The sequence below is a fragment of the Anas platyrhynchos genome, chromosome 28 (assembly GCF_047663525.1).
Source record: "Anas platyrhynchos isolate ZD024472 breed Pekin duck chromosome 28, IASCAAS_PekinDuck_T2T, whole genome shotgun sequence".
Taxonomy (NCBI): Eukaryota; Metazoa; Chordata; class Aves; order Anseriformes; family Anatidae; genus Anas; species Anas platyrhynchos.
This window is the reverse complement of record NC_092614.1, coordinates 5,214,011-5,351,081: the sequence shown is the minus strand read 5'-3', so window position 1 is coordinate 5,351,081 and position 137,071 is coordinate 5,214,011. Positions and strand designations below refer to the sequence as shown.

The 137,071-nt window shown below is 50.9% G+C and overlaps 13 protein-coding genes, 1 long non-coding RNA gene, 2 pseudogenes and 1 gene segment (V, D, J or C); 4 read left to right on the top strand and 13 right to left on the bottom strand.

Annotated features, from left to right (window-relative positions):
* LOC119714106 (feather keratin Cos2-3-like) overlaps positions 1 to 264 on the bottom strand; it is a 920-nt gene extending 656 nt beyond the window's left edge. Inside the window, exon 1 of the mRNA XM_038168867.2 lies at positions 109 to 264. Coding sequence (XP_038024795.2) covers positions 109 to 187 — 79 coding nt within the window. The 5' untranslated portion in view covers positions 188 to 264. The remainder of the gene's footprint in view (positions 1 to 108) is intronic.
* A 14,422-nt stretch (positions 265 to 14,686) lies between these two features.
* On the bottom strand, positions 14,687 to 19,741 carry LOC119714032 (feather keratin Cos1-1/Cos1-3/Cos2-1-like). The gene is made up of 2 exons (XM_038168587.1): positions 19,700 to 19,741; positions 14,687 to 15,004 (listed from the first exon to the last, which is right to left on the bottom strand). The coding sequence occupies exons 1-2, from the start codon at positions 19,739 to 19,741 to the stop codon at positions 14,687 to 14,689; spliced, it is 360 nt and encodes a 119-aa protein (XP_038024515.1).
* A 738-nt stretch (positions 19,742 to 20,479) lies between these two features.
* On the bottom strand, positions 20,480 to 21,752 carry LOC119714129 (feather keratin Cos2-3-like). The gene is made up of 2 exons (XM_072028939.1): positions 21,627 to 21,752; positions 20,480 to 21,232 (listed from the first exon to the last, which is right to left on the bottom strand). Exons 1-2 carry the CDS (start codon positions 21,703 to 21,705, stop codon positions 20,907 to 20,909), a joined length of 405 nt encoding a protein of 134 aa, XP_071885040.1. The 5' UTR covers positions 21,706 to 21,752; the 3' UTR covers positions 20,480 to 20,906.
* Positions 21,753 to 32,688: 10,936 nt separating this feature from the next.
* LOC119714031 (feather keratin Cos2-3-like) lies at positions 32,689 to 33,674 on the top strand. Its single transcript, XM_072028937.1, has 2 exons — positions 32,689 to 32,814; positions 33,209 to 33,674. The coding sequence occupies exons 1-2, from the start codon at positions 32,736 to 32,738 to the stop codon at positions 33,532 to 33,534; spliced, it is 405 nt and encodes a 134-aa protein (XP_071885038.1). The 5' UTR covers positions 32,689 to 32,735; the 3' UTR covers positions 33,535 to 33,674.
* Positions 33,675 to 36,825: 3,151 nt separating this feature from the next.
* Positions 36,826 to 38,122, bottom strand: LOC101792267 (feather keratin Cos1-2). The gene is made up of 2 exons (XM_027447418.3): positions 37,976 to 38,122; positions 36,826 to 37,607 (listed from the first exon to the last, which is right to left on the bottom strand). The coding sequence occupies exons 1-2, from the start codon at positions 38,072 to 38,074 to the stop codon at positions 37,272 to 37,274; spliced, it is 435 nt and encodes a 144-aa protein (XP_027303219.3). The 5' UTR covers positions 38,075 to 38,122; the 3' UTR covers positions 36,826 to 37,271.
* Positions 38,123 to 40,459: 2,337 nt separating this feature from the next.
* Positions 40,460 to 41,756, top strand: LOC119714127 (feather keratin Cos1-2-like). The gene is made up of 2 exons (XM_038168897.2): positions 40,460 to 40,606; positions 40,975 to 41,756. Exons 1-2 carry the CDS (start codon positions 40,508 to 40,510, stop codon positions 41,308 to 41,310), a joined length of 435 nt encoding a protein of 144 aa, XP_038024825.1. The 5' UTR covers positions 40,460 to 40,507; the 3' UTR covers positions 41,311 to 41,756.
* Positions 41,757 to 44,903: 3,147 nt separating this feature from the next.
* On the bottom strand, positions 44,904 to 45,893 carry LOC119714039 (feather keratin Cos2-3-like). Its single transcript, XM_072028938.1, has 2 exons — positions 45,768 to 45,893; positions 44,904 to 45,373 (listed from the first exon to the last, which is right to left on the bottom strand). Exons 1-2 carry the CDS (start codon positions 45,844 to 45,846, stop codon positions 45,048 to 45,050), a joined length of 405 nt encoding a protein of 134 aa, XP_071885039.1. The 5' UTR covers positions 45,847 to 45,893; the 3' UTR covers positions 44,904 to 45,047.
* A 5,398-nt stretch (positions 45,894 to 51,291) lies between these two features.
* Positions 51,292 to 52,580, top strand: LOC119714118 (uncharacterized). Its single transcript, XR_011805200.1, has 3 exons — positions 51,292 to 51,490; positions 52,301 to 52,350; positions 52,447 to 52,580. It is a non-coding gene; the product is annotated as an uncharacterized lncRNA (long non-coding RNA).
* An 11,904-nt stretch (positions 52,581 to 64,484) lies between these two features.
* LOC119714116 (feather keratin Cos1-2-like) lies at positions 64,485 to 65,724 on the bottom strand. Its single transcript, XM_038168884.2, has 2 exons — positions 65,574 to 65,724; positions 64,485 to 65,253 (listed from the first exon to the last, which is right to left on the bottom strand). Exons 1-2 carry the CDS (start codon positions 65,673 to 65,675, stop codon positions 64,927 to 64,929), a joined length of 429 nt encoding a protein of 142 aa, XP_038024812.1. The 5' UTR covers positions 65,676 to 65,724; the 3' UTR covers positions 64,485 to 64,926.
* A 3,765-nt stretch (positions 65,725 to 69,489) lies between these two features.
* Positions 69,490 to 70,779, bottom strand: LOC119714078 (feather keratin Cos2-3-like). Its single transcript, XM_072028924.1, has 2 exons — positions 70,641 to 70,779; positions 69,490 to 70,264 (listed from the first exon to the last, which is right to left on the bottom strand). The coding sequence occupies exons 1-2, from the start codon at positions 70,737 to 70,739 to the stop codon at positions 69,938 to 69,940; spliced, it is 426 nt and encodes a 141-aa protein (XP_071885025.1). The 5' UTR covers positions 70,740 to 70,779; the 3' UTR covers positions 69,490 to 69,937.
* Positions 70,780 to 74,691: 3,912 nt separating this feature from the next.
* Positions 74,692 to 87,005, top strand: LOC119714141 (T cell receptor alpha variable 1-2-like). The segment is given in 3 exon segments: positions 74,692 to 74,899; positions 75,330 to 75,488; positions 84,226 to 87,005. Coding segments are annotated over 3 exon segments (546 nt in total).
* LOC101792065 (feather keratin Cos2-3) lies at positions 76,756 to 78,043 on the bottom strand. Its single transcript, XM_038168937.2, is given in 3 exon segments — positions 76,756 to 77,511; positions 77,895 to 78,002; positions 78,005 to 78,043. Coding segments are annotated over 3 exon segments (459 nt in total). The 5' UTR covers positions 78,029 to 78,043; the 3' UTR covers positions 76,756 to 77,184.
* Positions 86,732 to 92,985, bottom strand: LOC119714146 (feather keratin Cos2-3). 2 transcript variants are annotated; one of them, XM_038168928.2, is made up of 2 exons: positions 92,899 to 92,985; positions 86,732 to 87,503 (listed from the first exon to the last, which is right to left on the bottom strand). In XM_038168928.2, exons 1-2 carry the CDS (start codon positions 92,968 to 92,970, stop codon positions 87,177 to 87,179), a joined length of 399 nt encoding a protein of 132 aa, XP_038024856.1. In that variant the 5' UTR covers positions 92,971 to 92,985; the 3' UTR covers positions 86,732 to 87,176. The 2 variants fall into 2 exon arrangements, with proteins under 2 accessions (XP_038024856.1, XP_038024855.1); XM_038168927.2 differs by lacking the exon at positions 92,899 to 92,985 and adding an exon at positions 87,879 to 87,977.
* Positions 92,986 to 105,804: 12,819 nt separating this feature from the next.
* Positions 105,805 to 107,065, bottom strand: LOC119714148 (feather keratin Cos2-3-like). Its single transcript, XM_038168935.2, has 2 exons — positions 106,952 to 107,065; positions 105,805 to 106,576 (listed from the first exon to the last, which is right to left on the bottom strand). Exons 1-2 carry the CDS (start codon positions 107,048 to 107,050, stop codon positions 106,250 to 106,252), a joined length of 426 nt encoding a protein of 141 aa, XP_038024863.1. The 5' UTR covers positions 107,051 to 107,065; the 3' UTR covers positions 105,805 to 106,249.
* Positions 107,066 to 109,593: 2,528 nt separating this feature from the next.
* On the bottom strand, positions 109,594 to 110,711 carry LOC119714038 (feather keratin Cos2-3-like; annotated as a pseudogene).
* Positions 110,712 to 121,435: 10,724 nt separating this feature from the next.
* On the bottom strand, positions 121,436 to 122,696 carry LOC119714147 (feather keratin Cos2-3-like). Its single transcript, XM_038168933.2, has 2 exons — positions 122,583 to 122,696; positions 121,436 to 122,207 (listed from the first exon to the last, which is right to left on the bottom strand). The coding sequence occupies exons 1-2, from the start codon at positions 122,679 to 122,681 to the stop codon at positions 121,881 to 121,883; spliced, it is 426 nt and encodes a 141-aa protein (XP_038024861.1). The 5' UTR covers positions 122,682 to 122,696; the 3' UTR covers positions 121,436 to 121,880.
* Positions 122,697 to 132,292: 9,596 nt separating this feature from the next.
* LOC113840603 (feather keratin Cos2-3-like) lies at positions 132,293 to 132,988 on the bottom strand (annotated as a pseudogene).
* Between the last annotated feature and the right edge of the window lie 4,083 nt (positions 132,989 to 137,071).

Genomic DNA, 137,071 nt, shown 5'->3' with positions numbered 1-137,071 from the left:
AAGAAACTCTGAGGCCCAGCATAGCACTGAAGCACGACCAGATGAGATGTCTATTGATGCAAGATCCCTTCCACTTTGGAAGAGGAGGAGAGAGGGCTTCAGACTCACCTGGTTCCCAAGGAGGACAAGGCGAGAGAACTGGATGGGAGAGCAGGGAGCTGGACTGCTCTTTATACTGGTCCTTCATTGCCGTAGGCCATGAGACACCCTTAACAAAGCTAATAATTTTTTATCAAGCTCATCTTGAATGCAAACTATCCCAACTAATAATATGTATGGTCTGTGTTGGTTTCCTACACTGCTGCCTTTTCATTTCCAGATTTAGGTCTTGCCCGTGCCCCATTTAAGGATTCTTTGGAGTGTTGGGATGAAAGGCCCAAGGATTTCTAGGGCAGGAATGCATTAGCGATGGCAGAAAACTCAAGTGATAGATGTGTCCTGAGTAGTCAGGTGATGTCTGTCTGGGTGACATTGTTGTGGATGTTTGAAGTAGTATTCTGAGGAAGAAGATCCTGCAAGTGCAAGTTGGATTCTGAAGTATGCCTATGCATGAGGAAGTGCTACATCGTACCCTTTTCTTTCCTCCTCAACTCACTCTGATGGTCATCTCTTGTCTCCCAAGGTGTGTGATTTGTTCTACTCACTTTTGACTTCATCCATATTAGCACTGCAGTCCATGAAAAAATATTCTTTCCCCTTTTGACTCCAATGTGTCTTGGTGCAGTCTGTGAGTTCACAAAAAATGCCATAGTGTCACAGAACAGCAGAATTGTAGAATGGCTTTGGTTGGAAGGGATGCCTGGCAGTGTGGTTAGCATAACCAACAGTAAGACAAATATCCATAATGTGGAAGGGGGCTTTTAATGTGCACCCCTGCCTCCTTTTCTCTCCCTTTCACTGGCCCCAGTGTGTGGAGACAGCCATTGTTGTGGTGAGAAAGGGCATTGGTGTTATCAAGTCCCCAGTGCTGGGTCACCACGAGGGTGTGTGGAGCACCTACTGACAAGGTGATTAAGCCCATCAGGGTTATCAATACGCAGGTACTGGTTTGCCAGAAGATGGTGACACCAAGAAAACCTAAGATTGAAAAGGGAATTCTCATCCAATGACACATACATTTTAACTTCTGCAGTACTCTTGTTCTACAAATTTAAGGACTTTTCATCTTCTCATACCAGGCTCCCACCAAGGAGGCTGGAGGTGCATAAAAAGCTGGGAGGGGGCACAAGCGGGTTAAAATTCCAGATCCATTATCTGGTGTGCAATGAGCCAATACACACGGAAGGTTTGAGAGATTGTTTATTTTGGAATTGTGCAAGTCAGGGTACCCAGTGACTTCCCACAAATCTGGCACCCCTTAGAAATTTCCTCACTACTTTTATACTTTTATACTTTTAGCCTCTGATTGCTTCCTTAATTAGCATAGTGTTGCCATGTCAGAATTGTTCTGCACATCCTCAGAGAGGAAGGGTCCCTCGTTAGGGCAGGGTCTCTCAGATTAGGGGTGTGATATTTACTCTTATAATGAGGATAGTATAGAGAGAGTTCACATTGGAATACTCCTGATCTTTGCTTTTCAGCCATCTATTCAGATTACATTGACTGATGTTGTATTCAAGGACACACATCAGGATGTTTTCCCTCAAGAATGTCAACATAATGTTCTTCTTGATTAGCAATTCTTCAGTTAATCATCCTCTTGACACCTCCAAGGCCTGGGTTATCTTACCCTGTCCTCAAAGGACATATTTTATCTCTTTTAGGGAAAACAGAGCTAATGATCGAGTGGTATCAAAGACAGCAGAGTCAAAATGGACAAAAGGATATCCCATGACATGTGATGTCCTGCTCATCCATGATGCCTTGGGGAGTTGGATGAGGGTGCTGCCACTGCTCAGGGAATGGCTGGGCATTGCTTGGCTTTTGGTGAGCAATAGCATTATGTGTCACTAGTTTGGTGGTTGTTTTCTTTTATTATTTTTATTTCTGCCTTTCCTTCTTATTGAACTGTCCTTATCTCAACCCATGAGCTCTTACACTTCTTTTTTTCTGGTTCTCTCCCCTCACCACAGCAGAGGAGCAGTGAGCATACGTCTCACAGTACTTAGCTGCCCATCAGTTAAACCACAACACTTAGTGACTTTAACATGATATGTGGAGGTGTATCTGTGCCATTTCTTAAGCATATTTCAAGACGGACTAGCTGGTGAATGAGAGGAAAACTGTCTGTAAAGTCTCAGTCAGAGGTGGCTAAGGGAGCCCAGGACCCAGGCATAGAAATTGGGCATGCTGAGAACCCATGGTAATCTTTGAGAGATCTCTGTGAGGGTGGGGATGCTTGCAAGACCAATGGGTGATGGCATGCATCCCTCGGGAAAGCAAACATCAGATAGGCCTCACCAGAGGAAAGGAGGGGGACCACGTGCTGGGAGGGAGGAGTCAGGCTCCAGGCAGGATCACGAGATGGGCTGAGGGCCCGTGCTGCAACGTTTCCTACATTAGTTCTCTCCAGATTTTGCGCATTCCCAGATGCAAGGTCACTTGAGTGCATTTACAATCCTCCTTGCCAATCTGCCACTCTCATCCCATCCTCCTTGCCATTCATTTCCTTTTAATTCGTTCCTCCCAAGAGATGGAATGCATGAACATGGGTGTGATTGCACATCTAGTAGGTGAGGTTGTGTGTTTCCAGCAGAGATCTTCAATCCTGACCAGACAGAGGAGAGGAATGGGGCTTGGCTCTCCGTAGGGAACGTTTTGATGAGTGCTGGTGGCGTTCTTTTGTGTGTTGTTAAAGGCAGTGACCTGCCTGTGGCTGCAGTCTGTATGAGCAGCTATATTAGTGTCCTGTATGTGTCTCCATGTGTGTTCCTTCCTCGGATACACACTCAGGTTTGCTACTGGCCCAGCCTGCAAAAGGGAAAGCAGAAGTCCCATCCATCAGCAAAGAACAGAGAGTTCTGAAGGTCTCTGGGTGCACTAAGCAGTCTAGAACCAGAGTCCCAATGCTCTGGTACCTGCCAGAGGCAGCAACTTCGCTAGCATCCCTCAACAGCCACCAAGATGGTCATGGGGTGCATAACATGCTGACAGTCTGGAGAGCAGTTTGGCAGAAAAAGCCCTGGGTGTACACCAAGCTGACCATGAACCAACACTGTGTCCTGTCTGCAAAGAGGGCTAATGGTGTCCTCGGATACATTAGCAGTGTTGCCAGCAGGTCGAGGGAGGAGATCATTCCCCTTTACTCAGCACTGGAGAGGCCACTCCAGGAGTAGTGTCTAAATGTTGGCTCTCATTTCTATATGTGTCTTGGCTCCCCAGGACAGGAAAGTCAAAGAAATACTGGAGAGAGACAAAGAAGAGTCACAGTGACAATTGAGAGACTGGAGCATCTCTCCTCTGAGGAAAGGCTGAGAGAGCTGGGACTGCTCAGCCTGAAGAAGAGAAGGCTCAGGTGGATCTCATTCATGTATAGGAATAACTGAAGGGACAGCACAAAGAAGATGGAGTCAGACTCCTCTCTGTGGGGATGAGTGCCAGGACAAGAAGCAATGGCCACAAAATGAAACACAGAAGGCTCTTTCTGAGCATTAGCAAATACTTTTTCACTGCATGGTTGACCACGCCTTGGAGGAGATGGCCCCACCAGGCTGTAGAGTCTTCATCCTGGTAGATTTTCAAAAGCCTTCTGGACATAGCCAAGGACACCCTGCTGGCCCTGCATGATCAGGATGTTGAGTCAGGTGAACTGCAGAGGCTCCTTCCAGATGTGAAATTTGTGCTTATTCATCAGTGTGAGCCATGATGAGTGGCAGAGAGAAACAGTATTCTTCAGCCTTCAAAAGAAGGTTAAGGAAGAGCTTTTTGATGCTTCTGATACTTGACTGCAGGACAAAGAGACAGATGGAGCCAAACTATTCTGGAACACCACGAAAGAACACAAGGCAATGTCTGTAACATGAAAAATTCTAACTAAAAAATTATGAATTATGGTGGTTCTCTTTTTTTTATTATCTGTGAGGATGGATCATGAATGTAGATGAAGGCCAGTAAGAGTGACCCTCCAATTCCAATTAAAATACCATTAGTTGGAGATAACACCAAAAGGAAAAGGGAATAGCCTAGGTCAAGTTATGCCCTTTCAGATGCCCTTTCAGCTGCTGGGAACCCACTGATCCAACATCCTTTTCCCTGCTGACTCACCACACCTCCCCCTATGGAATAGGTTGACTTTGTTCCCCCTCTACCCCAGGCTTGTGGCATCCCACACCCCACTGGAGCCAGGTTCCTCTTGCAAATGCTAGGTTTTCCTAACAGAAATAGAAACAGCCACAGTCCCTGGGATGTTGCACAGCAGGGTTCCTGACTGAAATTTTTCAATGGTAGCTCCTGCTGGAATTGGGAGAAACCCCAGGGAGCATTTTGGGCACAGTCAGAACAAATCATTTCTCATTGCTGCATCTCCCCTTATTCCCCCAGCAGAGTCATTTCCGGCAGCTCTGTTCTCTTGGGGCTGGGAGGTGCTTTTCTGACTCTCTCTCCCACAGCAAACAGGAGGGTCGGTCTCAGCATGCAGCGTGGGTATCTCGTCCTCACTGCCTTCCTGGGGCAACTGCCGGGTAAGTGCATGCTTTTAATCAAGGTATAAATCTTCTTTCCCCAGGAAGCCCTCATCAACCTTACCACATTTAAGTGGGGAACAACTCCTGATTCAAAGGGAAATGCTGATAAATGTTGGCTCCCATTACTGGCTCTGCACCAAGAGAGACATGAGGTCATTCTCCTAATTTTCCTGTTATTTCAGTCCAATTCTTTCTGCCTCTCTCTTCTAGTCCACCAGATGAGATTTCAGTTGGAGAGACATTAAATCTTGTTACAGAGACATTAAAGCTCTCCTCCCATGGACATTACCAGGGTGTCCAGTCTGTCTTCTGCCTGATGCATTCCTGCCTTGGCCTCCAATGTCCTCCTGCTTGTCAACTCAGCCAGGGCTCCCTCCAGACACCACTCACCTCAGCCTGTGTATACTGATTGGCATCAGAATCCCCAGAGATGACAGGGATTAGGAAGCAGGTTGAACCTTTTCCCTGTAGCTGCATGGGCCCCTCAACCTACTGGAGGTTGCTGGACTCAGCACACAAAGCTAGGCATGAAAGGCTGTGTCCTGGTCCCCTGGGCAGAAGGAGAACAGACAGGAGGAGCAGGCACCCAGCACAGCTATTCTCAGGGTCCGCTCTGGCTTAAGGAGCTCTGCCCCCAAACCACCTTGCTGTGACTGGGCCTTGGGACCTTTCTGCCCAGCAAAGGACAGGGAGCCTTATCCCCCACAGCTTTGAATTCACTCCTGTTTGGCTGCTTGGAGACTTCCCTACAGAGCTGCTGACCTTCTCTTTCTTCCAGAAATTATGGGGCAGGTGTCCGTCACCCAGCAAGAAGGACAAGTCACTGTGGAGCAGGGAAATGCATTTGAGACCACCTGCACATACGAGACCTCCTACTTTAGGGGCTTGCTCTGGTACAAGCAGAAGAAGAGCCAAGGCCCTCAGCTGCTTTCAAATCAAGCAATAGCAGGCACCAAGCAGGGTGACCGTTTCACCACGGAGCTGAACATCACGGAGAAATCCAGTGTTCTGCAGCTGAAGGAAGTCGAGCTCTCTGACAGCGCTTTGTACCTCTGTGCTGTGAGTGACACCCTGGTGCAGGGAGCTACACTGGTTGAGCAATAACCCTGGGAAGGGAGTGCAAGGCAGAGCTCTGGGATGGCGTCCTCAGTCCCCTGGCTGCTCTGCTTCCCCTGTGCACCCTGAGATCTGCCAGCCAGATGCCCTTTCCCAAAGAGGCTGGTGCCTGTGGCTGTGCAAAGAGTGCTGACCCTGACTGGCTGACCAGGACCACAGTGCTCTGTTTTTCTTCCCTTCCTGGGCTACCTGAATAGGGCAGATCCTGCTGGGAACCAAGATTCCCCTGGGGGCTTGTTCTCAGCCCCTTGATCCCAGATTTAGTAAATTCCTGAAAACCCATGATAAATCAACTTGCTTCAAATCATGGCCAGCTGAGCCCAGAGACTCCTAGAACAAGTTCTGACAGAGATTTGCTGTGTACTTTTCTCTCTTCAATGAGTCAGTAAATAAAATGTATTTTTTTCTGAGCCATTTCATCATCTCCAGACTTGCAGCCAGTTCATGTCCAAAACCTGTGCCTGAGGGACAGAACAAAACACATAGAATATCCCTGATTGCCAAATGCCCAAGAGATCTCCATGTTCATCACAATAAGCAAGCAAAGAAAGATATAAATGAAGACTTACAACCAGATGGGGTGGTTGTTGTCTCCTCAGGGGTGCCAGGGGTATGTGATCATCTGCAGCTCCTGCACAGAGAGCAGTTTTGTAGTGACCAGCTCCCACAGCAGTGGGGGATTGTACGTCTGGGAGAACCTAGGTGTCCTGCATGCAGCAAATGCTGAGACAAAGCAGGAGAAATGAGGATATGCTGATAAAGGTTCCTCCATCTCACAAACCATGCTGAATGTGGTGTTTTGATGTCCTCAGACTCAAGGAAGCTCTTCTGTCTGCAAGAGCAAGAAGCAAAGCAACCCAGAAAGAAGAGCTCAGTGCAGGCAGCTCCAGCAGGGGGCAGCCACGGGCCCCCTTTTCCTCTGCTCTCAAGGAAGGCAGCACCAGCCTCAGCCTTGTCTCAGCAGGGGTCTGATTCAACCCCCCTGGGATCATCTCCCTGTTATAAATGAAGTCTCAACTCAATCTGAGTTTTGTAATATTTATAAAACAAATATTTCTAAAAGGTATAAAAGCTATAAAAGGTATAAAAGGCAAGTAAACAGCGCTGGGTGTGCGGGGAGTCTACACTCCATCAATACGCACACATGAACATCAAACATTCTAAATATAAAGAACACTGCTTTTACGTACTAAACCCAAGTATGCCTATGCATACGTACAATCAGAAAAGGTAGCAAACAATCCTTTAAGTTCCATGACTTAACGGTCTCCATTTTCAATTCCTTTTCTTGACTACAAACTAGTCTCCATTTTCTATTCCTTTTGAACAATATGTCTCGCTTCAAGTTGTCAAGCAACTCGGTCTTTGGGCCTTATGTATCCCGTTCTTCCCGAATCGAAGAAAAGCATATCCATCTCTTTTTCAAGGCCAATAGGCCTGGGTCAAAAGGCACGTCCAGGTCAGCAGGGGGCGTAACAGCAAAAGTCTTCGATGGCTGTAGCAGCAGAGGGGCCCATGGCGTAGCAGTTGGATCAGTAAAGGAGCCCGCAGCTCCCTCACTATCTGGCAAGCCGCATGTTTGTGATTGTGGCTCCACATGGCTCTTTAAGGCCTGCTCGCCAGAGAGACTGCTCGCCAGGTGCCAAGCAATCCCACTGCAACCTTGTCGTTTTTAGTTGCAGAGTCCCACACCTTGACCTCAGTTTGGTTCCATGTTTCAGGATCATAAACTGTCTAATTGTTAAGAAGGAGAATAAGCTGTAAGGTTACCAGGACAGTCTTTGTTTCTAAGGAGGTATGATTCCCCATAATGTGCAACTGCTTACCAGCGAGGGGCAGTTGTGTGCACAGGTCCGCTTCTCTCAGCTTGAGCTTCTTTCCAGCTCTGGTGCGCCTATTTCCAGCAACTTTCTCTACAAGCTTCTCTGAGCGGTTTGCAGAGTTTGGCTGAACCTATCTTCATGAGGCAATCAAAGTGCCTGTTCCCGTCCTGGTCTCCATTCTGCCAGCCTGTTCCTCTTCACTTCTTTTTCCTGCTTCTTTATTGATGACATAACTTCATCACATCGCGTTGCCTTTTTTTTTTTTTATCTTGAGGGCAGGCTCCCCTCTTATACTCTTCTCTCCACAGCAGTTCTTTTCAAAACAACTTTTCATTGGTCAAACAACTTTAAATGTAACAACAACAGCAAACACCCAGATGTTTGGGTTTCCATCCATGCCTTAATGGCTGGAGAACAAGAAACCAGAGACTGCATGGAGTCTCCTGAATCACCCTTCTTTGTTCCCTCTAAACTCTTTTATATTCCTGATGGCCTCATTGTTAAGAGTCTAATGTTATCTCAACCATGGGGCTTTCCAACCCCCATGGCCACATTCCCAAATCTCCCCCTTCTTTATTAATATCAACCATTTTCTCGATAAGAATTACCACTCCATATATAACATCCCTAAGGGGTCTCTAGGGACATTGAACACCTCTGCAGGAACAGTGCTTTCCTTCCTGTTCTTGACTGGGATTATGGACTGGCACTCTTGGTACCACGTTTTGTAACTGCTCAGTCACCCTGGAACCAGCCATGCCTGGAGCTCTTCTCTCTTCCCCCAGGGGTATTTGTGTCCTTTCTTCCCTGAGTACAGAGGAGGCTTCCCAAGGGAAATGCCTCCATGAACAGCACCATATGCAGAACACCCCACCACCACCCCTCCCCACCCTAGGCATAGGCACAGTCCCTCACTCTGGCAATCTGTGGGCTCTGCTCCATACTATGGGCAGGAAGCAATGGGACAGAGACTCACCAGAGTCTGGAAGTCCCATGCAAAAAAAATTATTTGTCCTCTGACTTTTCCCCAGGGCTGGTAGCGTGGACCTTCCCTCAGTGGGCATTTAGAGAGGACATAACGGTGCTGGCACACAACTTCAGAAAGAACCGTATTCCTCCAGCCCCCAAGGAACAGGGGATCCCTGAGTGGGGAGGAGCACAGGAAAGGATCTCTGGTTCTCTTGTACACCCCTGTGATCCCTGTGAGTACACAAAATCTTTTGTGTTTTTTTTGGTTTTCTTGTACAAAAAAATAATAATACCAAAATACCAAAAAAAAAAAAAAAAATTGTTTTCTTGTACAAAATCACTGTGATTTTGTACACCACTGTAGCTCCAAGGGACAGTGCCTGAAGTGTCCCCACTACAGTGTGTCCCATATTCCACTGGGAGTCTGAACACACCCTCCTGTGCTCACCATATTCCCCTGCACACCAGTGCCTTTCTTACCTTGCAATGTGAGGGTGGGATGCAGAAAAATGTAATGATGCTGATGAGGGAAATGAGATCACTTTTAGAGGAGGCTGTCAGAGGTGGCAAGTAGCACAAGGAAGTGCCAGAAGTCTGTGCGCATCACCAATGGTAGAGATCCCACAGGACATCCATTTGCCTGTCCCACAAAGGGAGAGGGACCAGCAGAACCCCCAGGCTGTGTATGGAGGTCTTAACAGCCTAGAAGAACAGAAGGGAGGGAATAGAGTAGAGAGAAAGAAGAAGACATGGAAGTTAGACTTTGGCCATGTTTTCAGAGAGCCCCAGCTACGCTCTTTTGGAAGAGGGACACTGGGTGCTCAGCCTCTCAAACATCATTGGCCAGAAGCTCTGTCTTCAGTCCAGCATCACCTTCTGGGTTCTCAGGGGTCCTTGTGTGGTGTGTCACCAGTGGCTTTAGCACTTTCTACCACAGCAGCAGATGGAAATGCACGAAAGGTCACAGCACCCAAAGTTGACAGGGACTCCATCGCAGCTGTGGATCCTGTAACTAGCAGTGAAGGTGGAGGATCCCACAGCAGAGTTCTGTGGGTAAGAGCTGAGGATGGGGTCTGGCAGAACCACCATCACAGGATGATGGTAGTTGAATTTTGGCCTTGCCTGATGCAGGGCTCATTGCAGCTGCTGGCAGTGGCATTGGGCTGCAGGACTTGGCACAGCAGGTACTGGTTGCAGCAGGACATGTGTTGGGGCAGGAGGTGCAACTGGGAGAGAGGGCAGGGAGGAAGCAGAGTGCAGGGACATGTGAGGAGCAAAATATCTTGATCTAGACATGATCTGAAAAGAGTGGCCAGGACCCACAATGATACTGCGTCTCTCTTAGATGACAATCCACCACAGACAGGTCCCACATAGTCTCTGAGTCACAACTTCCCCAATTCCTCTCTCATGACCACCATTACCACAACCCAGTACATGAGGAATCAGCCCAAAAGAGGGAGAAAAGCCAGCAGATCCCCCATGCTGGGGGATCTTATCAGAGCTTCAGATACGCTGGGTTTCCAAGAAGAAGAAGAGGAGGGGGATGAGGTGCTGGGCTGGCTTTTCTGGTGGCCTTGCACTGCCCCAGGCTCAGAGGTAGCCTTCAGAGAAGTGATAAATTTCTAGGGGGCTTGTGATGAATGGAAACCCTCCCAGCTAATGACATGGGTTGTAGGGCTGTTTCCCCCTCTACACTGTCTTTATGATTTCCTGGCTTATCACAGAATCACAGAATCACAGAATTTCTAGGTTGGAAGAGACCTCAAGATCATCGAGTCCAACCTCTAACCTAACACTAACAGTCCCCACTAAACCATATCCCTAAGCTCTACATCTAAACGTCTTTTGAAGACTTCCAGGGATGGTGACTCCACCACCTCCCTGGGCAGCCCGTTCCAGTGCCTCACAACCCTTTCAGTAAAGAAATTCTTCCTAACATCTAACCTAAAACTCCCCTGGCGTAACTTTAGCCCATTCCCCCTCGTCCTGTCACCAGGCACATGGGAGAACAGGCCAACCCCCACCTCGCTACAGCCTCCTTTAATGTACTTATACATAGCAATAAGGTCACCCCTGAGCCTCCTCTTCTCTAGGCTGAACAAGCCCAGCTCCTTCAGCCGCTCCTCATAGGACTTGCTCTCCAGGCCCCTCACCAGCTTCGTCGCCCTTCTTTGGACCCGCTCAAGCACCTCGATGTCCTTCTTGTAGCGAGGGGCCCAAAACTGAACACAGTACTCGAGGTGCGGCCTCATCAGAGCCGAGTACAGGGGGACGATCACCTCCCTAGCCCTGCTGGTCACAGTGTTTCTGATACAAGCCAGGATGCCGTTGGCCTTCTTGGCCACCAGAGCACACTGCTGGCTCATATTCAGCCGACTGTCCACCATCACTCCCAGGTCCTTCTCTGCCTGGCAGCTCTCCAACCATTCCTCTCCCAGCCTGTAGTTCTGCTTGGGGTTATTGCGCCCCAGGTGCAGGACCCGGCACTTGGCCTTGTTAAACTTCATACAGTTGACCTCAGCCCATCGGTGCAGCCTATCCAGATCCTCCTGCAGAGCCTTCCTACCCTCGAGCAGATTGACACACTCACCTAGCTTGGTGTCATCTGCAAACTTACTGAGGGTGCACTCAATGCCCTCATCCAGATCATTGATGAAGATGTTAAAGAGGACCGGCCCCAGCACCGAGCCCTGGGGGACGCCACTAGTGACTGGCCTCCAACTGGACTTGGCTCCATTCACCACAACTCTTTGGGCCCGGCTATCCAGCCAGTTTCTAACCCAACGAAGCGTGCGCCAGTCCAAGCCATGAGCAGCCAGTTTCTTGAGGAGAATGCTGTGGGAGACGGTGTCAAAAGCCTTGCTGAAGTCAAGGTAGACCACATCCACAGCCTTTCCCTCATCCACCCAGCGCGTCACTTTGTCGTAGAAGGAGATCAGGTTCGTCAAGCAGGACCTGCCTTCCATAAACCCATGCTGGCTGGGCCTGATCGCCTGCTTGCCCTTCAAGTGCCGCATGATGACTCCCAAGAGGATCTGCTCCATGAGCTTCCCTGGTACTGAGGTCAAACTGACCGGCCTGTAGTTCCCCGGGTCTGCCCTCCCCATTATGCCACACCCATTCCCTTTTGGAGGCTTCTTCTGTGTGCAATTTCTGTGTGATTTCTGGGCAAGGACTGAGTCAGTGGTAGCAGAGGACTTGGCTCAAGCACATGGTTGGTCCAGTGCAGACAAGTGATGCTGGCCTGGGGTACTGGAGTGGTGTTGTTTGTGATTTGTAACAGGAAGGGACCCAGCTGTTCCCAGCCCTGCAATCCTTGCCTGGTCATCTGAGGGCTTCCCTATGTGCAGATATGTCATCTCTTCTACTCTCCCTCCTTTCCTCCCTCCGTCACTCCCTCCCAACTTACTCCAACAGCCCCATGGGGTTGGCTTCCAGATAGGTGGGCTGCACTGATGGGTTTCTTTTCGCTTCCTTATAAAGCTGCCTTCTGGAGAAATGGGTTGACCTCCTTGGACTCCTCTCTCTGGGCAGTCCCTGTGCATCCCCACACTGTGCTGTCCTGTCCTCTGGAGCCTTGTCCTGCTCAGAATGCCACAGGTATGCCCTGCCAGAAAAGTCCCCAGCATCTCCTCTGTCAGCTGCCCTTGGCCTCTGCCCCTGCCCCATTGGGAATGTGTGTGAACACGTGTGGGGCAGAGCCCTTGTGAACTCATCAGAGGCACTGAGTGCACACATGTACCTGATGTCTGCATGTGTACACATGCATGGCCTTGTGTTCCTGCATATGCAGTGTTTGCACCTGCATTTTTCAGAGCATCTATGGAACTGTGCATTTATGCATGCACATGCATGCTTGCATGTGTCCATCAATCTGTGTGTGTATTGCGTATGCATTCTTGGTATGTGCTAGTGCACATGTGCACATAATTCACCTGACCCTAGGCATGTGTCCAGCTGGTCCCAGGGCATCTGGGACCCCTACATCTGCATCCTCTTTGCCGTTCTCTCTCTTCCCTTGTCTTTCACTCACCAAAAGGCATTCTGTGCTTGTGCCTCCAATCTCACCACAGTTTCCATTCTCTGAGGACCTTTATGTCAATATTTGTACTTTGCTTGACAGTGTGCTGCAAGTGAGACTGGCATGGCTTGGGAACTGGAATAGATTCTCCAGGGAAGTGGTCACAGCATGAAGCCTGATGGGGTTCAAGAAGCGTTTGAACATTCAGACGTGGTATAATTTGTAGGTAGTCCTCTGTGGAGCAAGAGGAGAGGAACTCAGTGATCTTTGTGGGTCTATTCTAACTCAGGATATCCTACAGTACTGTTATTATATGTTTTTCAGCGAAATTGAGATGCTATGTGGACAACATCTTTTTTAAATGTTGGTCTTGTTCTCCTTGATTAACTTATGCTGCAGGCAGGGAATAGGAAAGATGGCATCAACAATTTGACTTGTTCTCTAGAAGGTTTTTTCTATTTCCTAGAAAAAAGTTAATCTCAAATTGTGAGTATGCTACTACACCTCAGACATCAGTCTTAGACAGGACACATTTCTGGCTCAGGAGCACCTATTGATTATTGCTGTAAGCTGGGCAACAGATGTGTTATGTGCAGAAGTTGCACTGGCAACATGTAGAATCTGTGTGAAAGCAAAGTGCACAGCACTGTGTACACCCTGCATACACCACAGGGCCCCAAGGTGTGCTACTGTGGGAAGGCCCTGACTTGGGTGTGGGGAGCAGTGGTGCTGCATGGTGCACAAGGACCACTTCATCCTTGTGGCTCTGGGAATGACAGAGGAGCTTGATGCCTGGGAGAAGATCCCCCAGTGTGTGCCCTGTGGCTGGGCTGGTGTATGTCTTGTGCCATTCAGGGCCCATATACAGATCCTGCTGAGTGTACAATCAGGTCCCATTCTCACTGCCATCTCTCAGTGGTCATTGGGATTTCTGCATTCACAGAATGTCTTATCTGGAGCATTGTGGGGTTGTGGCACCTATGGAACCTTCGAGTTCCTGGGTCTGTTGAATGTTGTTCCATGCCTGGGGAAGAGAATCCAAGATGCAGTAGCCATGACTGTTTGGGCACCAGTCCCTGTCCTGGGCCTGCCTTCATGTAATAAGGAGTTGGGTTCACAGGGACTGGGTGTTCCAATGCGTCCTGCTGTAGCTGGTAGGAGTACGAACTTGTGGGAATAGCTGTGCCATGCCAGATGTTGTATTGAAGGGTGATAAGGCTGCTCAAGGAAGCTATATCTGCTCTTCAAACCCTGGCATGCTGCCTATGATCAGGTGCTGGAGGAGAGGGAAAAGGGGAGGCGAGACAGAGGGCCATCCCCAAGACAATTACCCATTCCCAGTTTCTGCAATCCTTTGGGAACATCGTTGTCCAAGCCTCCACCCCCAGCACAGCTCCACCCAAAGCAAGATGCCCCAGAGCTGGGGCCTCCAATGTTAACAGAACTTATTTAGGCAGAGACTTACAAGTCAAGGACTGGTGGCCATTGCCTGTGGAAGAACTAGGGATGTCTTCCTCACCTTCAAGAGACAGTGCCTGAAAGGTGATTTGCTGCAGTGTGAACCGCCGTCCAAAGCTTAGAGGATTGAGGCAGTGCCCACAGCCACAGCTAATTCCCACCAAAGCAATGACTTTCTCCCTGGCCATCTCTATGCAGATGGAAAGACGAGACCAGAACACATTCAGGGTTGCTCCAAATGTTTATTGAGTCTCAGGAGGAAAATTAGGTGACTCCAAAGGAGGCCCCGAGAGTGAAGCTCAGGAGGAGAAGAAAAAGAATCTGTTCAGCTTTTCCTATTGCAGAGTTGCTACATCTACCTGGCCCACAAGTGGAGAGAGGCTAGAGGGCACTCAAATCAAGCTGGTTCCTGGGGGCCTCACAGAGAGCTTGGAGGGGAGCAGAGGGCAAAAAGAAATAGAGGGTAAAAAGTATGAGTGAGTGAGTGGAAAACAGAATAGGTAGATATGAGCTGTGTTGTCAGAGAACCCTTGTTGGCCCCTTCTTATCTGTCATTACAGGACAAGACAGCGATGGTCAGCTCAATTTAAAACAATATCATGAAGGTCTGTTCTTCTGTCCAGCAGCATGTTGTGAGTTCCTGGGGTCCTGGTCTGGGAAAGGGTCTGGCATCTTTAGCAGGGGCGGCAACAGTAACGGCTGGCAATACAAGAGAGGTCACAGCACCCAGAGTTGATGGGGACTCCGTCACAGCTGAGGATGCTGCCAACGGCAGCAGAGGTGGAGGATCCCACAACGGTGTTCTGCGGGAAGGAGCTGAGGATGGGGCCGGGCAGGGTCACCACCACGGGAGAGGGCTCAATGACGATGGTAGAGTTCTGGCACTGCCTGACGCAGGGCTCGTTGCAGCTGCTGGCCAGCGGGGTCGGGCCGCAGGGCTGGCATGGCCGGCACTGGTCGTAGCAGGACATGTCTGGGGGCAGGAGGTTCACCTGGGGGAGAGGGCAGGGAGGAAGCTCAACATGGAGATGCATGAGGAGCAGCCTGTCACCACACCCTGAGGAAACCAATGCATAGGCCGTGCTGGGAGCTGGAGGCTGTGCAGGGATGTGTGAGGGATTCTTGACCTCATCCTGCCAGGGCCCCAAAGAAGCTATCAGGGCCTATCTGGCTGCAGCCAAGGTTCTAGCCAAGAAGCTATTGTAGTACACACCCAGACTTCCTCCATGGTAAACCTTCTCCCCACTTCCCTCTCCCACTACCAGCAGCCCCAAGATTTGACATGGAACAGAGCTGACTGCAGCTAAGAGGTCCGCAGAGATTAGTTGTCCTGTTGAAGAGTGAGGGGGCAAGGAAGAACTTCGCACTCACCTGGTTCCCAAGGAGGAGAAGGCCAGAGAAGTGGATGAGGGAGCACGGGGCTGGGCTGGCTTTTGTATGGACCTTAGCCGCCCCATGTCCAGAGACATCCCTTGAAGCTGTGATTATTTTCTGACAAGCTCCTTTTGAATGCAAAACATCCCAGCTAATGATATGGGCTGTGTATTTCCTTCCTGTGATGTTTTTTATTTCCTGCTTTGTGCCATGCCTTTTCCCCAGTTAAGTCACCTTTTTATTGGCAGGTAGAGAGGCCCAAGTATTTCCAGGCAACACAGGTCATTGTGGGCAGAAGACTCAGCTCACATGCTGGAAGAGTCCAGTAATGGCAAATGACGTCAGCCTGGGTGTCTCCTTAGGGGCTCTTTGGGGCCCTTTTGGCCACAGGTTTCCCAGCTCCTACCTGTGACCATACCCCACCTAACACTGCCCTCGGGGAAAACCTTCTGACATGTTTTGCCTCCTTCTGCTCTGACCAAGGGATGTCTGTATGAGGGGAGAGGTTGTACAGAGCCCCTCCTGGATCTCTAAAGAAAGGCCCAACAGAAAACCAAGTGTCTGTTTTAGTGCTACAAAATATATAGTGGAATGTACACCTTCTCCTTAAATGATGTAAGCTTATGCCTGCCTTGACACCCAGGAGTGCTCAGTAGGGGCACTCCAGCAGATTAATTTACCGCTACTAGTCAGGCTAATAAATGAGATTCTCAACTGTTAAATGCAATGCCCAAGAGAGCTGATGTCTTGCCAAGAGCCCTGGCCCAAGTGCCTTGGCAGGGGGACTGGAATCCGGTGATCTTTAAGGTCCCTTCCAACCCAAGCCATTCTATGGTTCTGTCATACCGTTCTCTGTCATCTACCACTTGACCTGGAGTGGGAATACACTCACGGTGGTGAGGGTGGTGCCCAACCAGCACTTGAGCTGTCCCATGTAGTTTGTCTTTGGCAACTTCCCCTTCACTTACGTGTACTATGTCTTGCTCAGTACTTAAAGGGGGCTTATAAAAAAGATGGGGAGCAACTTTTTACTAAGTCAGGTAATGATAGGACTAGGGGGAATGGTTTTAATTTAAAAGAAGGGAGATTTAGATTAAATGTTAGGAGGAAACATAGAGGTTGTTGAGGCACTAGAACGGTATGAACAGACAACATGTATATGCCCAATCCCTGGAGGTGTTCAAGACCAGAGTGCCCCTGACAATCTGATCTAATCGGTGGCTTCCCTGTCCATGGCAGAGGGGCTGGAACTCAACAATCTTTAAGGTTCCTTCCAACCCAAGTCATTCTATGGTTCTATAATTCTATCATACTGTTCTAAGACATCTATCTCTTGATCTGGACTGGGAATTCACTAGTGATGATGGTGCCCAAACACAGAATCACAGAATCACAGAATTTCTAGGTTGGAAGAGACCTCAAGATCATCGAGTCCAACCTCTAACCTAACACTAACAGTCCCCACTAAACCATATCCCTAAGCTCTACATCTAAACGTCTTTTAAAGACTTCCAGGGATGGTGACTCCACCACCTCCCTGGGCAGCCTGTTCCAGTGCCTAACAACCCTTTCAGTAAAGAAGTTCTTCCTAAGTAAAGAAGTTCTTCCTAACATCTTCCTAACACCTTCCTAACACCATCTTGCACTCTCCGATGTAGTTTATCTTTTGCAACTTCCCCTTCACTGACATGTACAATGGCTACCTCAGGATGCCTCTTATGCTTTTAGATGCCTTCTGTGTAGCGAGGATAATTTTGTTCTCTAGCTGTGTGGTCTAGCTCCTCTTCCTCTAATAGTGGGCCTAAAATGGGATCTTCTCTTCACACTCAAGGACCAGGATAGATCTGTTGGCGTCTACTATCCACTGCCATGGGAGAGAAGGTATGTGCCTGTTTGGTGGGAAGCCTGTGGACTGAGCTCCTGCACCCTTCCTTGGCACAAGTGGCACTCCTGCTTCGATAATCCTGTGCTGCCCCTACATAGTAACTGACGGCTTCTTCTGGGACTTGCTACCTGTCATGCAGCTGGCATCTGCTGAGAGCTTCTGCACTGCTGTGCTCCTTGATTACAATAGCACCATCAGTTTTCCTGTCTTCCTTGAGCTCCTGTAGGGTGTTCCTTGTTGCCCTCTGGAAGTAGGCTTGTGAGGAGACACAAGACACCGTCTGCTCACTCTCACTTGGCTGCAGTTGTGTTGTGCCTGGGGCCATGCTCCTTCCTCTCTACCCACCCCATTGCAAACATCGCCCTGAACAGTGGTGTTCAGCATCTCCAGGGCTGTGATGCCCCTGCTCCATGCACCAACCTAGAGCCTGAAGACCTATAAGGTGAAGGAAGCCATGGGAAAACTGAGAAACAAAGGGTGTTTGTTTCTTTGTTTGTTTTCTCTGACAGATGATGAGGGAGGCAGTGAGGGGGGGAGGGGGCACACCACTTGTGGGGGGCTATGCGGGGCTGTGGCCGTGTTTATGCTAGCGCGATTATCAGATTGGGGATGTTTTCAGTTGGGACGCTAAGAAAAGGGAACACAATCAACAAGCATACAGAGACAGCGACCAGACCAAAGAAACATGAAGGCGATCACGACAGAAACCTCGCAATTCACACTGGTTGTTGGCCTATCAAGAAGCCACAGGTGCCACTGCCAGGAAGATCAGCCTGAGCCTTGCAACTGCAATGGTTGTGAAACATGGACGCGGGCAGGAATGGGTGTGGGATAGACCTATACAAACCCATGTGGGGACGTGCAGGGCAAGGGGAGCTGGGAGGAGCACACAAGGGCAGACGGAGCGGGGTGTCCTGTCTTCCTCTGGAATCTGTCCTTACCTGTGTGCACGTGTACTGCAAGGAGAAAGTGCCAGCTCCTGGTAGAAAAATGAGAGCAGATTTGGTGCCAGCTGCCAGAGTCAGACTGGGGGCGAGGCTGCCCCTGGCCTATGCTGTCAGCTGCTGGAGCCAGGACGTTCCTGTGCAGCTCCTGGAGCAGGGGGAGGAGGTCTCAGCCTCCAGGCAAATGCATCAGGAGCATTTTGGGCCCCCAAAAGCAGCTACTGCCAGTACCAGACTGGGTATATCTTCCCCAAACGGGGCATACACATCCCTGTCTGTGTGTCTCCTGGATATGTGCTCAGCTTCCATAACCGTAGAGCCTGCAAAGGGGAAAGTGGGCAGCTGCACTCCTCAGCCTGGGCAGAGGCCCTCGACCGGTGCTGCCAAGTTCCACGGGTAGCACCAGCTGGAGGGACCCTCGGGCTCGGGGTGTTGTCGGTGCGCCCCGTCCAAGGGCAGTGCCGGCCGCAGCCCGGGAACCACTGGTCGCAGCACCGCATACCAGACCCGACCTGGCCTGGCGCTGCCCACTGCCCCCTGCCTGCCCCTCTTGCTGGGGACGCTGCAGACGGGCAGCTGCTGTCTCTGCTCCCTCTCCCTTTCTCTCTCCCTTTGCTACTCCCTCTCTTATCCCGCCTCCTCTTCCGTGCCGAAGGAGCTGCCTCAGCCTTTCCCCGCACGCCTCCACGCCTCCGCGTCCCGGGCTGGGCTGCAGGCGGGCAGAGCCCCGCGGGCAGCAGCCGAAGCCCTGCCCGCCCACAGGCGCCCAGCACTCGCAGCCCGGGCCAGCCCCCGAGCGGCCCCGGGGCGGAGCTGGCGGCGCCGGGCGGCGGCGGCGGGGAGGAGGCGCCGCGGGCGGAGCAGAGCCGGGGCTGGCGGGGGCAGCGCGGCGCGGGCGGCGGAGCGGCGGGATGCGGCAGGGCCGGGCCGCAGGGCTGGCGGCGCTGGCCGCGGTGCTCCTGGGTGCGCGGGGCTGCCGGCGCCGGGGACGGGACGGGACGGGACGGGGCTGCCCTCGCTTCTGGCCCGCCGGCTTCTTACGGACCTCGCTCCCCTCTGGCCTCCCTCTGCAGCCATCCCGCCTGCCTCCAGCGAGCTCAGCCGGCCGTTGCCTCCCACCTTGCCTTGCTCCCTGCCTCCCTCTTCTCCTTTCGGCACACCCCCACTCATTTCTGCCTGCTTCCCTTCTCCTCCTGGCTCGGCTCGGACCCTCCTTCCAAACAGCCGTGTTCTGACTTGGTCCCCAAATAACCCTTCCCAGAGAAATCCCTTTGTGTGCTTTCTATTGAGGAAATGCTCCCATCAGCTGTCAACTGTTTTCTTCTTCCCTTTCCCACTTTGTGACATTTTCGGTGCAGGAAAGACATTTGCTGAGTTTTCTCCTGCTTTCTTTCTTGGCAGTGGCTGTGGGCAGAGCCCAGGTGCAGCAGGAACCATGGGCAGAGACCACCGAGGGCACCAGCATCAATATCACCTGCTCACACCCCAACATCCAGACTGGTGAAGTCATCCACTGGTACCGCCATCTCCCGGGCCAAGGACCCGCATTCCTAGTGTTCGGTACTGGAGGCTCCAGAGCACTGACGGACCTGCCGGGGTGGCTCGTGGTGGCAGCAGACCGCCGGTCCAGCGCCCTGTGGCTCACCAAGCCCCGGCTTCGGGACGCGGCGGTGTATTACTGCGCCCTGAGAGCCACGGGGAGAGGAGCCGGGGCTGCGGCCGTGCAGGAACCGTGGCGGGCGGGGCCGGGCGTGTGTGGCGGGGGGGGAGGCAGGGGCACAGCCCCCAGGGGGCGCTGCCGCTCTGCCGGCGGGGGCCGTCTTACGGTACAGGCGCGGAGGTTCCCCCGCCAGTCCAGCCCTGGCCTGGACCGGTCCTGCTGAGGCCCATTAGTTCTTCCGGGTAGGTCGCTGGGGGTCTGATGTGGGTCAGACCCAGCTACGTGTGAGAGGTCAGGACGGCACACCCAGCGATGTTGGGCTTCTTTCCGTACCAGAAGCCACTTTTGCAGAAGCTCTTCTTCAGTGAATACAAGCAACACTTTAACTCCACTTCCAACAAACTGCTCTCCTTCCTTCAGACTCAATCTCAACTGCTTCATGGCCACTTTGATCCACCTTTGTCCTTTCTTCACCTTTAGCTTTGGGAAATCCTTTTGTTCTATGCGTGTCCCTCTCCTTCCCTGGCCTTTCCCCCACTTCTACATTCTTCCTGGACAGCTCAGGACGGACTATGCAGAGGGAAAAAATATTTACAGTCAAGGCTGGGATGCACAAATCTTTAATGAGTATACAGAGAAAAAGGAGGTCACTCCAAGCAGAAGCCCCTCAGTGCAGGGATCACCAGGGCCAATCAAAAGGCCTACTGTCCCTTGCCTATGGTGGAGATCATGCAGGGCATGTGTCTGCTGTTCCTGCAGTGGGAGGGCTGGCTCTGAGAAGCAACACAGCCCAAGGAAGAAACACAAAGAAAAGGGAGAGAAGAAGGTAGGTGAAGGGATGGAAGGAGGGGCATGGGCTGTGTTTTCAGAAATTTCAGGGTAGACACTGGGCTGGATCCTGCCAATATTTGCCAGAGTAGCTAAGGAATGTCAGTCATTCTGAAAGCAACGGCCTGAAGATTCCTCCTTTGTGTAGCACCATATACGAAGTTCCTGGGAGAAGAACCCCAGGGCCATGGCCACTGGCTTCTTTAGCAGGGCAGGCACCTTCTGCCACAGTAGCGGCTGGAAATGCCAGAGAGGTCACAGCAGCCAGAGGTGATGGGGACTCCGTCACAGCTGAGGATGCTGCCAACGGCAGCGGAGGTGGAGGATCCCACAACGGTGTTCTGCGGGAAGGAGCTGAGGATGGGGCCGGGCAGGGTCACCACCACGGGAGAGGGCTCAATGACAACGGTGGAGTTCTGGCACTGCCTGACGCAGGGCTCGTTGCAGCTGCTGGCCAGTGGAGTCGGGCCACAGGGCCGGCATGGCAGGCACTGGTTGTAGCAGGACATGTCTTGGGCTGGAGAGGCACCTGGGAAAGATGGTAGAGAGGAAGCAGAGCACATGGGTAGGTGAGGATCAGCTCAGTTACTCCATCACAAAAGGGCCAAGGCAACTGCTGAAGGTGGATGTGGAGGCTGTGCCATGAGGCACATGGTCTTCCTCACTTTGTCCTGACAAGGCCCTTCAAAGAGCAGCCTGGCTCAGGAACACCCTCACATAGTCACATAGCACATAAACCAAAAGCTTCCTCAGACCCCTTTCCCAACCTCTCCCTATACAGAACTTCTCTATCCAGCCCTCTTCCATGGCAAGGAACTCCAAGGCACTGAACTCCATAGCTCTGAGCCACCATCGGATTTGATGTCTATTGATGCAAGATCCCTTCCACTTTGGAAGAGGAGGAGAGAGGGCTTCAGACTCACCTGGTTCCCAAGGAGGACAAGGCGAGAGAATTGGATGGGAGAGCAGGGAGCTGAGCTGCCTTTTATACTGGTCCTTCATTGCTGCTGGCCCAGAGTCTCCCTTGGCAGAGGTAACAATTTTCTGACAAGCTCATCTTGAATGCAAACCATCCCAACAAATGATATGGGCTGTGCGTTGGTTTCCTGCACTGCTGTCTTTTCATTTCCAGATTTTAGGTCATGGCCATGCCCTAGTGATGGCTTCTTTAGAGTGCTGGGATGAAACGTCCAAGTATTTCTAGGGCAGGAATGCATCAGTGAGGGCGGAATACTCATCTGTGAGGGCTGTATATGTCCTGAGTAGTCATGTGATGTCTGTTTGGATCACTTTATTGGACTTCTCCCGTTCTGAGGAAGAAGCTCCAGCAAGTGTCAGAAGGATGTCCAAAGGCAGCTGTGCATGAGGATGTGTCACATCCTTCGCTTTCCTTCCATGCTTAACTCACTCTGATGGTCCCTTCTTGCATCCCCAGGTCTGTGATTTTTTCTACTGGCTTTGATCCCATCCCCATTAACACTGCCCTCCAGAATTTATATTTTTGCCTTTTCGACTCTGCCCTTCTCTGTGCAGTCTGAGTTCATAAACAATGCCATAGGATTACAGAACGGCAGAATCATAGAATGGCTTTCATTGGAATAGACCTTAAAGATCACTGAGTGAACTCCCTGCCATGGATATGAGTACTTTCCAGCAGAATAGTCTGCCCAGAGCCCCATCCAAAATATCTTTGAACATTTCCAAAAATCGGGCATTGGTAAGATCTCTCTTGGGCATCTAGAAGATCTCTACAAATTGGGCATCTAAAAGATCTCTTCCTCTCTGTCATCACCCCCATAGTAAACAATTTCTTCCTAATAACTTATCTAAATCTACTCTTCTTTAGTTTAAAACCATTACCCCTTGACGTACTCCAGCCCTCTGATCCTCTTCGTGGCCCTCCTTTGGACCCACTCTAACAGGTCTTTGTCTTTCTTGTGCTGGGAGCCCCAGCGCTGAATGCAGCACTCCAGTTGATGTCTTCCTGGAGCAACGTAGAGGGGGAGAATCACCTCCCACCACCTGCTGCTCACGCCTCTTTCAATGCAGCTTAGATTATGGTTGGCCGGTTGGGCTCTAAGTGCACTTTGCTTGCTCATGTTGAGTTTTTCATCAAACACCTACACCAAGTCCTTCTCTTCAGGGCTCCTCTCAACCTATTCACAGCCCAGCTCATAGTTGTGATTGGGATTGCCCTGATCCACACGAAGGACCTTGCACTTGGCCTTGTTGAACCTCATAAGACTCGCATGGGCCCACTTCTCAAGCCTGGCTAAGTCTCCATGAATGGAATCCCTTCCCTCTAATGTGTCAAATGCACCTCTTGGTATCATCAACAAACTTTCTGGGTGCCACTCAGTGCCACACTCCATGTCCCCAGGAAAGATATTAACTAATACCGGTCTCAGTACAGACCCTTGAGGGATACCAAGGGTCCATTAGCTGCATGGTCTGAGCGCGACCATGCAGCTAATTCTTTATCCACCGAGCATTCCATCTGTCCATGCCTCCCCAGCTCAGAGAGAAGGATGTTGTGCCGGATGGTGTCAAATACTTGGCACAAGTCCAGGCAGATGATGTCAATTGCTCTTTCCCTATCCACCTGTCGTGGTTCCGCTCGAGTGGGCAGCCTAGCTCCACCACAGCCGCTCTCTCACTCCCCCTCCTCAAAGAGGAATGGGGAGAAAATATGTGAAAAGGGCTCAAAGGTTGAGATAAGGATGAGAAAATCATGCAATAATTATTGTAACGGGCAAAACAGACTCAGCATAAGAAGACAGTAAGATTTATTGCTCATTACTAACAAGCTAGAGAAGTGAGAAACAAAGGAAAGAAACCAAAAGCACCTTCCCCCCCCCATCCTCCCTCTTCCACCTCCTCCCCCGAGCGGTGCAGGGGAACGGGGGAATGGGGGTTATGGTCACTCTACAGTGCTTCTTCTCTTTCGCTCCTTCTCGGTCACTCTCATCCCCTGTGCTGTGGGGTCCTTCCCACAGGATGCAGTCCTTAATGAACTGATCCAGCGTGGGGTTCCCACAGGCAGCAGCTCTTCCAGAACTGCTCCAGATATGGCTCCATACCATGGGGTCCATCCCTCAGGAGAAAACTGCTCCAACCTGGCTCCCCCACGGGCAGCAGCTCCTGCCAGGTCACCTGCTCCTGCGTGGGCTCCCCTTCACGGGCTACAGGTCCGGCCCGGAATCTGCTCCGGCAGGGGTCTTCCACAGGTGGCAGCCTCCGTCGCTGCAGGGCCACCTGCTCCACTGTGGTCTCCTCCACGGGCTGCAGCATGGAACCCTGCTCCACCGTGGTACTCCATGGGCTGCAGGGGGACATCCTGCTTCACCATGGTCCTCACCACAGGCCGCAGGGGACTTCTGCTCCGGCGCCTGGAGCACGTCTCCTCCTCCTTCTACACTGACCTTGGTGCCTGCAAGGCCATTCCTTACTCCCTTCACTCTCCCAGCTGCTGTGTTGCGCAGCGTTTTTTTTCCCTGTCTTAAATATACTCTCACAGAGGCACAAAACAACATCACTTATTGGCTCAGCTCTGGAAAACAATGGGGCTGTTCCCAAACATGGGGCAGCTTCTAGATCTTTCTCACAGAAACCACCCCTATGGCCCCCTGCTACCAAAGCCTTGCCACGTAAACCCACTATACCACCATTGTAAAAGAACCACCAGATTTGTCAGGCACAATCTGCCCCTAGTGAAGCCATGTTTGTTTTCACCAATCATCTCCTTATTTTCTGTGTGTGCAAGCATAGTTTCCAGGAGGATCTGTTCCATGATCTTGCGGGTCACAGAGGTGAGGCTGGCCAGTATGTAGTTCCCTTTGTCTTCTCAATTAGGATGCACAGTAGTTTGGCAACATCACCCACCACTTCCCATAAGACCCACAGGTGCATCTCATCTAATCCCATGGACTTGTGCACCTTCACGTTCCTTTGTTGGTCTTGAACCTGAACCTGATCAGTGGTTCTTCATTCTCCTAGTCCCTGCTTTTGCCTTCTGAGACTTGGGCTAGGTGTCTAGAGCTCTTGCTGGTGAGGGCTGAAGCAAAAAAGACATTGGCTAACTCAGACTTCACCATATCCTGAGTAACCAGGTTTTCCATTTCCTTCCGGAGAGGTCCACAATTTCCCTAGTCTTCCTTTTATCACAGACGTACCTAGAGAAGCCTTTCTTGTTGCCCTTGATGTCCCTGGCCAAATTAAATTCTAATGGGGCTTTTAGCTTTCCTAACCTAATCCCTGGATGTTCTGATGATTTTTCTGTGCTCCTCCCGGACTATCTGTCCTCGATTCCACCCTCTATAGGCCTCCTTTTTCTCATAGAGTTTACCAGTTGCTCCTTGTTCATCCATGCAGGCTTGCTGGCATTTTGCCTGACTCCTTTTTGTCGGGATGCATCTCTCCTGAGCTTTCTTAGGCCCGAGCTTTCTTAGGCCTCTCTTCCCTCCGGCGTTTTGTATCATGGTACACTACCAAGGAGATCCCTGAGGAGGACAAAGTCTGCTCTCCCAAAGTCCAGGGCAGCAAGCTTGCTGTCCTCCCTCCTTGCTGTGCTCAGGATGCTAAATTTCACCATTTCACAGTCAGGGCAGCCAAGGCTGCCCTTGAGATTCACATGCTATCTGCCCCAGTTGCTGTGAGAACGAGGTCCAGCATAGCATCTGTCCTCATAAGCTCACCTTGTGCACTCACCTGAGTGTCTGGTTGCTTGTGTTCACACATCTGTTCTTGTCTTTTGACAGTGGGGGGGATGTCAAAGGGGGAATGGTTTTAAAATAAAAGAAGGGAGATTTAGATTAGATGTTAGGAGGCAATACAAAGGTTGTTGAGGCACTAGAACAGCACAGAGAAGGCGTGTATGCCCAGTCACTGGAGATGTTCAAGACCAGATTGCCCTGGACAACCTGATCTAGTGGGTGGCATCACTTGCCCTTGTTATATTTCATTAAATTTCTCCCTGCCCAACTCTCCAGTCTGTCTAGGTCCCACTGGATGGCAGCACAGCCTTTTAGAACATCAGCCACTCCTCCCAGTTTAGTGTCATCAGCAAACTTGCTGACACTGCACTCTATTCCCTCATCACCGGTCCCAGTAACAACCCTTGAGGGGCTCCACTAGATACAGGCTTCCAACTAGACTCTGTCCTATTGACCACAATTCTCTGGCTTCTTCCCTTCAGCCAGTTCACAGTGTATCTCACTACCTGATCATCCAGGCCACACCTCCTCAGTTTAGCAGCAAGGATGCTGTGGGAGATGATGTCAAAGGCATTACTGAAATCAAGATAGACCATGTACACTAATTTACCATCACCTATCCATCTGGTTATGTCTTCATAAAAGCCTATCGGGTTGGTCAAGCACGACTTCCCCGAGGTGAAGCTATGGTGACTGCCCCTAATGACCCTTTTCTCCTTGATAAGCCTAGAGACAATGTCGTGGCTTAGCCCGGCTGGCAGCTAAACACCACGCAGCTGTTCGCTCACCCTCCCGCCTCCCTCTCTGGGACGGAGGAGAGAAATGGAAAGTGAAGCCCGTGAGTTGAGATAAAGACAGTTTAATAAGACAGGAAAATAATAATAACAATAATAATAAAATAATAATAATAATAATAATACAATGGTGATAATAGTACTACTACTAATAATGTGTACAAACAAGTGATGCACAATGCAATTGCTCACCACCCACTGACCGATGGCCAGCCTAACCCCGAGCAGTCCGGCCCCCTTCCCCCGGCTAGCCACCCCTATATATTGTTTAGCATGACGTCAGATGGTATGGAATACCCCTTTGGCTAGTTTGGGTCACCTGTCCCGGGTCTGTCCCCTCCCAGCTCTTACTGCACCCCCAGCCTGCCCGTTGGCAGGACAGAGCAAGAAACTGAGATGTCCTTGGCTTAGTATAAGCACTGCTCGGCAACAATTAAAACATCGGGGTGTTATCAGCACTCTTCTCATCCTAAGCCAAAACATAGCATTCCACCAGCTACTAGGAAGAAAATTAATTCTGTTCTAACTGAAACCAGGACAGACAACACCAAGGATAACTTGTTCCATCACCTTTTTAGGGATAGAGGTGAGGCTGTCCAGTCTATAGTTACCCTGGTCCTCCTTATTGCCCCTTTCAAGGGCACCGGAGTGACATTTGCTTTCCTCCAGTCCTCAAGCACCTCTCCTGTTACCCACAACTTACCAAAGATGATGGAGAGTGGCTTAGGAATGACTTCCACCAACACCCTCAGCACACACAGGTGCATCCCATCAGGACCCGTGGTCCAGCTTACTTAATCAGTCCTTAATCCAGTCCTCATCAACGAAGGCAAACTCCTCCTTTATCCAGACTTCATCTGGGGCCTCAGGAATACGGGGCTCCTCAGGACAGCTTCTGGCATTATAGACAGAGACAAAGAAGGCATTCAGTAACTCTGACTTCTCTTTATCTTTTGTCACCAGGGCACCCATATCATTAATCAGTGGATATACATTGCCTCTGGTGTTTGTTTGATTTGCAATGTATTTGTAGAAGCCCTTTCTGTTCACCTTGACCCTTCTTGCAAAGTTTAATTCTAAAGAGATCCTTAGATTCCATAAGATCCTGAACTCCACCATCTCATGGTCACTGCAACCAAGGCTGCCCTCAACTGTGGATGGCTGGCTACCCTTACAGTAAATGTCAGGGTAAATGAAATCCCCCATAATAACCAGGGCCTGTAATTGCGAGGCTGCTCTCGGCTGCCTGTAGAAGGTCTTGTCAACTTCATCATCCTGATCTGGTGGCCTGTAATAGACACCCACAGCAGTATCCGCCATGCCAGCCTGTCCCTTAATTCTCACCCACAGACTCTCAACTCGCATCTCATCCGCCCCTGAACAGTACTCAATACATTATAGTCACTTCACTCCTCATGTAAAAAGCAATTCTGCCACCTTGGATAGCTGGCCTGTCTCTCCTGACAGAAAAAAAAAAAAAAAAAAAAAAAAAGGTTTAGTTTTGTGCACAGTGCTTCTTGTCCTGGCACTTGTCCCCACAGAGGGGAGCCTGGCTCTATCTTCTCTGTACCATCCCTTCAGTTATTGCTATACAGGAATGAGATTCCCCCAGGTGTTCTCCTTTCCAGGCTGGGCAGTCACAGGTCTCTTGGCCTTTCCTCAGAGGAGTGATGCTGCAGTCTCTCAGTCGTCACTGGGGCCCGTCATTGCCTCTCTCCAGGATGTCTTTGACTTTGCTGTCCTGGAGAGCTAAGACACAGACATGCTACTCCCAGAGTGGCCTCTCCAGTGCTGAGTAAAGGGGAACGATCACCTCCCTCGACCTGCTGGCAACACTGCTAATGCAGCCGAGGACTGCCTAGAGCTTTTGCTGGTGAAGTCTGAGGCAAAAAAAATGATTTAATACTTCAGCCTTCACAAATTCTGGGTAACCAGGTTCCCTGTTTCCTTCTGGAGAGGACCTGAAATTTCCCTGGTCTTCCTTTTATCACAGATATGCCTAGAGAAGCCTTTCTTGTTGTCCTTGATGTCCTTGGCCAAATTAAATTCTAATAGGGCTTTAGTTTTCCTAACCTGATCCCTGGCTGCTGATGATTCCTCTGTGTTCCTGCCAGGGTACCTGTCCTCGCTTCCATTTTCTGTAGGCCTCTTCTTTCTCATACAGTTTACCAGTTGCTCCTTGTCCATCCATGCATGCCTGTTGGCATGGAGGCCTTCAGTTGTGACCTGACTTTCGGGAGAGCAAGCTAAGGGCAAGATGGCATCCCATCACTTCTGGAGGGGGAAAATTGGAGTCCTGCATCCCTGGAAGAACTGGAAGTGCTTTCTGTAGGGAGAGCAGGGGCTGCAGATGGGTACAGGAATCAGTCGGGGAGATGTCAGGAGCAACAAGTATACAAGGATGAATAAGCATCTGCATGTTTCCTTTGCAGATGCCTAGCAATCTTACATGCGTTGTTCATATGTATGTATGGTGAAAGAGAGGTTGCTGCTAGGGAACAGATCAGGATGGCAAATAGGAGCTTGTGCCCTCCTAGATGTTCTGGTCAAAATTCTGTCAGTGTATGTGGAGATGGACGTGATCCTTGGTAAACATGGAAAGAAGTCCATGCAAGAACAGAGATGCTACATGAGGACACAGCAAGGAAAAATAATCTTGTGTGAAGTATGGAGTAAATGTTGCAGTAAAAAATAATGACATGAGGTACAGAAGGAATGGCTCATCTCTTGTGCTGCATGTGGGAAGAGAGACAAACTGTTAATAGAGCTGAGGGAGAAAGAGAGCAGATGGACTCAAAGCCAGGTGAGATACTGCTAAAAAGTAGGTAAGCTGACAGACTTGGGTATGGGAATAGCATCTGCAGAAAGAAGAGTGCATGTGTACTTAGCTCAGCATTTCACATCCCATGAAAAGGGAGATGGAGAGTGGAGACAGTGAGAAATTTGGTGAAATGATAGACACAGGAGAGAGGGAGAGAAGAGATAAATCTTCAAGCAGTGATGAGATGCTGTTCTGGCTTTGTAGGTCATTCACAAAAGAACTCCTTGTTACAGTCTGCATGCAGGACACACACAGAAGGACTCTGTGTTACAGTTTGCCCAAGAAACTGCCATCCAGGTGGGACACAACACAACTCTTCACTGCAATTTCTCCTCCAGCAACTCTGCTCCCTACATCTTCTGGTACCAGCAGCGCCTGACACAATCCTCTCAATTCTTGCTGCAGGTTAGCAGGTTCAAACCTCATGTGCATTCTGAGAGGATCTCCTCTGTGCTCTCCATGGAGAACTCCCAGGTGCTTCTCCACATGCAAGATGCCAAGCTCCAGGAAATCGCTGTCTACCTGTGTGCACTGAGCCCACTTTGGCACCTGTAGCATGCAGCTTTATACAGGAAGGTGCAGGTGCTGTGAGGAACAACTCCTTCTCACCAGTGCTTGCATGGAACTCTGAGCTGAGCCTGCCCAGCAAGGACACCTGGGGCTTGTGGTGAGCCAGGTGTGAGTGGCAGCCCCTGCTCTTGATGCCTGGCAGTGTGGTTAGCATAACCAACAGTAAGACAAATATCCAGAATGTGGAAGGGGGCTGTTAATGTGCACCCCTACCTCCTTGTCTCTCCCTTTCACTGGCCCCAGTGTGTGGAGACAGCCATTGTTGTGGTGAGAAAGGGCACTGGTGTTATCAGGTCCCCAGTGCTGAGTCACCACGAGGGTGTGTGGAGCACCTACTGACAAGGTGATTAAGCCCATCAGGGTTATCAATACGCAGGTACTGGTTTGCCAGGAGATGGTGACACCAAGAAAACCTAAGATTGAAAAGGGAATTCTCATCCAATGACACATACATTTTAACTTCTGCAGTACTCTTGTTCTACTAATTTAAGGACTTTTCATCTTCTCATACCAGGCTCCCACCAAGGAGGCTGGAGGTGCATAAAAAGCTGGGAGGGGGCACAAGCGGGTTAAAATTCCAGATCCATTATCTGGTGTGCAATGAGCCAATACACACGGAAGGTTTGAGAGATTGTTTATTTTGGAATTGTGCAAGTCAGGGTACCCAGTGACTTCCCACAAATCTGGCACCCCTTAGAAATTTCCTCACTACTTTTATACAACCCCTTCTCAATACATTTATGTGCTTGTATAATCCCATTGCCTCTGATTGCTTCCTTAATTAGCATAGTGTTGCCATGTCAGAATTGTTCTGCACATCCTCAGAGAGGAAGGGTCCCTCGTTAGGGCAGGGTCTCTCAGATTAGGGGTGTGATATTTACTCTTATAATGTGATTGTGACTGACAAATCCGGTGGTTCTTTTACAATGGTGGATAGGGGAAGAGCAATTGACATCATCTGCCTGGACTTGTGCCAAGTATTTGACACCATCCGGCACAACATCCTTCTCTCTGAGCTGGGGAGGCATGGACAGATGGAATGCTCGGTGGATAAAGAATTAGCTGCATGGTCGCGCTCAGACCATGCAGCTAATGGACCCTTGGTATCCCTCAAGGGTCTGTACTGAGACCGGTATTAGTTAATATCTTTCCTGGGGGCATGGAGTATGGCACTGAGTGGCACCCAGAAAGTTTGTTGATGATACCAAGAGGTGCGTTTGACACATTAGAGGGAAGGGATTCCATTCATGGAGACTTAGCCAGGCTTGAGAAGTGGGCCCATGCAAGTCTTATGAGGTTCAACAAGGCCAAGTGCAAGGTCCTTCGTGTGGATCAGGGCAATCCCAATCACAACTATGAGCTGGGCTGTGAATAGGTTGAGAGGAGCCCTGAAGAGAAGGACTTGGTGTAGGTGTTTGATGAAAAACTCAACATGAGCAAGCAAAGTGCACTTAGAGCCCAACCGGCCAACCATAATCTAAGCTGCATTGAAAGAGGCGTGAGCAGCAGGTGGTGGGAGGTGATTCTCCCCCTCTACGTTGCTCCAGGAAGACATCAACTGGAGTGCTGCATTCAGCGCTGGGGCTCCCAGCACAAGAAAGACAAAGACCTGTTAGAGTGGGTCCAAAGGAGGGCCACAAAGAGGATCAGAGGGCTGGAGTACGTCAAGGGGTAATGGTTTTAAACTAAAGAAGAGTAGATTTAGATAAGTTATTAGGGAGAAATTGTTTACTATGGGGGTGATGCCAGAGAGGAAGAGGTTCCCCAGAGAACCTGTGGAAGCCCCATCCCTAGAAATATTCAAGGCCTGTTTAGGTGGATTTACATGGCAAGGTTTTCTTCAGAGGAGCTGGAAGAGGGTGGATGTGGGGAAGAAGTTGCAATGAACACCCAGACTCCAATGCAAGTTGCAAGCAAAGGAAAAGAATTTTTTATTGGCTCTTCTCTATCTGTCCTGAGACAGCGCAATACCATAGAAACCTCCTAGTGACAGAGTACAGCCTATGAGCACTTTGGTATTTTCTCACTGTCCAAGGTTAAGCAATTTCATGTTAGCGCTTATACTACAAAAACAACCTTTTGGTGTTCCCTATATCCTCCTAATCATCACGTTCCCAGGGCTTTCTGCTGACCAAAGCGATATGACTTTGGTGGCTATCCAAGTTCATATACACCTCTGGCCCAAGAGAAAGTGGTTTTAGTTTGTTTTCTTTGTTTCTCACTTCTCTAGCTAGTTAGTAATAGGCAATATGTTTTCTTAATCTCAGAATACTGAGACTGTTTTGTCCATAACAACAGTTTTTGAGTGATTTCTCTGTCCTTATCTCAAACCTTGAGCTCATTTCATCATATTTTCTCCCCTTTCCCTTTGAGGAGGGTGAGTGAGAGAGCAGCTGTGGTGGTATTCAGATGCAGAGCTGGGTAACACCACCTCAGCCACATTGGATGGCATTCTGAGTAGTCTATTCCAGTGGAAAGTGTTCATGCACATGGCAAGGAGGGTTGATCTAGATGATCTTTAAGGTCCATTCCAATGAAAGACATTCTATGATTCTGCCATTCTGTGATTTTACGGCATCGCTTATGAATTTACAGACTGCACAGAGAAACGCAGAGTCAAAAGCGGAAAGAATGTTAATCCTGGAGAGCGGTGTAAATGGGGATACGATCAAAGGCCAGTACAACAAATCACACACTAGGGGATGTAACAAGGGACCATCAGAGTAAGTTGAGGAGGAAAGGAATGGGAAGGATGTTCAATATCTTCATGCATAGGAGTCCTTGGGCATTTTTCTGAGACTTGGTGGAGCTTCTTCCTCAGAATGGCACATTAAACATCCCCAACAGTGTCACCCAGAAACACATCACCTGACTACTCAAGACATATGCCGCACTTGAGATGAGTATTCTGCCATCACAGATGCATTCCTGCCCTAGAAATACTTGGACGTTTCATCCCAGCACTCTAAAGAAGCCATCACTAGGGCATGGCCATGACCTAAAATCTGGAAATGAAAAGACAGCAGTGCAGGAAACCAACGCACAGCCCATATCATTTGTTGGGATGGTTTGCATTCAAGATGAGCTTGTCAGAAAATTGTTACCTCTGCCAAGGGAGACTCTGGGCCAGCAGCAATGAAGGACCAGTATAAAAGGCAGCTCAGCTCCCTGCTCTCCCATCCAATTCTCTCGCCTTGTCCTCCTTGGGAACCAGGTGAGTCTGAAGCCCTCTCTCCTCCTCTTCCAAAGTGGAAGGGATCTTGCATCAATAGACATCAAATCCGATGGTGGCTCAGAGCTATGGAGTTCAGTGCCTTGGAGTTCCTTGCCATGGAAGAGGGCTGGATAGAGAAGTTCTGTATAGGGAGAGGTTGGGAAAGGGGTCTGAGGAAGCTTTTGGTTTATGTGCTATGTGACTATGTGAGGGTGTTCCTGAGCCAGGCTGCTCTTTGAAGGGCCTTGTCAGGACAAAGTGATGAACACCATGTGCCTCCTGGCACAGCCTCCACATCCACCTTCAGCAGTTGCCTTGGCTCTTTTGTGATGGGGTAACTGAGCTGATCCTCACCTACCCATGTGCTCTGCTTCCTCTCTACCATCTTTCCCAGGTGCCTCTCCAGCCCAAGACATGTCCTGCTACAACCAGTGCCTGCCATGCCGGCCCTGTGGCCCGACTCCACTGGCCAGCAGCTGCAACGAGCCCTGCGTCAGGCAGTGCCAGAACTCCACCGTTGTCATTGAGCCCTCTCCTGTGGTGGTGACCCTGCCTGGCCCCATCCTCAGCTCCTTCCCTCAGAACACCGTTGTGGGATCCTCCACCTCTGCTGCCGTTGGCAGCATCCTCAGCTGTGACGGAGTCCCCATCACCTCCGGCTGCTGTGACCTCTCTGGCATTTCCAGCCGCTACTGTGGCAGAAGGTGCCTGCCCTGCTAAAGAAGCCAGTGGCCATGGCCCTGGGGTTCTTCTCCCAGGAACTTCGTATATGGTGCTACACAAAGGAGGAATCTTCAGGCCATTGCTTTCTCAGCTCCTCTGGCAAATGCTGGCAGGAAGGGGCCAGCCTGTGCTTTCTGAAAACATGGCTCATGCCTCTCCTTCCATCTCTCCACCTACCTCCTTCTCTTCCTTTTCCTTGTGCTCTTCTTCTCCCTTGGTCTGTGGGGCTCCTTAGTGCCAGCCCTCCCACTGCGGTAACAGCAGACACATGCCCTGCATGAACTCCACCATGAGCAAGGGACACTACCTCTATGTTGGCCTTGGTGATTCCCACACTGAGGGGCTTCTGCTTGGAGTGACCTCCTTTTCCTCTCTACACTCATTAAAGATTTCTGCATCCCAGCCTTGTGTGTAGATTTTTCTTCCCTCCGTGTATGCCCATCTGAGCTGCCCAGGGAGGATGGCTTTGCCCTTGGTGGGTATAAGACGGGTGTTTATGGAACCCCTTCCCCACTCCCAGAAGAATGGCAATTTGTGACACACTGCAGAGGGTTGTCTCTTGGGCACTGCCCCTTGGAGATGGAGAAGACATCCCTGGCTTTTGCAGAGAGATAGAGGGAGGGTAAGGGAAGGAAGAGAGGAGGGGAAGCGAAGGGAGAGGAGGGGACGGGAGAGGAAGGCAGGGGAGGGTATTGAAGGGAAGAGGAGGTGAATCATCACAGCACTGGATAATATGGATGTTATTTTGTTCAGGGAGATGTTGGCAAGGGGTGTGTATAGAGGAGGGAGCATGTCCCAGGGCAAAACACAACCATAGCCAAGTAAGAGCGAGCAGACAGTGTCTTGTGTCTCCTCAGATGGCCTCTGCCCAGGCTGAGGAGTGCAGCTGCCCACTTTCCCCTTTGCAGGCTCCACGGTTATGGAAGCTGAGCACATAACCAGGAGACACACAGACAGGGATGTGTATGCCCCGTCTGGGGAAGATATACCCAGTCTGGTACTGGCAGTGGCTGCTTTTGGGGGCCCAAAATGCTCCTGATGCATTTGCCTGGAGGCCGAGACCTCCTCCCCCTGCTCCAGGAGCTGCACAGGGACATCCTGGCTCCAGCAGCTGACAGCATAGGCCAGGGGCAGCCTCGCCCCCAGTCTGACTCTGGCAGCTGGCACCAAATCTGCTCTCATTTTTCTACCAGGAGCTGGCACTTTCTCCTTGCAGTACACGTGCACACAGGTAAGGACAGATTCCAGAGGAGGACAGGACACCCCGCTCCGTCTGCCCTTGTGTGCTCCTCCCAGCTCCCCTTGCCCTGCACGTCCCCACATGGGTTTGTATGGGTCTATCCCACACCCATTCCTGCCGGCGTCCATGTTTCACAACCATTGCAGTTGCAAGGCTCAGGCTGATCTTCCTGGCAGTGGCACCTGTGGCTTCTTGATAGGCCAACAACCAGTGTGAATTGCGAGGTTTCTGTCGTGATCGCCTTCACGTTTCTTTGGTCTGGTCGCTGTCTCTGTATGCTTGTTGATTGTGTTCCCTTTTCTTAGCGTCCCAACTGAAAACATCCCCAATCTGATAATCGCGCTAGCATAAACACGGCCACAGCCCCGCATAGCCCCCCACAAGTGGTGTGCCCCCTCCCCCCCTCACCGCCTCCCTCATCATCTGTCAGAGAAAACAAACAAAGAAACAAACACCCTTTGTTTCTCAGTTTTCCCATGGCTTCCTTCACCTTATAGGTCTTCAGGCTCTAGGTTGGTGCATGGAGCAGGGGCATCACAGCCCTGGAGATGCTGAACACCACTGTTCAGGGCGATGTTTGCAATGGGGTGGGTAGAGAGAAAGGAGCATGGCCCCAGGCACAACACAACTGCAGCCAAGTGAGAGTGAGCAGACGGTGTCTTGTGTCTCCTCACAAGCCTACTTCCAGAGGGCAACAAGGAACACCCTACAGGAGCTCAAGGAAGACAGGAAAACTGATGGTGCTATTGTAATCAAGGAGCACAGCAGTGCAGAAGCTCTCAGCAGATGCCAGCTGCATGACAGGTAGCAAGTCCCAGAAGAAGCCGTCAGTTACTATGTAGGGGCAGCACAGGATTATCGAAGCAGGAGTGCCACTTGTGCCAAGGAAGGGTGCAGGAGCTCAGTCCACAGGCTTCCCACCAAACAGGCACATACCTTCTTTCCCATGGCAGTGGATGGTAGATGCCAACAGATCTATCCTGGTCCTTGAGCGTGAAGAGAAGATCCCATTTTAGGCCCACTATTAGAGGAAGAGGAGCTAGACCACACAGCTAGAGAACAAAATTATCCTCGCTACACAGAAGGCATCTAAAAGCATAAGAGGCATCCTGACCAAGACATGGCAGGGATGACACCCACTAGATCAGGTTGTCCAGGGCCATCTGGTCGTGAACACCTCCAGGGACTGGGCATACACACCTTCTCTGTGCATGCTGTTCTAGTGCCTCAACAACCTTTGTATTGCCTCCTAACATCTAATCTAAATCTCCCTTCCTTTACTTTAAAGCCATTATCCCTAAATCCTATCATTACCTGATGTACTAGATGTTGCTCTCCATCTTTTTTATAAGGCGCTTTTAAGTATTAAAGAGCTGCAATCAGGTCTCTCTGGAGCCTTCTCTTCTGCAGACTGAACATCCCCAGCTCTCTCAGACTTTCTTTGTAGGAGAAGTGCTCCAGCCCTCCAATCATTTTGTGGCTGTCCTCAGGACCTACTCTAACAGGTCCACATTCTTCTCGTGCTGGGGACCCCAGACCTGGCTGCAGCACTCCCAAGTGGGACCTCACAAGGTCATAGCAGAGGGGGACAATCACCTCCATTGACCTGCTGGCCACTTCTCTTGATACAGCCCAGGATGCAGTTGTCATTCTGGGTTACAAGTGCATGCTGATGGCTCATGTTGCACTTCTTGTCCACCAGAACCCGCAAAAGTCCGTCTCTGCAGGGCTGCTCTCAATGACTTCACCCATTCTGTGCCCATGCCTGGGATTGCCCCAAACCAGGTGCGGCACGTTGCAGTTGGACTTCTTGAACCTCATGAGGTTCACATGGGCCCACTTCTCAAGCTTCTCCAGGTCCCTTGGGATGGTATCCCTTCGTTCTGCTGTACCAACTGCATTGGTCAGCTTCATGTCATAAAAAGACACGAAACAGAACCAGTCTGTAGGCAGACACCTGAAGGACACCAAAATTCCCACCAAAGCAATGGCTTTCTCCCTTGGCCATCTCTTTGCAGATGGAAAGACCAGACAGGGACACACTCGGGGATGCTGCAAAAGTTTATTGAATCTCAGGAGGGAAAAGAGGTGACTACAAGAAGAGGCCCTGAGAGTGGAGATCAGCAAGAGCCACCAAAATCTGTTCAGATTTTGAATGGCAGACTTGCCACAGGGTATCCATCTAACTGGACCCACAAGTGGAGAGAGGCTTGCATGTCACACCAGGTTGGTTTCTGGGGATTTCACAGAGAGCTTGGAGGGCAGCAGAAGGCAACAAGGAAAAGAGAGAAAAAGAGTGAGTGAGTGGAAAACAGAAAAGGTAAACATTGGCCATGTTGACAGAGAGACCAGGTTGGCCCCTTCCTGTCTGTCTTTACAGGACAAGACAGAGATGGTCAGCCCCTCTTAAAACAGGAGCGTGAAGGTCTGTTCTTCTGTCCAGCAGCATGTTGTGAGTTCCTGGGGTCCTGGTCTGGGGCACTGCCTGGCATCTTTAGCAGGGGCGGCACCTGCTGCCACAGTAGCGACTGGCAATACAGGAGAGGTCACAGCACCCGGAGTTGATGGGGACACCGTCACAGCTGAGGATGCTGCCAACGGCAGCAGAGGTGGAGGATCCCACAACGGTGTTCTGTGGGAAGGAGCTGAGGATGGGGCCGGGCAGGGTCACCACCACAGGAGAGGGCTGGATGACGATGGTGGAGTTCTGGCACTGCCTGACGCAGGGCTCATTGCAGCTGCTGGCCAGTGGAGTTGGGCCACAGGGCTGGCACGGCAGGCAGGGCTGGCACTGGTCGTAGCAGGACATGTCTGGGGGCAGGAGGTTCACCTGGGAGAGAGGGCAGGGAGGAAGCAGAACATGGGGATGCATGACGAGCAGCCTGTCACCACACCCTAACAAAACCAAGGCACAGGCCATAGTGAGAGCTGGAGGCTGTGCAGGGATGTGTGAGGGCTTCTTGGCCTCATCCTGCCAGGGCCCAAAAGGAGACACCAGAGACTATCTGGCTACAGACTAGGCCCTAGTCCAGAAGCAATCTTAATGCACACCCAGCATCCCTCTGTGAGAAACCTGCTTCCCTCCTCCACAACCAGAAACCCCGAAATTTGGCATAGAACAGAGCTGATTGTAGCTGAGAAGTCCATGGAGATGAGACCTCGGATAATGAGGAGGACAAGAAGGGGCTTCACACTCACCTGGTTCCCAAGGAGGAGAAGGCCAGAGAAGTGGATGAGGGAGCACGGGGCTGGGCTGGCTTTTATAGTGGACCTTAGCTGCCCCATGTCCAGAGACATCCCTTGAAGCAGTGATTATTTCCTGACAAGCTCCTCTTGGATGCAAAACATCCCAGCTAATGATATGGGCTGTGTATTTCCTTCCTGTGATGATGTTTTTCATTTCCTGCTTATGCTGTTTCCCAGTTATGTCGCCTTTTGAGTGGCAGGTAGGAAGGCCCAGGTATTCCCAGGCAACACATGTCATTGTGGACAGAAGACTCAGCTCACATGCTGGAAGAGTCCGGTAAAGGCAGATGATGTCAGCCTGGGTGACTCCTTAGGGGCTCTTTAGAGCCCTTTTTGCGACAGGTGTCCCAACTCCTACTGTGACCCTAATCCACCTAACACTGTCCTCAGGGAAAACCTGCTGGCCTGCTTTGCCTCCTCCTGCTCTGACCCAGGGATGCCTGTATGGGGGGAGAAGTTGTTCAGGGCCCTTTCTGGATCACAAAAGAAAGGCCCAACAGGACATTGTCTGTTTTATTTATAAGGAATAAGAAGAGGAATGTAGACATAGAGTAAATCTTTCATGTACAGGTGACCTGGCTTTTGTGCAGCATCAGACAGAACTACATGGATTTTTTCCAAGACACACAGTGCAGATCCTGTCCCTAAAGAATTCCTTCTTCACACCCATGCCTTGATGCCTTTCATTTTTGTGTTTTTTTTTTTTTTTTAAATTAAAAGTCCAAGTGCAAATACACCATCGTCATCCAGCCCTCTCCTGTGGTGGTGACCCTGCCCAGCCCCATCCTCAGTTCCTTCCCACAGAACACCTCCTCCTGAACAACCACTATGTGTTTTGAGATCCTGCTTCCCAGGACGTGGCCAAATATTGCTCGTTGATGGGAAGTAGAGTATATTTTTTTTCCTTCTCTCTATGCTTCCGCACAGACTTATTGTTTCTTTTGTTTCTTTTTCTCCCCATTCTTTTTCCCTTTAATTAAACCTTTCTCATCTCAAACCTCGAGTTGTCTGTGTTGTATTTTCTCCCCCTTTCTGTTTGAGGAGAGGGGGAGTGAGAGAGTGGTTGTGATGGAGCTCGGCTGCCCACCTGAGTAAAACAGACATTTTCACAACGAGAGCCCACCCGTCCCCTCTTCTTCCTCTTTCCACCTTTTATGGCTGAGTGTGACATCAGGTGTTATGGAATATCCCTTTGACTGGTTTAGGTCAGCTGCCCTGGCAATGTCCCCTCCTCTTCACTAGCCCACCCCCAGCCTGCTGGCTCTTGGGGGCTTGGAAGAAGTCCTGATGCTGTGCCAGCACTATGCAGAAATAGACACAACACTGGAGTGGTATCAGTGCTGTTCAAGCTACGAGTGCAGAGTACAGCACTGTGTGGGCTGCTGCAGGGCAAGGTGACTCCATCCCAGACAGACCCAACACAGTATTTGCCAGTGCATCTGTGTGCACATAATTCACCTGACCCTGGGCATATGTCCAGCTGGTCCCAGGACCTGTGTCATGTCTGTGTAGTGCTGCCAGGTGCTGGTGCAGTGTTACCTCCTGGTAGTCTGTTGACATGGGTTCAGGGCTGGAGTGTTTGGGTCTCACTGTGGAGAGCCCCAAGCCTAGACCAAATCCTTCCCCAGTGCATCCCAACAGCTCTCTGGGGAACATCTGTTTGTGTGAGGCTGTCCTGGATCCTGACCCAGGTGAAAAGACAATTCCTTGAGACTCAACAGGCTCTCAGCAGATGAAATAACCCTTATTTTCAGAGGGCCCTTTGTCAGGGTCTGCAGCTACTCGGGTAGGAGGGCGTGCCTAGGAGAAGGTGTATGGTTTTTTAATTTAAAAAAAAAAAACACAAAAATGAAAGGCATCAAGGCATGGGTGTGAAGAAGGAATTCTTTAGGGACAGGATCTGCACTCTGTGTCTTGGAAAAAATCCATGTAGTTCTGTCTGATGCTGCACAAAAGCCAGGTCACCTGTACATGAAAGATTTACTCTATGTCTACATTCCTCTTCTTATTCCTTATAAATAAAACAGACAATGTCCTGTTGGGCCTTTCTTTTGTGATCCAGAAAGGGCCCTGAACAACTTCTCCCCCCATACAGGCATCCCTGGGTCAGAGCAGGAGGAGGCAAAGCAGGCCAGCAGGTTTTCCCTGAGGACAGTGTTAGGTGGATTAGGGTCACAGTAGGAGTTGGGACACCTGTCGCAAAAAGGGCTCTAAAGAGCCCCTAAGGAGTCACCCAGGCTGACATCATCTGCCTTTACCGGACTCTTCCAGCATGTGAGCTGAGTCTTCTGTCCACAATGACATGTGTTGCCTGGGAATACCTGGGCCTTCCTACCTGCCACTCAAAAGGCGACATAACTGGGAAACAGCATAAGCAGGAAATGAAAAACATCATCACAGGAAGGAAATACACAGCCCATATCATTAGCTGGGATGTTTTGCATCCAAGAGGAGCTTGTCAGGAAATAATCACTGCTTCAAGGGATGTCTCTGGACATGGGGCAGCTAAGGTCCACTATAAAAGCCAGCCCAGCCCCGTGCTCCCTCATCCACTTCTCTGGCCTTCTCCTCCTTGGGAACCAGGTGAGTGTGAAGCCCCTTCTTGTCCTCCTCATTATCCGAGGTCTCATCTCCATGGACTTCTCAGCTACAATCAGCTCTGTTCTATGCCAAATTTCGGGGTTTCTGGTTGTGGAGGAGGGAAGCAGGTTTCTCACAGAGGGATGCTGGGTGTGCATTAAGATTGCTTCTGGACTAGGGCCTAGTCTGTAGCCAGATAGTCTCTGGTGTCTCCTTTTGGGCCCTGGCAGGATGAGGCCAAGAAGCCCTCACACATCCCTGCACAGCCTCCAGCTCTCACTATGGCCTGTGCCTTGGTTTTGTTAGGGTGTGGTGACAGGCTGCTCGTCATGCATCCCCATGTTCTGCTTCCTCCCTGCCCTCTCTCCCAGGTGAACCTCCTGCCCCCAGACATGTCCTGCTACGACCAGTGCCAGCCCTGCCTGCCGTGCCAGCCCTGTGGCCCAACTCCACTGGCCAGCAGCTGCAATGAGCCCTGCGTCAGGCAGTGCCAGAACTCCACCATCGTCATCCAGCCCTCTCCTGTGGTGGTGACCCTGCCCGGCCCCATCCTCAGCTCCTTCCCACAGAACACCGTTGTGGGATCCTCCACCTCTGCTGCCGTTGGCAGCATCCTCAGCTGTGACGGTGTCCCCATCAACTCCGGGTGCTGTGACCTCTCCTGTATTGCCAGTCGCTACTGTGGCAGCAGGTGCCGCCCCTGCTAAAGATGCCAGGCAGTGCCCCAGACCAGGACCCCAGGAACTCACAACATGCTGCTGGACAGAAGAACAGACCTTCACGCTCCTGTTTTAAGAGGGGCTGACCATCTCTGTCTTGTCCTGTAAAGACAGACAGGAAGGGGCCAACCTGGTCTCTCTGTCAACATGGCCAATGTTTACCTTTTCTGTTTTCCACTCACTCACTCTTTTTCTCTCTTTTCCTTGTTGCCTTCTGCTGCCCTCCAAGCTCTCTGTGAAATCCCCAGAAACCAACCTGGTGTGACATGCAAGCCTCTCTCCACTTGTGGGTCCAGTTAGATGGATACCCTGTGGCAAGTCTGCCATTCAAAATCTGAACAGATTTTGGTGGCTCTTGCTGATCTCCACTCTCAGGGCCTCTTCTTGTAGTCACCTCTTTTCCCTCCTGAGATTCAATAAACTTTTGCAGCATCCCCGAGTGTGTCCCTGTCTGGTCTTTCCATCTGCAAAGAGATGGCCAAGGGAGAAAGCCATTGCTTTGGTGGGAATTTTGGTGTCCTTCCGGTGTCTGCCTACAGACTGGTTCTGTTTCGTGTCTTTTTATGACATGAAGCTGACCAATGCAGTTGGTACAGCAGAACGAAGGGATACCATCCCAAGGGACCTGGAGAAGCTTGAGAAGTGGGCCCATGTGAACCTCATGAGGTTCAAGAAGTCCAACTGCAACGTGCCGCACCTGGTTTGGGGCAATCCCAGGCATGGGCACAGAATGGGTGAAGTCATTGAGAGCAGCCCTGCAGAGACGGACTTTTGCGGGTTCTGGTGGACAAGAAGTGCAACATGAGCCATCAGCACGCACTTGTAACCCAGAATGGCAACTGCATCCTGGGCTGTATCAAGAGAAGTGGCCAGCAGGTCAATGGAGGTGATTGTCCCCCTCTGCTATGACCTTGTGAGGTCCCACTTGGGAGTGCTGCAGCCAGGTCTGGGGTCCCCAGCACGAGAAGAATGTGGACCTGTTAGAGTAGGTCCTGAGGACAGCCACAAAATGATTGGAGGGCTGGAGCACTTCTCCTACAAAGAAAGTCTGAGAGAGCTGGGGATGTTCAGTCTGCAGAAGAGAAGGCTCCAGAGAGACCTGATTGCAGCTCTTTAATACTTAAAAGCGCCTTATAAAAAAGATGGAGAGCAACATCTAGTACATCAGGTAATGATAGGATTTAGGGATAATGGCTTTAAAGTAAAGGAAGGGAGATTTAGATTAGATGTTAGGAGGCAATACAAAGGTTGTTGAGGCACTAGAACAGCATGCACAGAGAAGGTGTGTATGCCCAGTCCCTGGAGGTGTTCACGACCAGATGGCCCTGGACAACCTGATCTAGTGGGTGTCATCCCTGCCATGTCTTGGTCAGGATGCCTCTTATGCTTTTAGATGCCTTCTGTGTAGCGAGGATAATTTTGTTCTCTAGCTGTGTGGTCTAGCTCCTCTTCCTCTAATAGTGGGCCTAAAATGGGATCTTCTCTTCACGCTCAAGGACCAGGATAGATCTGTTGGCATCTACCATCCACTGCCATGGGAAAGAAGGTATGTGCCTGTTTGGTGGGAAGCCTGTGGACTGAGCTCCTGCACCCTTCCTTGGCACAAGTGGCACTCCTGCTTCGATAATCCTGTGCTGCCCCTACATAGTAACTGACGGCTTCTTCTGGGACTTGCTACCTGTCATGCAGCTGGCATCTGCTGAGAGCTTCTGCACTGCTGTGCTCCTTGATTACAATAGCACCATCAGTTTTCCTGTCTTCCTTGAGCTCCTGTAGGGTGTTCCTTGTTGCCCTCTGGAAGTAGGCTTGTGAGGAGACACAAGACACCGTCTGCTCACTCTCACTTGGCTGCAGTTGTGTTGTGCCTGGGGCCATGCTCCTTCCTCTCTACCCACCCCATTGCAAACATCGCCCTGAACAGTGGTGTTCAGCATCTCCAGGGCTGTGATGCCCCTGCTCCATGCACCAACCTAGAGCCTGAAGACCTATAAGGTGAAGGAAGCCATGGGAAAACTGAGAAACAAAGGGTGTTTGTTTCTTTGTTTGTTTTCTCTGACAGATGATGAGGGAGGCGGTGAGGGGGGGAGGGGGCACACCACTTGTGGGGGGCTATGCGGGGCTGTGGCCGTGTTTATGCTAGCGCGATTATCAGATTGGGGATGTTTTCAGTTGGGACGCTAAGAAAAGGGAACACAATCAACAAGCATACAGAGACAGCGACCAGACCAAAGAAACGTGAAGGCGATCACGACAGAAACCTCGCAATTCACACTGGTTGTTGGCCTATCAAGAAGCCACAGGTGCCACTGCCAGGAAGATCAGCCTGAGCCTTGCAACTGCAATGGTTGTGAAACATGGACGCCGGCAGGAATGGGTGTGGGATAGACCCATACAAACCCATGTGGGGACGTGCAGGGCAAGGGGAGCTGGGAGGAGCACACAAGGGCAGACGGAGCGGGGTGTCCTGTCCTCCTCTGGAATCTGTCCTTACCTGTGTGCACGTGTACTGCAAGGAGAAAGTGCCAGCTCCTGGTAGAAAAATGAGAGCAGATTTGGTGCCAGCTGCCAGAGTCAGACTGGGGGCGAGGCTGCCCCTGGCCTATGCTGTCAGCTGCTGGAGCCAGGATGTCCCTGTGCAGCTCCTGGAGCAGGGGGAGGAGGTCTCGGCCTCCAGGCAAATGCATCAGGAGCATTTTGGGCCCCCAAAAGCAGCCACTGCCAGTACCAGACTGGGTATATCTTCCCCAGACGGGGCATACACATCCCTGTCTGTGTGTCTCCTGGTTATGTGCTCAGCTTCCATAACCGTGGAGCCTGCAAAGGGGAAAGTGGGCAGCTGCACTCCTCAGCCTGGGCAGAGGCCATCTGAGGAGACACAAGACACTGTCTGCTCGCTCTTACTTGGCTATGGTTGTGTTTTGCCCTGGGACATGCTCCCTCCTCTATACACACCCCTTGCCAACATCTCCCTGAACAAAATAACATCCATATTATCCAGTGCTGTGATGATTCACCTCCTCTTCCCTTCAATACCCTCCCCTGCCTTCCTCTCCCGTCCCCTCCTCTCCCTTCGCTTCCCCTCCTCTCTTCCTTCCCTTACCCTCCCTCTATCTCTCTGCAAAAGCCAGGGATGTCTTCTCCATCTCCAAGGGGCAGTGCCCAAGAGACAACCCTCTGCAGTGTGTCACAAATTGCCATTCTTCTGGGAGTGGGGAAGGGGTTCCATAAACACCCGTCTTATACCCACCAAGGGCAAAGCCATCCTCCCTGGGCAGCTCAGATGGGCATACACGGAGGGAAGAAAAATCTACACACAAGGCTGGGATGCAGAAATCTTTAATGAGTGTAGAGAGGAAAAGGAGGTCACTCCAAGCAGAAGCCCCTCAGTGTGGGAATCACCAAGGCCAACATAGAGGTAGTGTCCCTTGCTCATGGTGGAGTTCATGCAGGGCATGTGTCTGCTGTTACCGCAGTGGGAGGGCTGGCACTAAGGAGCCCCACAGACCAAGGGAGAAGAAGAGCACAAGGAAAAGGAAGAGAAGGAGGTAGGTGGAGAGATGGAAGGAGAGGCATGAGCCATGTTTTCAGAAAGCACAGGCTGGCCCCTTCCTGCCAGCATTTGCCAGAGGAGCTGAGAAAGCAATGGCCTGAAGATTCCTCCTTTGTGTAGCACCATATACGAAGTTCCTGGGAGAAGAACCCCAGGGCCATGGCCACTGGCTTCTTTAGCAGGGCAGGCACCTTCTGCCACAGTAGCGGCTGGAAATGCCAGAGAGGTCACAGCAGCCGGAGGTGATGGGGACTCCGTCACAGCTGAGGATGCTGCCAACGGCAGCAGAGGTGGAGGATCCCACAACGGTGTTCTGAGGGAAGGAGCTGAGGATGGGGCCAGGCAGGGTCACCACCACAGGAGAGGGCTCAATGACAACGGTGGAGTTCTGGCACTGCCTGACGCAGGGCTCGTTGCAGCTGCTGGCCAGTGGAGTCGGGCCACAGGGCCGGCATGGCAGGCACTGGTTGTAGCAGGACATGTCTTGGGCTGGAGAGGCACCTGGGAAAGATGGTAGAGAGGAAGCAGAGCACATGGGTAGGTGAGGATCAGCTCAGTTACCCCATCACAAAAGAGCCAAGGCAACTGCTGAAGGTGGATGTGGAGGCTGTGCCAGGAGGCACATGGTGTTCATCACTTTGTCCTGACAAGGCCCTTCAAAGAGCAGCCTGGCTCAGGAACACCCTCACATAGTCACATAGCACATAAACCAAAAGCTTCCTCAGACCCCTTTCCCAACCTCTCCCTATACAGAACTTCTCTATCCAGCCCTCTTCCATGGCAAGGAACTCCAAGGCACTGAACTCCATAGCTCTGAGCCACCATCGGATTTGATGTCTATTGATGCAAGATCCCTTCCACTTTGGAAGAGGAGGAGAGAGGGCTTCAGACTCACCTGGTTCCCAAGGAGGACAAGGCGAGAGAATTGGATGGGAGAGCAGGGAGCTGAGCTGCCTTTTATACTGGTCCTTCATTGCTGCTGGCCCAGAGTCTCCCTTGGCAGAGGTAACAATTTTCTGACAAGCTCATCTTGAATGCAAACCATCCCAACAAATGATATGGGCTGTGCGTTGGTTTCCTGCACTGCTGTCTTTTCATTTCCAGATTTTAGGTCATGGCCATGCCCTAGTGATGGCTTCTTTAGAGTGCTGGGATGAAACGTCCAAGTATTTCTAGGGCAGGAATGCATCTGTGATGGCAGAATACTCATCTCAAGTGCGGCATATGTCTTGAGTAGTCAGGTGATGTGTTTCTGGGTGACACTGTTGGGGATGTTTAATGTGCCATTCTGAGGAAGAAGCTCCACCAAGTCTCAGAAAAATGCCCAAGGACTCCTATGCATGAAGATATTGAACATCCTTCCCATTCCTTTCCTCCTCAACTTACTCTGATGGTCCCTTGTTACATCCCCTAGTGTGTGATTTGTTGTACTGGCCTTTGATCGTATCCCCATTTACACCGCTCTCCAGGATTAACATTCTTTCCGCTTTTGACTCTGCGTTTCTCTGTGCAGTCTGTAAATTCATAAGCGATGCCGTAAAATCACAGAATGGCAGAATCATAGAATGTCTTTCATTGGAATGGACCTTAAAGATCATCTAGATCAACCCTCCTTGCCATGTGCATGAACACTTTCCACTGGAATAGACTACTCAGAATGCCATCCAATGTGGCTGAGGTGGTGTTACCCAGCTCTGCATCTGAATACCACCACAGCTGCTCTCTCACTCACCCTCCTCAAAGGGAAAGGGGAGAAAATATGATGAAATGAGCTCAAGGTTTGAGATAAGGACAGAGAAATCACTCAAAAACTGTTGTTATGGACAAAACAGTCTCAGTATTCTGAGATTAAGAAAACATATTGCCTATTACTAACTAGCTAGAGAAGTGAGAAACAAAGAAAACAAACTAAAACCACTTTCTCTTGGGCCAGAGGTGTATATGAACTTGGATAGCCACCAAAGTCATATCGCTTTGGTCAGCAGAAAGCCCTGGGAACGTGATGATTAGGAGGATATAGGGAACACCAAAAGGTTGTTTTTGTAGTATAAGCGCTAACATGAAATTGCTTAACCTTGGACAGTGAGAAAATACCAAAGTGCTCATAGGCTGTACTCTGTCACTAGGAGGTTTCTATGGTATTGCGCTGTCTCAGGACAGATAGAGAAGAGCCAATAAAAAATTCTTTTCCTTTGCTTGCAACTTGCATTGGAGTCTGGGTGTTCATTGCAACTTCTTCCCCACATCCACCCTCTTCCAGCTCCTCTGAAGAAAACCTTGCCATGTAAATCCACCTAAACAGGCCTTGAATATTTCTAGGGATGGGGCTTCCACAGGTTCTCTGGGGAACCTCTTCCTCTCTGGCATCACCCCCATAGTAAACAATTTCTCCCTAATAACTTATCTAAATCTACTCTTCTTTAGTTTAAAACCATTACCCCTTGACGTACTCCAGCCCTCTGATCCTCTTTGTGGCCCTCCTTTGGACCCACTCTAACAGGTCTTTGTCTTTCTTGTGCTGGGAGCCCCAGCGCTGAATGCAGCACTCCAGTTGATGTCTTCCTGGAGCAACGTAGAGGGGGAGAATCACCTCCCACCACCTGCTGCTCACGCCTCTTTCAATGCAGCTTAGATTATGGTTGGCCGGTTGGGCTCTAAGTGCACTTTGCTTGCTCATGTTGAGTTTTTCATCAAACACCTACACCAAGTCCTTCTCTTCAGGGCTCCTCTCAACCTATTCACAGCCCAGCTCATAGTTGTGATTGGGATTGCCCTGATCCACACGAAGGACCTTGCACTTGGCCTTGTTGAACCTCATAAGACTTGCATGGGCCCACTTCTCAAGCCTGGCTAAGTCTCCATGAATGGAATCCCTTCCCTCTAATGTGTCAAACGCACCTCTTGGTATCATCAACAAACTTTCTGGGTGCCACTCAGTGCCATACTCCATGCCCCCAGGAAAGATATTAACTAATACCGGTCTCAGTACAGACCCTTGAGGGATACCAAGGGTCCATTAGCTGCATGGTCTGAGCGCGACCATGCAGCTAATTCTTTATCCACCGAGCATTCCATCTGTCCATGCCTCCCCAGCTCAGAGAGAAGGATGTTGTGCCGGATGGTGTCAAATACTTGGCACAAGTCCAGGCAGATGATGTCAATTGCTCTTTCCCTATCCACCATTGTAAAAGAACCACCAGATTTGTCAGGCACAATCACATTATAAGGGAATGTGCACAGTGGCAGCACTGTCCCCTTCTCTGTGCATGAGCCCTGCAGTGGAGCTGGTTCCCAGGCTCAGAAGGAGCCTGAGTGCAGCTGGATGGAGAAGGCACCAGCCTGGCAGAGATCTGTCCAGGTGTTGTGATTTAACCCGGCCAGCAGCTGTACTGTGTACTGTGTACCACACAGCAGCTGTCTCACCCTCCCACCCCCCTCTGTGGGATGGGGGATGGAATTGAAAAAAAAAGTGAAAGCTTGTTGGTTGAGTTAAATACAGTTGATTAGGGCAGAAAAGAAAGGAAAATAATAATAATAATGATAATGATAACAGTATTACTACTACTAATGTGTACAAAACAAGTGATGCACAGTGCAATTGCTCACCACCTGATGACTGATATCCAGCATATCCCTGAACAGCGGTCTCTGCTCCCTGGCCAGCCACTGCATATTAATTGCTCAGTGTGATGTCCTATGGTACAGAATATCCATTTGGACAGTTAAGGTCAGCTGTCCTGGTGCTGTCCCCTCACAGCTCCTGCTGTACCCCCAGCCTGCCCACTGACAGGACAGTGTAAGAAGCTGGAAAGTCCTTGGCTTATTGTAAGCACTGCTCTGAAACAATTAAAACATCAGCATGGTATCCACATTATTCTTACCCTAAATCCCAAACACAGCGCACTACCAGCTATTAGGAGGAAAATTAACTCTATCCTAGCTGAAACCAGGACACAAGGGAAGAGGCACTGAAACTCAGCTCCTCTCTCCTGAGCACTACTTTTCCTCACATTGCAACGATCACCCTCTGTTATTGTCAATGTCAGGCCCCAAAAAGGACTATATCAGGACAGTTTGGATCTTTGGTTTAATTCAGGGTAACAATATTTGGAATGCCTCAGTGTGGCTTTCCATTGAGCACCATGTTCCTGTGAGCCCTTCCCATGGGCCCTGGGCCAGCAGCTTTGGTATGGAGGGCACCTTTTGCCTGAGTAGCAGCTGGCAATGCCAGAAAGCAGCTGGCAATGCCAGAGACATCCAGTCCTGTTGCATGCTTTCATTAAGGCCACAACCATTCGGAAGAGGGCACCCATGGCCAGTTAGTGCATGGCCCCCACCAGGGCACACAGGTAGTAACAGCGTAGGTCACAACTGGGCTTATAGAATCATAAAATATCCTGAGTTGGAAGGGAACCACAAGGATCATCAAGTCCAACTCCAGGCTCCATACAGGTCTACCCAAAACTTCAGACCATATGACTGAGAGCATAGTCCAAATGCTTCTTAAACTCTGACAGGCTTGGTGCTGTGACTACATCCCTGGGGAGCCTGTTCCAGTGCGCGAGTTCTAGTTCTCTCGGTGAAGAACCTCTTCCTGATATCCAACCTGAACCTCCCCTGTCACAGCTTGACTCCATTCCCTCAGGTCCTATTGCTGGTCACCAGAGAGAATAGATCGGCACCTGCCTCTCCACTCCCCCTCATGAGGAAGCTGTAGGCTGCGATGAGGTCTCCCCTCAGCCTCCTCTTTTCCAGGCTGAATAGGCCAAGTGACCTCAGCCGCTCCTTCTAAGTCTTCCCCTCTAGGTCCTTCACCATCCAAGTATCCCTTTTCTGGACACTCTCCAATAGTTTCACATACTTTCTGTACTGTGGTGCCCAGAACTGCACATAGTACTCGAGGTGAGGCCGCACCAGCGCAGAGTAGAGCTGGACAATCACGTCCCTCGACCAACTAGCAGTGCTGTGCTTGATGCAACCCAGGATACAGTTGGCCCTTCTGGCTGCCAGGGCACACTGATGGTTCATATTCAGCTTGCTATCAACAACAACAACAACAACAACCAGATCCTTCTGTGCAGGGCCGGTCTCTGTGGGGCTGGTTCTTTGGCTTCAGAGAACATAGGCAGGCTAGAGGAAGGGGCTGACCAGAACTGCATGATGGTGCAAAGGAGCAAAGAAAAGGGTTTTCCTCTTGGGCAGGAAGCACCCCAGGAATAATGCAGGGTGGAGGCCGGCTGCCAAGGAAACAGACCTGCAGGAAAGGCTGTGGGGTGTTGGAGGCACTCAGCCGGACACGAGCCAGCAGCGCGCCCTTGCAGCGAAGGCAGCCAACGGCCTGCGGAGCTGGAGGCATCAGGGGGTGCCCCGCAGTGCGTGGGGCCGGGCAGGTGGGGTGGGGGTGAGGCGGGGGCACAGCCACAGCCGGGCCGCGTGGGGGCGCTGCCGGTGCTTGGAAGTCCCCTTGCAGGGCCTGGAGTTAAACAGCATGGGCCCGAGCGAGCATCACAGCAGTCAGGTTTGGTTTCCTCCATCCTCTGTAGTTGTGTTTTAAGAGCTTGTTGTACAGGCTTTGTCCCAAGCCCAAATTCAGTACCTTTAGCGCTGAGATGACGTCCTGGCAATACAACAAATATCTGCACTGGACACTGGACACTCTAATGACAGCTTTTGGAGTCCTGGATTTTGAAAAAAGGACTGAGTCGTTGAGGAGTTTGCTGCACTAGTCAACGCTGTTGAAGGTCTGCCCTTGGTGCAGGATTCACTCCTGTCTGTGTGTGCAGAGGTGCTGACTGCTGAGCAGAGGGCCGTGGTGGGACATCCTTCTCTGACAGCGTAAAAAAGTGTGGCTCTCCCTGGCGGAGGGGGCTTTGCAGCAGGCACTGTCAATGGAGATGTTTCCTTGCAGAGCCTTCCCCCTTGCCCAGGGCAGAGGTGAAGGATAACCAGACTGGCAGAGAAAGTAGGGCACCTGGGTCTAGGCACCTTTGCCTGTGCCTGGTCCTACCTCCATCCAGACAGCCCCTAGGGAAGAATAGGACAAGGGCAGCAGAAGGCATCTCTTCTCCATTGACAGCAGAGATGGATGCAGGCCTCTGTATCTGTCTGGGTTCTGGATGGCAGTGGGAAGCCACTGGGGACACTTGCCCCTTGCTGGGGCTGCCCCATTCAAGGAAGGGCAAAGAGAGGGAAGCATATAGTGGCCATGTTGGTGTCGTTTTGCCTTACCACTGACCGAGTGAAAAAACTGGTCTTCAGAAGCCTTCAGCTGACTGTGCAAGTGTGAAACTCGCAGTGCTGAACAACCTGTGCCCAGCCATAGAGAACCTGGGGCACAGCAAAGATTGGCTGGATTCCTTTCTGACTGCTTTAACCACTAGTCCATCCCTCTCTTGAGAGCCTTGCTGGGGCAGAGGTGTGCCCCAAGGAGCAGCAGAAGGAGAGCTTTGCTCCACCCTCTGTGCTGGGGTTCAGAGGCTGCTTTGAGCTGGCAGAGGGAGAACTGAATTCACAAGCTTGAGCTCCCTCTTTCCGGACACTACGTGGGCATGCTGTGAAGGCTAGAGCGTGACATGGTCCTGCTTTTCCTGGCAGCCTTGTTGGCACTGTCAGACTTTGGTGAGATGTGACATTCAGGAGGGCAAGCTAGGGGGGAGATGGCATCCCATCATTTCTGGAGGGGAGAAATTGGAGTCCTGCCTCCCTGGAAGAACTGGAAGTGCTTTCTGTAGGGAGAGCAGGGGCTGCAGATGGGTACAGGAATCAGTCTGGGAGATGTCAGGAGCAATGAGTATACAAGGATGAATGAGCTTCTGCATGTTTGCTTTGCACATGCCTGGCCATCTTATATGCATTGTTCATAGGTATGGATGGTGAAAGAGAGGTTGCTGCTAGGGAACAGAACAGAACGGTAGATAGGAGCTTGTGCCCTCCTAAATGTGCCTAGATGTGCCTGGATGTGCCATCAGCATGAATGTAATCCTTGGTAGACCTGGAAAGAAAGCTAAGTTCGGTCAAGAACTGAGATGCTACATGAGGACAAAGCAAGGACACATCACATTGTGTGAAGTATGGAGTAAATGTTGCAGTAAAAAATAATGACATGAGGTACAGAAGGAATGGCTCATCTCTTGTGCTGCATGTGGGAAGAGAGACAAACTGTTAATAGAGCTGAGGGAGAAAGAGAGCAGATGGACTCAAAGCCTGGTGAGATACTGCTAAAAAGTAGGTAAGCTGACAGACTTGGGTATGGGAATAGCATCTGCAGAAAGAAGAGTGCATGTGTACTTAGCTCAGCATTTCACATCCCATGAAAAGGGAGATGGAGAGTGGGGACAGTGAGAAATTTGGTGAAATGATAGACACAGGAGAGAGGGAGAGAAGAGATACATCTTCAAGCAGTGATGAGATGCTGTTCTGGCTTTGCAGGTCATGCACAAGACTCTGTGGTGCAGTTTGCCCAAGAAACTGCCATCCAGGTGGGACACAATGCAACTCTGCACTGCAATTTCTCCACCAGCAGCTCTCTTCCCTATATCTTCTGGTACCAGCAGCGCCTGACCCAGTCCCCTCAGTTCTTGCTGCAGGTGAGCAAGTTCAAGCCTCATGTGCATTCTGAGAGGATCTCCTCTGTGCTCTCCATGGAGAACTCCCAGGTGCTTCTCCACGTGCAAGATGCCAAGCTCCAGGACAGCGCTGTCTACCTGTGTGCACTGAGCCCACACTGGTGCCCTCAGCTTGCAGCTTTATACAGGAAGGTGCGGGTGCTGTGAGGTGCAGTTCCCTCTCATCACAGTTTGCATGGAGCTCTGAGCTGAGCCTGCCCAGCAAGGACACCTGGGGCTTGTGGTGAGCCAGGTGTGAGTGGCAGCCCCTGCTCCTGATGCCTGGCAGTGTGGTTAGCATAACCAACAGTAAGGCAAATATCCAGAATGTGGAAGGGGGCTGTTAATGTGCACCTCTGCCTCCTTGTCTCTCCTCTTCACTGGCCCCAGTGTGTGGAGACAGCCATTGTTGTGGTGAGAAAGGGCACTGGTGTTATCAAGCCCTCAGTGCTGAGTCACCACGAGGGTGTGGGGAGCAGCTATTGAATGGGGGATTAAACCCATCAGTGTTATCAATACCCAGGTTCTGGGTTGGCAGGAGATGGTGACACCTTTTTGGGAATAGGGAAGAATAACAGCACAGCAAGCCCTGTCTATAAAATCAGGCAGCAGCAATTCCTAAGTGGGAGTTAGTGCAGGACTGTTGTTGGAAGGCAAAGCCTGTGATCCCTGCTGGTCAGGGATGTATCCACCATTGTCTTTTTCCTCTGAGGACTGAGTGAGCGACTAGTGTTCATTTATGTAAAGCATGTTTCCAAGCTGTGAGTTTATCACATGGTGATAGGTGATCTGCAGAGGGTCTGTCCTGGTGACTAAATCTTATGTAACTGAGCCTCCTAAAAATGTAGTGCAACTCTACTCTGTGATAAACACTAGAAACTGTAGAAAGAACCTGCCTGTGTTCTGTAGTGTTGGGTGACAGAATTGTGAGTAGTCAGCAGGATCATTGTATTAGAATAATGAATGCTTCCCTTGACAAATGGGCCACACTGTGGAAGCATTTTCTTGGAAATGGATGGCAATATCCAAAGCAGGAAAGGCTAAGGTCAATAAGCCACCATCCAAATGCTGCAGGGAATTAACTAACTACATAGCAAGATTTGTAAGGTAAGGAAAGGGAAAAGGAAAGAAGGTGTTGGTTGTCAGATGCATTGTGGAAAATTAAGAAGGAATGGGCTGGAAGTTTAGAGGAAGAAAACAGAAGGTTGAAAAGGGAATTAGTTGACAAATAAAAATGCCTTCCGCCCATGCAGTACATCATTTTTTGGAGAAAGAATATTCACGCTGCCTGGAGGGTTTGAAAGGAACAGTTGGGGTCTGCAGGGTTTGGAGTGTCATTCCTGTGGGTGTCTGAGTCCTCCACCTTCACGATATGCTGAGGTATGGGGGAAGACAGTGCAATGGTCCCAATAGTTGCCAAGCCTGACAAGGTGTTAGTGGTGGTGATAGAGGGGGCCCAAGCATCAGGGAAGCCAAGACTGCCACGGATGTAGCCCTGGGTGGGTGCCCCCTGTGGTCTATCAGTGTGAGTGCAGGAGACCCACTGATCCCATATCCTTTTCCCTGCTGACTGCCCACCCCTACAGAATTGATTGTCCTTGTCCCCTCTGGGCTTTTAGTACCTCACACCCCATTAAAGCCAGGTTCCTGTTGCAAAAGCTAGGTTATCCTGCCAGAACAGGACACAGAATGAGACACTGGGCTGCTACACAGCATGGTTCCTCCCTTCTTTATGGGGATGTGGGAGAGAACCTGGGGTGTCATCTTGTCTCAGGGGAAATAGGAACATCCCCATGGCGCTGAAGATGCCAGAGGTAGATGCCACAAGCTCAGTGGGGAAAACTCCCCTGACATCTGCCGTTGCCAAACAGGGCGTGTGCAGAAGAGAAGGCAGTTGTAGCTGGGGAGGTGAGGACCCCATTAGGAAAGGAGATGAGCGCAGCCTCTTTCCCTGATGTCGCCCCCCCGTGCTCCCAGGGCTACTCATTGTGAAAATCCTCAATGGTTGCTCCTGCTGGAAGGGGGAGAAACCCCAAGGAGCATTTTGGGCACAGTCAGAACAAATCACTTCTCATTGCTGCATCTTCCCTTGTTCCCCCAACAGAGTAATTTCCGGCAGCTCTGTTCTCTTGGGGCTGGGAGGTGCTTTTCTGACTCTCTCTCCCGCAGCAAACAGGAAGGTCGGTCTCAGCATGCAGCGTGGGTATCTCATCCTCACTGCTTTCCTGGGGCAACTGCTGGGTAAGTGCTGGCTTTCAATCAAGGCATAAATCTTCTTTCCCCAGGAAGCTCTCATCAGCATTACCTCATTTATGTGGGGAACATATCTTGATTCACAGGGAAATGCTGTTTTCCTCCCATTTTTGACTCTGCACCACTTCTCTCAAGATGCTGTTATTCTTGGAAATGAAAAGACAGAGAGGAGAGTCCCGAATCCCATCTCCTGTTTCTCTCATCCTTTCAGTCCATTTCTCTCTGCCTTTCTCCTCTATTCCACCTACTGTAACCAGAGGAGATTGCAGCAGTCTCTGCAGTCCCACATTTCTCCCTTTCCTATGGAAAGAAGCAAGATCCTGTCCAAGTGGATACAGGGACAATTAAGCTCTTCTCTCTTGAACATTACCAGTGTGTCCAGTCTGTCTTCTGCGTGATGTGTTCCTGCCATGTCCTCCAATGTCCTCCCACTTGTCAGCACAGCCAAGGCTCCCTCCTGTCACCACTCACCTCAGCTTTGTGTGTACAAATGGGCCTTGGAGCCCCCAAGGATGACTGGGATGAGGAAGCAGGTTGAACCTTTTCCCAGAAGCTGCATAGGCCCCTCAACCTGCTGGAGGGTGTTGTGTATGTGGGTGACAGACAGTGCCCTGGTCCTCTGGGCAGAAGGAGAGCAGGCAGGAGGAGCAGCCACATAGCACAGCTCTCCTCAGGGTCCGCTCTGTCCAGGGAGCTCTGAGCTCTGCCCCAAAACCACCTTGCTGTGCCCAGGCCTTGGGATCTTTCTGCCCAGCAAAGGACAGGAGCCTTATCCCCCACAGGTCTGAATCAACTCTTGTTTGGTGGCCTGGAGGCTTCCCTGCAGAGCTATTGACCTTCTGTTTCTTCCAGAAACCATGGGACAGGTGTCTGTCACCCAGGAAGAAGGACAAGTCTCCGTGGAGCAGAGAAACACCTTCCAGACCAATTGCACGTACCAGAGCTCCAACTTTTATGGTTTGTTCTGGTACCAGCAGAAGAAGGGACAAGCCCCTCAACGGATTTCCTATCAAGCAGGAGCAGGCACCAAGCAGAACGGCCGTTTTACCACAGAGCTGAACACTTCAGATAAATCCAGCGTTCTGCAGCTGAAGGAAGTCGAGCTCTCTGACAGCGCCTTGTACCTCTGTGCTGTGAGTGACACCCTGGTGCAGGGAGCTGCCTTGGCTGAGCAACAACACCGTTGAGGGAGGGGATATGTCTGTGTAAGGCAGACCTTTGGGATGGGGCCCTCAGTTCTCCCCTGGCAGTACTACTTCCCCTGTTCACCCCAAGATCTGACAGCCAGATCCCCTTTCCCAAAGTGGCTGGTGTCTGTGGCTGTGGAGAGAGGGCTGACCCTGACTGGATGACCTGGACCTCAGTTTTAATCCTTTCCTGGGCTCCCAGAGTAAAGCAGTCTTCTGGCAACCAGGACTTGCCCAGTGGTTGCTCTCAGCCTCTCAGTCCCAGGGTGAGTAAATTCCTGCCAGCCCATGACTAAGTAGCTTGCTTCAAGCCCTAGCTATCCCAGCCCAGAGACCCCTAGAAGAAGTTCTATTTGAGATTTGCATGGTTCCTCTCTCTCTTTAATGAGTCAGTAAATGACCTGGTTTTGCATCCCAGCCACCAAGTTATCTCCAGACCTTCAGCCAGCCCATGTGCAAGGCCTGTGCCTGAGGGATTGAACAAAACACATAGAATATCCCTGATTGCCAAATGCTCAAGAGCTCTCCGTGTTCATCACAGTAAGCAATCATATCGAGATATAAATAAAGACCTACAACATGCTGGGGTCATTGCTGTCTCTTCAAGAGAGCTGGCAAAATCTATCATCCACATCTGCTGCACAGGGAGCAGTATCATAGTGACCAGCTCCCATGGTAGTAGGGGATTGCATGTCTGAGACAAGCCAGGTGTCCTGCAGGCTGCAAATGCTGAGACCAGGCAGGAGAAACATGTCTGTGCTGATGAAGCCTCCTCTGTCTTACAAACCATACTTAATGTGGTGTTTTTATGTCCTCAGACTCAAGGAAGGTCTTCTGTCTGCTTGCAAGAGCAAGAAGCAAAGCAACCCAGAAAGAAAAGTTTAGCCCAGTGATCCCCCTTGTGCCAGACAGATGCTCAGCTTAGTGGATGTTTCATTGAAGCTCAGCTCCCTGGTGCAAACACAGCAGCAGCATGCACCCACAGTTTTCTCTGCTTGCAAAGAATACTTTCCAAGATCTTCAGCTAATGGTTAAATTACCTCTAACAGTGTGGTTTGACTTTCAAAGCAAGCAACAAAGAGTAGGGCAATTAAGAAACCTATGTCCCCAGGAATTACCAGTCCTGTATTGAGTTGCAACAGCAGGACAGCCATTCCAGGGCAATGGGCCATCCCAACAAACCAGAAATGTTTGTCAGAGCTCTGCCTAGAACTCTTTCCCATAGTCTACCTCACATCTCAGCCGTGGCAGGGAAAGACCTTCACCTGGGTTAAACTGGTTACTTTTTCTTGCAGCTGCAGCTGATTTCATTCCTCTTACACCAGGAAAGACAAATAGTTTACCCCAGCACACTTTGGATCCTCCCTCTTGCCTGCATGATTGATTCCTTCTGGACATGACGAAGCTGTACCAAGCAGAGCCATACGTGGAATCCTAAGAAAACAGTGCTGTAATCAAGCAAGAACAAGGCACCCTGCTGATGGGAGCTGTTACAGATGTAACCTGTCTGTAATGAGAAAGTGCTGACATCAGATGGCAGTTAAGTACTGACAGGAAAAATGTCTGCCAGCTATGGAACTGGTCCTGAGCATCCTTGAAGTAAAGCTGAGCACTGGAGAACTTGCAGACATACTGAAGTTACCCTCAACAAAGGCAAAAGAAGAAACACAGGAACAACGTCTTTCCTGAGAAGGAGCAAAACTGTGCAGAGAGGGCTGACCCTGACTGGCCGACCTGATCCACAGCAGGCATTTTTTTTCCTCTTCCAGGGCTGCCAGATCCTGCTTGGAATCAGGACTCCCTGCAGGGGCTTGCTCTCAGCAAATTCCTGCCAGCCCATGACTAAGCAGCTTGCTTCAAGCCTTCGTCGACAGTCCGGCCTAGAGACAGCTAGAAGTTCTAACAGGGATTTACAGAGTTCTTCTCTCTCTTTAATGAGTCAGTGAATGAACTGGATTTGCATCCCAGCCACCAGGTTATCTCCAGACCTTCAGCCAGCCTGTGTGCAAAGCCTATGCCTGAGGGACAGAACAAAACACATAGAGCAACCCTGATTGCCAAAGGCCCAAAAGCACTCCATGTTCATCACAATAAGCAAGCAGAGGAAGACATAAAGACTTACAACCCCGTGGGGTCATTGATGTCTCTTCAGGGGAGCTGAGGAAATCATCCACATCTGCTGCACAGGGAGAAGTGTCATAGCGACCAGCTCCCACGGCAGTAGGGTATTGCATGATTGGGCCAAGCCGGGCATCCTGCAGGCTGCAAAAGCTTAGACTGGGCAGAAGAAAAATGTCTGTGCTGATGAAGCTTCCTCCATCTCACAAACCATGCTGAATGTAGTGTTTTGGTGTCCTCAGACATCAAAAGAGCAAGAAGCAAAGCAACCCAGAGAAAGAAAAGCTCAACCCAGGCAGCTACCAGCAGGGGGTATCAATGGGCCCTCTTTCCTCTGTGCTCTAAGTGAAGTCAGGATGACCGTCAGGCTTGTCTCAGCAGGGGTCTAATCAACCCCCTGGAATCAAAGCCCCAAGGAGTCTCTGGGGACATTAAACACCTCTGTATTAACAGTGCCTTCCCTCCTGTTCTTGCCTGGGATTATAGACTGGCAGTCTTGGTACCATATGTCCTGTACCTGCTCAGTCTCCCTGGAACCAACCATGCCTGGAGTGCTGCTCTCTTCTCCAAGGGTTTGTGTGTCCTTTCTTCCCTTAGCACAGAAGAGGCTCCTCAAGGGAAATGCCTCCATGAACAACTGCTGCAGAAACTCCCCCCACAGGGACAGGCATAGTGCCTCACTATAAAGTCAGTGGCTTAAGACAAAGGAGAAGGTGCAGAAAGAGCCTCTGCCCTGGAAATCTTCTCCCCATGCACCTCTGCACAAGGCAGCTTTTGCCATTTTCTGTTCAAAAAGCTCATGGTCCATTCAGATCCATGGGCTCTTCTCCATACCAAGGGCTGGAAGAAACAGGACAGAGACTCACCTGAGCCTGGAAGTTCCATGCAAAAAGCTTCTTTGTCTTCTGACTTCTCCCCAGAGCTCTGGTAGAACGGACCTTCCCTCAGTGGGTATGTCAAGAGAACATAACGGTGCTGGCACACAACTTCAGCAAGATTCAGATTCCCCCTGCCCACAAGGAGCAGGGGATCCCTGAGTGGGGAGAAGCATAGGAGATAATCCGTTGTTTTCTTGTACTTTAAACAGTTCTCTGTGACTTTGTCCACAACTGTATCTCCAAGGGGCAGTGCCTGAAAAAGCCTCATTTTCATCTGCCTTACTGTCATATTACTCTGGGAAGGATGAAAGGCCCTCTCCCATGCTCATCATATCCCCTGCCAATGGGGATATGAAGAAAGAAATGAATAATATGAATAAGATAAGAATATGAAGAAAGGCAATGCCCTTCTTCCTTGGTAACATGAGACCACCATGAAAAGGCTCAGGTGGAGGCAAAGGGTTGGATGCAGAAAATGTTAATGACTCTGACAAGGGAGATGGGGTCACTTCTAGAGTAGGCTGTCAGTGCAAACAGAACCAGGAGGTGCCAGAAATCTGTGCCCATCACCCATTGCAGAGATCCCACAGGACATCCATCTGCCTCCCTACAGAGGCAGAGGGGCCAGCAGGTCCCCCAGAATGGGTATGGGTGGCATTATGGCCCAGAAGAACAGAAGAGTGGGAAGATAGTGGAGAGAGTAAAAGACATGGAAGATAGGCTTTGGCCATATTTTCAGAGAGCTCCATCTCCCTTCCTTTTGAGAGGGGACACTGGATGCTCAGCCTCTCAGACATCATTGGCCAGAAGTTCTGTCCTCAGTCTGTCATCACCTTCTGGGTTCCCAGGAGTCCTCATGTGGTGTGTCACCAGTACCTTTAGCAGGGGGGACGCTATCTGCCATAGTAGTGGTTGGAAATGCCAGAAAGGTCACAGCACCCAAAGGTGATGGGGACTCTGTCACAGCTGAGGATGCTTCAATCAGCAGTGGAGATGGAGGGTCCCACAATGGTGTTCTGTGGGTAAGAACTGAGGATGGAGCCAGGCAGAGCCACGATCAAAGGAGAGGGCTGTATGATGACAATGGAGTTCTGTCACTGCCTGACACAGGACTCATTGCAGCTGCTGGCCAGTGGGATTGGGCTAGCATGGCAGGCACTGGTCATAGCAGAACATGTCAGGGGGCAGGAGGTGCAGCTGGGAGAGAGGGCAGAGAGGAAGCAGAGCACAGCGACATGTGGGGAGCAAAATGTCTTCATCAAGACATGATCCGAAAAGAGTGGCCAGGACCAACAAGGCTCCTGCATCTCTCTTAGATGACAATCCATCTCATCCAGGTCCCACATGGTCTGAGTCACACCTTTCCCAGTCGCTCTCTCATGACCACCATCACCAGGACCCATCATAACACATATTGGCATTAGTTGAAAAGTACGTGTGAAAGGGCTTCAGACACACTAGGTTCCCAAGAAGAAGGAGATGAGGGGGTCAAGGAGCAGGATTGGCTTTTCTGGTGGCCTTGCACTGGCCCAGGACCAGAGGTTGCCTCCACAGAAGTGATACTTTTCTGGGTGTTTGTGATGAATGGAAAACCTCCCACATACATATAATGATGTGGGCTGTGGAGCTGTTTCCTGGATTATGTCATACCCATTCCCTTTTAGAAGCTTCTGCTGAGTACTGGGATGGACAGGCTTTTTGAGCCAGGATTTTTGAGCCAGGACTGAGTCAGTGGTGGCAGAGGACTCAGCTCAAGTGCCAGATGGGTCCAGCACAGGCAAGTGGTGCTTGCCTGCGGCACTTTGGTGGCGTTGTATGTGGCTGCAGTAACAGGAAGGGGCCCAGCTGCTCCCAGACCTGCGATCCTTGCCTGGTCACCCAAGGGCTTCCCTGCATGTGGATGTGCCATGTCTTCCTGTCTTCCTCTTTCCCTCCCATCCAACTTCCTCCAACAGCCCTATGGGGCTGGTTTCCAGGCAGGTGGACTGCACTGTGGGGTTTCCCTTCTCTTCCTCCTAAAGCTGCCCTCTGGAGAAATGGGTTGACATCCTTGGATTCCTCTCTCTGGGCAGTCCCTGCGCATCCCCATACTGTGCTGTCCTCTCCTCTGGAGCCTTGTCCTGCTCAGAGTGCCACAGCCCTGCTCTGCCAGAAAGGTCCCCAGCATCTCCTCTGTCAGCTGCCTTTGGCCTCTGCTCCTACCCCATTGGGAATGTGTGCACACGCATGTGGAGCAGACCCCTTGTGAACCCATCAGAGGCACTGAGTGTGCACATGTACCTGATGTCTGCATGTGCACACATGCATGGCCTCATGTTCCTGTGTATGTGGTATTTGTACCTGCATTTTTCAGGGCATCTATGGAACTGTGTGTGCATGCATGCACATGCATGTTTGCATGTGTCCATGGATCTGTGTGTGAAATGTGTATATATTCTTGGTATATGCTAGTGCAATGTGTATGTAATTCTCCTGATCCTAGGCATGTGTCCAGACTGTCCCAGTACCTATAGTGTTATGTCTGTGTGGTGTGCCAGGTGCTGGTTCAGCCTCAGCCCCTGGTAATCTGAGGATATGTGTTCAGGGCTGGAGTGCTTGGGTCTGCCTGTGGAGGGTCCCAAGCTTTGGCCAAGTGCCTCCCAGCACTCATCTGTTTCTGAGGCCATCCTGCCTCCTGAAACAGGTAAAAACACAGTTCCGTGAGTCTCAGCTGGCTCCCTGGGGATGAAATAGCCTTTATTTTCAGAGAGGCCTTTGTCTGATTCTGCAGCTACTGGGAGAGTAGGGCATGCCTGGAGAGATGAGGATAAGGGAGGTGGTGACACTCGGTCTGGGGAAAATGGCTTCAACAAAGCATCACTGACACTGTAAGAGTCCTGTGACATCTAGGATGTGCAACACCATCCCAATATGGCCTTGGCATCATATCCCAAAGGAAACCTCACAAGAGATATTTCTCAGCAGCAGGCCTTCCTCGTTATTCAGGCTTAGCTGAAGTGCAGTAGACCTTTCTCCACAGCCCCATAGTATACAGGAAAGCAGGGGAATTCCATCATCACTTTCCATCAACTTAAAAATCTCTTTGAAACCTTGGCAATTAATTTCTATAAAATATTCCAATTTTTTCAGACCTACTTGGTAATTGGAAACTGCTTTGAGATAAGAGGGCAGAAACAGGGAAAAAAATGAATCTGGACTTGACAGACTGTAATTTGTAGATGACTTCTGGAAGGGTCATGAAAAAAAAGTGTGTAGATGTATACCTGGAGAAGGATGGATAGATGTTTGTATGGTTGTCTATATAGAAGGAGACTGTGAAGTAGAGAGGAAAGGTGGAGGGAGAATGAGAGTGGCAGTGATCAGGAGAGGCCGTGAGAAAAGACGCTTAGGCTAGGAAAAGTTTTTTTTTGTGGATGTTTACTACTGCTCTTATTGCAGCATAAAACTTCACTCTGACATCATCTCCTGAAATCTTAGAGCCATGGCAAAGGAGATCAGGACTTTTGGGACTGAATTCATTCTCCTGAGCTCAACAGAAAATTGCAGCTGGAACATCGCCCTTTTGATCATTATATTCTCCACCTTTCTCCTAATCCTGATGGGAATGATCTCCTCTTTGTCGCTGGGGGGAGTGCCCAGCACATGAGGATCCCAATGTACTTCTTCCTCAGCCTGCTCACCTTCTTGGAGAGCTGGTATACCATTACCATTTCTCCCAAAACACTGGAGACTTTCCATGTCTTCAGGAGAAAGAAACTTTTGTGTTTCCAGCTGCCTATTACAGTTATTTTTCCACTTCTTCTGGATATCACTAAATTTCTCATCTTCTCAATATTGAGCTCTGATTGCCACACACAAGGCATTGCATTACATCTCAGTCATGAGAAGGAAACTCTGCTTCCTCCTCTCCTTAGGAGCATGGATGCAGAGTGGATACCAGGAACACTATTGTCTGTTTCTGCTGTGGTGGTGGGCCTCTTCTGAGCCTGGCCTGGGGAGTACAATGCTAGGCGAGAACCTTGAATGTATCCTTTCTGCCCTCATCATCTGAAGTATGCTGCTTTTCATGGCAGACTCCTACATCTGCATCATCTTTGCCATTCTCCCTGTTCCATAGTCTTTCACTCACCACAAGGCATTCACTTCTTCTGCCTCCCATCCCACCACAGTTCTGATTCTTTGAAGATCTTTCTGTCAATATTTATACTTTACTAAGCAGTCCATGGCAACTGACACTAGCATGGTTCAGGCACTGAAAAAGGCTCCACAGGGAAGTGGATAAAGCATCAAGCCTTTTGGGCTTCAAGAAGTGCTTGGAGCTTCTCATCAGCCAGCAACCCCAGATCCTTCCCCTCAGAGCTGCTCTCCATACAGCCTATAGATGTGCTTGGCATTGACTGACCCAGATGCAGGACCTTACACTTGGCCTTTGTTGAACCTTATGAGGTTCGCACAGGCCCACCTCTCAAGCCTGTCAAGGTCCCTCTGAATGACATCCCTGCCCTTCAGTGTGTTGTCCGCACCACACAGCTCGGTGTCATTGGGAAGCTTGTTAAGATACACTCAATTTCACTGTCCATGTCACTGACAAAGATATTTAAGAGTATCAGTCCCAGTACTGACCCCTGAAAAACAACACTCATATCTGATCTCCCCCTGGACATTGAGCCATTTACTGCAATGTTTTGAGTGCGAACAATCAGCCAATTCCTTACCTACCACGTGGTCCATCTGTCAAATCCATGTCTCTCCATTTTAGAGACAAGAATATCATGGAAGACCAATCAAATTTTCTGACCAAGTAAAAAGTTGTTCTACATCTTTTTTATAACCCCCCTTTAAGTATTAAAAAGTTGCAGTGAGGTCTCTCAAGAGCCTTCCCATCTGTAGACTGAACAGCCCCAGCACTATCAGCCTTTCTTCATAGGGGAGGTGCTCCAGCCCTCTGATCATCTTTCCAGCCCTCCTCCAGACTCGCTCTAGCAGGTCCACATCCTTCTTGTTCTGAAGGCCCCAGACCTGGATGTAGCACTCCAAGTGGGGCCTCATGAGGATAGAGTAGAGGGGGCAATCACCTCCCTCAGCCTTATGGCCACTACTTCTTTGATACATCGAAGGAAGCAGTTGCCCTCCTGGACTGCAAGCACACACTGCTGGTTCTTGTTGAGCTTTTTGTCCACCACAATCCCCAAGTCATTCTTTGTGGGGCTGGTCTCAATGAGTATTTCTCGTAGTCTGCAATCATGTCCAGGATTGCCTCAGACCAGGTGCAGCACCCTGCATTTAGACTTGTTAAACCTCATCAGGTTCATTTGGGCCCACTTCTAAAGCTTGCCCAGGTCCCTTTGGATGGCATCCCTTCTTTCAGTTGTATAGAATAGTCCATTCAGTTTGATGTCATCTTCAGACTTGCTGAGGGAGAACTTGATCCCAAAGTCTATGCTGTTAATAAGGACATGAAACAGTAACGTTCCAACAGCAGACCTGTGAGGGACACCAAAATTTCCACCAAAGCAACAACTTTCTCCTTTGGCCATCTCTATGAAGATGGAAAGACCAGACAGGGACACCATCAGGGTTCCTGCAAATGTTTATTGAGTCTCAGGAGGGAAATTAGGTGACTCCAAGAGGAGGCCTCGAGGGCGGAGAGCAGCAGGAGCAGACAAAAATTATTCTAAGGCAGAGCTGACACAGGGGATACATCTAACTGGACGCACAAGTGGAGAGAGGATAGAAGGTCACTCCAGGCTAGTTTATGGTGACCTCACAGAGAGTTTGAAGGGGAGCAGAGGGCAACAAAGAAAAGGGAGAAAAAGAATAAGTGAGTGGAAAACAGGAAAAGTAGACATTGGGCATGTTGTCAGAGAAGCCAGGCTGGCCCCTTCCTGTCTGTCTTTACAGGACAAGTCAGCTCCTCTTAAAACAACAACATAAAGTTTGTTCTTCTGTCCATTCTTGTCCAGCAGCATGTTCTGAGTTCCCGGGGTCCTGGTCTGGGGCACTGTCTGGCATCTTTAGCAGGGGCGGCACCTGCTGCCACAGTAGCGGCTGGTAATGCAGGAGAGGTCACAGCACCCAGAGTTGATGGGGACTCCGTCACAGCTGAGGATGCTGCCAACGGCAGCAGAGGTGGAGGATCCCACAGCCGTGTTCTGCGGGAAGGAGCTGAGGATGGGGCCGGGCAGGGTCACCACCACGGGAGAGGGCTGGATGACAATGGTGGAGTTCTGGCACTGCCTGACGCAAGGCTCATTGCAACTGCTGGCCAGCGGGGTTGGGCCGCAGGGCTGGCATGGCTGGCACTGGTCGTAGCAGGACATGTCTGGTGGCAGGAGGTGAACCTGGGAGAGAGGGCAAAGAGGAAGCTCAACGTGGGCATGCGTGATGAGCAGCCTGTCACCACACTGAGAGGGAACCAAGGCACAGGCCATGCTGTGAGCTGGAGGGATTTGTGAAGGCTTCTTGGCCTCATCCTACAAGAGCCCAAAAACAGCCACCAGGACCTATCTGGGTACAACCTAGACCACAGCCCAGAAGCCACCACAGTACAGATGGCCAAGCCTGCCTCCATAGCAAACCTTCTCCTCCCTTCCCTCTCCCACAAACAGCAGCCCCAGTCCTTTTGGAGAATGACCACGACAAGAAGGGGCTTCACACTCACCTGTTGAGTCTTCACGAGAAGAAGGCCAGAGAAGTGGATAAGGGAGCACGGAGATGGGCTGGCTTTTATAGTGGGCCTTAGCTGCCCCATGTCCAGAGGCATCCCTTGAAGCAGGGACTATTTTCTGACAAGCTGCTCTTGAATGCAAAACATCCCTGCTAATAATACAGGATGTGTGTTGCCTTCCTGTGATGCTGCTGTTTTTCATTTCCTGGTTTATGCTGTGCTTTTGCCTCAGAGAAGGCAACTTTTGAGTGGCAGCAACACATATCAGTGTGGGCAGAAGACTCAACTCACATGCTGGAAGAGTCCAGTAAAGGGAAATGATGTCCGCCTGGGTGACTCCTTAGGGGCACTTTGGGACCCAGCTCCTGGCTGTGACCTACCCCACTCTGGGTACCACATGAAATCATGGACTTCACCCAAAGTACAAATGCTGCCCAGAAACTCTGCTGGGGTTGCTCCCAGGTGGGCCTCAGTTGAACGCAGACTCTGTCATGTTCATGCACATGTTCCTCTCTTGTGGGCACTTGCCTGTACTGGGGCTGCCTGGGACAGACTCAGCATTCCCCACAGCAGCCCCTAGAGTGCTGTGCTCTGCACTTGGAGCTAGAACAGCATTGTCATCACAACCATGTTGGGGCTATGGTGGAGCAGTGCTGGCACAACATCGACTCTCTCCAAGCCCCCCAAAGACAGGAGGCGGGGGGTGGACAAGACTTGGGAAAGGGACATCACCAGGGCAGCTGACCTAAACTGATTAAAGGGCTATTACAAACTGGATGATGTCATACTCAGAAGTAAAATGTGAAAGAGGAAGGAAAAGGGGGAGCTCTTATGTTCCACTCAAAAAACAGCTAGGCTTATTGAGGCTCTGCTTCCAAAGACATGGATGATCATTATTTGTTTATGGGAAGTAGAGAATAGTTGTTTTCTCTCAGTTTGCTTTCAAATGGGCTTTGCTTGTTGGTTCTTCATTTTTTTTCTCTCTTTCTTTTATTTTCCTTTAATTAAACTACCCTATCTCAACTCATAAGCCCTGTAGTTTAAATATTTTCTCCTCACATCTTCCTTTGAGGTGGGGGAATGAGAAAGCCACGTGGTGCAGTTTAAGTTGGCCATCCATTTGAAAACACCACAGCCTGTGTGCTGGATTTATGCACGTGTCTGTGGGCAGTGATTTTTGCATGATTCCACACAAGCATGCATGAGCAGGTGCATGTTTGTGTGATCTGTATGTCCCCCCTCACAAGTGAATGTGCTGATCACCTCAGGGCATTCTCCAGTGCTCAGTCCATGAGCTTCAGAGAGCAACCAGAGCAAGAAGGAACCCGAGAACAGCTCACCAACTACAGAACAAACCCAGCCCAGAAGTGCCCACAGCACATTTCAGCACATGCTGAAATGCAGCCTTCTGTGACTGTTTCTACAGCCTTTCTTCTCCTTACCCTAGGAAGTTCACCCTCTACTACTTCCAATTTCAGTCCCCAACAAGGTCCACAGCAGTTTGGATACATACTTTAATTCCAGAGTGCAGGGTTCAGAGTGTAAAAGCATGGTGGCAGTCACCCCTCCCTGACTCTCCAGGCCAGGACACATCTGCACTCCCCATAGCTAGAGAGTTCTAAAGGATGGCGTTAGCTTTATGTACAGGGAGAAAGGCTGAGGAATCCTGCACATTTCAAGAAGGCCCAGCCCTGTGTGGGTCTGCTGCTGGTGAGGTGTCAGTGGTGTGTGGGGTGGGACAGAGGTCCCCCATGGGGAAACCAATGCCACACATACGTTTGTGAATCATGGGCCTGGTGCTGAGTCATGCAGGGGCTGAAACCTGGGGCAGAAGTGGCACTGAACCAGAGAAATATGGGTCCTGGTGTTGCTGTGCTGTGGGAGGAAGGACAGATGCTGTGAGCATCACAGAGAAAGCCAAACAGACATTTGCATTGTCTATTCCCACTTCACTGGAAGATGCAAAGGAGATGAAGCTGGACTCTAGAGATGAAGTGCACTTAGACTGGGGCCAATGGGTGAAAGTTCAGAAATACTTTGTTCTAGTTAGCTATATGGAAGAAATATTTACCCTGAAGGTGGTCAAGTCTTGGAGCAGGTTACCAAGGATCTTCATCCTTGGATTACTTCAGACTTTGCCTTGACTTGATCCTGAGCAACCTGATCTGATGAGACCTGCTCTGAACACACGGTTGGAATATGTGCATGCTGGAGGTGCAACCTATGAGCATCTGGAGGGTTTCTCAGATAACCTCTTTCTGGGACTGCTCTGGAATCATGGGGCAACATGCACAGTCACCATATCTCAGCCTTGGAGCGATGCTGCTGTCAGATCAATATTTCTGTTAAATCCCAGTGTGACCCTTGAACTCATACCGATATTACTCATGACATCAAAATCTGGTGACATAGTGACCTCCATACAGGAATCACCTGAGCCAACCATGGCAGAGATCATGCAGGGCATGTGTCTGCTGTTCCCTCAGTGGAAGGGCTGGCTCCAAGAAGCCACAGACCTGAAGGGAGGAGAACACAAAGGAAAAGAAGAGAAGGAGGTAGGTGGTAGGATGGAAGGAGAGACATGGAACATATTTTGAGAAATCTCAAGGTAGCCCCTGGACTGGCTCCTGCCAATGTTTGCCAGAGGAGGTGAGGAAGGTCAGTCATTCTGAAAGCAATGGCCTGAAGCTTCATCGTTCTGATCATTCTGATGAATTCTGATGAATCATTCTGATCATTTTGAGGTCATTCTGATATCATCTCCTGAAATCTTAGAGCCATGGTAAAGGAGAACAGCTCCCGTTCTCACTGCTATGTCTCAGTGGGGCCTAGGATTTCTGCAACCTCAGAGGGTCTTTTCTGGAGCAAGTGGATTTGTGGCACCTATGGGGGCTCTGAGTTCCCAGACCTGAAGAAAACTGATCCATGCTTGGGGAAAATAAACCAAGACCAAGCAGCCCAGACGTGGTGCCTGTGAACAGGTGGTAGAGGAGAGGGGAAAATGGAGTAGAGGCAGAGGGACATTTCCAAGACAATTAACCGTTCCCAGTTTCTGCAATCCTTGGGGATCCTTTGGGATCATCTTTGTCTGAGTCTCTGTCCCCAGAACAGCTCCAACAAAAGCAAGAGCAACAGTATTCCCCAAGATCTGGGACCTCTAAGATCAAGGGACTGTGTCTAGGTGGAGATATCACAAGTCAAGGGCTGGTGTCCATTGGCTGTGGAGGAACTAGAGATGTCTTCCTCAGAATCACAGAATCACAGAATCACAGAATTTCTAGGTTGGAAGAGACCTCAAGATCATCGAGTCCAACCTCTAACCTAACACTAACAGTCCCCACTAAACCATATCACTAAGCTCTACATCTAAACGTCTTTTAAAGACTTCCAGGGATGGTGACTCCACCACCTCCCTGGGCAGCCCGTTCCAGTGCCTAACAACCCTTTCAGTAAAGAAATTCTTCCTAACGTCTAACCTAAAACTCCCCTGGCGTAACTTTAGCCCATTCCCCCTCGTCCTGTCACGAGGCACATGGGAGAACAGGCCAACCCCCACCTCGCTACAGCCTCCTTTAATGTACTTATACAGAGCAATAAGGTCACCCCTGAGCCTCCTCTTCTCTAGGCTGAACAAGCCCAGCTCCTTCAGCCGCTCCTCATAGGACTTGCTCTCCAGGCCCCTCACCAGCTTTGTCGCCCTTCTCTGGACTCTTTCGAGCACCTCGATGTCCTTCTTGTAGCGAGGGGCCCGTCAGCTTCAAGAGACAGTGCCTGAAAGATGAATTGCTGCAGTACGTCCCACCCTCCAATGCCCAAAAGAGAGAGGTAGTGCCCCCAGATAAATCCCACCAGAAAAATAGCTTTCTCCCCTGTCCATTTCTGCAGATGGAAAGATCAGACTAGAACATACTCAGGGTTGCTGCAAATGTTTATTGAGTCTCAGGAGGGAAATGAGGTGACTCCAAGATGAAGTCCCCACAACACAGCGCAGGACGAGCAGACAAAAATCTGTTCAACTTTTCCTTTGGCACAGTTGCCCCATCTACCTGGCCCATGTATGGGGACAGGCTAGCAGGTCTCTCCAGGCTAGTTTCTGGGGGCCTCACAGAGAGCTTGAAGGGGAGCAGAGGGCAACAAAGAAAAGAGAGAAACAGAATGAGTAGGAAACAAAAAAGGTAAACATTAGCCATGTTGTCAGAGAAGCCAGACTGGCCCCTTCCTGTCTGACATTACAAGACAAGCCAGAGATGGTCAGGTCCTCTTAAAACAACAGCACAAAGTTTGTTCTTCCATACATTTTTGTCCAGCAGTATGTTCTGAGTTCCCGGGGTCCTGGTCTGGGGCACTGTCTGGCATCTTTAGCAGGGGCGGCACCTGCTGCCACAGTAGCGGCTGGTAATGCAGGAGAGGTCACAGCACCCAGAGTTGATGGGGACGCCGTCACAGCTGAGGATGCTGCCAACGGCAGCAGAGGTGGAGGATCCCACAGCCGTGTTCTGCGGGAAGGAGCTGAGGATGGGGCCGGGCAGGGTCACCACCACGGGAGAGGGCTGGATGACAATGGTGGAGTTCTGGCACTGCCTGACGCAGGGCTCGTTGCAGCTGCTGGCCAGCGGGGTCGGGCCACAGGGCTGGCATGGCCGGCACTGGTCATAGCAGGACATGTCTGGTGGCAGGAGGTGAACCTGGGAGAGAGGGCAAAGAGGAAGCTCAACGTGGGCATGCGTGATGAGCAGCCTGTCACCACACCAAGAGGGAACTGCACAGTCAGGGCTTTGAGTTGGAGTCTGTGCAGGGATATACCAATGCTTCTTGGCCTCATCCTGCCAGGGCCCAAAAAGAGCCACCAAAACTTATCTGTTACAGCCTAGACCCTAGCACTGGAGCCATCATAGTAAAGGTCCAGTCTTCCTCCATGACAAAACTTCTAACTGCTTTCCTCTACCACTACCAGCAGCCCCAAGATTTGGCATGCAACACAGCTGATAGCAGCTGAGAGGTCCATAAATTTGAGACCTGCCTTTGGACTATGAGGGGGACAAGAAGGGGCTTCACACTCACCTGGATCCCAACAAGAAGAAGGCCAGAGAAGTGGATGAGAGAGCACAGAGCTGGGCTGGCTTTTATAGTGGGCCTTAGCTGCCCCATGTCCAGAGGCATCCCTTGAAGCAGGGACTATTTTCTGACAAGCTGCTCTTGAATGCAAAACATCCCACCTAATGATACGGGATGTGTGTTGCCTTCCTGTGATGCTATTCTTAATTTCCTGCTTTATGCCCTTCCCCAGAGAAGGCAACTTCTGAGTGATGGGTAGGGAGGCCCAAGTATTTCCAGGCAACACATGTCAGTGTGGGCAGAAGACTCAGCTCACGTGCTGGAAGAGTCCAGTAAAGGCAAATGATGTCAGTCTGAGTGACTCCCTAGGGACTCTCTGAGGCCCTTTTGGCTACAGGTGACCCAGCTCCTGCCTGTGACCCTACCCCTGCTGACACTGCCCTCAGGGAAAACCTGCTGGCCTGTTTTGCCTCCTCCTGCTCTGACCCAGGGATGTCTGTATGAGGGGGGCTTGCTTGTTCAGGGCCTTTCTGGATCTCAGAAGAAAGGCCCAACAGGAAATTGTGTGTTTTATTTAGAAAGAACAAGAATAGAAATGTAGAAAGCAACTAAATCTTTCCTGTGCAGGTGACCTTACTTTTTTGCAGCATCAGAGAGAGCAAGGTGGATTTTAACAAGACACAGAGTGCAGGTCCTGTCTGTAGAGACTTCTTTCTTCTCTCCCATACTTTCCATTTTTTTGTTTAAAAAAACAGATAAATAAATCATACAACTTCTACTTGTAAGATGAAAGCTTATGTCTCTCTTGACACCAACCAGTGCTCACCATGGTGTACTCTAGCACATTCCTTACTGCTGCTACTCAGACTAACAAATGGGTTTCTTAGCGCTTATTAGCAAAGCCCAAGAAAGCTGTCATTGTCTTGCCAAGAACTCTGTCTCCAGTGCCTTCTGCAAGGCTCCCAGTCCATCTCCCTTCTCTGTGCAGTCTCTCTGGGTACCTTTTCAAACCATGTACTTCGTCTAAATGCTGTTCAGAAACTGCTGGGCTTGTTTTCTGATGGGGTCTCAGATGAGTGCACACTGTGTCATGTTCACACACACGTTCCTCGCTTGTGTGCAGTTGCCTGAACTGGGGCTGCCTGGGATGAAGTTAACTTTCCCCAGAGCAGCCCGTAGAGTGCTGTGCTCTGCACTTGGAGCTAGCACTGCCATTGCATAAATGTTTGGGCTACTGTGGAGCAGTGCTGGCACAGCATCAAGACTCTCTCCAAGCTCCAGATAGCACAGGTAGGCATCCAGATGGGCCTTGAATATCTCCAGAGAAGGAGACTCCACAACCTCCCTGGGCAGCCAGTGCTCTGTCACCCTCACTGTGAAGAAGTTCTTTCTCATGTTGGTGCAACACTCTCTCTGTTTTATCTTGTGGCCATTACCCCTTGTCCTGTCCCCACAAACCACAGAAAAGAGGTTGGCCAAGTCCCTCTGTCTCCCACACCTCAGGCATTTATACACATTGATGAGATCCCCTCTCAGTCTTCTTTTCTCCAGGCTGAACAAACCCAGGTATCTCAGCCTTTCCACATAGGGAAGATGCTCCAGACCCTGTATCATCTTTGTGGCCCTCCTCTGGACCCTTTCCAGGAGATCCTTGTCTTTTTTGTACCGGGGAGCCCAGAACTGGACATAGTACTCCAGGTGAGGCCTGACCAGGGCAGAGCAGAGGGGGAGGATCACCTCCCTTGACCTGCTTCCCACGCTCCTTTTTATGCATGCCAAGACCCCATTGGCCTTCTTGGCCACAGGGGCACACTGCTGGCTCATAGTCAACCTGTCGTCCACCAGGACCCCCAGGTCCTTCTCCTCACAGCTCCTCTCCAGCAGATCATCCCCCAGACTGTACTGATACATACATTTTTTCCTTCCCAGTTGCAGGTCTCTACACTTGCTCTTTTTAAACTTCATTTGGTTTCTTCCTGCCCAGTTCTCCAGCCTGCCCATGTCTCACTGAATGGCAGCACAGCCTTCCAGTGTGTCGGCCACTCCTCCCAGCTTTGTATCATTGGCATACTTGCTGAGGGTGGACACTATTCCCTCATCAGGGTCGTTGATGTTATGCAGCTGGCCCCTGCTGAGAGCTTCTGGACTGCTGTGCTCCTTGGCTACAATACCACTAACAGTTTTCCAGACGACTTCCTGTCTTCCTTGAGCTCCTACAGGGTGCTCTTGTGGTCTCCCTCTGAATGTAGGCCTATGAGGAGACACAAGATACTGTCCACTCACTCTCACTTAGCTGTGGTTGTGTTGTGCCTGGGACCATACTCCCTCCTCTATACCTACCCCGTTGCCAAGGTCTCCCTCAACAAAGTGGTGTCCATTTTCTCCAGGGCTGTGATATACCTGCTCCATACACCAACCTACAGCCTAAGGTCCCAGAGGCTGAAGGAAGCCATGGGAAAACTGAGAAACAGAGGTTTGTTTGTTTTGTATGCTGTGATTTATCTCTGCTTTCAGTACCACAGTGTTCCTCCATGCGCATCCACAATGGAGGACTGGGGGCAGCTGCCTCACTGCTTCTACAGCCCTGATTTCGTTTCATACCTTCCAGCTTGCTTTACTTTCTTTCTTTCTTTCTTTCTTTCTTTCTTTCTTTCTTTCTTTCTTTCTTTCTTTCTTTCTTTCTTTCTTTCTTTCTTTCTTTCTTATCTTCCTTCTTTCCTTCCCTAGAAGCAGCCCATCAGCATTTGGGAGGGGGATAGAGAGAAAGAACAGCAGGAAGCACAAAAAAACACACAGGGTCACAATCCTGACCAAGAGACGATGAGAGAGGCAGTGAGGAGACCAAATGTGGACAGTTGCACCACTTGTAGTGGGTATATGAGGCTGTGACTGAGTTTATGCCAGTGAGGTTATCAGATTGGGGACCTTGTCAATTGGGATGCTAAGAAAAGACAAACCTCACCATTTACACCAGTTACTGGCCTATCACAAACCCACAGGCACCACTGCCAGGAAGATCAACTTGGGCCATGTAACTGTTACAGCTGTGGGCCAGTACACAGGCTGGAATGGGTGCAGGACAGACCTATACAAACCTATGAGGGGATGTGCAGGGCAAGGGGAACTGCAAGGAGCACACAAGGGCAGATAGAGCAGGGTGCAAAAGGGGCCACTCCATGTACTTGTGCAGCTGGACCTGTACCTGAACACCACCATCTGTCCTGTCCTCTTCTGGAATCTTTCCTTACCTCTGCGTAATCTCGCTTTGTCCCATGCACACGTGCTGCAAGAAGAAAGTGCGAGATCCTGGTGGAGCAGCAGGAGTAGGTTTGGTGCCAGCTGCTGGAGTAAGGCTTGGCATGAGGACACCCCTTGCCTGTGCTATCAGCGGCTGGAGCCAGGGGGTCCCCATGAAGCTCCTGGAGCAGGGAAACGGGGTCTCAGCCTCCAGGCAAATGTGTCAAGAGTGGTTTGGGCCCCCAAAAGCAGCTACTGTGAATATCGGTCTGGGTGTATATTCCTCAAATGGGGTGTGCATGTCCCTGTCTGTGTGTCTCACAGATATGTGCTCAGCTTCAATAACAGTGGAGCCTGTAGTGGGGAAAGAGGCAGCCACAGACCTCAGCCTGGACAGAGACTTTCTCCCCGCGACGCAAGCTGGTGGGGCCCCAGGGCTCAGGTTGCTAGTTTCAGCACCATGCACCTTTGCGCTGATGCTGGGACTGCAGCCACAGATGGGTGACAGTCGCTTAGCAGTGCCACGTTGCCCTGATCAGGCCGGCCCCCTACCCTCTGCGTGCCCCTCCTGCTGGGGACGCTGCAGACGGGCAGCTGCTTTCTCACCACCCTCTCTTCGCCTCCTCTGCCCTCTCCATCTTCTCCTCACCCTATACTCCGCTACATCTCTGTACTACTCCCACTTCCTCTCCTCTCCCCTCTCCTCTCCCGTGCCGAAGGAGCTGCCTCAGCCTTTCCCCGCACGCCTCCACGCCTCCGCGTCCCGGGCTGGGCTGCAGGACGGGCAGAGCCCCGCGGGCAGCAGCCGAAGCCCTGCCCGCCCACAGGCGCCCAGCACTCGCAGCCCGGGCCAGCCCCCGAGCGGCCCCGGGGCGGAGCTGGCGGCGCCGGGCGGCGGCGGCGGGGAGGAGGCGCCGCGGGCGGAGCAGAGCCGGGGCTGGCGGGGGCAGCGCGGCGCGGGCGGCGGAGCGGCGGGATGCGGCAGGGCCGGGCCGCAGGGCTGGCGGCGCTGGCCGCGGTGCTCCTGGGTGCGCGGGGCTGCCGGCGCCGGGGACGGGACGGGACGGGACGGGGCTGCCCTCGCTTCTGGCCCGCCGGCTTCTTACGGACCTCGCTCCCCTCTGGCCTCCCTCTGCAGCCATCCCGCCTGCCTCCAGCGAGCTCAGCCGGCCGTTGCCTCCCACCTTGCCTTGCTCCCTGCCTCCCTCCTCTCCTTTCGGCACACCCCCACTCATTGCTGCCTGCTTCCCTTCTTCTCCTGGCTCGGACTCTCCTCCCAAACAGTCCTGCTCCGACTTAGTCCCCTAATACCATTCCCAGTGAAATGCCTTTGTGTGCTTTCTATTGAGGGAATGCTCCCATCAGCCGTCAGCCATTTTCTTCCCTTTCCCCCTGCATAACATTTTCGGTGCAGCAAAGCCATTTGCTGAGTTTTCTCCTTCGTTTTGTTCTTGGCAGTGGCTGTGTGCAGAGCCCAGGTGCAGCAGGAGCCGTGGGCAGAGACCAGGGAGGGCACCGGCATCAACATCACCTGCTCACACCCCAACATGCAGACTGGTGACTACATCCACTGGTACCGCCATCTCCCGGGCCAAGGACCTACATTCCTAGTGTTCGGTACTAAAGGCTCCAATGCACTGAGGGACCTGCCGGGGCGGCTCGTGGTGGCAGCAGACCGCCGGTCCAGCGCCCTGTGGCTCACCGATCCCCGTCTTCGGGACGCGGCGGTGTATTACTGCGCCCTGAGAGCCACGGGGAGAGGAGCCGGGGCTGCGGCCGTGCAGGAACCGTGGCGGGCGGGGCCGGGCGTGTGTGGCGGGGGCGAGGCAGGGGCACAGCCCCCAGGGGGCGCTGCTGCTCTGCCGGCCGGGGCGGTCTTGTGCTACACCCGCGGAGATTCCCCCGCCAGTCCAGCCCTGGCCCGGACCGATCCTGCTGAGGCCCATTAGTTCTTCCTGGTAGGTCGCTGGGGGTCTGATGTGGGTCACACCCAGCTAGGTGTGAGGGGGCAGTATGGCACACCCAGCGTTGTTGGAGGGGCATACCTGACTGCATGAGCTGTGTGTAGCACCAGAGAGACCTCCACATAGTTCTGCTCCCACTGCTTCTTTCAAGTCACTAACACATTGCAGAGAGAGAGGCCTGTAAATCAACAGGTGTGGAAGTTCGGCACAGGGCTCACAGTTCCTTTTCAGGGTGCTCCCAGACATGCAGAGATCCCTCTTCTTCCACTTTCCCCTTCTCCCCTCTGTACTTCCCTTGCTGGAGAAAGTCCTCAAACCCAACAGCCAGCCTTGCTGACCCATGTACTGCAGATACATGCTTGCAAAGCTCTTTCCTTGATATAGTTGAGTCTCCCACCTCCCCTGTTCCTTACTTGCTTTGCCTGCACTTGCCTGCTCCAGTGAGTCTGGCCCCAAAGCCCTCTTGGGAAACCCAAAGGCTTCAGCTCTCAGGGACCCCTGAAGGAAGAACCCTGCAAGCCCTGCAGACTGATGCTGTCCATGCCAAGCCTTCCAGCCTGTGTCAGGTTCCTGCCAACAGATAACCAAATAGACCTCAAGGAGCCACTGACTGTAATCTTTTGCTTCTTTGCCTCACGATCCCTGAGGGCTTGTCTTCCATACCAGAAGCCACTTTTGCAGAAGCTCTTCTTCAGTGAATACAAGCAACACGTTAACTACACTTCCAACAAACTGCTCTTCTTCCTTCAGACCCAATCTCAGCTCCTCCATGTCCACTTTGATCAGCCACCTTTAGCTATGTAAAATCTTTTTTCTCCATGGATGCCCCACTACTTCACTGGCCTTTCCCCCAATGCTACATTCTCCCTGGACAGCTCAGGAGGGCATATGTGGAGGGGAGAAACATGTACAAACAAGGCTGGGATGCAGAAATCTTTAATGAGTGTAGAGAGGAAAAGAAGGTCACTCTGAGCAGAGGCCCCTCAGTGCAGGGATCACCAGGGCCAACACAGAGGCAGTGTCCCTTGCCTATGGTGGAGTTCATGCAGGCAAGTGTCTGCTGTTCCTGCAGTGGAAGGGCTATCTCTGAGAATCCCCACAGCCCAAGGGAGCAGGAGAACACAAAGAAAAGGGAGAGAAGGAGGTAGGTGGAGGGATGGAAGGAGAGACATGGGCCATGTTTTCAGAAAACTTGGGATAGCCCCTGATCTGGCTTCTGCCAATGTTTGCCAGAGGAGGTGAGGAAGGTCAGTCATTCTGAAAGCAATAGCCTGAAGATTCCTCCTTTGTCCAGCAAGTTTTCTCCAATACTTCCTTGGAGAAAAAAAACAGGGCCATGGGCAGTCGTTTTAGCAGGGCAGGCACCTTCTGCCACAGTAGCGGCTGGAAATGCCAGAGAGGTCACAGCAGCCGGAGGTGATGGGGACTCCGTCACAGCTGAGGATGCTGCCAACAGCAGCGGAGGTGGAGGATCCCACAACGGTGTTCTGCGGGAAGGAGCTGAGGATGGGGCCGGGCAGGGTCACCACCACGGGAGAGGGCTCAATGACGACGGTGGAGTTCTGGCACTGCCTGACGCAGGGCTCGTTGCAGCTGCTGGCCAGTGGGGTTGGGCCACAGGGCCGGCATGGCAGGCACTGGTCATAGCAGGACATGTTTTGGGGCTGGAGATGCACCTGGGAAAGATGGTAGAGAGGAAGCAGAGCACATGGGTAGGTGAGGAGCAGCCCGGTTATCCCACCAGTTGCATGGGCAACTGGTGAGGGTGGATGTGGAGGCTGTGCCAGGAATCTCATGGTCTTGAGGCTCACGGTCTCATCGCTTTGTCCTGAAAGGGCCTTTCAAAGAGCAGCCTGATACAATGCAACAGTCATGCACATAATCCAAAAAGTGCCTCAGCACCATGTCCCAGCCTCTCTCTACACAGAACATCTCTCCCCCCCTCTCCCATGGGAAGGAACTCCAAGGCCCAGCATTGCACTGAACCACCACCAGATGAGATGTCTATTGATGCAAGATCCCTTCCGTTTTACAAGAGGAGAGAGGGCTTCAGACTCACCTGGTTCCCAAGGAGAATGAGGCGAGAGAATTGGATAAGAGAGCAGGGAGCTGGGCTGCCTTTTATACGGTTACTTCACTGCTGCAGGCCCAGAGGCACCCTTGGCAGAGGTAACAATTTTCTGACAAGCTCATCTTGAATGCAAACCATCCCAATAAATGATATGGGCTGTGCGCTGGTGTCCTGCACTGCTGCCTTTTCATTTTCAGATTTAGGCCATGGATGTTCCCCAGTGACAGTTTCTTTAGAGTGCTGGGATGGAATGTCCAAGGATTTCTAGGGCAGGAATGCATCAGTGAGGGCAGAAGACTCACCGGAAGTGCTGGACAGGTCCCAGGCAGTCAGATGATGTCTGTCTTGGTCACTCTATTGGGGTTGTTTGAAGTTCCATTCTGAAGAAGAAGCTCCCATGAGCTTCAGTTGGATTCCAAACCGTGTCTGTGAATGAGGACATGCCATATCCTTCCCTTCCTTTCCTCGTCAACTCACTCTGATGGTCCCTTGTTGCCTCCCTAGGTGTGTGATTTGTTCTACTGGCTTTTGACCTCATCCACGTTAGTAAAGAATTTCTTCCTAATATCTCATCTAAATTGTCTCGCTTTTAGTTTTAAACCATTATCCCCTGACATATTCCAGTCCTCTGATTATCTTCATGGCTCTCTTCTGGACCCATCCTAACAGGTCTATATCTTTCCTATGCTGAGGGGCCCAAGGCTGAGCACAGCACTCCAGGCAGGGTCTCACTGAAGTGGAGCAGAGGCCGTGAATCACCTCCCTCCACCTTTTGGTCATGCTTCTGTCTAGGCAGCCAAGCATGGAAACAAAGCTTCTTTCCTTGGCTAAATATTCTCTTCAATTCAGCTCTCCTAACTTGCTCTTCAGACAATTTCTCTGTATTCTTTCCAGGTTGCATGAGGAGGCTCATAGTCTTCACCGCTTTGTCCTGACAAGGCCATTCAAAGAGCTGCCTGATGCAATGAGACAATCAGGTAGTGCATAATCCAAAAGGCTGCCTCAGTAGCATGTGCCAGCCTCTCTCTACACAGAACTTCTCTCTTCACCTCTCTTCTGTGGCAAGGAGCTACAAGTCCCAGCACAGCACTAAACCACCATCAGATGAGATGTCTATTATTGCAAGATCCCTTTTTCTTCGGAAGAGGAGTATATGGGGCTTCATTTCTGTCTTCCAATTCAATTCTGTCTTCCATTAAGCTCTCTTAACATGATTCCTAACTTGCCCCATCAGACTATGTCTCTGTATTCTTTCCAGATTACCTGTCTATGCTCCCACCCTCTATGGCCTTTTCTGTCATGCTTGAGTTCAGCCAATTGCTCCATGTTCATCCACGCAGGTATCCTGGTATTTTGCTTGACTCCCTCTATGTTGGGATGCATCGCTCCAGAGCATGGAGGAGGTGATCCTTGAATATTAACCAGCCTCCTTGGGACCATCTCCCCTTCAGGGCTTTATATCATGGTACACTACCAAGAAGATAGGTGCCTGAGCAGGACAAAGTCTGCTCTCCAGAAGTCCAGGGCAGCAAGTCTGTTGTGCTTCCTCCTTGCTGTGCTCAGGATCCTCAATTCCACCATTTCACTGTCACTGCAGCCCTGGCTACCCTTGAGTTTCACAGTCCCACCAGCCCCAGTTGCTGTGAGAACAATATCTAGAATAGCACCTCTCTTTGTAGGCTCACCTTGTGCACTCACCTGAGTGCCTGGTTGCTTGTGTTCACACATCTGCTCTTGTCTTGTGACAGCCACTGTGCAGCTGACATTGTGTGAATGCACGTGCATGCACATATTTGTGCAGGACTCCATGCAGGTATAGATGAGCACGTGCGTGTGTCCTTGTTTCCCCTTTATCACAAGGGTATGTGCACTTGGCAGCACTCTCCCCTGCTCTGTGCATGAGTTCTGCAGAGAAGCAGGTTCCCGGGCTCAGAAGGAGCCTGAGAGCAGCTGAATGGAGACGGCACCAGCCTGGCAGAGATGTGTGCAGGGAAGAGGCACTGAAACACAGCTCCTTTCTCCTGAGCCCTCCTTTTCCTCACGCTGCAACAATCACCCTCTGTTCCTGCAGAATTCAGGCCTCAACAAGGACCGTATCAGTTTGGATCCTTGGTATAGGAGAAGCAGACTGCTGTGAGGCTCCTGATGGTGCCTATCAGTCATGGATTTCCACCCCCTGGCCACTGCTAGGTCCTCCTGGGAGTCAGTGCTGGCGCCAGGGCCATCTCCTCACACCCGTCTATAAAGGCCTGCCAGCATTGTTCTAGAACTGCATAGCAGAGGGGACAGATTCCCATCCAGCCCATGTCAGGCTGGTTCTCCTGAAGGCAAAGGGGCAGCTGTCACTCCTATGCATGTGGGATATCACAGCAAAGGGATCACACAGTGCCAAGAGTAAACTGATCCCCTCCTTGCACCAGATGAATGCTCAGCATTTGGAGTGGTTCACTATGGCTGCCCATCAAGCACAGTGTTCATAGTTCCTGGGAGCCCTTCCCACACGCCCTGCCCAGCACCTTTGACATGGAGGGCACCTTCTGCCCGAGTAGCAGCTGACAATGCCAGAGACATCCAGTCCTGCAGAATGCTTTCATTAAGGCCACAAGTAGTCGGAAGGAAGGCACCCTTTGTCAGTTTGTGCATGGTCCCCAACCAGGGCACACAGGTGGTGACTGCGTAGGTCACAAATGTGCTGTGGAGAACACAGGCTGGCTGGAGGAAGGGGCTGACCAGAACCTCATTTTGGTGCAAAGGAGCAAAGAAAAGGATTTTCCTCTTGGGTAGGAAGAGCCCCCAGAGTAATTCAGGATGGGGGCTGGCTGCCAAGGAAGCAGACCCTCAGGAAAGGCTTTTGGGTGCAGGAGGCACCCAGCCACACACGAGCCAGCAGCGCGCCCTTGCAGCAAAGGCAGCCAACGGCCTGTGCAGCTGGAGGCATCAGGGGGTGCCCCGCAGGGCGTGGGGCCGGGCAGGTGGGGCGTGGGCGAGGCGGGGGCACAGCCACAGTCGGGCCGCGTGGGGTCGCTGCCGGTGCTTGGAAGTCCCCTTGCAGGGCCTGGAGTTAAACAGCATGGGCCCGAGGGAGCCTCAGAACAGCCACACTGGGTTTCCTCCATTCTCTTTAGTGGTCTCTTTTTAAGAACTTGTTGTACAGGTTTCTTCCTAAGCCCAAATCCAGGACCTCTGGTGCTGAGATGAAGTCCTGGCAATACAACAAATATCTGTGCTTGACACTCACTCTAGTGACACCTTGTGGAACCTTGCATCTTGCCAAAGGACTGAGTCACTGAGGAGTTTGCTGCACTAGCCAGCACTCTTGAAGGTCTGTCCTTGGTGCAGGAATCACTATTGTCTGTGTGAGCAGAGGTGCTGACTGCTGAGCAGAGGGCACAGCATCAGGACTTCCTCAAAGCCCCCCAAAGCCAGGAAGCAGGAGGTGGGCAAGAGGTAGGGATACGACATCACCAGGGTGGCGGACCCATACCAACCAAAGGGATATACCATACCATGTGATGTCACACTCAGTAATAAAAGGTGGGAAAGGGGTAGGAAATGGGGGAGCTCTCATTATGAAGACATCTGTCCTCCCAAACAACTGCTCTGAGTATTAAGGCCCTGCTTGCCAGGAGATGGCCAAGCATCACTTTGAGGGGAAGTAGAGAATAATTTTCTTTTCTCTCTGTGCTTCTGTGCGGCCCTTGCTTATTTTTCTCTCTTACTTTTCCCTTATATCAAATTTCTTTCTTCTCACCCTCTTCTGATGAGGGGGACTGAGAGTGGTTGTGGTGGAGCTCACCAAAGAACATAAGACAGACCACTTGTCAGGGCAAGGCACATGCTGCAGGTCCTGCTCCTGCTGAGATTCACTGGCAAGTTATCTGGAGATTTTCTGGGATTTGTTGTGCTTTTTCTTAGAAATGGACAACTCTATTCATCAAACAACACGTTGATTCACTCCTACAGACTCACCACATGCTCACTGCCACATGCCAAAAGATATGGACAGCACAGCTCTGTACAGCACAGAAGAGCTCTGTGGCTGCTCAGGTGAACTGCCATGCAGATCCCAAACTTCTCCACAAAAAATCTCCTTCTGTTTCGGGACACCACAGGCAGTGAAGTGGATTAACTGCTTCATACGGTAAATTTATTGGAGAGAGGGAGTGACTTGCGGAAAACGGACTCCAGAATCAATAAGATTGTAAAGTAGGTATGTTTATTCAGGGCAGTATGGGGGATAGTCCCACCAAAGTCATGCGCACCTGACGTGACAACTTGCCTTGGTTATATGCAGTAAAGAGTTACATATACATGAAGTTTCACAATACGCCTATACATATTCATAACCTGTCCCCGCTTCATATTAAAATTAGATCCAAAGAATCATTTCCATTAAATCCTCCCATCTGCACTTGCACAGCGTGTCCTGGTGGTGGTCATTGGAGGTCATGGGGATGAAGGTTGATTACTCGTCCTCGTCACCACTAGTTGACCTCTTGTCTTTGCACAGACTCAGTTGCTCCTTGGCTCTTGTCCATCCACAAGACCAGTTTTGCCAGTTTCTTAAGATACGCTTACACTCTTATTAAGAGACTGACCTTGGTAAGGGGCCCAAGGCTTCTTGCTTTAGTTAATTTGCACAATGCAGCATAGTTAGTAAAGACACTACGTAGCATCCTAGTTTAATGCTGTCAGTGCTGTATCTCTACTTGAAAAGATTCTTCTAACTCCCTCTCTCAGGAGAAAGTTAACACTGCCTGGTGGGTATGAAAGGAACAGTAGGGGTCTGCAGGGCTTAGAGAGTCATTCCTTTGGGTGTCTGAGAATTCCACATTTGAGGTGTGCTGAGGGAGGTATGGGGGAAGACAACGCAACTAGCCAGGTACAGAAAAGCCAGACAAGGTGTTAGGGGTGGTGATAGAGGGGGACCGAGCATCAGGGAAGCAGAAACTCCCAGGGATGTGGCCCTGGGTGGGTGCCCCATGTGGCCCATCATTGTGAGTGCACGTGACCCACTGAACCCACACCTATTTCTCTGCTGACTCCCCACCCTTTACCCTATGGAACAGCTGGTCCTTGTCCCCTCTGGGCTTGTGGCATCCCACACCCCACTGGAGACAGGTTCCTCTTGCAAATGCTACGTTATCCCACCAGACAGCACACGGCCAGAGCTCCTTAGCTGCTGCATAGCATGGTTCCTTCCTTCTTTCTGGGGATGTGGGAGAGAAATCAAAGTGTCTTCTGCTCCCAGAGGAAATAGGAACATCCCAAAGGAGCTGAGGTGAAGGTGCACAAGTTTGGTGGGGAAGAAAAGGCAGTTGGAGCTGAGGAGGTGAGGATCCCACTGGGAGAGGAGATGAGAGCAGCCCCTGCACATGATGTGGCCTCCACAGCTTCCAGGACCCCTGACTGTGACAATCCTCAATGGTTGCTCCTGCTGAAGGAGAGAGAAGCCCCAGGGAGCATTCTGGGCACAGTCAGACCAGAATATATCTTGTCACTGAATCTCCCCAGGTGTCACATCCGGCAGCTCTGTTCTCTTGGGGCTGGGAGGTGCTTTTCTGACTCTCTCTCCCACAGCAAACAGGAGGGTCGGTCTCAGCATGCAGCGTGGGTATCTCATCCTCACTGCCTTTCTGGGGCAACTGCTGGGTAAGTGCTGGCTTTTAATCAAGACATAAATCTTCTTTCCCCAGGAAGCCCTCGTCAGCCTTACCACATTTATGTGGGGAACAAATCTTGAATCACAGGGAAATGTCTCTGCAGCCCCTCATTTTTCCTTTCCTATAGAATAAGCCAGACTGTGTCCAAGTGGACTCATTACCAGGGTGTCCACTCTGTCTTCTGCCTGATGTGTTCCTGCCATGGCCTCCAAAATCATTCCCTCCCTGCTCATCAGCACAGCCAGGGCTCCCTCCTGCCACCACTCACCTCAGCTTTGTTTGTACTGATGGGACTTGGAGGCCCCTGAGATGACAGGATCGAGGAAGCAGGTTGAACCTTTTCTCCATAGCTGCGTGGGCCCCTCAACCTGCTGGAGGGTACTGGTCCCAGCACACAAAGCCAGGCGTGACAGGCCGTGCCCTGGTCCTCTGGGCAGAAGGACAGCAGGCAGGAGGAGCAGGCACACAGCACAGCTCTCCTCAGGGTCTGCTCTGGCCAGGGAGCTCTGCCCCCAGACCACCTTGCACTGCTCCAGCCTTGTGACATTTCAGCCCAGTAAAGGACAGGGAGACTTATCTCCCATAGGTCTGAATTCACTCCTGTTTGGATGCCTCAAGGCTTCCTTTTAGAGCTACTGAACTTCTCTTTCTTCCAGAAACCACGGGGCAGGTGTCCGTCACCCAGGAAGAAGGACAAGTCTCCGTGAAGCAGGGAAACACCTTCCAGACCAATTGCACATATGAAACCTCCAGATTTTATGGCTTGCTCTGGTACGAGCAGAAGAAGGGACAAGCCCCTCAACTGATTTCTTATCAAGCAGGAGCAGGCACCAAGCAGAGGGACCGTTTCACCACGGAGCTGAACACTGAGGAGAAATCCAGTGTTCTGCGTCTGAAGGAAGTCAAGCTTTCTGACAGCGCCTTGTACCTCTGTGCTGTGAGTGACACCCTGGTGCAGGAAGCTGCCCTGGCTGTGCAACAACACCGGTGAGGGAAAGGATGTATCTGTGCAAGGCATAGGTCTGTGATGGGGCCCTCAGCTCTCCCCTTGCAGCACTGTTTCACATGTTCACTCCATGACCTGCCAGCCAGATCCTCTTTCCCAGACAGGCTGGTGTATGTGGCTGTGTGGAGATTGCTGATCCTGACTGGGTGACATGGACCACATGGTCCTTTCCTCCCTTCGCAGGCTGCCGGAATAGGACAGAGCCTGCTGGGAAACAGAACTCCCCTGGGGGATTGCTCTCAGCCCCTCAGCCCCAGGTTGAGTAAATTCCTGCCAGCCCATGATAAAGCTGCTTGCTTCAAGCCCTGTCCAGCCCAGCCCAGAGACCCCTAGAAGTAACTCTGACAGAGATTTGCAGGGTTCTTCCCTCTCTTCAATGAGTCAGTCAATAAAGTGCATTTGCACCCCAGCCACCAGGTTATCTCCAGACCTTCAGCCAGTTCATGTCCAAAGCCTGGACCAAAGAACAGGACCTTTGGGACTGAATACCTTCTTCTGAGCTTAACAGACCATTGTGGCTGGCACATCATCCTCTTTGTCATTATCTTCTCCTCATCTCTGAAGGCGATGGGGAATGGCCTCCGTTTGTCACTGTGGGGAGTGACCACCACCCGCTGAATACCCCAATTCACTTTTTACTCAGCACGCTCACCTTCTTGGAGAACTTGTACTCCACCACCATTGCTCCCCAAACACTGGAGACTTTCCATGTCATCAGGTGAACCATTTGTGTTTCCAGCTGCCTGGCATATATATTTTTTCCCCTTCTCCAGGGTATCACTGAGTTTCTCATTTTCACAATGTTGCTCTCTGATTGCCACACACGAGGCATTGCATTATACCTCAGTCATGAGAAAGAAACTCTGCTTCCTGCTCTCCTTCAGAGCATGGGTGCAGAGGGGGTACCAGGAACACCATTGCCTGTTTCTGCTCTGGTGCTGGGCCTCTTCTGAGCCTGGCCTGTGGGGCTATAATGCTGAGCAAGATCCTTGACTGTATCCACACACTTTCCCTGTTCCCTTGTTTTTCACTCACCACAAGGCATTTCCTGCTTATGCCTCCCACCCCATCACGGTTCCCATTCTCTAAGTACATATCTGTCAATATATATACTTTACTAAGCAGTGCATGGCAAGTGAGTTTGGGCACTGGAAAAGGCTCCCCATGGAAGTGATCACAGCAACAAGCCTGCTGGGGTTCAAGAAGCATTCGGACAACACTTGAGGACATGTGGTTTCATTTGCAGGTAATCCTGCATGAAGTTAGAGATGGACTTGATGACCTTTGTTTGTCTGTTATAGGATACCTAGCGTTCTGTTATTCTGTGGTTTTCAGAGGCAATGAGATGCTATGTGGACAATGTCTTTTTACCAAGACAAGACAAAATTAGGCAAGGCCAGGCACAGGCACACATGCAGCAGAGCTGGGGCAGGGCTATGCTAGGCCTGAGCTTATGCAGAGACCCTGGGCTAGGGCTCAGGCCAGAGCTGGGAGCCATGGTTATCCTGGAATTTGGTGGGCTTGGTTCTGATGCTTGTTGCCCTTGCACCACCACCTGAGCCAGCACTGCCTCCCAGAGAACCTGGCCTGGAGAGAGGTCCCCCCATCCTCACACCATGGAGCAATAGCCTCATCCTCCTTCCTGGACACAAGGCACTGGCAGCATGTACAGCCTGTGTGAAACTAAATCACCCCCACACCACAGGGCCCCGAGGTGTGCAGATGTGGGAACGCCCTCGCCTGGGTGTGGGGAGCAGTGGTGCTGCATGGAGAGAAAGAGGGCTATCCCCTAGACAATTATCCATTCCCATTTTATGCAATCCTTTGGGATCATCTTTGTCTGAGCCTCCATCCCCAGCACAGCTCCACCCAAATCAAGACAAACACTCTTCCCCATGAGCCAGGGCCTCCAATTTCATCATAATTTGTCTAGGCAGAGATGTCAAAAGTCAAGGACTGGTGGCTATTGGCTGTGGAGGAACTATGGATGTCTTCCTCACCTTCAAGATTCAGTGCCTGAAAGATGAATTGCTGCAGTATGTCACACCCTCCAGAGCCTAGAGGAATGAGGGAGTGCCCCCAGCCTATTCCCACTAAGGAATGGTTTTCTCCCTTGGCCATCAGTATCCAGATGAAAAGACCACACAGGGACACACTCAGGGTTGCTGCAAATGTTTATCAAGGCTCAGGGGGAAAAGGACGTGACTCCAAGAGGAGGCCCTGAGATCATAGCACAGCAGGAGCAGACAAAAATCTGTTCAGCTTTTCCAATGGCAGACTTGCAACAGGGAATCAATCTACCTGGCTCACATGGGGAGAGGAGCTAGCAGGTCTCTCCAGGCTGGTTTCTGAGGGCCTCATGCAAAGCAGAGGGCAAGAAAGCAAGGAAAGAAAAAGAGCGTGTGGAAAACAGGTTAGGTAGACATTGGCCATGTTGTCATAGACTCCGGGCTGGCCCCTTCCTGTCTGTCTTTACAGGACAAGACAGAGATGGTCAGGTCCTCTCAGAACAACAACATGAGGTCTCTTCTTCCATCCATTTTTGTCCAGCAGCATGTTCTGAGTTCCTGGGGTCCTGGTCTGGGGCACTGTCTGGCATCTTTAGCAGGGGCGGCACCTGCTGCCACAGTAGCGGCTGGTAATGCAGGAGAGGTCACAGCACCCGGAGTTGATGGGGACGCCGTCACAGCTGAGGATGCTGCCAACGGCAGCAGAGGTGGAGGATCCCACAACGGTGTTCTGCGGGAAGGAGCTGAGGATGGGGCCAGGCAGGGTCACCACCACGGGAGAGGGCTCAATGACAATGGTGGAGTTCTGGCACTGCCTGACGCAGGGCTCGTTGCAGCTACTGGCCAGCGGCGTTGGGCCACAGGGCTGGCATGGCCGGCACTGGTCGTAGCAGGACATGTCTGGGGGCAGGAGGTTCACCTGGGAGAGAGGGCAGATAGGAAGCTCAACATGGAGATGCACGAGGAGCAGCCTGCCACCACACCCTAACAGATCCAAGGCACAGGCAGTACTGTGAGCTGGAGGCTGTGCAGGGATGTGCAAGGGCTTCTTGGCTGCATCCTGACAGGGCCCAAAAAGAGCCACCACAGCCAGGATACACCCTAGGCTCCAGCACAGGAGCCATCACACCAAAGGCCCAATCTTCCTCCATGACAAACCTTCTACCTCTTGACTCTCCCACAACCAGCAGTCCCAAGATTTGGCAGGACACGCAGCTGATAGCAGCTGAAAGGTCCAAGGAACTGAGTCCTCCTGTGGGAGAATGAGGGGGACAAGAAGGGGCTTCACACTCACCTGGTTCCCAACAAGAAGAAGGCCAGAGAAGTGGATGAGAGAGCACGGAGCTGGGCTGGCTTTTATAGTGGGCCTTAGCTGCCCCATGTCCAGAGGCATCCCTTGAAGCAGGGACTATTTTCTGACAAGCTGCTCTTGAATGCAAAACATCCCTGCTAATAATACAGGATGTGTGTTGCCTTCCTGTGATGCTGCTTTTCATTTCCTGCTTTATGCCCTTTCCCCAAAGAAGGCAACTCCTGAGTGGCAGGTAGGGAGGCCCAAGTATTTCCCGGAAACACATTTCAGTGTGGGCAGAAGACTGCTCAAGTGCTGGAAGAGTCCAGTAAAGGCAAATGTTTTCAGTCAGGGTGACTCCCTAGGGACTCTCTGGGGCTCTTTTGATTACAGGTGACCCAGCTCCTGCCTGTGACCCTAACCCTGCTGACACTGCCCTCAGGGAAAACCTACTGGCCTGTTTTGCCTTCTCCTGCTCTGACCCAGGGATGTCTGTAAAGGGGGAGAGGTTGTGCAGGGCCCTTTCTGGATCACAAAAGAAAGGCCCAACAGGACAGTGTCTGATTTAGTTAGAAGGAATAACAAGATGAATGTACACAGAAAGGAAACCTTACATCTGCAGGTGATCCTGCCTTCTACCAGCATTGGACAGAGACACTTTGTGTCTTTTCCCGAGACACACAATGCAGATCTTGCCCATAGGGAATTCTTTTTTCACTCCCATAACTTGATGCCTTTCATTTATTGTTTTAAAAAATAAATAAAATCATCCACCTTCTCCTTACATGATGCAAGCTTATTTCTGTCATGACACCCACCAGTGATCAGTCGGGGCACTCCAGCACTTTCCTTACCACTGCTACTCAGCCTAACAAATGGAATTCTCAGGCATTAAGTGCAAGGCCCAAGAAAGCTTTCATTATCTTGTCAAGAGCCCTGGCTCCGGTTCCTTCTGCAAGGCTCCCAGTCCACCTCCCCTCTCTACCACGTCAAACTATGTACTTGGACCAAATGCTGTCCAGAATCTTTGCTGCACACTGTGTCACGTTCATGCACATGTTCCTCCCTTGTGGGTACTTGCCTGTACTGGGGCTGCCTGGGACAGACTCAGCATTCCCCACAGCAGTCCCTAGAGTGCTGTGCTCTGCACTTGGAGCAAGAACAGCATTGCCATCACACCAACATTGGGGCTATAGTGGAGCAGTGGTGACACAGCATCAAGACTCTCTCCAAGCCCCAAAAGGCAGGAGGTGGGGGGTGGGCACGAGGTTGGGAGCGGACATCACCAGGGCCGCTGACCTAAACCAACCAAAGGGATGTTCCGTACTGGATGATGTCACACTCAGCAGTAAAGATGTGAAAGGGGAATGAAAACCAGGGGTGGGCATACTGAGTCAGTGCTTCCAAAGACTTCGACGAACATCACTTGCTGATGGGAAGTGGAGTATAATTTTCTCTCAATTTGTTTCCAAATACCCTTCACTCTTTAGTTTTATAATTTTTCTTTCTTTTTCATTTAATTATATTATACCTATCTACACTTGTAAGCCCTTTAGCTTAAATCACATTCTGTGCGCACATCTTGCTTTCAGCAGGGGGTGTGAGAGAGCTGTGTTGTGGAGTTTAGTTGGCAAGAAGAGAGGAAGAAGGAACCTGAGAACAGCTGAACAATCACAAAACAAAAATAGCCCAGAAGTGCCCACAGCACACATGCTGAAATGTGTCCTTCTGTATCTGTATACCACTGCCTCACGAACCGAGGAAGTTCATTGCCAATTTCAGTCCCCAACAAGGATTGGCCCACAACAGTTTGGATCCTTTCTTTAATTCTGTACCACAGGATTCAGAGTGAAAGAGCATGGTGGCAGTCACCCCTCCCTGCCGCTCCAGGCCAGGACACATATGCACTCCACATGGCTAGAGAGTTCAAAAGGATGGTGTTGGCTTTATGGACAAGGAGAAAGGCTGAGAAATCCTGCCCTCTTCGAGCAGGCCCAGCCCTGCGTGGATCTGCTGCTGGTGCCTTGTCAGTGGTGCGTGGGGTGGGACAGAGGTCCCCCATGGGGAAACCAATGCCACACATACATCTGTGACTCATGGGCCTGGTGCTGAGTCATGCAGGGTCTGAAACCTTGGGCAGAAGTGGCACTGAACCAGAGGAACATGGATCCTTGTGTTGCTGTGCTGTGGGAGGAAGGACAAACCCTGGGGGTGCCATACAAAAAGCCAAACAGACTTTTGCATTGTCTACTCCCACTTCACAAGAGTATGAAAAAGAAACAGAGCAGGACTCTGGAGATGAAGCATACTTATTCTAGGGCTAATGCGTGCAAGTTGAGAAATGGGTAGTTTTGGTTAGATACACGGAAGAAATATTTACTTTGAAGGTGATCAAGTACTGGAGCATATTGCCAAAGAGATGCTACTGGAGCTCCATCCTTGGAAGAATTCACACTTTGCCTGGACTTGATCCTTAGCAACCTGATCTGATGAGACCCACTCTGAAAACAGGGTTGGACTACGTGCGTGCTGGAGGTGCAGCCTGTGATCCTCTGGAGGGTTTCTCGGTTGACCTCTCATTAGGACTGCTCAGGAAGCATGGGGCAACATGCACAGTCACCACATATCAGCCTTGGAGGGATGCTGTTGACGGATCGCTGTTTCTGTTAATTCCCACGGTCACCCTTGATCACATACCGATATCATTCATGACATCAAAAGCGGGCGGTGGGAACAGCACTCATGCACACTGCTGCTCATGTCAAAAGATGCATGAATTCATGGGTGCACTCACAGAAACTCCTGGATGCACACTGAAGTATATTTGGGCACACACAAAGATAGTTGTGCACACAGTGAAGAAAGCAAATGCTGCTCTCCTGAACTTCAGGGTTCTGATTTTACTTTCTACTGCCTCTGAAGGAACATCCTGGCTTGCTGAGGCCCTCCTGTGTTTTACCTCCAGAAGATATCGAGTGGTGGAAGGCAATGAATCCTGAGCAGCAACTCTATCTCCTTCCCACAGGAGTGAGGGGAAAGTCTAGAGAGAGGTTTCTTTTGTTGCTGCTGGGTTTGTCTGAGAGCTGAGAGCTGCTGCTCTTCATTCTGGACTCGGATATCTACCTCTTGATCCAGACTGGGAATACACTCGTGATGGTGGTGCCCAACACGCCCTTGCATCCTCTTGTGTCGTTTGTCTTTGGAAACCTCTCATTCACTGACATGTGCCATGTCTTGGTCAGGATGCCTCTTTATGGACAATTTACTTTTCCAGCTGTGTGGTCTGGCTCCTCTTCCTCCACTAGCGGGCCTAAACTGGGATGTCCTCTTCTCACTCTTGGCCTATGATCAAGCTGCCACCCACCGCAGAACTGCAGTCTGGTGGGAGGCCTGTGGGCTGAGCTCCTGCTCCCCTCCTTGGCACAAGCGGCGCTCACCCTTCGTTTGCCCTGCTCTGACCCTACACAATCACAGCTTCTTCTGGGACTCGCTGTCAGTCATGCAGCTGCCTTCTGCAGAGAGCTTCTGGACTGCTGTGCTTCTTGAATACAACAGCACCACCAGTTTTCCTGTGCTCCTTGAGCTCCTGCAGGGTGCTCCTGGTCTCCCTCTGAATGTAGACATGTGAGGAGACACAAGACACTGTCTGCTCACTCTCACTTCCCTGCACTTGTATCATGCCGAGGGCTACGTTCCCTCCTCTACACCCACCCCGTTGCCAACTTCTCCCACAACAAAGTGGTGTCCATCTTCTCCAGGGCTGTGATGCCCCTGCTCCATGCACCCACCTACAGCCTAAAGATCGAGAAGGTGAAGGAAGCCATTCAAAACCTGAGAAACAGAGGGAGGTTGTTTCTTTGTTTCCCCTGCTGTGTTCGCTGTCTCTGCTTTCAGGGCCATGCTGTTTTCTCTACTCTCTTCTGCAATGCAGGTCTTGGGGAAGCTGCCATCACTGCTTCCACAGCAGCCCTCATTTTCTTTCTTACCTTTCAGCTCCTCCCTCCTTGTTTCCTACCCTAGAAGCAGCCGTTCAGCACCTGGGGGGGGGCCGAGAGAAAGAACAGCAGGAAGCTGGAAACAACACACAGGGATACAAACCTGACTGAGGGAGGCAGTGAGGAGACCAAATGTGGGCAGTCACATCACTTGCGTGGGGTACACGGGGCTGAGGCTCCTTCTCTGCTCTCCTCTATGCCTCCTCATCTCCTACCATGTTCACTGCCCTCCTCTCCCCTTCCCACTCCCAAAGGAGATGCCGTAGCAGAAGGGCAGCTGCTGTCTCCGCTCCCTCGCCCTTTCGCTCCCGCTCCATCTCCCACTCTCTCTCCCTCTGCCTCTCCTATCCCGGGCTGGGCTGCAGGACGGGCAGAGCCCCGCGGGCAGCAGCCGAAGCCCTGCCCGCCCACAGGCGCCCAGCACTCGCAGCCCGGGCCAGCCCCCGAGCGGCCCCGGGGCGGAGCTGGCGGCGCCGGGCGGCGGCGGCGGGGAGGAGGCGCCGCGGGCGGAGCAGAGCCGGGGCTGGCGGGGGCAGCGCGGCGCGGGCGGCGGAGCGGCGGGATGCGGCAGGGCCGGGCCGCAGGGCTGGCGGCGCTGGCCGCGGTGCTCCTGGGTGCGCGGGGCTGCCGGCGCCGGGGACGGGACGGGACGGGACGGGACGGGACGGGACGGGACGGGGCTGCCCTCGCTTCTGGCCCGCCGGCTTCTTACGGACCTCGCTCCCCTCTGGCCTCCCTCTGCAGCCATCCCGCCTGCCTCCAGCGAGCTCAGCCGGCCGTTGCCTCCCACCTTGCCTTGCTCCCTGCCTCCCTCCTCTCCTTTCGGCACACCCCCACTCATTGCTGCCTGCTTCCCTTCTCCTCCTGGCTCGGACTCTCCTCCCAAACAGCCCTGCTCCGACTTGGTCCCCTAATAACCAGTCCCAGTGAAATGCCTTTGTATGCTTTCTTCTGAGAAAAAGCTCGCATCAACTGTCAACTGTTTTCTCTCCTCACGCCCAGCGTGACATTTTTGGTGCAGCAAATACCTTCTCTGAGTTTTCTCCTGCTTTCTTTCTCGGCAGTGGCTGTGTGCAGAGCCCAGGTGCAGCAGGAGCCATGGGCACAGACCACCGATAGCACGGGCATCAACATCACCTGCTCACACCCGAACATCCAAATCACCGAGGTCATCTACTGGTACCGCCATCTCCCGGGCCAAGGACCCGCATTCCTCATGAGCGCTTTCAGTGGTTCCAGAGAACTGACGGACCTGCCGGGATGGCTCGTGGTGGCAGCAGACCGCCGGTCCAGCGCCCTGTGGCTCACCAAGCCCCGGCTTCGGGACGCGGCGGTGTATTACTGCGCCCTGAGAGCCACGGGGAGAGGAGCCGGGGCTGCGGCCGTGCAGGAACCGTGGCGGGCGGGGCCGGGCGTGTGTGGCGGGGGCGAGGCAGGGGCACAGCCCCCAGGGGGCGCTGCCGCTCCGCCCGCCAGGACCACCTCGTCCCGCAGCCGCGGGGGTTCCCCCGCCAGCCCGGCCCCTCCCAGGCACTTCGGTTCTGCTGAAAGGGTCTGGAGCCTGGGTGCAGCTGAACGGAGATGGCAGCAGCCTGGCAGAGGTGTGTGCAGGGAAGAGGCACTGAAACACAGCCCCTTTCTCCTGAGCCCTCCTTTTCCTCACTCTGCAACAATGTTCCTCAGTTTCTCCCAAATTCATGCCCAAACAAGGACCGAATCAGGACAGTTTGCATCCTTGGTTTAATTCAGGGTAACAATGTTTGGAGTGCCTCAGCGTGGCTGTCCATCGATGACCTTGGGATGTATAGGAGAAGCAGACTGCTGTGAGGTTCCTGATGGTGCCTGTCAGTCAGGGATTTCCACTCCTGGACACTGCCAGGTTCTTCTGGGAGTCAGTGCTGGAGACAGGCCTATCTCCTCAAACCTGTCTATAAAGGCCGGCCAGCATTGTCTCAGAAATGCATCGCAGAGGGGACAGATGCCCATACTGCCCATTTCTGGCTGTTTCTCCTGAAGGCAAAGGGGCAGCCTCACGTCTTATTTTAGAGCAAAGGTGTTTGCTCAGCATAGTGTGTGTCTCATCCAAGCTAAGCTGCCTTGTGCAAACGTAGAAGCGTATCCCAACCACAGTTTTGTCCATTTGCCAATGACACGCACCCAGAACTTCACCCAAGCATTATATACTGCTAACAGTGTCCTGGGGCATTTAAGGTAGGCAATAAACAGCAGAGCAATTAAGAAACCTATGTCTCCAGGAACTACCAGTCATGTTTTGGGTTGCAACATAGGCCAAGCCCTTCCAGGGCAATGGGCCATCCCAACAAAGCAGAAATGTTTGTCAGAGCTCTGCCTGGGTCTCTTTCCTGTGGTCTACCCCACACCTTAGCCCTGGCAGTGCCATACCTTCACCTGGGCTAAATTGGTTGCATTCTCTTGCAGCTGTGGCTGATTCCATTCCTCTGACACCAGGAAAGACAAAGGGTTTACCCCAGCACACCTTTGGCTCATCTCTCTTGCCTGCATGGTTGATTCCTTCTGGACATGATAAGGCTGTACCAAGCAGGGCCATAAGTGGATCCATAAGAAAACAGCTCTTTTTCCTTTATTGTCAGCTCTGGATGCATGGGGGATCATAGAATCATAGAATCATAGAATATCCTGAGTTGGAAGGGACCCTTAAGGATCATCAAGTCCAACTCTTGACACCGCACAGGTCTACCCAAGTTCAGACCATGTGACTAAGTGCACAGTCCAATCTCTTCTTAAATTCAGTCAGGCTCAGTGCAGTGACCACTTCCCTGGGGAGCCTGTTCCAGTGTGCAACCACCCTCGCCGTGAAGAACCCCCTCCTGATGTCAAGCCTAAACTTCCCCTGCCTCAGCTTAACCCCGTTCCCGCGGGTCCTGTCACTGGTGTTAATGGAGAAAAGGTCTCCTGCCTCTCGACACCCCCTTACGAGGAAGTTGTAGACTGCAATGAGGTCTCCCCTCAGCCTCCTCTTCTCCAGGCTGAACAGGCCCAGTGCCCTCAGCCGTTCCTCGTACGTCTTCCCCTCCAGGCCTTTCACCATCTTTGTAGCCCTCCTCTGGACACTGTCCAACAGTTTCATGTCCTTTTTATATTGTGGTGCCCAGAACTGCACACATTACTCGAGGTGAGGCCTCACCAGCGCAGAGTAGAGCAGGACAATCACCTCCCTTGACCTACTAGCAATGCCATGCTTGATGCACCCCAGGACACGGTTGGCCCTCCTGGCTGCCAGGGCACACTGCCGGCTCATATTCAACTTGCTGTCTACCACGACCCCCAGATCCCTCTCTTCTAGGCTGCTCTCCAGCGTCTCATCGCCCAGTCTGTACGTGCAGCCAGGGTTTCCCCGTCCCAGGTGCAGGACCCGGCACTTGCTCTTATTGAACTTCATGCGGTTGGTGATCGCCCAGCTCTCCAACCTATCCAGATCCCTCTGCAAGGCCTTTCCACCCTCATTCGAGTCCACAACTCCTCCAAGTTTGGTGTCATCAGCAAACTTGCTCAAAATACCTTCTATTCCTACATCCAGATCGTTTATAAAAATATTGAAAAGTACCGGCCCTAAAATGGAGCCTTGAGGGACCCCACTGGTGACCGCCCGCCAGCCTGACGCAGCCCCATTTACCCTAACCCTTTGGGCTCTGCCCGTTAACCAATTGCTCACCCATCGTATGATGTTTTTATTTAGCTGTATGGTGGACATTTTGTCCAGTAGGATCCTATGGGAAACCGTGTCAAAAGCCTTGCTGAAGTCCAAAAAAATCACATCAGCTGGTTTCCCTTGGTCCACCATACGGGTGATCTTATCATAAAAGGAAATCAGGTTAGTTAGGCAGGACCTACCCTTCACAAACCCATGCTGGCTGGGACCAATGATACATTGTGCTGTTAGACTTGATCAACTGGTGGGATACCACTGGTGACAAATATAGAAAATTACACCCGATGATTCTAACAGTTACAAATACAAAAGTTAGAATGATTTTTGCTACGGAGAGTTATGTTCTCCTTATCTACTTCTACAAAATCACAAGCAGTTCTTAAACACACACAGCCTTGACCAATATATACAAGCACAGTCTTTTGACTAGTATTTGGATGAATTTCAAAGTGGCAAACACCTTGCTCCATGTCAAAACATACATCCTGAGCATCATTTGTATTGCTTTCACAAATAAATCCTTGATCCCGGCTAACACATGATTTTAGATTTACAGACTGCCATTTCCCATTCTCCATCTGTGCCCATGTTCTATGCTCCAAAGGATAGAGCACTGTCTCCTCATGGTTTAATCCTAGTGCAGTGATCGGGTGGGTAACATAAACTGTGGCATTACGTATAGTAAGCACAAAGGCAGTAGCCATGTTAACAATGGGATCATAGGTAAAATTTACCAGAGTCCACCAAGACTGGAACTTCTTCTCAAAATCATTGGCATTGTCCCAAACAGTCTTTCGGACTTCAGCCGGAAACATGCCTTCACTTCCTTTCCTAATGATCAAGCCAGCTGTTGCCTGCAACCATAACTGTGCTTGCATACAACTAAGAGCTAAAGATACATTATCTTGAACCATACTAAGTGCATCTATTATTATTTTGTGGTCTTGGTCTTCAGCCTTTTCCCATCTCGGTAACACCTTTGAAACTTGCCATTGGCTAGTTCCCAATGCCAATAAGGATGATTGTAGGGGTTGTTTTAGTTTTGTCTGTGGCTAACTTAATTTCTTCCTCTATGGTTCTTTGGTGTGTTCACTCTTCCCCTAATTTTCACCATTCTGATGGTGTAAATAAATGGTTACCATTTTTTCGCCAGATGACCATAACTGCTAACTTTCCATTAATGCTTTTATCCTCTGTTGTTATGGCTTCGGTCCAAGGCCACTCACCATTCTCTATTATCATAGAGGCACCTTCTTGAATCACAATTACAACTATAAGCCATAGAAACAAAACAATTCTATCAACAAAATTTCTGCCAACTATATTACCAAATACTCCCGACCATAATGTCCTCATTTTGTTTGACTAAGCTTTAGTTTCATTTCACCGTCACCTGGCGTTACTTTCCAGGGGACTTCTGGAGGTTTCTTCACTCGGGAATGGTGGATCCAAGCGGCTTGTTCTCTAATCTTGATAGCACTATGAGTTGTCAGAAACACCTGATACGGTCCATTCCATTTTTCCTCTAAGGGTTGTCCTGAAAAAGTCTCTATATATACATAATCCCTGGTCTTAAAGGGGTGGATTGGTTGATCCAACCCTCTAGCCCTGGTCCCTAAAACAAATTTATGTACTTTATTTAATTGTTTCTGAAGTTCAGTTGTATAAGCATATAAATATTCTGGTTCTAACTGCGTTAGATCCTCTCCACTAAATAGACATTGATACGGCCTTCCATATAAGATTTCAAAGGGACTCAAATTCTCTTTTTTTCTAGGTTTAACTCTGATTCTAAGTAATGCTAAAGGGAGAGATTGAGGCTGTGACAAATTAGCTTCTTGTCCGATTTCAGCTATTTTTTGTTTAATTAAATGTTTCATTTTTTCTATCTGTCCACTTGCCTGCGGTCTATAAGGAGTATGTAGTTGCCAATCTATCTTTAGAATCTTACTTATCTGTTGTACCACTTGCGCACAAAAATGTGAACCTTTATCAGAAGACATTGCTACTGAAATCCCAAAGCATGGTATTATTTCATTTAACAAGACTTTAACCACTTCTCTTGCTTTGTTTGTTCGACAGGGAAAGGCTTTGGACCATCCTAAAAACATGTCAGTCAGAACCAGTAAATAACAATACCCCCCTTTTCTAGGGAGTTCTGAAAAATCAATTTGCCACTGTTGCCCCAGATAATTTCCTTTACCAATTATTCCAAATTTTATTCTATTCTTGGTATTGGGGTTATTGTATAAACAAATGCTACATTGTTGAGTTACTTGTTTTATTGTTGTATATAAATTTTGTCCCACTAATGTCTGACTCAGGCTCTTATGCAATGTGTCAGCTCCCCAATGTGTTTTATTGTGTTCCGTAAGAACTATGGGCCATGTCAAATTAGAGGGTATTATTACGTGGTTATCTTTTAAAAATACCCATCCATCTGGTTTCCTTTTACCTTTCAAACCTTCAATTAATTTTAGGTCTTCTTTTGCATAATTTGGCTTTGGTTCATGTATGTAGTTTGGATTTTACTGTCTGGTATCAAAGACAATGCCATCACTTCAGTTATTCAGTTGCCCGCTTAGCCTCCTGATCTGCCAATCAATTTCCAATTTCAAAATAGGCATTCCCCTTTTGATGTCCCCGACAATGCATGATAGCTATCTTTTCTGGTTGCTTTACAGCCTCTTACAATTTTTAAAATTTCTTCAGCATGTTTTATCTGTTTTCCTTGAGTGGTCAGCAATCCACGTTCTTTCCAAATTGCTCCATGAGCATGCACCACGCCAAATGCATATTTAGAATCTGTCCAAATATTTATTTTCCTTCCTGCTGCTAGTTCCAGTGCTCACGTAAGACAAATTATCTCTGCTTTCTGGGCGGACGTCCCAGGGGGTAATGGTTTGGACTCGATTACCTGTTGAGTGGTTGTAATGGCGTACCCTGCCTTACATTGTCCTTGTTTCACAAAGGTGCTTCCATCAGTATACCAAGATTCATCAGCATCTTCTAAAGGTTCTTCCTTAAGATCAGGTCGACTAGAATACACAGTCTCCATTGTTTCTATACAATCATGGGTTATGGATTCATCCAGAGTTCCGCTAAGGAAAGAAGCTGGATTTACGACATTAGTGACCACAATTTCCACACCATTTTGTTCTACTAATATTGCTTGATATTTTAAAAATCTTTGTGGCGAAAGACAATGGTTTCTTTTTTGTTCCAAAACTGCTGAGTCCATATGGGAGACTAATACTGTCATTTTCTGTCCCATTGTAAACTTCAGAGCTTCTTGTATATTGATAACAACAGCTGCAACAGCCCGAAAGCATCTGGGCCATCCTTTACTTACTTCATCTAATTGTTTAGAGAAGTAGGCTACTGCTCGTTTATAGGGACCCACTCTTTGTGCTAGTACTCCCAAAGCTATCCCTTGTCTCTCATGAGAGAACAACCAAAAGGGTTTTGAGAGATCCGGTAATCCCAAAGTCGGAGCGTGCATCAATTCTCGTTTAAGTTGTTTAAAGGCTTTTTGTGCTTCTCCAGTCCAGACTAACTTTGACTGATTACTCTTTATCAATTCATATAGAGGCTTTACCATTAGTCCATAATTATAAATCCAAAGGCGACACCAACCTGTCATTCCTGAAAAGGTTCATAGCTCCTTTACCGTTTGGGGTTCTGGAGTCTGGCAAAGGACTTCCTTATGTTCAGTTCCTAGTTCTCGTTGTCCTCCCGAACTTTCAAATCCCAAATAGGTCATGCTTTATTGAACCAGCTGGGGTTTCTGTTGAGAGACTCAATATCCATTTAAACACAGAAAATTAAGGAGACTTATAGTCCAGTGAATACAACTCTCTTTAGTCTCGGTAGCTATTAAGAGATCATCTACATAGTGTAACAAAGCCCCTTCAGTGTCCAGAGGTATCCAAGTGTTATATATGGAGTGGTAATTCGAGTCAAGAAAATGGTTGATATTAATAAAGAAGGGGGAGATGTGGGAATGTGGCCATGGGGGTTGGAAAGCCCCGTGGTTGAGATAACATTAGACTCTTAACGATGATGCTATCAGGAATATAAAAGAGTTTAGAGGGAACAAAGAAGGGTGATTCAGGAGACTCCATGCAGTCTGGGTTTTCTTTTTCTCCAGCCATTAAGGCATGGAAGTTTCTGGGTGTTTGCTGTTGTTGTTACATTCAAAGTTGTTTGGCCAATGAAAAGTTGTTTTGAAAAGAACTGCTGTGGAGAGAAGGGTATAAGAGGGGAGCCTGCCCTCAAGATGAAAAAAAAAGGCAACGCGATGTGATGAAGTTATGTCATCAATAAAGAAGCAGGAAAAAGAAGTGAAGAGGAACAGGCTGGCAGAATGGAGACCAGGATGGGAACAGGCACTTTGATTGCCTCATGAAGATAGGTTCAGCCAAACTCAGCAAACCGCTCAGAGAAGCTTGTACTGAAAGTTGCTGGAAATGGGCACACCGGAGCTGGAAAGAAGCTCAAGCTGAGAGAAGCGGACCTGTGCACACAACTGCCCCTCGCTGGTAAACAGTTGCACATTATGGGGAATCATACCTCCTTAGAAACAAAGACTGTCCTGGTAACCTTACAGCTTATTCTACCTGTAAATAATCGGACAGTTTATGATCCTGAAACATGGAACCAAACTGAGGTCAAGGTGTGGGACTCTGCAACTAAAAATGACAAGGTTGCAGTGGGATTGCTTGGCACCTGGCGAGCAGTCTCTGAGGCCTTAAAGAGCCCTGTGGGACCACAGCCAGACGTGTGTGGTTTGCCAGACAGTGAGGGAGCTGCGGGCTCCTTTACTGATCCGACTGCTACGCCATCTGCTGCTACAGCCATCGAAAGCTTTTGCTGTTACGCCCCCTGGTGACCTGGACGTGCCTTTTGACCCAGGCCCCATGGGCCTTGAAAAGGAGATGGATGTGCTTTTCTTCGATTCGGGAAGAACGGGATACATAAGGCCCAAAGACCGAGTTGCTTGACAACTTGAAGCGAGACATATTGTTCAAAAGGAATGGAAAATGGAGACTTGTTTGTAGTCAAGAAAAGGAATGGAAAATGGAGACTGTTAAGTCATAGAACTTAAAGGATTGTTTGTTACCATATCTGATTGTACGTATGAATAGGCGTACTCGGGTTTAGTATGTAAAGCAATGTTCTGTATATTTAGAATGTTTGATGTTCATGTGTGCGTGTTGGTGGAGAGTAGACTCCCCGCACACCCAGTGCTGTTTAACTGCCTTTTATACCTTTTATAAATATTTCTTTTATATATATTACTAAATTCAGATTGAGGTGAGACTTCATTTATAACACAAGTCTCGAGTTCCCTTGCTAATTGGTTTCCAAAAATAATGGGGCTATTCTTGAATCCTTGAGCTAGAACCGTCCACGTAAGCTGCATCTTTCTGCCTGCGTTGAGGTTTTCCCATTCAAAGGCAAATAGGTTTTGGCTTTCTGTGGCTAAGGTTAGGCAGAAGAAGGCGTCTTTTAAATCCAGTACGGTAAACCAGACTTGACTGTTCTTTAATTTAGTCAGCAAAGTATAAGGGTTTGCCACTACTGGATGTATATCCTCAGTGATTTTATTTATGGCCCTCAAATCCTGAACTAGCCTATAGCTTTTTCCATCTGCCTTTTTAATTGGCAATATTGGTGTATTGTATTCTGATTTGCATTCAATCAATAATCCATACTGTAGAAATTTATCAATTGTCTCTTTAATTCCTTTCCTATCTTCTATCCTCAAAAGATATTGCTTAACCTTAATGGGTTTCTCTCCTGGCTTTAATTTAATAATTATTGGGGTCACATTTTTAGCTCTTCCAGGGACTTCGTGGCCCAAACTCCTGGATATACTTGATCTGTGATCTCTAAGGGTATTTCACTTTTAGGGTCAGTTTCTATTAGTGTCAAGGTCAACACATTTATTAGTTGTTCTTCTCCTATCCTTTATTCCATTTTCTCTTTTTCAAAGACAATTTCTGCTTCTAATTTTTCTAACAAATCTCGACCTAATAGAGATTTTGGAGATCCAGGTAGATATAAAAATCTATGTATCCCCATTTGTTTTCCCAATTTATATTTCAATGGTTTTAAGAAAAAAACTTTTTCTTGTTGGCCAGTGGATCCCATCACAGTCACAAAGTCTTTATTTTCTGGTATTAGTTTCTGGTTCAGCACTGAATAAGAAGCTCCCGTTACTATTTGAATTTGTACTTGTGTCCGAGCAGTTTTAATTACTAGTTGTTTTTTCTGTCTCGGATAATGCAGCCAGCATTATATCTATATCTTTCCAATCTGGATCTAAGTTCTTCACAATTAGCTCAAATCTTATAGCAACTGCCTCTGGATCATCTTGGTACCCTTTTACTGCTTCCTTCCAGGAATCTAAATCATTTGTTTTAAAGGGCACCCTTTTTCTGGCAGGCCCGTTAGTTCCCATGGCTTGCCACAAAGGGGCTTGAATTACTAGCCCTACTTTACTCCTTGTACGAGCAGTTATCGGAGTAAATTCCTTTTGATCTAAATCATCTCTCGTTCCTTCAGCTCCTGTTGAAATCAGGGGCCAATGATTACCCTAGGAAAAGGCTAGTCAATTTGTCCTCCCAAGCCAGGTCCAAATCAAATCTTTTTATTTATTTTTTTATTTTATTATTATTTTTTTTAATTTTTCCTTACATTTCAGAGTTGGTCCAAAAATTCCATAGAGGTTTCTTTTGGACCTTGTTGGAAGCATATTCTCAATTCCCAATTCATCCAGATTTTAGTATTTACTTAACCATTCATAATTTTCGGGATGATTAGGGTCTCAGTGGGGGTTGGTCAGGGGAATGCAATTGTCCACAGTTCCCTGAGCAGTCCCATCTGCAGTCTGAGCTCGTAAATGAACTCAGGTTGTTTTAAGAGTTAACTGCTTTTCTGTTTCCATGACAACTCTCTTGGACCCATCACGATCCCTTTGCCCCAGAGGGCTAACACCTGTGATTTTAAGATCTCATCCTTGGGCTGAGGCAGAACTATTAACATTCCTACATCCTCTTTCCCTGCTCATTCAACTTCAAACACCTTTAACACTTTCAACAACCTTTTTAACACTTCCTTTATCTATCTCCAGCCTGTACTTTTCTAATGCCAACATCAAAGGCTCAGTCAGGGGCCAACTTAATTCCATACCTTTTCCCACCAAGATGCTGAAACAACATCAGTATACAACATTTCATCCTGTTCTTCTTCTCAAAAACAACATTGACCGTAGCAAAGTATTATAGTTTAAAGTTCCATTAAAAGGCCACTTTTCTCCACATTCCAGCTTATAAAGTGGCCACCATTGATTACAATATTTTATCAATGTTTTCCTGTTCACACTTCCACCGGCAGATCCTCCAATATCCTTCCAATAACTCAAAACACATCCTAAATGGCTTTTCTTTAAAATACCACCAGTTTGCCTTCCTCCCATTTTCCCAGTTCACACTTTCAGAACACACTTACCACTTACAAAATGCAGCACACAGGTATCTTTCTATAGAGACGCCAAGAACTTACTATTATCACCAAGAATATTGCCAAAATCACAATAACAATAATCAGAGTCAAATTCCATATGCGATAAGTCAGAAAACCAAAATAAGTAACATTGTAACAAATGAACCTTACTAGCAAACTTGCCAGGTTCCAAAGGGCAATTGAATGCCAACAAAACCAAACAAATGAACCTTAAAGCAAACTTGCCAGCTTCCAAATGGCAATTAAATGTCAACAAAATCAAACATATACTTAAGGTGCTAGCCACAAAAGTATACACCACCTGGCAGAACTTTTATCTTCCTACTTATGGGCAGTTTCAAATGACCAGTCTACCAAACAAACAAACCAAAACTAAAATAAAGAATACTGTCACTTACAGAGATGGGATCCTTGTCTGCCTCCACAGTGATCCATTGGGTCAAGGAGTCCCTCCGAGAAATCCTGGGGGTACCCTAGGGAGTCCTATTCCCAGCAGGTCCTGCAGTCCGGCAGACAGGCTGTCCTATCTGGGGTACAAGATTGATTCAAAGATCGAAGCCGAAATTTCTAAGTGACGAAGTATCCATTATTGTCAGCGCTGGATGCACGGGGGATCCTTCCACCTAACGTGCATATTCGAAGTAACAAACTATCTCATATTTATACAGCAAAACAACAAATATTCTATTAATGCCTATACATGTTCATTACCTAAACCTGCCTACTCTCGCTTCATATGCTAATTAGCTTATCAGTCCTTGCGCTCAAGGAAGCCTCAAAAGAATTGTGGGCCAGGGTCTTCAGGACGTGGGCAGTGGTCTTTGGGAGGAAGACCGTGGTCTTCCTCATGGTGTACTTTTCACCTTTTGCTAAAGAATGCCAGGTTGGCTGAATCAGTTGTTTTCCAAGCCACAGGAATGCCGAGTTGGCTCAAGTTAGCTCAAGTTTCAGCATAACTGAAGGTCGACAGATAACAAGGTGTCGTATATTTTGTTCTCATTATATTTTAACTACAAGATTTATTCTATCCTAAAGTGAGTTTATACAATATAAAAGCTCTCAATGCTTCAGTTACTAAACACCAAGTCGTCATTACTTCTACCACTGTGGTATTTCCCGAAGAAGCAGTGTCCCAGACAATTGTCTCTGCATGTTCCCAAGTATCTACATCAAACACCAATGATACACTCAATGAGGCGCCGTTTTCTTGCAAAAACTTTAGCAGGCAAAAGATGTGTTATGTGTAGAAGGTCTTGGTCCCAGAGTGAGAGCTGGGTCTGGGGCGCAGAATAAGGCCAGACCACAGAGAGGCCTGGCTAAAGGTTCCATCCAGTGATGGTGCTGCACCACCCAGATGGCTGGCCAGGCCAGACTGGTAAGATTAGGCCAGGCCAGGCACAGGCACACACTCAGTAAAGCTGGGGCAGGGCTATGCTAGGCCTGAGCTTGTGCAGAGACCCTGGGCTAGGGGTCAGGCCAGAGCTGTAAGATGTGGTTGCCTGGGCTTTGGTGGGCTTGGTTCTGATGCTTGTTGCCCTTGCGCTGCCACCTGAGCCAGCACTGCCTCCCAAAGAACCTGGCCTACGGAGAGGTACCTCCATCCTCACACCATGGAGCAATAGCCCCATCCCCCATCCTGGTCCCATGGCACTGGCAGCATGTACAGTCTGTGTGAAACTAAATCACCCCCACACCACAGGACCCCAGGGTTTGCAGATGTGGGAAGGCCCTTGCCTGGGAGTGGAGAGCAGTGGTGCTTCATGAAGCAAAAGGGCCACTACATCCTCATGGCTCTGGGAATGACAGAGGAGCTTGGTGCCTGGGAGAAGATCCCCCAGCGTGTGCCCTGTGGTTGGGCTGGTGCATACCCTGTGACATTCAGCGCCCATATACAGACCTTGCTGAGTGCACAACCAGGTCCCGTTCTCACTGCCATGTCTCATCAGAGACAGTGGGATATCTGCCCCCACATGATCTCTTTTCTGGAGCATGATGGCGTTGTACCACCTATGGGACCTCTGAGTTCCAGGGCCTGATGAAAGCTGATCCATGCTTGGGAAAAAGAAAACAAGACTGAGCAGCCATGAGTATTTGGGCATCGGTCCCTGTCCTGGGCCTGAGTTCATGAAAAAGGAGTTGAGTTCACACGGACTGGGAGCTCCAGTGTGTGACCTGATGGGACTGGTACCAGTACAAACTTGTGGATCCCCTCAGCCCTATGCATCTTAGCAACAGCTGGGCCATGCCAGACACTGTGGTGAAGTGTGATGGGGATGCACAGGGAAACTGTTTCTGCTCTCCATGCCCAGACATGATGCCCATGATCAGTTGTTGCCAGAAAGGTGGATGTGGAGGCAAGAGAGAGGGCCATCGACAAGACAATTACCCATTCCCAGTTTCTGCAATCCTTTGGGATCATCTTTGTCTGAGCCTCCGTTCTCGACACAGCTCCACCCAAAGCAAGACGAACACTCTTCCCCAAGAGCTATGGCCTCCAATGTCAACAGCGCTTGTCTAGGCAGCGATGTCACAAGTCAAGGACTGGTGGCCATTGGCTATAGAGGAACTAGGGATGTCTTCCTCACCTTCAAGAGACAGTGACTGAAAAGAGGAATTTCTGCAGTATGCCCCACCCTTCAGTGTCTTCCCACTAAGGAATGGTTTTCTCCCTTGGCCATCAGTATCCAGATGAAAAGACCACACAGGGACACACTCAGGGTTGCTGCAAATGTTTATCAAGGCTCAGGAGGGAAAGGAGGTGACTCCAAGAGGAGGCCCCGAGATCGTAGCACAGCAGGAGCAGACAAAAATCTGTTCAGCTTTTCCAAAGGCAGACTTGCAACAGGGCATCAATCTACCTGGTCCACATGGGGAGAGGGGCTAGCAGGTCTCTCCAGGCTGGTTTCTGGGGGCCTCACACAAAGGAGAGGGCAAGAAAGCAAAGAAAGAAAAAGAGCGTGTAGAAAACAGGATAGGAAGACATTGGTCATGTTGTCATAGACTCAAGACTGGCCCCTTCCTATCTGTCTTTACAGGACAAGCCAGAGATGGTCAGGTCCTCTTAAAACAACAACATGAGGTCTCTTCTTCCATCCATTCTTGTCCAGCAGCATGTTCTGATTTCCTGGGGTCCTGGTCTGGGGCACTGTCTGGCATCTTTAGCAGGGGCGGCACCTGCTGCCACAGTAGCGGCTAGTGATGCAGGAGAGATCACAGCACCCGGAGTTGATGGGGACACCATCACAGCTGAGGATGCTGCCAACGGCAGCAGAGGTGGAGGATCCCACAGCCGTGTTCTGCGGGAAGGAGCTGAGGATGGGGCCGGGCAGGGTCACCACCACGGGAGAGGGCTGGATGACAATGGTGGAGTTCTGGCACTGCCTGACGCAGGGCTCATTGCAGCTGCTGGCCAGTGGGGTTGGGCCGCAGGGCTGGCATGGCCGGCACTGGTCATAGCAGGACATGTCTGGGGGCAGGAGGTTCACCTGGGAGAGAGGGCAGATAGAAAGCTCAACATGGGGATGCATGAGGAGCAGCCTGTCACCACATCCTAACAGATCCAAGACACAGGCAGTACTGTGAGCTGGAGGCTGTGCAGGGATGTGCGAGGCATTCTTGGCTGCATCCTGACAGGGCCCAAAAAGAGCCACCACAGCCAGGATACACCCTAGGCTCCAGCATAAGAGCCATCACACCAAAGGCCCAATCTTCCTCCATGACAAACCTTCTACCTCTTGACTCTCCCACAACCAGCAGTCCCAAGATTTGGCAGGACACGCAGCTGATAGCAGCTGAAAGGTCCAAGGAACTGAGTCCTCCTTTGGGAGAATGATGGGGACAAGAAGGGGCTTCACACTCACCTGGTTCCCAACAAGAAGAAGGCCAGAGACGTGGATGATTGAGCACGGAGCTGGGCTGGCTTTTATAGTGGGCCTTAGCTGCCCCATGTCCAGAGGCATCCCTTGAAGCAGGGACTATTTTCTGACAAGGTACTCATGCATGAAAAACATCCCACCTAATGATACAGGATGTGTGTTGCCTTCCTGTGATGCTGCTTTTCATTTCCTGCTTTATGCCCTTTCCCCAAAGAAGGCAACTCCTGAGTGGCAGGTAGGGAGGCCCAAGTATTTCCAGGCAACATATTTCAGTGTGGGCAGAAGACTCAGCTCACGTGCTGGAAGAGTCCAGTAAAGGCAAATGTTGTCAATCTGGGTGACTCCCTAGAGACTATCAGAGGCCCTTTTTGCTACAGGTGACCCAGCTCCTGGCTGTGACCATACCCCTGCTGACACTGCCCTCAGGGAAAACCTACTGGCCTGTTTTGCCTTCTCCTGCTCTGACCCAGGGATGTCTGTAAAGGGGGAGAGGTTGTGCAGGGCCCTTTCTGGATCACAAAAGAAAGGCCCAACAGGACAGTGTCTGATTTAGTTAGAAGGAATAACAAGATGAATGTACACAGAAAGGAAACCTTTCATGAGCAGGTGATCCTGCCTTCTACCAGCATCGGACAGAGCCGGGTGGGTTTTCCCAAGACACACAGTGCAGATCCTGTCCATAGGGAATTCCTTCTTCACTCCCATAACTTGATGCCGTTCATTTATTGTTTTAAAAAATAAATAAAATCATCCACCTTCTCCTTACATGATGCAAGCTTATTTCTGTCATGACACCCACCAGTGATCAGTCGGGGCACTCCAGCACTTTCCTTACCACTGCTACTCAGCCTAACAAATGGGATTCTCAGGCCTTAAGTGCAAGGCCCAAGAAAGCTGACATTGTCTTGTCAAGAGCCCTGGCTCCGGTTCCTTCTGCAAGGCTCCCAGTCCACCTCCCCTCTCTATCATGTCAAACTATGTACTTGGACCAAATGCTGTCCAGAATCTTTGCTGTACACTGTGTCACGTTCATGCACGTGTTCCTCCCTTGTGGGTGCTTGCCTGTACTGGGGCTGCCTGAGACAGACTCAGCATTCCCCACAGCAGCCCCTAGAGTGCTGTGCTCTGCACTTGGAACTAGAACAGCGTTGCCAACATGGGGACTACAGTGGAGCAGTGGTGACACAGCATCAAGACTCTCTCCAAGCCCCACAAAGCCAGGAGATTAGGGTTGGGCGCGAGGTTGGGAGGGGACATCACCAGGGCAGCTGACCTAAACCAACCAAAGGGATATTCCATACTGGATGATGTCACACTTAGCAGTAAAGATGTGAAAGGGGAAGGAAAAACAGGGGTGGGCATACTAAGTCAGTGCTTCCAAAGACATCGACAAACATCACTTGCTGATGGGAAGTGGAGTATAATTTTCTCTCAATTTGTTTCCAAACACCCTTCACTCTTTAGTTTTATAATTTTTCTTTCTTTTTCATTTAATTATATTATACCTTTCTACACTTGTAAGCCCTTTAACTTAAATCACATTCTCTGCGCACATCTTGCTTTCAGCAGGGGGTGAGAGAGAGCTGTGTTGTGGAGTTTAGTTGGCAAGAAGAGAGGAAGAAGGAACCTGAGAACAGCTGAACAATCACAGAACAAAAACAGCCCAGAAGTGCCCACAGCACACATGCTGAAATGCAGCCTTCTGTATCTGAAGCCCTCTTTCTCCTGACCCTAAGAAGTTCATTGCCAATGTCAGTCCCCAACAAGGATGGGCCCACAACAGTTTGAATCCTTTCTTTAATTCTGTACCACAGGATTCAGAGTGTAAGAGCATGGTGGCAGTCACCTCTCCCTGCCTTTCCAGGCCAGGACACAACAACACCACCAGTTTTGACAGTCACACCAGTTTTGACAGTCACACAAGACACTATCTGCTCACTCTCACTTGGCTGCACTTGTATCATGCCGGGGACTACGTTCCCTCCTCTATACCCACCCCATCGCCAACTTCGGTGTCCATCTTCTCCAGGGCTGTAATGCCCCTGCTCCATGCACCAATCTACAGGCTAAGGACCGAGAAGGTGAAGGAAGCCATGCGAAACCAAGGGAGGTTGTTTCTTTGTTTCCTCTGCTGTGTTCTCTGTTTCTGCTTTCAGGGCCACGCCGTTTTCTCTATCTATTCCACCCATTCCCCACATCCGCCATCCATCTTCTGTCCCCACATGCTTCCCCAGCACAGCACTGTCCTGAGCAAGAAGAAGCCCGTTCCTAAGAGCCTGCAGGATGCCTAGCTTTCACAGCCTCCCACAGACTCATAGCTTTTCCCGTGAGGACAGCAGAGGTTGTGCTCTCTGTTTGCAGGACAGGGGGGAGCTGTGGGCAGAGACGCTGCAAGGCAAGGGTAGATAGCCCCTACCTCTGTTAAAGGCAGGGATGTCTTCTTCAGCCCCAAGGGGCAGTGTCCAAGAGAGGACCCTCTGCAGTGTGTCGCAACCTCCCATTGTTCTAGGAGTGGGGAAAAGGCTCCTTAAACACCCATCTTATTTATACCCACCAAGGGCAAAACCATTCTCGTTGGGCAGTTGAGGAGGGTATATGGAGAGGGAAGAAACATCTACAGCCAAGGCTGGTGATGCAGAAAACTTTAATGAGTGTACAGAGGAAAAGGAGGTCACTCTGAGCAGATGCCCTTCAGTGCAGGGATCACCAGGGCCAACCAAGAGGCAGCGTCATTTTCCCATGGAGAAGTTCATGCAGGGCATATGTCTGCTGTTACCACAGTGGCAGGGCTGGATCTGAGTAGCCCCATAACCCAACGGAGCAGAAGAACACTGCGAAAAGGGAGACAAGGAGGTAGGTGAAAGAATGGAAGAAGAGACATGGGCCGTGTTTTCAGAGATCTCAGGCTAGCCCCTGGTCAGGCTCCTGCCAGTGGTTGCCAGAGGAGGTGAAGAAGGTCCGTCATTCTGAAAGCAATTGCCTGAAGATTCCTCCTTCTATTGTCCAGCACCATGGTTGTGCTGGAACCCCAGGGCCATGGGCAGTGACTTTAGCAGGGCAGGCACCTTCTGCCACAGTAGCGGCTGGTAATGCAGGAGAGGTCACAGCACCCGGAGGTGATGGGGACTCCGTCACAGCTGAGGATGCTGCCAACGGCAGCAGAGGTGGAGGATCCCACAACGGTGTTCTGCGGGAAGGAGCTGAGGATGGGGCCGGGCAGGGTCACCACCACGGGAGAGGGCTCAATGACGACGGTGGAGTTCTGGCACTGCCTAACGCAGGGCTCATTGCAGCTGCTGGCCAGCGGGGTTGGGCCACAGGGCCGGCATGGCAGGCACTGGTCGTAGCAGGACATGTCTTGGGCTGGAGATGCACCTGGGAGAGAGGGCAGAGAGGAAGATCCAATGACACCATCACAGAGCGCATAATCCCAAAGGCTGCCTCTGCACCATGTCACAGTCTCTCTCTACACAGAACTTCTCTCTCCACCATTCTCCCATGTCAAGGAACTCCAAGGCCCAGCATAGCTCTGAACCACCACCAGATGAGATGTCTATTGATGCAAGATCCCTTCTACTTGAGAAGAAGAGGAGAGAGGGCTTCAGACTCACCTGGTTCCCAAGGAGGATGAAGCTACAGAATTGGATGAGAGAGCAAGGAGCTGGTCTGCCTTTTATACTGGTACTTCATTGCCACAGGCCCAGAGGCACCCTTGGCAGAGGTAACAATTTTCTGACAGGTTCATCTTGAATGCAAACCATCCCAACAAATGATATGGGCTGTGTGCTGGTTTCCTGCACTGCTGCCTTTTTACTTGCAGATCTAGGCCATGGCCATTCCACAGTGATGATTTCTTTAGAGTGCTGGGATGAAATGTCCAAGGACTTCTAGGGCAGGAATGTATCAGTGAGGGCAGAAGACTCACTGGAAATGCTGGATGGGTCCCCTCTGATCATCTTCATGGCTCTGCTCTGGACTCACTCTAACAGGTCTATATCTTTCCCGTGCTGGGGGCCCCAAAGCTGAACACAGCACTCCAGGTGGGGTCTCACTGAAGCAGAGATACTGAATGTTTTCTTTGCTACACTCTTTGCTTCAAGGACTTCCCCACGGGACTCCTGAACTCTGGAGGAGGAGAAAGAGTCTGGGAAGTGGAGATCTCCACCCTTGTTGAGAAGGGAGTGGTTCGGTAGCATCTGAATGGGATCAGCGCTCACAAATCCATGGGTCCTGATGTGATGCATCCACGTATGCTAAGAGAGTTGGCAGAGGTGATCACCAAACCATTCTCTATCATCTTTGAAAGGTCCTGGAGAACAGGAGAGGTGCCTGAAGATTGGAGGATAGCCATTGTCACTCCGGTCTTCAAGAAGGGCAAGAAGGAGTATCTGGGAAACTACAGGCCAGTCAGTCTCAGCTCTGTCCCTGGAAAGGTCTTGGAACGGCTTGTTCTGGATGCTATCTCCAAGCAATTGGAAGAAAAGAAGGTTATGAGGAATCACAGAATCACAGAATTGTCTAGGTTGGAAGAGACCTCAAGATCACCTAGTCCAACCTCTGACCTAACACTAACCAGTCCTCCACTAAACCATATCCCTAAGCTCTACATCTAAACATCTTTTAAAGACCTCCAGGAATGGTGACACCACCACTTCCCTGGGCAGCCCATTCCAATGCCTAACAACCCTTTCGGTAAAGAAGTTCTTCCTAATATCCAACCTAAAACACCTCTGGTGCAACTTTAGCCCATTCCCCTTCGATCTGTCGCCAGGCACATGGGAGAATAGACCAACCTCCACCTCGCTACAGCCTCCTTTAAGGTACCTGTAGAGAGTGATAAGGTCGCCCCTGAGCCTCCTCTTCTCCAGGCTGAACAAGCCCAGCTCCCTCAGCTGCTCCTGGTAGGACTTGTTCTCCAGACCCCTCACCAGCTTTGTTGCCCTTCTCTGGACTCGCTCAAGCACCTCCATGTCCTTCTTGTAGTGAGGGGCCCAAAACTGAACACAGTACTCAAGGTGCGGCCTCACTAGAGCTGAGTACAGGGGGACGATCACTTCCCTAGACCTGCTGGCCACACTGCTTCTTATGCAAGCCAGGATGCTGCTGGCCTTCTTGGCCCCCAGAGCACACTGCTGGCTCATATTCAGCCAACTATCAACCAATACTCCCAGGTCCTTCTCCGCCAGGCAGCTTTCCAAGCACTCGTCTCCCAGCCTGTAGCTCTGCTTGGGGTTGTTGTGCCCCAGGTGCAGGACCCGGCACTTGGCCTTGTTGAACTTCATACGGTTGGCCTCAGCCCATGGGTGCAGCCTATCCAGATCCTCCTGCAGAGCCTTCCTACCCTCGAGCAGATTGACACATGCATCTAACTTGGTGTCATCTGCAAACTTACTGAGGGTGCACTCAATCCCCTCATCCAAATCATTGATAAAGACATTAAAGAGGACTGGCCCCAGTACCAAGCCCTGGAGAACGCCACTAGTGACCGGAGTAGTCAGCGTGGACTCACCAAGGGGATGTCGTGCTCAACCAACCTCATTGCCTTCTGTAATGGCATCAGCAGCTGGGTAAATGAGGGGAGAGCAATGGATGTCATCTACCTTGACTTTAGCAAGCCTTTTGATACAGTCTCCCATGACATCCTACTAGCAAAGCTGAGAATGTGTTGGATAGAGGAATGGACAGTATGGTGGGTTGATAACTGGCTGACTGGCTGAGCTCAGAGGGTGGTGATCAGGTGCGCAGAGTCTGGCTGGAGACCTGTGACTAGCGGTGTTCCCCAGGGGTCGGTGCTGGGTCCAGTCTTGTTCAACATCTTCATCGATGACCTTGATGAGAGAATAGTGTCTGCCCTCAGCAAGTACACTGATGACACAAAGCTGGGAGGAGTGGCTGACATGCCAGAAGGCTGTGCTGCCATTCAGCGAGACCTCGACAGTCTGGAGAGATGCGTAGGAAGAAACCAAATGAGGTTTAAAAAGAGCAAGTGTAGAGTCCTGCACCTGGGAAGGAACAACCACATGTATCAGTACAGGCTGGGGGATGACCTGCTGGAGAGGAGCTGTGGGGAGAAGGACCTGGGGGTCCTGGTGGACAACAGGCTGACTATGAGCCAGCACTGTGCCCTCGTGGCCAAGAGGGCCAATTGGATCCTGGCGTGCATTAAAAGAAGCGTGGCCAGCAGGTCAAGGGAGGTGATCCTCCCCCTCTACTCTGCCCTGGTCAGGCCTCACCTGGAGTACTGTGTCCAGTTCTGAGCTCCCCAGTACAAAGAAGACAAGGATCTCCTGGAAAGAGTCCAGCAGAGGGCCACAAAGATGATACGAGGTCTGGAGCATCTTCTCTATATGGAAACGCTGAGAGAACAGGGTCTATTCAGCCTGGAGAAAAGAAGACCAACAGGGGATCTCATCAATGTGTATAAATACCTGAGGTGTTGCGGGACAGAGGGATTTAGCCAACCTCTTTTCAGTGGATTGCGGGGACAGGACAAGGAGTAATGGCCACAAGACAGAGCAAAGGAAGCAGACTGCTATGAGGCTCCTGATAGTGCCTGTCAGTCAGGGATTTCCACTCCCAGACACTGCAAGGTCCTCCTGGGAGTCAGTGCTGGAGCCAGGCCTATCTCCTCACATCTGTCTTTAAAGGCCTGCCAGCATTATCTCAGAAATGCATCGCAGAGGGGACAGATTCCCACCCAGCCCATGTCTGGCTTGTTCTCCTGAAGGCAAAGGGGCAGGTGCTGCTCCTCTATGTATGGGATTTCACAGCAAATTGGTCACATTTACAAGAGTAAACTGATCCACACCATTCCTTTGGCCAGAGGAATGCTCAGCATTTGGAGTGCTTCCGCATGGCTGCCCATCTAGCACTGTGTTCATAGTTCCTGGGAGCTCTTCCCTCAGGCCCTCTCCAGCAGCTTTGACATGGAGGGCACCTTCTGCCTGAACAGCACCTGGCAATGCCAGGGACATCCAGTCCTGCTGAATGCTTTCATTAAGGCCATGAGCAGTCGGAAGGAGGGCACCCTTGGCCAGTTTGTGCATGGCACAAACCAGGGCACACAGGTGGTGACAGCGTAGGTCACGAGGGGGCTTTGGGGAATGCAGGCAGGCTGGAGAAAACGATTTTCCTCTAAGGCTGGAAGCAGCCCCATAGTAATGCAGGGTGGTTGCTGGCTGCCATGGAAGCAGACCCTCAGGAAAGGGTTTTTGGTGCAAGAGGCAGCCAGCTGCGCACGAGGCAGCAGTGTGCTGTAAGAAATGGCTCAGCCTTCAAAATAGGACTATAATCAAAGTTTACAATTTATTAAAGGAATAGAGGTAAGCAAACAGTGCTGGGTGCGCCAGGAGTCTCTGCTCCACCAAGATGCATACCAGTTACATCAAGCAGCTGATTTTTATGCTCCTAGGCTAATACATATTTATTACTACTTCTAAAAAAAACAGGGTTATTATAATTAGTTTCCAGAATCCAAACCCTCCTACTGGAGCATGCGTATCAGTCTCCAGTGGTGTCTCTGGGGGTCCCTGGTGGTCTCTTGTGCTGAAGGCTCAAAGTCTTCCTCCCTCTTGTCCTTCTCCTTTGTCCAACTTGGCTGTATGTCAGAGACTTGTGCAGCGTCCCCTGCAAGCTTTGTCTTTTAGTTGTTCTTCAGTTCTCCCCATCTCCTTAATCTTCTGGCCAGATATGAGAGCCTTGCATAGTGTCCCATGCAATAGTCATAATAGTTAGCAGATATTCTGAAACCCCCCAGATATCAGAGACTTCAAGGAAAAGCCTACAAATATATTTCCCTTCAAGCTCTCTATTGACACGAATTGCTAAAACATTCCTTTGCAAGATACAAGAACTATATGCATTAACCACTCTGTTTTTCTTAGGCTTGTGGTTATAAAAGGGTATGTAAGACAGAAGGTCACATCCATCATACCAAGCGGCCCTAGTGTTACTCCTTATTGACACGAATCAGATGAACACATTTCACAGCGCCCTTGCAGCAAAGGCAACCAATGGCCTACAGAGCTGGGAGGGTCAGGGGATGTCCCACAGTGCATGGGGCCGGGCAGGTTGGGCGGGGATGAGGCAGGGGCACAGCCACAGAACAGCCAAATTGTGTTTCCTCCATTCTCTTTAGTGCCTCGTTTTAAGAGCTTGTTGTACAGGCTTTGTCCCAAGCCCAAATCCAGGACCTCTGGCACTGAGACAATATCCTGACAATACAACAACTATCTCTGCTGGACACTCACTCTAATGACATGTGTTGGAACCTTGGATCTTGCCAAAGGACTGAGTCGTTGAGGGGGTTGCTGCACTAGCCAGCACTGTTGAAGGTCTGCCCTTGGTGCAGGATTCACTCCTGTGTGTGTGTGCAGAGGTGCTGACTGAGCAGAGGGCCATGGTGGGGTGTCCTTCCCTGCCAGCATGAGAGAGCATGGCTCTCCTGAGGGGTTGGGTGCAGGGGGTGAGGAACCCCATCTTCATTGACAGCAGAGGTGGGTGCAGAACTCTGTGTCTGGCTGGGTTCTGGATGGCAGTGGGAGGCCACTGGGGACACTTGCCCCTTGCTGGGGCTGCCCACCTGCCAGGAGGGGCAAAAAGAGGGAAGCACACAGCAGCCATGTTGGTGTCCTTTTGCCTTACTGCTGACCAAGTGAAATGTCCTAGCCTTCACAGGCCTGCAGCTGTGAGCTAACTGCACAAGTGTGACGCTCCCTGTGCTGGAACACTTCTGGCTGGCCAAGGGGTCCTGGAGCACAGCAAAGACTGGCTGGATTCCTTTCTGACTGCTTTAGCCACTAGTCCATACCTCTCTTGAGAGCCTTGCTGGGGCAGAGGTGAGCCCCAAGGAGCAGCAGGGGGAGAGCTTTGCTCCACCCTCTGTGCTGAGGTTTAGAGGCTGCTTTGAGCTGGCAGAGGGGGAAGTAAACTCGCAAGCTTGAGCTCCCTCTTTCCAGGCACTACGTGGGCACCCTGTGAAGGCGAGAGCGTGACATGGTCCTGCTTTTCCTGGCAGCCTTGTTGGCACTGTCAGACTTTGGTGAGATGTGACTTTGAGGCAGGGCAAGCTAGGGGCCAGATGGCATCCCATCATTTCTGGAGGGGGGAAATTGGAGTCCTGCCTCCCTGGAAGAAGTGGAAGTGCTTTCTGTAGGGAGAGCAGAGGCTGAAGACCAGTACAGGAGACAGTCTGGGAGATGTCAGGAGCAACGAGTGTACAGGGATGAATAAGAACCTGCACTTTTCCTTTGCAGATGCCTAGTGTTCTTACATGTATTGTTCATAGATATGGATGGACTCGAAGCCTGGTAAGATACTGCTAAAAAGTAGGTAAGCTGACAGACTTGGGTATGGGAATGGAATAGCAGCTGCAGAAAGAAGAGTGCATGTGTATTTAGCTCAGCATTTTACAGCCCATGAAAAGGGAGATGGAGAGTGGAGACAGTGAGAAAGTTGGTGAAATGATACACAAAGGAGAGAGAGGATACAGATACATCTTCAAGCAGTGATGAGATGCTGTTCTGGCTTTGCAGGTCATGCACAGAAGGACTCTGTGGTGCAGTTTGCCCAAGAAACTGCCATCCAGGTGGGACACAACGCTACTCTGCACTGCAATTTCTCCACCAGCACCTCTACACCCTATATCTTCTGGTACCAGCAGCGCCTGACCCAGTCCCCTCAGTTCTTGCTGCAGGTGAGCAAGTTCAAGCCTCATGTGCATTCCGGGAGGATCTCCTCTGTGCTCTCCAAGGAGAACTCCCTGGTGCTTCTCCACGTGCAAGATGCCAAGCTCCAGGACAGCGCTGTCTACCTGTGTGCACTGAACCCACACTGGTGCCCTCAGCTTTCAGCTTTATACAGGAAGGTGTGGGTGCTGTGAGGTGCAGTTCCGTCTCATCACAGTTTGCATAGCGCTCTGAGCTGAGCCTGCCCAGCAAGGACACCTGGGGCTTGTGGTGAGCCAGCAGCCCCTGCTCCTGATGCCTGGTAGTGTGGTTAGCATAACCAACAGCAAGGCAAATATCCATCATGTGGAAGGGGCTGCTAATGTGCACCCCTGCCTCCTTGTCTCTCCCTCCCACTGGCCGCAGCATGTGGAGACACCCACCATTGTGGTGAGAAAGGGCATTGGTGTTATCAAGCTAGTAATTCAACTAGTAATTTATTTGTAGTAAGCTTTATGTTTTTGTAGTAATTTTTAGTATTTTATTGTAATTTATTTTGTAGTAATAAATTTCTAGTTACAACCACAACCAGTGGCCGGTCCTCATTCCGCCAAGGATCCCTAAGGAACCTGCCAGTGCTCTGTAGTGTTGTGAGACAGAGCTGGGTGTAGTCAGCAGGAGCCTTGTGTTAGAATAATGAATGGTTCCCTTGAGAAATGGGCCCCACTGTGAAAGGGTTTTCTTGGAAATGGAAGGCAAGATGCAAAGTGTATTCTGAGCCAATCCACAGACATAGTCAAGACATTATTTCAGAATAGTGCAAGTCTGGGTAGCTGTTAGTTTCCCACAAAGCAGGAACCCCTTAAGACTTTCCACTTTCATAAAACCCCTTCTCAATACATTTGCATGTTTGTACAATCCCCGCTCCTCTGAATGGTTACATACTACCATAGTGCTGCCATGACAGAATCATTCTGCACATCCTCAGAGAGGAAGAGTCCCTTGTTGGGCCGGGGTCTCCCAGCACAGGGGCATGATTTTTACTCTTGTAATTAGGATAGTACATGGTAACTTCACATTAGAATACTCCTAATCTTTGTTTTTCAGCTGTCTATTCAAATTGCATTACTAGGTGTTATATTAAAGAGCCAAATGGGTGTCCCTTGTGGCCGATCAGTGTGAGTGCACGTGACCCACTGAATCCATGTCCTTTTTCCTGCTGACTCCTCACCCCTTGCCCTATGGAACAGGTTGTCCTGCTCCCCTCTAGGCTTGTGCCATCCAACACCCCAATGGAGCCCTGTTCCTCTTGCAAATGCTAGGTTATTCCACCAGAACAGGACACAGTCAGAAAACCTGGGCTGCTGCATAACATGGTTCTTCCCTTCTTTCTGGGGCTGTAGGACAGAAATAAAGGTATCTTCTCCTCCCACAGGAAATAGGAACATCTCTATGGAGCAAATGATCCCAGGGTAGAAAGAACAAGCTCAGTGGGGAAGACTGCCCTGACATCAGCCATGGCCCAGCAGTGCCTGTGCAGAAGAGAAGGCAGATGTAGCTGGGGAGGTGAGGACCCCACTGGGAGAGGAGATGAGAGCAGCCCCTGCACATGATGTGCCTCCCAGAATTCCCAGGACCCCTGACTGTGGCAATCCTCAGTGGTTGCTGCAGCTGGAGGAGGGAGAAACCCCAGGGAGCATTTGGGGCACAGTCAGACCAGAATATATCTTGTCACTGAATCTGCCCTTGTTCCCCCAGCAGAGTCATTTCCGGCAGCTCTGTTCTCTTGGGTCTGGGAGGTGCTTTTCTGACTCTCTCTCCCACAGCAAACAGGAGGGTCGGTCTCAGCATGCACCGTGGGTATCTTGTCCTCATTGCCTTCCTGGGGCAACTGCCGGGTAAGTGCTGGCTTTTAATCAAGGTACAAATCTTCTTTCCCCAGAAAGCCCTTGTCAGCCTTAATATATTTATGTGAGGAGCAACTCTTGAATCACAAGGAAAACGTTGCTAAATGTTGTCTCCCATTTATGGTTGCTTAATGTTGTCTCCCATTTCTGGTTCGTGTACTGGTTCTCTCAAGATGCTGTTATTCTTTGAAATTTGGAAAGAGGAGATGGAAAAGAGACCTCTCCTGCTACTTAAGTTCTTTCAGTCCGTCTCTTTTCTGCATCTCTCTTCTCCTCCACCTGTTGTCACCAGAGAAGATTTCATCAGTCTCTGCAGTCCCTCATTTCTCCCTTTCCTATAGAAAAAGCCAGATTGTGTCCAAGTGGATACAGGGACATGAAAGCTCTCCTCCCATGGACATTACCAGGGTGTCCAGTCTGTCTTCTGCCTGATGTCTTCCTGCTGTGGCCTACAGTGTCCTCCTGCTTGTCAGCACAGCCATGGCTCACTCCTGCCACCACTCACTTCAGCTTTGTTTGTACTGATGGGACTTGGAGGCCCCTGAGATGACAGGATCGAGGAAGCAGGTTGAACCTTTTCTCCATAGCTGTGTGGGCCGTTCAACCTGCTGGAGGGTACTGGTCCCAGCACACAAAGCAAGGCATGACAGACTGTGCCCTGGTCCTCTGGGCAGAAGGAGAGCAGGCAGGAGGAGCAGGCACACAGCACAGCTCTCCTCAGGGTCTGCTCTGGCCAGGGAGCACTGAGCTCTGCCCCCACACCACCTTGCTGTGCCCCAGCCGTGTGGACCTTTCAGCCCAGTAAAGGACAGAGAGAAAGGACGGGTCTGAATCCACTCCTGTTTGGTTGCCTGTAGATTTCCCCACAGAACTGCTGACCTTCTCTATCTTCCAGAAACCATGGGGCAGGTGTCCGTCACCCAGGAAGAAGGACAAGTCTCCGTGGAGCAGGGAAACACCTTCCAGACCAATTGCACATATGAAACCTCCAGCTTTTATGGCTTGCTCTGGTACGAGCAGAAGAAGGGACAAGCCCCTCAGCTGATTACACATCAAGCAATAGCAGGCACCAAGCAGAAGGACCGTTTCACCACGGAGCTGAACACTAAGGGGAAATCCAGTGTTCTGCGTCTGAAGGAAGTCGAGCTTTCTGACAGCGCCTTGTACCTCTGTGCTGTGAGTGACACCCTGGTGCAGGAAGCTGCCCTGGCTGTGCAACAACTCTGGAGGAGGAGGGGACTTATTCTCCAGAAGGATTTTGTCATTTCCAAGACAAAGGTGAATGAATCTCCAAATTGTGAATGTGCTCCTCCATCTCAGACTTCAGTGTTAGCCAGGAGATAATTCTGGCTCAGGAGCACCTATTGATTATTGCTCTAACCCAGGAAATAGATATGTTTTGCATAGAAGGTCTGGGTCCCAGTGTGAGAGCTGGGTCTGGGGCACAGACTAAGGCCAGACCCCAGAGAGGCCTGGCTAAAGGTTCCATCCAGTGATGGCGCTGCACCACCCAGATGGCTGGCCAGGCCAGACTGGTAAGATTAGGCCAGGCCAGGCACAGGCACACACTCAGTAAAGCTGGGGCAGGGCTATGCTAGGCCTGAGCTTGTGCAGAGACCCTGGGCTAGGGGTCAGGCCAGAGCTGTAAGATGTGGTTGCCTGGGCTTTGGTGGGCTTGGTTCTGATGCTTGTTGCCCTTGCGCTGCCACCTGAGCCAGCACTGCCTCCCAAAGAACCTGGCCTACGGAGAGGTACCTCCATCCTCACACCATGGAGCAATAGCCCCATCCCCCATCCTGGTCCCGTGGCACTGGCAGCATGTACAGTCTGTGTGAAACTAAATCACCCCCACACCACAGGACCCCAGGGTTTGCAGATGTGGGAAGGCCCTTGCCTGGGAGTGGAGAGCAGTGGTGCTTCATGAAGCAAAAGGGCCACTACATCCTCATGGCTCTGGGAATGACAGAGGAGCTTGGTGCCTGGGAGAAGATCCCCCAGCGTGTGCCCTGTGGTTGGGCTGGTGCATGCCCTGTGCCATTCACGGCCCATACACAGACCTTGCTGAGTGCACAATCAGGTCCCATTCTCACTGCTATGACTCAGCAGAGACTGTGGGATATCTGCCCCCACATGATCTGTTCTCTGGAGCATGGTGCAATTGTGCCACGTATGTAGCCTCAGATCTGGAGCCTGACAAAAGCTGATCCATGCTTGGGGAAAAGACAGCAAGACCGAGCAGCCATGAGTGTTTGGGTATCAGTCCCTGTCCTGGGCCTGAGTTCATGAAAAGGAGTTGATTTTACAGGGACTGGGGGCTCCAGTGTGTGACCTGATGGGACTGGTACCAGTACGAACCTGTGGATCCCCTCAGCCCTATGTATCGTGGCAACAGCTGGGCCATGCCAGAGACTGTGCTGAAATCTTATAGGGATGCAAAGGGAAGCTGTATCTGCTCTCCATGCCCAGACATGATACCCATGATCAGGTGGTGCCGGAAAGGTGAACATGGAGGTGAGACAGACGGCCACCCCCAAGATAATTTCCCATTCCCAGTTTCTGCAATCCTTTGAGATCATCTTTGTCTGAACCTCCATCCCCAGCACAGCTCCACCCATAGCAAGACAAACACTCTTCCAAAGATCTGGGGACTCCAATGTCAACAGCGCTTGTCTAGGCAGAGACGTCACAAGTCACGGACTGGTGGCCATTGGCTGTTGAGGAACTAGGGATGTCTTCCTCACCTTCAAGAGACAGTGCCTGAAAGATGAATTGCTGCAGTATGCCCCACCCTCCAGTGCCTAGAGGAATGAGGCAGTGCCCCCAGCCTATTCCCACTAAGGAATGGTTTTCTCCCTTGGCCATCAGTATCCAGATGAAAAGACCACACAGGGACACACTCAGGGTTGCTGCAAATGTTTATCAAGGCTCAGGAGGGAAAGGAGGTGACTCCAAGAGGAGGCCCCGAGATCGTAGCACAGCAGGAGCAGACAAAAATCTGTTCAGCTTTTCCAAAGGCAGACTTGCAACAGGGCATCAATCTACCTGGTCCACATGGGGAGAGGGGCTAGCAGGTCTCTCCAGGCTGGTTTCTGGGGGCCTCACACAAAGGAGAGGGCAAGAAAGCAAAGAAAGAAAAAGAGCGTGTAGAAAACAGGATAGGAAGACATTGGTCATGTTGTCATAGACTCAAGACTGGCCCCTTCCTATCTGTCTTTACAGGACAAGCCAGAGATGGTCAGGTCCTCTTAAAACAACAACATGAGGTCTCTTCTTCCATCCATTCTTGTCCAGCAGCATGTTCTGATTTCCTGGGGTCCTGGTCTGGGGCACTGTCTGGCATCTTTAGCAGGGGCGGCACCTGCTGCCACAGTAGCGGCTAGTGATGCAGGAGAGATCACAGCACCCAGAGTTGATGGGGACACCATCACAGCTGAGGATGCTGCCAACGGCAGCAGAGGTGGAGGATCCCACAACGGTGTTCTGCGGGAAGGAGCTGAGGATGGGGCCGGGCAGGGTCACCACCACGGGAGAGGGCTGGATGACAATGGTGGAGTTCTGGCACTGCCTGACGCAGGGCTCATTGCAGCTGCTGGCCAGCGGGGTTGGGCCGCAGGGCTGGCATGGCCGGCACTGGTCGTAGCAGGACATGTCTGGGGGCAGGAGGTTCACCTGGGAGAGAGGGCAGATAGAAAGCTCAACATGGGGATGCATGAGGAGCAGCCTGCCACCACATCCTAACAGATTCAAGGCACAGGCAGTACTGTGAGCTGGAGGCAGTGCAGGGATGTGCGAGGCATTCTTGGCTGCATCCTGACAGGGCCCAAAAAGAGCCACCACAGCCAGGATACACCCTAGGCTCCAGCACAGGAGCCATCATACCAAAGGCCCAATCTTCCTCCATGACAAACCTTCTACCCCTTGACTCTCCCACAACCAGCAGTCCCAAGATTTGGCAGGACACGCAGCTGATAGCAGCTGAAAGGTCCAAGGAACTGAGTCCTCCTGTGGGAGAATGAGGGGGACAAGAAGGGGCTTCACACTCACCTGGTTCCCAACAAGAAGAAGGCCAGAGACGTGGATGAGAGAGCACGGAGCTGGGCTGGCTTTTATAGTGGGCCTTAGCTGCCCCATGTCCAGAGGCATCCCTTGAAGCAGGGACTATTTTCTGACAAGCTGCTCTTGAATGCAAAACATCCCACCTAATGATATGGGATGTGTGTTGCCTTCCTGTGATGCTGCTTTTCATTTCCTGCTTTATGCCCTTTCCCCATTCTGAGTGGCAGGCAGGGTGGCCCAAGTATTTCTAAGCAACACACGTTAGTGTGGGCAGAAGACTCAGCTCACATGCTGGAAGAGTCCAGTAAAGGCAAATGTTGTCAGTCTGGGTGACTCCCTAGGGACTCTCTGGGGCCCCTTTGGCTACAGGTGACCCAGCTCCTGCCTGTGACCCTAACTCTGTGTAGTGGGTTTACGTGGCAAGGCTTTGGTAGCAGGGGGCCATAGGGGTGGTTTCTGTGAGAAAGATCTAGAAGCTGCCCCATGTTTGGGAAGGGCCCCATTGTTTTCCAGATCTGAGCCAATAAGCGATGTTGTTTTGCGCCTCTGTGAGAGCATATTTAAGACAGGGAAAAAACTGCTGCGCCACACAGCAGCCGGGAGAGTCAAGGGAGTGAGAAACAGCCTTGCAGGTGCCAAGGTCAGTGTAGAAGGAGGGGGAGAGGTGCTCCAGGCGCCGGAGCAGAAGTCCCCTGCGGCCTGTGGTGAGGACCATGGTGAAGCAGGATGTCCCCCTGCAGCCCATGGAGTACCACGGTGGAGCAGGGTTCCACACTGCAGCCCGTGGAGGAGACCACGGTGGAGCAGGTGGCCCTGCACCGACGGAGGCTGCCGCCTGTGGAAGACTGCTGCCGGAGCAGATTCTGGGCCGGACCTGTAGCCCGTGGAGAGGAGCCCACGCAGGAGCAGGTGACCTGGCAGGAGCTGCTGCCCGTAGGGGAGCCAGGTTGGAGCAGTTTTCTCCTGAGGGATGGACCCCGTGGTACGGACCCATATCTGGAGCAGTTCTGGAAGAGCTGCTGCCTGTGGGAAGCCCACGCCGGATCAGTTCGTCAAGGACTACATCCCATGGGTGGGACCCCACAGCACAGGGGACGAGAGTGACTGAGAAGGAGCGGCAGAGAAGAAGCACTGTAGACTGACCATAACCCCCATTCCCCCGTTCCCCTGCGCCGCTCGGGGGGAGGAGGTGGAAGAGGGTGGATGGGGGGGGAGGTGCTTTTGGTTTCTTTCCTTTGTTTCTCACTTCTCTAGCTTGTTAGTAATGAGCAATAAATCTTACTATCTGTCTTCTTATGCTGAGTCTGGTTTGCCCGTTACACTAATTATTGCGTGATTTTCTCGTCCTTATCTCAATCCTTGAGCCCTTTTCACATATTTTCTCCCCATTCCTCTTTGAGGAGGGGAGTGAGAGAGCGGCTGTGGTGGAGCTCGGCTGCCCACTCGAGCAGAACCATGACACTCTGCTGACACTGCCCTCAGGGAAAACCTGCTGGCCTGTTTTGCCTCCTCCTGCTCTGACCCAGGGATGTCAGTATAGGGGGAGAGGTTGTGCAGGGCCCTTTCTGGATCACAAAAGAAAGGCCCAACAGAACAATGTCTGTTTTAGTTAGAAGGCATATAAAGATGAATGTAGACAGAAAGGAAGCCTTTCAAGTGCAGGTGATCCTGCGTTCTACCAACATCGGATAGAGCCGGCTGGGTTTTCCCAAGACACACAATGCAGATCCTGTCCATAGGGAATTCCTTCTTCACTCCCATAACTTGATGCCTTTCATTTATTGTTTTAAAAAAAGAAATAAAATCATACATCTTCTCCTTACATGATGCAAGTTTACTTCTGTCATGACACCCACCAGTGATCAGTCAGGGCACTCCAGCACTTTCCTTACCACTGCTACTCAGCCTAACAAATGGGATTCTCAGGCATTAAGTGCAAGGCCCAAGAAAGCTGACATTGTCTTGTCAAGAGCCCTGGCTCCGGTGCCTTCTGCAAGGCTTCCAGTCCACCTCCCCTCTCTATCACGTTAAATATGTACTTGGACCAAATGCTGTCCAGAATCTTTGCTGCACACTGTGTCACGTTCATGCACATGTTCCTCCCTTGTGGGTACTTGCCTATACTGGGGCTGCCTGGGACAGACTCAGCATTCCCCACAGCAGTCCCTAGAGTGCTGTGCTCTGCACTTGGAGCGAGAACAGCATTGCCAACATGGGGGCTACAGTGGAGCAGTGGTGACACAGCATCAAGACTCTCTCCAAGCCCCCCAAAGCCAGGAGGTATGCAGGTGGGAAAGAGGTGGGGAGAGGACATCACCAGGGCAGCTGACCTAAACAAACCAAACGGATATTCTGTAATCGAACACTCAGCAATAAAGATGTGAAAGGGGAAGGAAAATCAGGGTGAGTAGACAGGTATACCGAGTCCAGGCTTCCAAAGACGTGGAGAAACACTACTTTCTGATGCGAAGTGAAGAATAACTTTCCCTCAATTTGTTTCCAAACAGCCTTTGCTCTTTTTTATTTGTTTTTTTATTTTTTTAATCCTTTAATTATGTTATCCCTGTGTCAACATGTAAACCCTTTACCTTAAATCACATTCTTTTTCCACATCTTGCTTTCAGCAGGGGGTGTGAGAGAGCTGTGGTGTGGAATTTAGCTGGTCATCAGTGTGAAACTAGGACAGCCTGTGTGCTGGATTTGTGCAAGTGTCTGTGGGTGGCGTTTTGCATGATTCCACGCAGGTGTGCATGAGCAGGTAGGTGCCTGTGAGACCTGTGTGGCCCCTCCTCATAAGAAAATGGGCTGGTCAGCACAGGGCATTCTCCACTGCTCTGTCCATGAGAACAGTTGTACAATCACAGAACAAACCCAGCCCAGAAGTGCCCACAGCACACATGCTGATATGTGGACTTCTGTATCTGAAGCCCTCTTTCTCCTGACCCTAAGATGTTCATTGCCAATTTCAGTCCCCAACAAGGATGGGCCCACAATAGTTTGTATCCTTTCTTTAATTCTGTAGCACCCGATTCAGAGTGTAAGAGCATGGTTTCCCATGCAAGATTGCATGGTTTGCCAAGAGCAGATTGCCAAAGAGATGCTATTGGAGCTCCATCCTTGGAAGAGTTCAGACTTTGCCTGGACTTGATCCTTAGCAACCTGATCTGATGAGACCCACTCTGAAAACAGGGTTGGACTACGTGTGTGCTGGAGGTGCAGCCTGTGATCCTCTGGAGGGTTTCTCAGATGACCTCTCATTAGGACTGCTCAGGAAACATGGGGCAACATGCACAGTCACCACATATCAGTCTTGGAGGGATGCTGTTGACGGATCGCTGTTTCTGTTAATTCCCACGGTCACCCTTGATCACATACTGGTATGATTCATGACATCAACAGTGGGTAGAGGGAATACCACTCATGCACACTGCTGCTCATGTCAAAAGATGCATGAATTCATGGGTGCACTCACAGACACTCCTGGATACATACTGAAGTATATTTGGGCACACACGCACAAAGACAGGTGTCCACACAGTGAAGAAAGCAAATGCTGCTCTCCTGAACTCTAGGGTTCTGATTTTACTTTCTACTCTCTCTGAAGGAACATCCTGGCTTGCTGAGGCCCTGCTGTGTTTTACCTCCAGAAGATATCGAGTGGTGGAAGGCAATGAATCCTGAGCAGCAACTCTATCTCCTTCCCACAGGAGTGAGGGGAAGGTCTAGAGAGAGGTTTCTTTTGTAGCTACTGGGTTTTTCTGAGCTGAGAGCTGCTGCTCTTCATTCTGGAGTTCTCAGCCATCTGCCTCTTGATCCAGGCTGAGAATACACTTGTGTGTGGTGCCCAAACAGCCCATGTATCCTTTTGTGTAGTTTGTCTTTGGAAACCTCCCATTCACTGACATGTGCCATGTCTTGGTCAGGATGCCTCTTTATGGACAATTTACTTTTCCAGCAGTGTGGTCTGGCTCCTCTTCCTCCACTAGTGGGCCTAAACTGGGATGTCCTCTTCACACTCTTGGTCTATGACCAAGCTGCGTGCATCTGCCACCCACTGCAGAACTGCAGTCTGGTGGGAGGCCTGTGGACCGAGCTCCTGCTCCCCTCCTTGGCACAAGCGGCGCTCACCCTTTGTTTGCCCTGCTCTGGCCCTACACAATCGCAGCTCCTTCTGGGACTCGCTGTCAGTCATGCAGCTGCCTTCTGCAGAGAGCTTCTGGACTGCTGTGCTCCTTGAATACATCAGCTCCACCAGTTTTCCTGTCCTCCTTGAGCTCCTGCAGGGTGCTCCTCGCTCTGAATGTAGACATGTGAGGAGACACAAGACACTGTCTGCTCACTCTCACTTCCCTGCACTTGTATCATGCCGGGGGCTACGTTCCCTCCTCTATACCCACCCCATTGCCAACTTGTCCCACAACAAAGTGGTGTCCATCTTCTCCAGGGCTGTGATTCCCTCTGCCCCATGCACCAACCTACAGCGTAAAGACCGAGAAGGTGAAGGAAGCCATGCGAAACCCGAGAAACAGAGAGAGGTTGTTTCTTTGTTTCCCCTGCTGTGTTCGCTGTCTCTGCTTTCAGGGCCATGCTGTTTTCTCTACTCTCTTCTGACATGGAGGTCTTGGGGAAGCTGCCATCACTGCTTCCACAGCAGCCCTTATTTTCTTTCTTACCTTTCAGCTCCTCCCTCCTTGTTTCCTACCCTAGAAGCAGCCCTTCAGCACTTGGGAGGGGGGCCGAGAGAAAGAACTGCAGGAAGCTGGAAACAACACACAGGGATACAAACCTGACTGATAGATGATGAAGGAGGAAGAGAGATCAAATGTGGGCAGTCACAACACCAGTTGGTGGCCTATCAAGAAGCCACAGGAAGATCAGCTTGGGCCTTGCACCTCCTACAGCTGTGGGCTAGGACACACGCTGGGGTGGGTGCAGGACAGACCTATACAACCCCATGAGGGGACGTGCAGGGAAATGGGAGCCGGGAGGAGCACACTAGGGCAGACAGATCAGGGTGTAAAAGGGGCTGCAGCCTGTACTTGCATGGCTGGGCCCTGCACATGAGCACCGCTGTCTGTCCTGTCCTCTTCTGGAATATTTCCTTACGTCTCCATAATCTCGCTCTGTCCCACGCACACATGTGCTGCAAGGAGAACATAGCAATTCCTCATGGAGTGGCAGAAGTGGATTTGATGCTAGCCGCTGGAGTCAGACTCAGCGTGAGGACATCCCTGCCCTGTGCTGTCAGCTGCTGGAGCCAGGGGTCCCCCGAGCAGGGAAAGGGGGTCTCAGCCTCCAGGAAAATGTGGCAAGTCCATTTGGGGTCTCCAAAAGCAGCTACTGGGGGTACTGGCCTGCGTCTATCTTCCCCAAATGGGCATGCTTGTCCCTGCCTGTGTGTCTCCTGGGTACGTGCTCAGCTACTATTGCCGTGAAGCCTGTAAATGGGAAAGTGGCAACTGTGCCCCTCAATCTGGGCAGAGACGCTCGACCGACGATGACAGCTCAATGGGCAGTGCCAGACAGCAGGGCCCCGTACGGTTTGGGGTGCGGTCGGGGCACTGTGTCCCCGGACCCGTTCCTGCTGCTGGCTTTCCACATCTGCAGCAGTGCCGGCCACAGCTGTGATACCAGCGCACCACAGCACCAAGCTCCCAGGCCCAGCCCAGCCTGACCCGTTGCCCTCCACTGGGGACGCTTCAGGCAGGCAGCTGCTTTCTCCTCTCCCGCTTCTCTCCTCTCTCCCTACTCATCTCCTACCCCGTTCACTGCCCTCCTCTCCCCTTCCCACTCCCAAAGGAGATGCCGTAGCAGACGGGCAGCCGCTGTCTCCGCTCCCTCGCCCTTTCGCTCCGGCTCCATCTCCCGCTCCAACTCCCACTCCCTCTCCTATCCCGGGCTGGGCTGCAGGACGGGCAGAGCCCCGCGGGCAGCAGCCGAAGCCCTGCCCGCCCACAGGCGCCCAGCACTCGCAGCCCGGGCCAGCCCCCGAGCGGCCCCGGGGCGGAGCTGGCGGCGCCGGGCGGCGGCGGCGGGGAGGAGGCGCCGCGGGCGGAGCAGAGCCGGGGCTGGCGGGGGCAGCGCGGCGCGGGCGGCGGAGCGGCGGGATGCGGCAGGGCCGGGCCGCAGGGCTGGCGGCGCTGGCCGCGGTGCTCCTGGGTGCGCGGGGCTGCCGGCGCCGGGGACGGGACGGGACGGGACGGGACGGGACGGGACGGGACGGGGCTGCCCTCGCTTCTGGCCCGCCGGCTTCTTACGGACCTCGCTCCCCTCTGGCCTCCCTCTGCAGCCATCCCGCCTGCCTCCAGCGAGCTCAGCCGGCCGTTGCCTCCCACCTTGCCTTGCTCCCTGCCTCCCTCCTCTCCTTTCGGCACACCCCCACTCATTGCTGCCTGCTTCCCTTCTCCTCCTGGCTCGGACTCTCCTCCCAAACAGCCCTGCTCCGACTTGGTCCCCTAATAACCATTCCCAGTGAAATTCCTTTGTATGCTTTCTTCTGAGAAAAAGCTCGCATCGGCTGTCAACTGTTTTCTTCTCCCCTCTCCCCCTGCGTGACATTTTCAGTGCAGGAAAGACATTTTCTGAGTTTTCTCCTGCTTGCTTTCTCGGCAGTGGCTGTGTGCAGAGCCCAGGTGCAGCAGGAACCATGGGCAGAGACCAGGGAGGGCACCAGCATCAATATCACCTGCTCACACCCCAACATCCAGACTGGTGAAGTCATCCACTGGTACCGCCATCTCCCGGGCCAAGGACCCGCATCCCTAGTGTTCGGTACTGGAGGCTCCAGAGCACTGACGGACCTGCCGGGGTGGCTCGTGGTGGCAGCAGACCGCCGGTCCAGCGCCCTGTGGCTCACCGAGCCCCGGCTTCGGGACGCGGCGGTGTATTACTGCGCCCTGAGAGCCACGGGGAGAGGAGCCGGGGCTGCGGCCGTGCAGGAACCGTGGCGGGCGGGGCCGGGCGTGTGTGGCGGGGGCGAGGCAGGGGCACAGCCCCCAGGGGGCGCTGCCGCTCCGCCCGCCAGGACCACCTCGTCCCGCAGCCGCGGGGGTTCCCCCGCCAGCCCGGCCCCTCCAAGGCACTTCGGTTCTGCTGAAAGGGTCTGGAGGCTGGGTGCAGCTGAACGGAGATGGCAGCAGCCTGGCAGAGGTGTGTGCAGGGAAGAGGCACTGAAACACAGCCCCTTTCTCCTGAGCCCTCCTTTTCCTCACAATGCAACAATCACCCTTTGTTCCTGCAGAATTCAGGCCCCAACAAGGACAGAATCAGGACAGTTTGGATCCTTGGTTTAATTCAGGGTAACAATGTTTGGAGTGCCTCAGCGTGGCTGTCCATCGATGACCTTGGGATGTATAGGAGAAGCAGACTGCTGTGAGATTCCTGAGAGTGCCTGTCAGTCAGGGATTTCCGCCCCTGGACACTGACAGGTCCTCCTGGGAGTCAGTGCTGAAGCCAGGCCTATCTCCTCACACCTGTCTATAAAGGCCGGCCAGCATTGTCTCAGAAATGCATCGCAGAGGGGACAGATTCCCATCCAGCCCATGTCTGGCTGTTTCTCCTGAAGGCAAAGGGGCAGCCTAACGTCTTATTTTAGAGCAAAGGTGTTTGCTCATGGTAGCATGTTTTTCAACCAAGCTAAGCTGCCTTGTGCAAACGTAGAAGCGTATCCCAACCACAGTTTTGTCCATTTGCCAATGACATGCACCCAGAACTTCACCCAAGCATTATATACTGCTAACAGTGTCCTGGGGCATTTAAGGTAGGCAATAAACAGCAGAGCAATTAAGAAACCTATGTCTCCAGGAACTACTAGTCATATTTTGGGTTGCAACATGGGCCAAGCCCTTCCAGGGCAATGGGCCATCCCAACAAAGCAGAAATGTTTGTCAGAGCTCTGCCTGGGTCTCTTTCCTGTGGTCTACCCCACACCTTAGCCCTGGCAGTGCCATACCTTCACCTGGGCTAAATTGGTTGCATTCTCTTGCAGCTGTGGCTGATTCCATTCCTCTGACACCAGGAAAGACAAAGGGTTTACCCCAGCGCACCTTTGGCTCATCTCTCTTGCTTGCATGGTTGATTCCTTCTGGATGTGACAAGGCTGTACGAAGCAGGGACATACGTGTATCCATAAGGAAAGAGCTCTGTAATTAAGCAGGGAAAGATAGGGAGGAAGGACAGCTCCCTTCTGATGGGAGCTGTTACAGAGGTTACTAGGCTCTAATTAGATACTGGTGAGAAACATCATGGGGGTGAAAAGCACTGACAGGAAAAATATCTGCCAGCAGTCGAACAGGGCCTGGAAACAATGGGCATCCTTGAAGTGCAACTGGGCAACAGAGAGCTGCACACATCCTGAACATAGCCTCTACATAACCAAAAGAAGAAACAGAGAAACAGCTTGCCTGAGCAGGAGCAAAGCAAATGGTCAGGAAAAGTGGAAATGAGAGTGAGGAAGTCCCTGTGAGTGCACGTCCTGCACCTGAGGAAAGCTGCTGCATGCTTGAGGGCAAGTGGGCACCCTAGAGCAGTGTGGGGGCATGCAAACTGCTTGCTGTCTCTGCACTGACCCACCCCATATGGGTTCAGGGTCCTCAGGGACTGGAGATTGCCATGTATGGTCCATTACGGCAAACACCAATGCTGACTTGTGGAAGGGGATCAGCCCTGCACGTGTGCCATCACCTGGGCCCTGCCAAATGCTCTGCTGGGGGCGGTTGGGCCTCATGGGACACATGTTCCTGCCACACATGCCCATGTGTGCTGGCCATAGCCCTGAGGTATGGCAAACAAGGGAAGATGAGGGTGGAGTAGAAGCAGTCGGGCATCCCTGCACTTATTCCACCCATTCCCCACATCTGCCATCCATCTTCTGTCCCCACCTGCTTCCCCAGCACAGCACTGTCCTGAGCAAGAAGAAGCCCGTTCCTAAGAGCCTACAGGGTGCCAAGCCTCCACAGCCTCCCACAGGCTCATAGCTTTTCCCGTGAGGACAGCAGAGGTTGTGCTCTCTGTTTGCAGGACAGGGGGGAGCTGTGGGCAGAGACGCTGCAAGGCAAGGGTAGATACCCCTACCTCTGTTAAAGGCAGGGATGTCTTCTTCAGCCCCAAGGGGCAGTGTCCAAGAGAGGACCCTCTGCAGTGTGTCGCAACCTCCCATTGTTCTAGGAGTGGGGAAGAGGCTCCTTAAACACCCATCTTATACCCACCAAGGGCAAAACCTTTCTCGGTGGGCAGTTGAGGAGGGTATATGCAGAGGGAAGAAACATGTACAACCAAGGCTGGTGATGCAGAAAACTTTAATTAGTGTAGAGAGGAAAAGGAGGTCATTCTGAGCAGAGGCCCTTCAGTGCAGGGATCACCAGGGCCAAACAAGAGGCAGCGTCCTTTGCCCATGGAGGAGTTCATGCAGGGCATTAGTCTGCTGTTACCACAATGGCAGGGCCGGATCTGAGGATCCCCACAGCGCAAGGGAGGAGAACAGTATGAAAAGGGGGGCAAGGAGGTAGGTAGAGGAATGGAAGAAGAGACTTGGGCCATGTTTTCAGAGATCTCAGGCTAGCCCCTGGTCAGGCTCCTGCCAATGTTTGCCAGAGGAGGTGAGGAAGGTCAGTCATTCTGAAAGCAATTGCCTGAAGACTCCTCCTTCTATTGTCCAGCACCATGGTCGTGCTGGAACCCCAGGGCCATGGGCAGTGGCTTTAGCAGGGCAGGCACCTTCTGCCACAGTAGCGGCTGGTAATGCAGGAGAGGTCACAGCACCCGGAGGTGATGGGGACTCCGTCACAGCTGAGGATGCTGCCAACGGCAGCAGAGGTGGAGGATCCTACAACGGTGTTCTGCGGGAAGGAGCTGAGGATGGGGCCGGGCAGGGTCACCACCACGGGAGAGGGCTCAATGACAACGGTGGAGTTCTGGCACTGCCTGACGCAGGGCTCATTGCAGCTGCTGGCCAGTGGAGTCGGGCCACAGGGCCGGCATGGCAGGCACTGGTTGTAGCAGGACATGTCTTGGGCTGGAGATGCACCTGGGAGAGAGGGCAGAGAGGAAGATCCAATGACACCATCACAGAGCGCATAATCCAAAAGGCTGCCTCTGCACCATGTCACAGTCTCTCTCTACACAGAACTTCTCTCTCCACCATTCTCCCATGTCAAGGAACTCCAAGGCCCAGCATAGCTCTGAACCACCACCAGATGAGATGTCTATTGATGCAAGATCCCTTCTACTTCAGAAGAGGAGGAGAGAGGGCTTCAGACTCACCTGGTTCCCAAGGAGGATGAAGTTACAGAATTGGATGAGAGAGCAAGGAGCTGGTCTGCCTTTTATACTGGTACTTCATTGCCACAGGCCCAGAGGCACCCTTGGCAGAGGTAACAATTTTCTGACAGGTTCATCTTGAATGCAAACCATCCCAACAAATGATATGGGCTGTGTGCTGGTTTCCTGCACTGCTGCCTTTTTACTTGCAGATCTAGGCCATGGCCATTCCACAGTGATGATTTCTTTAGAGTGCTGGGATGAAATGTCCAAGGACTTCTAGGGCAGGAATGTATCAGTGAGGGCAGAAGACTCACTGGAAATGCTGGATGGGTCCCCTCTGATCATCTTCATGGCTCTGCTCTGGACTCACTCTAACAGGTCTATATCTTTCCCGTGCTGGGGGCCCCAAAGCTGAACACAGCACTCCAGGTGGGGTCTCACTGAAGCAGAGATACTGAATGTTTTCTTTGCTACACTCTTTGCTTCAAGGACTTCCCCACGGGACTCCTGAACTCTGGAGGAGGAGAAAGAGTCTGGGAAGTGGAGATCTCCACCCTTGTTGAGAAGGGAGTGGTTCGGTAGCATCTGAATGGGATCAGCGCTCACAAATCCATGGGTCCTGATGTGATGCATCCACGTATGCTAAGAGAGTTGGCAGAGGTGATCACCAAACCATTCTCTATCATCTTTGAAAGGTCCTGGAGAACAGGAGAGGTGCCTGAAGATTGGAGGATAGCCATTGTCACTGCAGTCTTCAAGAAGGGCAAGAAGGAGTATCCGGGAAACTACAGGCCAGTCAGTCTCAGCTCTGTCCCTGGAAAGGTCTTGGAACAGCTTGTTCTGGATGCTATCTCCAAGCAATTGGAAGAGAAGAAGGTTATGAGGAATCACAGAATCACAGAATTGTCTAGGTTGGAAGAGACCTCAAGATCACCTAGTCCAACCTCTGACCTAACACTAACCAGTCCTCCACTAAACCATATCCCTAAGCTCTACATCTAAACGTCTTTTAAAGACCTCCAGGAATGGTGACACCACCACTTCTCTGGGCAGCCCATTCCAATTCCTAACAACCCTTTCGGTAAAGAAGTTCTTCCTAATATCCAACCTAAAACACCCCTGGTGCAACATTATCCCATTCCCCTTCGATCTGTCGCCAGGCACATGGGAGAATAGACCAACCCCCGCCTCGCTACAGCCTCCTTTAAGGTACTTGTAGAGAGTGATAAGGTCGCCCCTGAGCCTCCTCTTCTCCAGGCTGAACAATCCAAGCTCCCTCAGCCGCTCCTGGTAGTACTTGTTCTCCAGACCCCTCACCAGCTTCGTTGCCCTTCTCTGGACTCGCTCAAGCACCTCCATGTCCTTCTTGTAGCAAGGGTTCCAAAACTGAACAAAGTACTCGAGATGCAGCCTCACCAGAGCCGAGTACAGGGGGACGATCACTTCCCTAGACCTGCTGGCCACACTGCTTCTTATGCAAGCCAGGATGCTGTTGGCCTTCTTGGCCCCCTGAGCACACTGCTGGCTCATATTAAGCCAACTATCAACCAATACTCCCAGGTCCTTCTCCACCAGGCAGCTTTCCAAGCACTCATCTCCCAGCCTGTAGCTCTGCTTGGGGTTGTTGTGCCCCAGGTGCAGGACCCGGCACTTGGCCTTGTTGAACTTCATACGGTTGGCCTCAGCCCATCGGTGCAGCCTATCCAGATCCTCCTGCAGAGCCTTCCTACCCTCGAGCAGATCGACACACGCACCTAACTTGGTGTCATCTGCAAACTTACTGACGGTGCACTCAATCCCCTCATCCAGATCATCGATAAAGACATTAGAGAGGACTGGCCCCAGTACCGAACACAGGGGAACGCCACTAGTGACTGGAATAGTCAGTGTGGATTCACCAAGGGGAAATCCTCAGGGGAGCTGGAGGCATGTGTGATCATCCTCAGCCCCTGAACAGGGAGAAGTGTCATAATGACCAGCTGCTGTGGCAGCGCAGTATTGCATGTCTGGGACAAGCTGGGTGTCCTGTAGGCTGCAAATTCTGAGACCAGGCAGGAGAAATGAAGCTGCGCTGATGAAGCTACTCTGTCTCACAAACCATGTTGAATATGGGGTTTTTACATCGTAAGGCTTGAGGAAGCTCTTCTGTCTGCTTGCAAGAGCAAGAAGGAAAGCAACCTGGAGGAAGAAAAGCTTGGCCTAGGCAGCTCCCAGCAGGGGACAGCCATGGGCCCTCTTTTCTCTGTGCTCTCAGGGAAGGCAGCACCAGCCTCAGCCTTGTCTCAGAAAGGGTCTGATCTACCCCGGGATCACTGCCCCAAGGATTCTCTGGAGACATTGAACACCTCTGCAGGAACAATGCTTTCCCTCTGGTTCTTGCCTGGGAACATGCCTGGAGCTGACCAAACAGCTGCAAAATTTTAGTTTGAGAGTCAGAATGCTGCACTCGATATTGGGGGAAAAAAAAAAAAAAAAGTTCCATCAAGGTAAACATTTAAAACTCATCATCTCCTGAGCATTCCGCAACCCTGTTCAGAAAAAGCTGAACTGATAAAAGTAGAGACTAAAAATACTTGGGGCAACAAATGTGGTGAAGGGCCTAGAGGGGATGACATATGAGGAGTGGCTGAGGTCACTTGGCCTGTTCAGCCTCTGGAAGAGGAGGCTGAGGGGAGATTCATCGAAGTCTACAACTTCCTCATGAGGGGGAGTGGAGAGGCAGGTGCTGACCTGTTCTCCATAATCACCAGTGATAGGACCTGTGGGAACAGTGTCAAGCTGAGACCAGAGAGATTTATTCTGGACATCAGGAAGAGGTTCTTCACCGAGAGGTTGGTCGCACACTGGAACAGGCTCCCCAGTGAAGTACTCACTGCACCAAGCCTGTCTGAATTTAAGAAATGATTGGTCTGTGCACTTAGTCACATGGCCTAAAATTTTGGGCAGACCTGTGTGGTGCCAGAAGTTGGACTTGATGATCCTTAATGGGTCCCTTCCAACTCGGGATAGTCTATGTTTCTATGATTCTGTGACTTGCTTCTAACATTTCATTTATATCTTTGTTTCTTTTGCAACACTCTGAAGCATAATATCTATTCACTTTGGTTGAAAAAAAAAAACAAAACACTGGGTTGATGCTGATGATCTTGTATAGCAGTATTTCTGTTGCTGGCTGGAATTCTTATGAGTTGGGAGCTTCTTTTATGCAGAAAATTATTGTACGTCTTACAGCACCGTGGGACACGAAGAAATCTAGCAATGCAAAATATATATATATAATATTATTAACATTTATATTATTTATATATAATATAAATATATAAATACAATATAAATTTTTATATAATATTATAACATTAACATTTCTTTGAAACCTGAATAAATAATTTCTGTCAAATACTCCAGATTTGTCTGACCTACTTGGTTTTTGGAAACTGACACAAGAGAAAAAGTCAGGGACAAGAATAGAAAACAGACATGCACTGGCAGCATGTACAGTCTGTGTGAAACTAATCTACCCACACAACACAGGACCCCAAGGTTTGCAGATGTGGGAAGTCCCTTGCCTGTGTGTGGGGAGCAGTGGTGCTGCATGGAGCACAAGGGCCACTTCATCTTCATGGCTCTGGGAATGATAGAGGAGCTTGGTGCCTGGGAGAAGATCCCCCAGCATGTGCCCTGTGGTTGGGCTGGTGCATGCCCTGTGCCATTCACGGCCCATAACCAGACCTTGCTGAGTGCACAACCAGGTCCTGTTCTCACTGCCATGTCTCATCAGAGACTGTGGGATATCTGCCCCACAGAATGGCTTTTCTGAAACATAGTGTGATTGTGCCACCCATGGGGCTTCTGAGTTCTACAGCCTGATGAAAGCTGACCCATGCTTGGGAAAAAGAAAGGAAGACCAAGCAGCCATGAGTGTTTGGCCATCAGTCCCTGTCTTGCCAATAGCTGGGCCATGCCAGACGCTGTGCTGAAGTGTGATTGGGATGCACAGGGAAGCTGTTCCTGCTCTCCATGCCCAGACATGATGCCCATGATCACGTGGTGCCGGAAAGGTGAAAGTCGATGAGAGACAGAGGGCTATCCCCTAGACAATTTCCCATTCCCAGTTTATGCAGTCCTTTGGGATTATCTTTTTCTGAACCTCCATCCCCAGCACAGCTCCACCCATAGCAAGACACTCTTCCCCAAGGGCTGGGGTCTACAATGTCAAC

Bases quoted from the DNA above. Each gene is read 5' to 3' on its own strand.
- LOC119714032 (XM_038168587.1), bottom strand. From the start codon at position 19,741: ATGGCGGTACCAGTGGATGACTTCACCAGTCTGGATGTTGGG. The intron at 15,005-19,699 runs GTGTGAGCAGGT...CCTCTCCCCCAG, and splicing joins TCACCAGTCTGGATGTTGGG to GTGAACCTCCTGCCCCCAGA.
- LOC119714129 (XM_072028939.1), bottom strand. From the start codon at position 21,705: ATGAAGGACCAGTATAAAAGGCAGCTCAGCTCCCTGCTCTCCCATCCA. The intron at 21,233-21,626 runs GTGAGTCTGAAG...CATCTTTCCCAG, and splicing joins TTGTCCTCCTTGGGAACCAG to GTGCCTCTCCAGCCCAAGAC.
- LOC119714031 (XM_072028937.1), top strand. From the start codon at position 32,736: ATGAAGGACCAGTATAAAAGGCAGCTCAGCTCCCTGCTCTCCCATCCA. The intron at 32,815-33,208 runs GTGAGTCTGAAG...CATCTTTCCCAG, and splicing joins TTGTCCTCCTTGGGAACCAG to GTGCCTCTCCAGCCCAAGAC.
- LOC101792267 (XM_027447418.3), bottom strand. From the start codon at position 38,074: ATGTCTCTGGACATGGGGCAGCTAAGGTCCACTATAAAAGCCAGCCCA. The intron at 37,608-37,975 runs GTGAGTGTGAAG...CCTCTCTCCCAG, and splicing joins TTCTCCTCCTTGGGAACCAG to GTGAACCTCCTGCCCCCAGA.
- LOC119714127 (XM_038168897.2), top strand. From the start codon at position 40,508: ATGTCTCTGGACATGGGGCAGCTAAGGTCCACTATAAAAGCCAGCCCA. The intron at 40,607-40,974 runs GTGAGTGTGAAG...CCTCTCTCCCAG, and splicing joins TTCTCCTCCTTGGGAACCAG to GTGAACCTCCTGCCCCCAGA.
- LOC119714039 (XM_072028938.1), bottom strand. From the start codon at position 45,846: ATGAAGGACCAGTATAAAAGGCAGCTCAGCTCCCTGCTCTCCCATCCA. The intron at 45,374-45,767 runs GTGAGTCTGAAG...CATCTTTCCCAG, and splicing joins TTGTCCTCCTTGGGAACCAG to GTGCCTCTCCAGCCCAAGAC.
- LOC119714116 (XM_038168884.2), bottom strand. From the start codon at position 65,675: ATGCCTCTGGACATGGGGCAGCTAAGGCCCACTATAAAAGCCAGCCCA. The intron at 65,254-65,573 runs GTGAGTGTGAAG...CCTCTCTCCCAG, and splicing joins TTCTCGTGAAGACTCAACAG to GTTCACCTCCTGCCACCAGA.
- LOC119714078 (XM_072028924.1), bottom strand. From the start codon at position 70,739: ATGCCTCTGGACATGGGGCAGCTAAGGCCCACTATAAAAGCCAGCCCA. The intron at 70,265-70,640 runs GTGAGTGTGAAG...CCTCTCTCCCAG, and splicing joins TTCTTCTTGTTGGGATCCAG to GTTCACCTCCTGCCACCAGA.
- LOC119714146 (XM_038168927.2), bottom strand. From the start codon at position 87,977: ATGCCTCTGGACATGGGGCAGCTAAGGCCCACTATAAAAGCCAGCCCA. The intron at 87,504-87,878 runs GTGAGTGTGAAG...CCTCTCTCCCAG, and splicing joins TTCTTCTTGTTGGGAACCAG to GTGAACCTCCTGCCCCCAGA.
- LOC119714148 (XM_038168935.2), bottom strand. From the start codon at position 107,050: ATGCCTCTGGACATGGGGCAGCTAAGGCCCACTATAAAAGCCAGCCCA. The intron at 106,577-106,951 runs GTGAGTGTGAAG...CCTCTCTCCCAG, and splicing joins TTCTTCTTGTTGGGAACCAG to GTGAACCTCCTGCCCCCAGA.
- LOC119714147 (XM_038168933.2), bottom strand. From the start codon at position 122,681: ATGCCTCTGGACATGGGGCAGCTAAGGCCCACTATAAAAGCCAGCCCA. The intron at 122,208-122,582 runs GTGAGTGTGAAG...CCTCTCTCCCAG, and splicing joins TTCTTCTTGTTGGGAACCAG to GTGAACCTCCTGCCCCCAGA.